This window comes from Cetorhinus maximus, chromosome 3, assembly GCF_964194155.1.
Source record: "Cetorhinus maximus chromosome 3, sCetMax3.hap1.1, whole genome shotgun sequence".
Lineage (NCBI taxonomy): Eukaryota > Metazoa > Chordata > Chondrichthyes > Lamniformes > Cetorhinidae > Cetorhinus > Cetorhinus maximus.
Window position 1 is genome coordinate 88,295,815 of NC_135881.1, and position 144,179 is coordinate 88,439,993.

At 43.4% G+C, this 144,179-nt stretch overlaps 1 protein-coding gene across 1 annotated transcript; it reads left to right on the forward strand.

Moving 5' to 3' along the window:
- Window positions 1-22,935: 22,935 nt before the first annotated feature.
- Window positions 22,936-92,479, forward strand: znf830 (zinc finger protein 830). The gene is made up of 10 exons (XM_078538641.1): window positions 22,936-23,078; window positions 29,775-29,874; window positions 32,187-32,310; window positions 39,992-40,025; window positions 43,391-43,623; window positions 62,975-63,062; window positions 63,481-63,544; window positions 63,765-63,845; window positions 78,002-78,078; window positions 92,102-92,479. Exons 1-10 carry the CDS (start codon window positions 22,960-22,962, stop codon window positions 92,274-92,276), a joined length of 1,095 nt encoding a protein of 364 aa, XP_078394767.1. The 5' UTR covers window positions 22,936-22,959; the 3' UTR covers window positions 92,277-92,479.
- Window positions 92,480-144,179: the final 51,700 nt, after the last annotated feature.

Genomic DNA, 144,179 nt, shown 5'->3' on the forward strand with positions numbered 1-144,179 from the left:
GAGCACATAGCGCTTCCTGGCAGATATCACGCTGGGTGGGCCTTAATTGGCCCGCCCACGTAAAATAGCAGTGCGCCCCCAAGTGGGGGTGCCGATCGGAGGCGCGCCTGCCCATGCCCACTCCTGCACACCCACTCCCTCCGATGGGGGGAAAATTCTTCCCCTTGGATATATGGGTATATTGGGTAACCTTGGGGGAGTGTGAGAGGAGGACCCTGGGACAGGCAGTCAGCAGCATCTAGAGGTGAGTGCGAGAGGGGGACCCTGGGACAGACAGTCAGCAGCACCTAGAAGATCTAGTCTATCTAGAGGATTTAGCATCTAGTCTATACTCAAGTAGGAGTAAGTGTAAAATAAAAGCAAGGGTCCTTATTCTATTTAGTTAAGATACATATGGGGAGCTCAGTTCCGTGATTTGCACATCCTGTGCTATGAGGGAAATCTTAGATGCTCCTGGTGGTCTGGATGACCATGTGCGTGAGAGGTGCCTCCAACTGGAGCAACTCAAGCTCCAGGTTTTGCAGCTGAAGTGGCAGCTGGGGGCACTACAGTGCATTCACGAGGCTGAGAGGTTCATGGATAGCACATGTCAGGACATGGTCATCCTGCAGCTTAGGGAAGTGCAAGTAGAGAGGGAATGGGTGACTGGTAGACAGGAGAAGGGGACCAGGCAGGTAGTGAGGGAATTCCCCAGGTGCATCTCACTCCCAAACCATTTTTCAGCCTTGGAAAACAGTAAGAGTGACGGTTCCTCTCTGGAGGCCAACCAGAGCCAAGGCCATGGCACTGTGGGTGGTCCAGCTGCTCAGGGGGGAGGAAGAAGCGTGGAAGGGCAATAGTGGTAGGGGATTTGTTAGTGAGGGGAGTAGGCAGGCACTTCCGTGGCCGTAGATGTGATTCCAGAATGGAATGTTGCCTCCTCGGTGCCAGGATCAAGGATGTCACGGAACGGTGCTGGGGATTCTGAAAGGGGAGGGTGAACAGCCAGAGGTCATGGTCCATGTTGAGACCAATGACATAGGAAGAAAGAGAAACGAGGTCCTGCAAGCAGACTTTAGGGAATTAGGTAGGGAATTGTAAAGCAGTCCGTCAAAGGTAGTAATCTCCGGATTACTCCCAGTGCCAGGCGTTAGTGAGTATAGGAACAGAAGGATAAAGCAGATGAATGCATGGCTGGAGAGATGACGTAGGAGGGAGGGCTTTAGATTCCTGGGGCATTGGGACTGTTTCTGGGGTAAGTGGGATCTGTACAAGTTGGACGGGTTACATCTAAACAGGAACGGGACCAACATCCTTGTGGGAAAGTTTGCTATTGCTGTTGGGGCGGATTTAAACTAAATTGGCAGGAGGAAGGTATCCTGAAAAGTAGTTCAGCGGGAGGGGAGAGAAGCTGAGATGGAATTAGAAGTTAAAATGCTAGTAATTAAGTCTGGAAGGCAGAGGAAACATAGGCTTGGTAAGAAAGAAGTGAATTTAGCAAGGTTAAATGGAATATATTTAATGCAAGGTGCCTGAGGAATAAGACAGTGAGCTGAGGGCACAGATAGGCATGTGGGAGTATGATATCATAGCTATGACTGAGACTTGGCTAAAAGAAGGGCAGGATTGGCAGCTCAACATTCCTGGCTATAGGGTATTCAGACGAGATACAGACGGAGATAGAAGAGGAGGGGGGGTTGCAATATTGATCAAAGAATCAATTATAGCACTGAGGAGGGATGATACCTTGGAAGGATCATCAAATGAGGCCAGATGGGTAGAAGTAAAAAACACAAAAGGAACAAGCACGCTGTTGGGTGTGTACTACGGGCCCCCAAACAATCAGGGAGAGATAGGGGATCAAATATGCGATCAAATTTCAGAGAAGTGTAAGAATAATAAGGCAGCAATAGTAGGGCATTTTAACTACCCAAATATTAATTGGGATAGTTTTAGTGTGCAAGGTAGGGAGGGAGCAAAATTCTTAAGTTGTATCCAGGCGAACTTTTTTATACAGTACGTAGAAAGCCCAACAAGGGAGGGGGCAGTTCTGGACCTAATATTCGGAAATGAGCCCGGGCAGGTGGAAGGTGTATCAGTCAGGGAGCATTGTGGAGATAGTGACCATAACTCAGTTAGATTTAGGATAGTTATGGAAAAGGATAAGGTTGGGCCAGGAATAAAATTTCTAAACTGGGGAAAGGCTAATTTTACTAAGATGAGATATGATTTGCCCCAAATGGACTGGGAGCAGCTACTTGCAGATAAAACTGTGTCAGAGCAGTGGGAGACATTCAAGGAGGAAATAGCGAGAGTACAGGGCAAATATGTTCCCGTAAAGACAAAGGGGGGGACCAAATCCAGAGAGCCCTGGATGTCAAGGGGCATAAAGGTTAGGATTAAGAAAAAAAAGAGAAGCTTATGGCGGATACCGGGGGCTCAATATGGTAGAGTCCCTCGAGGAGTATAAAAAGTGCAGGGGGGGCACTTTAAAAGGAAAATAGGAAAGCTAAGAGAGTGTATGAGAAAGCATTGGTGTGTAGAGTAAAGGAAAACCTAAAGGGATTTTTAAATATATAAAGAGAAAGAGAATAACTAGAGAAAGAGTAGGGCCGATTAGGGACCAGAGGTAATCTGTGTGTGGACCCAGAAGACGTGGGTGCAGTCCTCAATGAATACTTTGCAGCGGTCTTCACAATGGAAAAGGATGACACAGATATAGACATCAGGATGGAGGACTGTGAAATATTAGAGAAAATTAACATAGAGAGAGAGGAGGTTTAACAGCCTTAAAAATGGATAAATCCACAGGCCTGGATGAGAAGTATTCCAGGCTGTTGAGGGAAGCAAGGGAAGAGATATCAGGGGGCCTGGCAGTAATTTTCAAATCCTCTCTGGCCACAGGTGAGGTGCCAGAATACTGGTGGACTGCTAACGTTGTCCCATTATTAAAAAAGTGTGGAAGGGATAGACCAGGAAATTACAGGCCAGTCAGTCTAACCTCAGTGGTGGGGAAGTTACTAGAAATAATTCTGAGGGACAGAATATATCTGCACTTGGAGAGACACAGGTTAATCAGGGATAGCCAGCCTGGATTCATTAAGGGAAGGTCGTGTTTGACAAATTTGATTGAATTTTTTGAGGAGGTAGCCAGGAGTGTTGATGAGGGTAATGCATTTGATGTGGTCTATTTGGACTTTAGCAAGGCTTTTGATAAGGTCCCTCGTGGCAAACTGGTCAAGAAAGTAAGAGCTCATGGGATCCAAGGCAAAGTGGCACATTGGATCCAAAATTGGCTGAGAAGCAGAGGGTGATTGTAGAGGGATGTTTTTATGACTGGCAGTCTGTTTTCAGTGGAGTTCTGCAGGGCTCGGTGCTGGGGCCCTTGCTGCTTGTGGTGTACATAAATGGTTTGGACTTAAATGTAGATCCAGAAGTTCGTGGATGACACGGAAATTGGTAGGGTGGTAAATAGTGAGGAGAATAGCTGTAAACTGCAGGAGGATATCAATGGACTGGTCAGGTGGGCAAAGCAGTGGCAAATGGAATTCAACCCAGAAAATTGTGACGTAATACACTTGGGAAGGGCTAACAAGGCAACGGATTACACTATGAACGGTAGGACCCTAGAAAGCATTGCAGATCAGAGGGACCTTGGTGTGCATATCCTTACATATCCCTAAATGTAGCAGGGCAGGTAGATAAGGTGGTTAAGAAGGCATTTGGGAAACTTGCCTTTATTTGATGAGGCGCAGAGTACAAGAGCAGGGAGGTTATGCTGGAACTGTATAAAATGCTGGTTAGGCCACAACTGGAGTACTGTGTGCAGTTCTAGTCACCACATTATAGGAACGATGTGATTGTACTGGAGAGGATGCAGAGGAGATTTACCAGGATGCTGCCTGGGCTGGAGGGTCTGAGCTATGAGGAAAGATTGGATAGGCTGGGGCTGTTTTCCTTGCAGCAGCAAAGGTTGAGAGGGGGCCTGATAGAGGTCTATAAGGTTATGAGGGTCATGGATAGGGTAGATAAGAAAGCACTTTTTCCACGAGTAGAGGGGTCATTTACCAGAGGGCATAGATTTAAGGGAAGAGGTATAAGATAAGAGGGGAGTTGAGGAGAATTTTTTTCACCCAGAGGGTGGTGTGAGTCTGCAACTCACTGCCTGAAAGAGCAGCTGAGTCAGAAACTCTCGTAACATTTAAGAAGTATTTAGATATTCACTTGCGTTGCCATAGCCTCCAGGTCTATGGGCCAAGCGCTGGAAAATAGGATTAGTGTAGTGAGACCTCAGTTGACCGGAAGGGACACGGTAGGCCGAATGGCCTCCTTCTATGCTGAAAACGTCTATGAGTCTATTATCATGTTGATGCATGCATCTCATAATGTAATAGTATAATGTATAAAGATAAGTAGTAACTAATTGGAACGAGGTTAAGAAATTGAAATCGTCTTTTTGAATTATGACAGTTCATTTTCTAAAAAAAAGAGGGGACGTGTCAAGAAAACAAGAAATTGTGCTATTTCTCTTCTGGTGATAACCCTGGCATATTTTCTTTTGTACTGGAAGTCAGGCTGTAATTAGATTAAGGGCTAGAGTGAAGGCAAGGGTCTAAAGTCAACAGCAAGAAGTGATTTTTGATATGTTAATGAACCAAGAGGAACTTCAATCAGAGTTTACATAAAGCAATAACAGGAATAGTTTGAATTGAGTTGTTTTAGTTCAATATGCAGGGTGTAAAATGGTGTAAGGAAGTGATAGGTAAAGATAGGGTAAGTTTGTTTTTACAAGTCTAAAAGTTAAAGTAAAGAATGATTTAGTCAATTCTGGGAAGAAAGCATTTCTGAAGAGACTGGTTGAAACAATAGAGGGATCAAAGGGAAGGAACACATTTAAGGAAATACTGAAGTCTATGTGTAAGGGTAGCTGCTTAGATCTCCCAGAAGACAGCAGGGTAGCTGGTCAGAACTTTCAGGAGACAGTGTGAACAAGGCCAGGCTGAAAGAACCTGTTGCTGTCAGCCTCAGAGGCCACCCCAAGGAAAAAGCACAGTGTAGTAAAATTACTGGACTTCTATAGATTTTAAAATCTATAAGGATAGTTGCTGAACAGAAAGGAGATAGGTTAGCTCTGAGGATAGTTAAGTTAAGATTTGTGGGATTTTAAGATTTTGTTTTTTCCAATAATTTATATAGATTTTTCTTTTCCCACCTATTTCCATTATTTTTAAATCTATACCTTTAATGCCCTGTCAGTCTTTCCACCCCACCCCCACTAGAGCTGTACCTTGAGTGTCCTGCCATCCATTCTTAATTAACACATTCGCTTAGATAATATCACCACCTTCAACACCGCTTTGTTCCTTTGTCTGTGACATCTTTTGATTATCTGCTCCTATCACTGCTTGCTTGTCCCTACAACCACCCCCCACCCAACTTCTCCACCCCCCCACCCCCCCCACCTTAAACCAGCTTATATTTCAACCCTCTCCTAATATTACTCAGTTCTGTTGAAGGGTCATGAGGACTCGAAACGTCAACTCTTTTCTTCTCCGCCGATGCTGCCAGACCTGCTGAGTTTTTCCAGGTAATTCTGTTTTTGTTTAAGATTTGTGGATCTGTTTTAAAGTACTTTTTACTGTGTGTAGCCATTCTTGTGTTTAAATGTAATTGTGTTTTTTTTTCCTTCATTCTTTTAATAAATGTCTACTTTACTATAAAATAATCACAAGGAGTCAGGGAAATCATTTCCTGACTTCAGAACCACTCCTAATACTACACAAATTGCAAAAACCGTTTTGGCAGTTGTTTCAAGTTTCCCTCTGGGGTTTGAGTAACTTGGCATTTACCATCCATCTTGCCATAACAACTAGGATAAAAGCAAAATACTGCGGATGCTGGAAATCTGAAACAAAAACCGAAAATGCTGGAAAAACTCAGGAGGTCTAACAGCATCTGTGGAGAGAAAAAAAACAGAGAGATAACATTTCGAGTCCATATGACTCTTCTGAAGAGTATTTTCTGTTTCTGTGCCAAAACAACTGCCGCTTTCACAGCCGTGAAAGTGACCATGGCGCTCAATTTTTACGCCAGGGCTCCACAGGTGACCTCTGAGGGGAACACAAGCCGCCACACACAAGTGCATCCAGAAAGTGATGGACGCCATACTCATAAGGTACACCACTTGCGCATTTCAAATGGTATCAGGTAAGCCAAGAAGCAAGAGCACTGGAGTTTGTGCAGATCTCCAGTTTTCCACAGGTGCAGGGTGTCATCGACAATCCGTGGCAATAAGGAGCGCAGTATGTGAATCATAACAGCTTCCACTCGTTGAATGTTCAGCTGGTCTACGACCTTAGCAAACGCATCCTGCAGGTCTGTGCACGATTCCCAGGATTCCTTTTTAAAAAATTATTCATTGAATGTGGGCGTCGCTGGCTAGGCCAGCAATTATTTCCCATCCCTAATTGCCCTTGTTCAGAGGGTATTTAAGAGCCAACCACATTGCCGTGAATCTGGAGCCACATGTAGGCCAGACCAGGTAAGGATGGCAGATTTCCTTCCCCTAAAGGACATTAGTGAACCAGATGGGTTTTTTACAACAATTGACAATACTTTCATGGTCATCATTAGACTTTTAACTCCAGATTTTTTAAAAATTGAATTCAAATTCCACTATCTGATGTGGCAAGATTCAAACCCGGGTCCCCAGAGCATTACCCTGGGTATCTGGATTACTAATCCAGCTACAATACCACTACGCCATCGCCTCCCCTATTCTTACATTCTCAGCAGGCCTCAATCCCTGATGTCTTCCATGGTCCACAGAGGCTGCAGGGTTGGCTCCTCGGGGACAAGGGCTACCTGCAGAGGATATGGCTGATGATGCCCATGCGGCAGCCTCAGACTGCAGCAGAAATAAGGTACAATGAGGCTCATGCTGCAACTCACACTTTGATGGTGCAAACCATCGGGATGTTAAAAATCAGGTTCCGGTACTTGGACCTGTCTGGTGAAGCCCTGTAATACAGTTCACAGATGGTGTCATGCATTATCATCGCTTGTGCCCCCTACACCACCTGGCACTGCAGCAGGGGGAGGAGCTGACTGAGGAGGAGATGGAGGAGCTGCACGTTTCCTCTGATGAGGAGGATGTTGACAGGATGAGGTTGATGAGGTCCTTGAAGGCGAGGATGATGGTGATGAGGCCATCGAATTGTCCAGACGAGGCAGGAGCACTTGGGAGGCCCTCATAGCTGCTGGGTTTGTGGAGGATGATGACGATGTGCAGTGAGGAGACTCCATAGATCCTCACATTGCATCTGTGAACGTTTGACTCCTTTCTGGCTGATGGCAGTCCACATGCCCTCTGTGACAAGGCTTCTAGTCATGAAAATGCAGTAGAAACCCATAGTCCCTACTTTCCAGGAGGATGATAACAACATGCAGTGGGGACTCCACAGATCCTCACATAGCTTATGTGAATATCTGTTCCTGTCTGGCTGATGGCTCCTCACTTGCGTTCTGTGAACAGGGTCTTATCATGGAGATGCAGAGGGGAAACCTAAACCTCTCCTGATCCTATGTCATCCTTCATGAGCTGAACACTTCAGGACCACACTGTCACCAGACACAGATGCTGATGAGATAGGGCCAGCCGCACCTCAAAGGTGTTGAGAGCGCACAGAGAAAATGGCGGAACTCTGTGCCATCGGCCTAGGACATTCCAGCAGCAATGATAAGCCCCATCGAGGTGCAGGCATGACTGATGTGTCTAGTGTCTGTGAAGATACACTGTCAGTGTTCTGGGAAGGTTGCACAAAGCACAGGGAGGTGGCCCTGGACTGAGACATCTACCTTTATCTTGTGCAGGAACCAAGCTTTCACTTCAGACTGCCACAAACACTGCTCATCATAACAAGAAGCCATAGACTGGGTGACATTGTTGGGGTTTTTTTTACAATAGTCAACATTATGTACAAGTGATTAATGCCTGTGCCCGTGCAGTGAAACTGCATTTTCTTAGCCTTCCTAACCCTGCCGTTACATCTTGGTGCCCCCACCCCCCGACATCCACAGTGGGAGTGGAGCAGCCTGATGACTGCTATTCCCTACCTGTGATAACCTTGTTGGGCATCCTCTGGAAGGCCAAGATGTGAAGGCTCCCAGCCTGCTTTTGGTCTCCTGCTGTGGGCCAGGTGCACCCTCGGCTTGTGGAGCTGGAGCTGATGGGGCCGCAGGAAGAGGGGAGTTGGACTGGCTGGACATTCCCTGAGTCACCTGGATGGATAGCCCCAGGCTGTCAAGCTGCTGGTCCTCCTCCCTATGGGTCGCCGATGGCCAATGGCTGACTCCTTGAGAAGGGGAGGCTGGAGTGAGATCCAGCTGCCCCACACCCTTCTCGCGCTGATACTGTTGGAAGTCAGCGATGGAGTTTAGCCCGCGCAGCACTGCAGGACAGATGTTCTGGAACAAGGTGTCCATGGCGGCCGTCATCCTGCCAATGTTGACCCCGGTGCAGTGGCATGACGGCGTGATCACCTCGGACTGAAGGCAGATGGACTCCTCTGTCATGCCTTGTAATCTGAGGAGTGCAGTTGTCATCCCTTCCTGCTGTTCCTGTGATTGTTGCTGCAGCTCCAACAACTGATTGAGGACCAAGTCCAGAGGCTCATTATCCAACTCGCTCTCAGCAGATCCCTTATCTCCTGCAGCCCTTCGAGTGTCAGCAACCTTGGGCGTCCCTGCCTCTGCCTGCTGTCGAACAGATTGTCTGCTGTGCTCATCAGATCAACCCAGTCCTGCTGTACATGTAGGTCCCACTGAGGTGTGTGTCGCTGCGCTCGTGGAGGGTGTGGATGAGTGCTGTGATGAGTCTTCGAGGGTGCTGTCCTCGGGGTCCTCATCCAAGGTGCTGTTGGTGGTGGAGTCGGGGCCAAGGTTGCCTGAGGGCGACGTGGCAGATGTGGCTAGCAGAGAAAGTGGAGGTTATTAGTGCATGGCCGCCACAGTACATGGAACAGTGGACTCACAGTTGAGTTGCCAGAGGGATGATCTGGAGCATGATCCTCCTTTGGGTGCTTGGCACCGACTTCGCCATCACCACAGGAACGGACCACGCCCTCTCCGGCCAGCTCTAATGCGCAGTCTTCGAAGGGAGTGAGGACCTTGATATCTTCTGAGTGAAGACATTCCTCCTCATCTCAGTCTTAAATTGCCTACACCTTATCCTGAGATTATGTCCCCTGGTTTTAGACTCATCAGCCAGGGCAAATATCTTACCTACACTACCCTGACACAACCTGTAAGAATTTTGTAAACTTCAATGAGGTCACCCCTCATTCTTTGAAACCTAGGGAATACAGACCCAGTCTTCTCAATCTCTCTTCATAAAACAATCCCACCATCTGGTGAACCTCCATTGCACTCCTTCTATGGCAAGTATATCCTTCCTTGGATAAGGGAATGAAAACTGTGCACAATACTCCAGGTGAGGTCTCACCAAGGCTCTATATAACTGCAGCAAGTCATCCTTACTCCTGTACTCCTATATTCACTAGCACTTGGCACTGGGAGTAACCCTGAGATTACTGCTTTGAGGTCCTACTTTTTAATTTCCTTCCTAAATCCCTGAAATCTGCTTTCAGACCTCATCCTTCTTCCTACCTATATCATTGGTACCAATGCGGGCCATGACTTCTAGCTGATCCTCTTACTCCTCCTTCGAAAGAAGTAGCGACTTGGATTTCAGTAAGGAACACTAGCAATAGGGAAGAAAAGTTAAGTCAAGTCAAAGTGAAATAAAGTAATAAAAGTAAACCAAAGTAAGATAAAGTTAGTGTAACTGTAGTAAAGTTAAATTACTAATAAAAAATTAAATTACTAGTAACTTATTCTACTCATTCTACTTACTTTAAGTGTAATAAATAGTTTTTAGAGTTACAGGATGGCAGGTCAGTTCGGCCAAGTGGAGTGTACATCTTGTGGTTTGTGTGAAGTCGTGGACACACCATGTGTCCCTGAGAAACTCATCTGTAGGAAGTGTCAGCAACTGCACAAGTTTAAGTTCCAGGTTTCGGATCTTGAGTGGCTGCTCCATCACTTGCACATCCACGAAGCAGAGGACTACGTGGATAGCACGTTTAGGGAGGTGGTCACACCATAGGTCAGAAGGGTACAGCCAGACAGCGAATGGGTGACCGCCAGGCAGTCTCAGAGAACCAGGCAGGTAGTCCAGGAGTCCCAAGTCTATCCTGCTTGCTAATCGGTTTTCCATTTTGGATGTTGATGAGGGCGATGGTTCCCCAGGCGAGTGCAGCCAGAGCCAAGCTGGTGGCACCATGGCCAGCTTTGCTATACAAGGAGAGAGGAAGAAGAATGGAAGGGCAATAGTGTCAGGGGATCAGACAGGCGTTTCTGTGGCAGTAAACGTGACTCCAGGATGGTGTGTTGCTTCCCTGGTGCCAAGATTAAGGATATCATGCAGCAACATGGGTAGGAAGAGGGATGAGGTCCTGAAAGCAAATTTCAGGGAGTTAGGAGGGAAATTAAAAAGCAGGTCCTCAAGAGCAGTAATCTTAGGATTACTCCCAGTGCTAATGAGCATAGGAATAGGAGGATAGATTGATTAAATATGTGGCTGGGGAACAGGTGTAGGAGGGAGGGCATCAGATTTCCGAGGCATTGGCACCGGTTCTGGGGCAGGTGGGTCCCGTACAAGCTGGACGGGTTATATCTTGACAGGACTGGGACTGATATACTCGCAGGAAGATTTTCTAGTGCTGTTGGGGTGGATTTAAACTAGCTTGTCAGTGGAGTGGGAACCTGAGGGGTGACCCAAATTGGAAGAAAGTAAAGTTGGTAATGTGGAAAAATGTGAAGTTATCCACTTCGGTAGAAGGGACAGATGTGCAGAGTATATCCTAAATGGTAAGAGATTAGAAAGTGTAGATGTACAAAGGAACTTGGGTGTCCTTGTCCATAAGTCACTGGAAGCTAACATGCAGGTGCAGCAGGCAATAAGGAAGGCTAATGGAATGGTAGCCTTTATCGCAAGAGGAATTGAGTACAGGAGTAGTGAAGTTTTTCTTCAATTGTATAGAAGCTTGGTTAGACCACACCTGGAGTAGTATGTGCAGTTTTGGTCCCCTTACCTCAGGTAGGATATTATTCCTATAGAGGGAGTGCAACGAAGGTTCACCAGACTTGTTCTGGGGATGGCGGGACTGTCTTATGAAGAGAGATTGAGAAAACCGGGCCTGTATTCTCTAGAGTTTCAAAGAATGAGAGGTGATCTCATTGAAACCTACAAAATACTTAAAGGAATAGAAGGGTAAGTGCAGATAAGATGTTTCCCCTGGTTGGGGAGTCTGGAACAAGGGGACACAATTTCAAAATAAGGGTGAAGCCACTTAGCAGCGAGATCAGGAGAAATTTCTTTACTCAGAGGGTTGTGAATCTTTGGAATTCTCTACCCCAGAGGGCCGTGGAAGCTCAGTCATGCAGTATGTTTAAGGTAGAGATTGATAGATTTCTAATTAACAATAACATAAAGGATTATGGGGATTGTGTAGGCAAAAGGCATTGAAGTGTTTGATCAGCCATGATCGTATTGAATGGTGGAGCAGGCTCGATGGGCTGAATGGCCTTCTCCTGTTCCTATGTTCCTACTTAAATCCCCTTGTGATGAAGGCCGATGTGCCGTTTGCCTTCCTAATTGCTTGCTGCAATTGCATGCTAGGTTTTAGTGACTCATAAACAAGGGCACCCAGGTCCCTTCGGACACCCACACTTCCCAATCTATCACCATTTAAGAAATACTCTGCCTTCTTGTTTTTCTACCAGAGTGGATAACTTCACAGTTATTCATATTATGTTCCATCTGCATGTTCTCGCTCGTTCACTTAGCCTGGCCAAGACCTCTTGAAGCCTCCTTCCATCCTCCTCACAACTTACCTTCCCACCCAGTTTGGTGTCATTGGCAAATTTGGAAATATTACATTGGTCCCCACATCCAAATCATTTATATAGACTGTGAACAGCTGTGGATCTAGCACTGATCCTTGCGGTACCCCACTAGTGACAGCCTGCCATCCTGAGAATGGTCTGTTCATTCCTAATCTCTGCTTTTTGTCTGTTAATCAATTCCCAATACATACTAGTATGTTTACCTCAATCCCATGCGCTCTAGTTTTATTTACTAATCTCCTGTGCGGGACCTTATCAAAAGCCTTTTGAAAATCCAAATACACCACATCCACTGGTTCTCCTTTATTTATGCTATAAGTAACATCCTCAAAAAACTCCAACAAGCTTGTTAAACATGACTTCCTTTTCATAAATCCATGTTGACTCTGCCCAATTTCACCATTCATTTCTGAATGTCCAGTTATCACATCCTTAATAATAGATTCTAACATTTTCCCTGTCGTCAAACTAACAGTTCTCCATTCTCCCTCTTCCTTCCTTCTTAAATAGTGGGGTTACATTTGCTACTTTCCAGTCCGCAGGAACCTTTCCAGAATCTAAAGAATTTCAGAATCTAAAGAATTCATCCACTATCTCTCTAGCCACCTCCTTCACCAGTCTGGGATGAAGTTCATCTGATCCAAGGGATTTATCAACCTTCAATCCTGTTAACTTTTCAAGTACTATCTCTTTACTAATAATAATTTCTTGTAATTCCTCAGTTTCACAAGTCCCTTGGTTGCCTAGTATTTCTGGGAGATTTTCTGTATCTTCATCTATGAAGACAGAACGCAAAGTTACTTTAGTTTTTCTGACATTTCCATGTTCTCCACTATAAATTTTCCTGTCCCCATCTGTAATGGGCCCACATTTGTCCTTGCTCCTTTTCATGTACATAAAGAAGCTTTTACAGTCCACCTTTATGTTTCTTGCTAGTTTGCATTCATATTCTATTTTCCCTTTCTTAATCAGTTTCTTGGTCCTTTGCTGGGTTCTAAATTGCTCCCAATCCTCAGGCTTACCATTTTTTCTGGCATCCTTGCAAGCCATTTCCTTTAATGTAAGTTTAACTTCTTTCATTAACCACAGTTGATTTATCTTTCCCTTTTGGTTTTTGTGGCTTAGAGGAATGTGTATCTGTTGTAGACTGTGTAGTATTTCTTTAAATACTAGCTATTGCCTGTCTATCATCAAATCTTTTAGTGTATTTTCCCAATCCACCATAGCCAACTTGCCCCTTGTATCTTTATAGTTTCCTTTCTTCATATTTAAGACCCTAGTTTTAGAATGAACTATATAACATTCAAATTTAATGCAAAACTCCATCATATTATGGTCACAATTTCCCAAAGGCTCCTTCACAACAAGGTTATTGATTACCCCTTTCTCATTACACAACACTAAATCCAAAATAGCCTGATCCCTAGTTGGCTCCTCAACATACTGCTCCAGAAACCCATCTCATACACACTCCAGGGATTCTTCCTCCAGAGCATTAGTGCTGATTTGGTTAACCCAGTCTATGTGTAAATTGAAGGCACTACTATTATGTATTACCCACATTACATGCATCTCTAATTTCCTGACTTATACAGTACTCAACATTACCAATACAGTTTGGTGACCTATAAACAACTCCCACCAATGTTTGCTGCCCCTTGCTGTTTCCTAGCTCACCCAAACCGATTCTACATCTTGATTCTTCGATCTAAGATCCTCTCTTACCAATGTACTGATCTCATCCCTTATTAAGTGTGCTACCCCACCTCCTTTTCCTTTTTGCCTATCCCTCCTAAATGCCAAATATACTTGCATATTTAATACCCAATTCTGATCACCCTGTAGCCACGTCTCTGTAATGGCAATTAAATCATACCCATTTACCTAAATTTGTGCATTCAAATTATCAACTTTTTTGCGAATTCTACATGCATCCAGTTAGAGTACCTTTAATTCTGCTTTTTAAACTTTATTCTCTATTCTGATCCTATTTGATGCTCCCCTATGCTTCATCTGTCTTCTATTTTTGCTTCCTTCTTTTCTAATTTCTTTTACTAGTTTTGCTTCCCTCGAATCTGAGCTCCCTCTCAGGTGCCCAACCCCTGCCAATCTAGTTTAAATCCTCTGCAATAGCACTAGCAAAACTGCCTGTGAGGATGTTAGTCCCGGTCCTGATAGGGTGCAACCTGTCTGTCTTGTATAGGTCCCATCTGCTCCAGCAGTGGTCCGAAAGCCTCAGATATCTGATGCCCTCCCTCCTATACCAGTTCTCCAGCCACGTGTTCAATCACTCAATTATCCTATTTCGCTGCTCAATAACACATGGGACTGGAAGCAATCCTCAGATTACTGCTTTAGAGGTCCTGCTTTTCAATCTCCTTCCTAGCTCCCTGAAATCTGCTTTCAGGACCTCATCCCCCTTCCTAAGTCATTGGTACCGATGTGGACCACGACTTCTGGCTGTTCACCCTCCCCCAGAAGAATGTCTTGCAGCCGCTCCATGCATGACATCCTTGACCCTGGCACCATGGAGGCAACATACCATCCCTGGAGTCACATCTACGGCCACAGAAATGCCTTCTGTTCCTCTAATTAACGAATCCCCTGTCACTACTGCTTTCCCCCTCTTCTTCCTCCCCTCCTGTACAGCAGAGCTGCCTGTGCTGTTACAAACCTGGCTCTAGCTGCACTCCTCTGAGGAACCAATGGTCTCACCAGCATCCAAAACAGAAAACCGATTAGTCAGCAGGACCTCAGGGGCCTCCTGCACTATCTGCCCTGGTCCTCATGGACAGTCTGGCCGTCACCCATTCCTTCTCTGCCTCCATGTTCCTCGCTTGCTGTGTGACTACCTCTCTCGGCATGCTACCAAGGAGCTCTCAGCCTCGCAGATATGCTATAGTGACTCCAGCCACTGCTCCAAAATCCAGAGCTCAAGTTTCTGCAGCTGGTGACACTTCCTGCACATGTGGTTGTCTAGATCACCAGCAGCGTCCATCATGTTGATGTTAACCTCGTTGGAGAAATAAAGCACTTCCAAGCTTATACCAGGGAAACTTATTCAGATAAAGGAACTTTTTGCCACCAGGGCCTGTATCAAGTCATCAACCAAGATAAGATTCAGTTGGCTTTCCCTAATGTAGAAACAACATTGCAGTTTTTTTTGAGTCTAATGGTAACAAACTGCTCAGGAGAAAGGTCATTTTCGCAGTTGAAAAACATCAAGAATGAACTGCAGACAAAAATGCTGCAAGAAAAGCTGTCTGCACTAATCGTTATGTGCATAGAAAATGATAAACTTCGTAGCTTATTGTTTGAGGACATCTTCAGTGATTTTGCTGCCCAAAAATCACAAAAAATGTTTTAAGTTTTGTGCAGCTTGTATTGCTGCTTTCATGTAGTAAGTACTGATCTGTGTAATTGCTCTTGTGTTGCTGTAGATTAAAAGTTTTCATACATACTAATTAAGAAATCTATAAGTATTTCATAATGCATATAAGGTTATTGCAAGGTATATGTTTTAGTTAGATTATGAGTTTTTCATTTCACCTTGGCTATGTATAAATGTAAATATAAAGCTTTAATATTTCTATTTTTATTGTCCTTTCTATTAGAATAATACTCTTTTATGGTAATGCTATGGGGCCTCTTAAGCTTGAAATAGCTTAGCGCCTCAGTATTTCAAAATCCAGCCCTGCCTGGGAACGAGGGTTGCACAACGGGCAAAATACCTGGCCCATGCCCTAGCGGGGCCTAGTCTCAAGCAAATATTTTCCGCAGATACAATACCGACAAATCTTCTATACAAATAATAATGTAGCATTAAGCTGCTGTATACTAAACATTCCTTTGGGGCTATTTTGGGCAGTTGTATAAAGTCTTGCTGGCTCATACATTTAAGTTTTCTGAATTTGACATCTCCCTGCTTTTTACATTTACAAGTGAAATGAGGAAGTAGGTTTTTCACATAAAGGTTAGTTGAAATCTGAAACTTCATCTCCCTTAATGCACAGGATATTTATCTCATAGAACAGGCTAGTTTTGAAAGCAGAGTAGGTGTGCTGGTATTCTACTGTTTGGAACTTGGGAACGTATAGGCGGTGGAAACGCTTTGGGGAGTCAGGAGATGAGTTCAGTGTCGCAGAATTCCCAGCCTTTGACCTGCTTTTGTAACCACAGTATTTATATGGCTCGTCCAGTTCAGTTTCTGATCATATAATTGAATTGAAGCATTCAAAAGAGAATACACTTATGCTTAAAACTAACCTTCCATACAGAATATTCCTCCATTCCCCCATCCCCATAATTTCAACTGAGAATCATTTTTTACATTAGTTTCTTGAGGGTTTATTCAGTTCCCCAGGAAATAAACCGATGTTTGTCACAGGTCTCAGGAATTCAGTCTGATTCTCCTAAGTTCCCCAGTCTGGCACTTGGACTCCCAGAACACCCTCTACAAGGGTTGCACTGCCAATTTCTTCCACGAGCTTTACTAGGCAGATCTGGCAGTCTTTAGTTCTTAATGAATTTGGACTTTTCATTCCAAGCATGGGCCCCACTTACAATTCTTGCGCAGCATCCCACAGAAACACGGCTGTTTCCTGAGGGCTTCACTGCTCCTGTCCCCAGCTTCAGACAAACACCGACTGCCTTCTCACAGGCTGCCCCCTAGCCGACTGCATAAAAAGTACTGTGAAAACAACAGAGATGTATTAAAACAAAAGAAACTTTCCTTCTCATCCTGTCTCCCTGACAATGTGATAGAATCACAGAAATGTTACAGTGCACAACAAAGTCATTCAGCCTATCACGTATGCACCGGCCCTCCAAATGAGCAATTCACTTTGTGTAATTCCTGGCCTTCTCACCGTAGCCCTGCACATTCATCCTTTTTAGATAGCTGTCTAATTCCCTTTTGGATGCTTCAATTGAACCTGCCTCTACCACACTGTCAGGCAGTGCATTCCAGATCTCAATCAGCTGCTGCATGAAAAAGTTTTCCCTCACGTCATTTTTGCTTCTCTTATCAATTACTTTAAATGTGTGCCCTCTTGTTCTCAATCTTTTCATAAGTGGGAACAGTTTCTCCCTATGTACTCTGTCCAGACCCCTTCTAATTTTGAATACATCTATCAAATCTCCTCATGGCCTTCTTTCCCCGAAGGAAAATAGTCCTAACTTCTCCAATCTATCTTAATGGAAGTTCCTCATCCCTAGAACCATTCCTGTGAATCTTTTCTGCACTGTCTCCAATGCCTTCACATCATTCCTAAAGTGCGGCACCCAGAACTGGACACACTACCCCAACTGAGACTGAATTAGTGTCCTATACAAGTTCAACATAACCTCCTTGCCCTTGTACTGTATGCCCCCATTAATAAAGCCTAGGATGCTGTATGATTTGTTAACCGTTCTCTCAACCTGTCCTGCCACCTTCAATGACTTATGCACGTATACACCCAGGTCCCTCTGCTCCTGCAACCCCTTCAGAATTGTGCCCTTTACATGAATTATCTCCAGGTTTTTCCTGCCAAAATGAATCATTTCACATTTCTCGACATTGAACTTAATTTGCCACCTGTCCACCCATTCCACCAACTTGTTTATGTCCTTTCGAAGCTCTACACTATCAGTTCACAATGCTACAAAGTTTAGTATCATCCAAAAACTTTGAAATTGTGCCCTGTATACCAAGGTCTAGGTCATTAATATATATCAGGAAAAGCAAGGGTCCCAACACTGACCAATGGGGAACTCCACTACGATCCTTCCTCCAGCCCGAAAAACATCCATTATCTACTACTCTCTGTTTCCTGTGACTCAGTCAATTTTGTATCCATGTTGCTACTGACCCTTTATTCCATACACTATAACTTTGCTCACAAGTCTATTGTGCTGCACTGTATCAAATGCATTTTGGAAGTCCATGTACACCATCAACTATATTGCCCTCATTAACCCTCTCTGTTACCCATTCAAAAAAAACTCCAAGTTAGTTAAACACGATTTTCCCTTAAGCAATCCATGCGGACTTTCTTTAATTAACCAGCGTTTGTCCATGTGACAATCAATTTTGTCCCAAATTATTGCTTCGAGAAGTTTCCGCACCACTGAAGTTAAGCTGATTGGTCTATAGTTGCTGGACTTATTTTTACTCTTTTTTTGAACAAGGGTATAACGTTTTCAATTCCATAGTCCTCTGGGTTAACCTCCTGAGTCTAAAAAAGACTGAAAAATTATGGCCAACGCTTCTGCAATTTCCACTTTCACTTCCCCCATTCATCTCACCCGACCCTGGTGCCTTATCCACTTTAAGTAAATAATAGACAAATGAATAAAAGTAATAAAAAAATTAACCCATCACAGAGGTTGAACTTTAATTAAAATGTATTAAAGACTATATGAATGCATTTAAAGTAATCAGTCAGTGAGTCCCACCCTGAGTGCATATCTTCATCCATTCATCACCATTCATTAAGCTCCTGTTAAAGGCATACTAGAGAAGGCCACAAATGAGTTCAAGAACCAATCTGTCCTACATCGGAGGGATTGTAGCCTATTCCCTGAACGCATCGAACAGTAATGCTGAGACAAGGGATAATTCTCATTGTTCATGACACTTTCATCAAAATTCTTCGAGAGCAGATTTTGTGACACACATGGTCTGTTTTCAGATAAAACTGCAACCAACTTACCTTTACTTTAAACTTTTCCTTTGACCTGAAAAGTATATGGCTACTTCAAATCCTCCTGTTGTTTATCAGTTGCCTTCACTTTCTCTGATCTGGGAAATCTACATGAATAATTTACACTTTAACTTTAAACCCTTTCCTGAGATGCCTTCACAGACAGACTGTCTCCCCGAGACATAGTTAACAAGGCTCCCCCTGTTTAACTTTTAACACCTCACATCATGGCTTCACTAATATGTCATGGGCCTCCCTTTGATATAAAATTATGCCAGGCCTATCTGCCAGCCCCTCAGACCAGGCATTCATTCAATTATCCTACGTTTAAAAATTTCAATTTCTAAAAGAAAAATAATCATCTTATGTACGCATTTGTAAATTTTCAGGATTGGAATGTCAACACTGGGAGTGAAATACTTCCAGCTTTGACACCCAGTGTTAGCATCAAGTTCACTCAATATAAGTATACCCGGATACAAACAAAGCTCCCATTCCAATTTGGTGATTTTGGAACAAGTTCATATTTCTCTGTATGTAATCATTGTAGATACATGAATCCTTGTTGGCTGGCAACCATAGCCACAAACACTAGCACATGACTTCATGCACTCTTTTAATCACATGCATACTTTTCATTCATTTCATAATTATCATACAATTAGCACAATGACCTGCGATCATAATGATATTGTGTTTGCAAGTGCATTTTGTAACTAGCTTGGAAAAACAAACATTGAAGAAAAATGTTCCCATCCCTCTTAAGTTCAATTCAATTTCACTTTATAGCCCATACAGAAATTCACAGAATCACACAGCGCAGAAGAGGCCCTTCGGCACATCGAGTTTGCACCGACACGTGAGAAACGCCTGACCTACCTACCTAATCCCATTTACCAGCACTTGGCCCATAGCCTTGAGCTAAACCAACTGTAACTCTTTTGAGTCAACCAAGTAAACTAAATTAACAAAATTAGAGACAAAGGAGAAGGCAGCCCCTTAAAGGAAAACTGCAAAAACAAAGACAAAATTCAAAGGAAACGAAACCAACTGTAATCTGCCCTACCCAGCATTATAGCTAATTACTTCCACAATTACAGATCATCCTGATTAGCTAATGGAAACACCTGCAGGCTTAATTCTTTCGAATTATCAACAGTCACAGATTGCAACTCTTTCGAGTACAATCACAGTTCTTGGTTTCCGGGAGTGGGACATGAACCCACAACCCTCTGACTCAGAGGCGAGGGTGCTATGGACTGAGCCACAGCTGACACCTCCTGCAGGCTTAATAGTGTCCAAGGCATGTGGTAAAAAGCAGTATTTACTTTGGAATTTTATAAATCACTGGTTCAGGTTAAGCTGGAGTATTGTGAAACATTCTAGGTACCACACTTCAGGAAAAATATAGAGGCCTTAGAAAGGGTACAGAGGAGGTTTACTAGGATGTTACCAGGGATGAAGCACTTCAGATATGAAGAGTGGGTGGAAATGTTAGGAATGTTTTCCTCGGAACAGAGGAGGTTAAGAGGTAACCGAATAGAAGTCTCCAAGCTGATGAGAGATTTTGATACAGTAGATAGCGAAAACCCTCCAATGACTGTGTTAATGAAGTCATAGATTTAAAATCAGAGGCAAAAGATCCAGAAGGAAATGAGAAGAAATGTTTTCACTCACAGAGTTGTTGGGATCTGAAACACTCCACCTGAAAAGCCGACCACAAAAATATTTGAAAAGGGTATTGGACAGGTACTTAAAGATGAGGAAGTTATAGGGTTAAAGTCAAAAACTGGGGATGCAGGTCAAAGCACAACAGCTCTTTCAAAGAGTCAGTACAGGCACATTGAGATGAATGGCTCCTTTTGGACTGCAAGTGTTTATGATTCTCTGGCAAAATACAGGAGGAGGCCAATCAGCCCCTTGAACCTGTTTATCCATTCAAGCAGATCATGCTTAATCTGAACCCCCTACCCAGAAAATGTTGACATAATTTATGTTTAAATTTACCCAAAAATAATCACTAATCATTTGGAAAATTTGACACCAAAAGGTGTAATTTGGAAGTTTTTGATCAGTCCATCTTTTCTCATCAGTTATATCAGAAACACTCAAAAGACATCAAAAGTGTCAGGCATTATCAGGAATCAAAAGCAATCATTAGGCCTTCCCAGCCCCACGTACTCACTCATGCCCTCCTTGCCATCCCCATTTATTCATCCCTCATTCACTATCCCCTCCTCCTTCTCTCCCTCCCCCCCCCACCTGGATTTCACTATCTTGCCCGGATGTGAGAGGGCACTCACCCCTCCCCATCCCCCTCAGACTCAGGTCTACCGGCCGCTAGACCCAGGACCCTGGCTGGACTTCTCTGTCTGCTGCCAGAAACAGGTCCCTTCCTGGACCCTCTTCCCAAACACAGCCCATTCAGGCTTGCAGCATAGGCCATACCCCCACAACAACCCCACAACCCTACTCTAACCCAACACTCCTACCTGCTTTCTTATTCTGTCCTGGATTCTTCTCATGGTGGGACCCGTACCCCAGTGATTGTGAAACCCGATCCTTTTGAGAGTAAGTATCTCTGAAACCCATTCCCCATTGAAAGTCAGCGTGTGTGGGACCCGTACCACAGTGAGAGTCAGTGTCTGTGGAACCAGTACACCAGTGAAAGGCAATGTATGTGGAACTTGTACCCCCGTTAGAGTCAGTGGTTGTGGGAGCTGGATCCCAATAAGAGTCAGTGCATGTGGAACCCATACCCCAATGAGAATCAGTGTGTTTGGGAACCCATACCCTAATGATAGCCAGAGTATTTGGGAACCCGTACCCCGTGAAAATCAGTGTGTGTGTGGAACCCGTACCCCAATAAGAATCAGTGCCTGTGTATCCTGTATCCCAGAGAGCCAGTGTGTGCAAAACACACCCATTTATCTACTCGCCCCTATCTGGGTTTTGCCACCCAATTATCCGGATGCAAGTTTTTCTTTCTTGAACTAGTTTGACATTGGACAGCTTTTCACTGCCCTGATTAGTTCATCATTCAGTGCTCTGATTGGCCATTCGGTCAGAATGTTTCAAATGGATAAACAGGGATCCCAGGGATGTGCTCAGCCTGATGCACTTTTGTGTGCTTGGCAGATTGGAGTTAAGAAGAAATCAGTCTCTTTACCGAACCGCATCAACTCAGAAAAGCTTTGAAAGTCGGTGACCTTGAATGCAAAATAATCAGGTGTTGGAGATCGGCAACAAATGCGAGGCTCTCATCACACACTCACATACACAGCTTATCCCTGATATATGGGAGAGTGCCCCTCCCCCCTGCTTATTCCTGATATATGGGAGAGCGCCCCCCCCCCACCCCACCCCGCCCCCCCACCCCCCACCCCCCACCCCACCCCGCCCCCCCACCCCCCACCCCCCCCCCCCACCCCCCACCCCACCCCCACCCCACCCCCCCCCCACCCCCCCCCCCCCCACCCCCCACCCCCCCCCCACCCCACCCCGCCCCCCCACCCCCCACCCCCCCCCCCCCCCCCCCACCCACCCCACCCCCCCCCACCCCCCCCCCCCCCCCACCCCACCACCGCCGGATTCCTAGCCTCTGACCTGCTCTTGTAGCCACAGTATTTATATGGCTAGTCCAGTTTAGTTTCTGGTCAATGGTAACCCCCAGGATGTTGATAATGGGAATCAGTGATGGTAATGCCATTCAAAGTCAAGCGGCGATGGTTGGATTCTCTCTTGCTGGAGGTGGTCATTGCCTGGCACTTGTGTGGTGTGAATGTTACTTGCCACTTGTCAGCCCAAGCCTGGATATTATCCAAGTCTTGCTGCATTTGAATGGTCTGTAAGTGCTGGCCCAGCCAACATCGCCTGAATGAAATTTTAAAAAAAAATTAAAATCTGGAGACAGGAAGTTGAACACACTTTGTGGGAAGGGCACTTGCAAAATTAGGCAATGAGTTGGAAAGTACAGAAGTAATTGTGAAAGAGACCTATATATCTTCAGGAAATGAAGAATACAGCCCAGGACACTTAATTTCACTCTAGGAATTTAAGCACTGTTTTTAAAAGTTAAATTTTTCATATTTTCTTAGCTAAATTAACTTCTATTCCTTGACATAAACGTACAGAATTAGACAATACTGTTTTTGTAATAAACGTACAGAATTAGACAATACTGTTTTTGTAACGGATGGGGGGGGGTGGGGGGAGCAGTAACACCTTTACTAATGTTTACCTATTGATTTGTTCCTGAAAGGGGTGTCCTGAAACTTAGGGAAAGCACTTCCGCCTCCACACCGGAAGTGATTCTCGTTCTGTTAAGATGGCGGCTCCCACGAAGGAGAAGAAGAAAATTGTCAACCAGCAGGAGCTGCGGCGCTTAATGAAGGAGAAGCAGCGAGCGGCCGCAGGCAGCAAGAGAATCGAGTCCCCGCTTGCTAAATATCCTTTTGCAGAGTCCGGGGACAGAAGGGGTTTGGCTCCTGCTCCTTAACCTCCTGAGCAAAGGACGGAACCGCCGCTCCCGTTAAGGCGACAGGTCGGGAAACGGGTGACACTTTTACTCCCAGAATCAGCGACTCTTGTCAGATATGGGTTAGAGATCGGGCCTCGAGTCACATTTCATGACCTGGGACCTCATAGGACAGGGATTATTAATCAAACTGAGTGACACTGATAAGAATCCAATAAATAGCTTGCATTTATCTTATCGCACCCTCAAGACGCTTCAAAGTGCTTCGCATGTGAGGGATTGCCAGAATAAATTGAAGGGAGAGGCAAGTGGTCCCAGCATGAACTGGGATGATTAGGAGAGGCGGAGAGTGTGCCTTTGAAAAGATGGCAGGGAAAATAAAAGGATTTAAGTTTCGTTGGTCTCAAACATTCCCAAACATAAACAGTCACTTTTCTGTTCAAAAATAATTTGGATTATTTAATATCCAAATAAGGCTTGGATATTATTTGCTAATATCCAAGCCTTATTTGGGTGACAGTTTAGTGTCATGCTTTTTTAAATCCTTGTATGAGATTTTCCATCATAATCAAACATTCACAATTGGAAAGCCTTATCCAATCATCTAACAGTTTCATATGCACTATACAGTGTTAGTTTCTGAAATCTTTGCTCCAATCTGGTTTGCCATTTATTCTCTTTGTGGGTAAGGTTTTAACTTTTTATTTTATAAATTCAATCGTCAGTACATCAATACATTATCATTGAGGCTGTATTTTTTTTCCCTGGACTCTCCTCTTGCCTCCAAGCCTTGCAACTGATTCTGGGTCTAATGCCCTTATACTAGGCTGGCTTTTGTCAGTCCACAGAGACATAAGAGCTTCTAAACTTAACATGGCCTTACTGTCCAGTTGGGTTATTCCTTTTTCCCCTATCTGTATTTTTCTAGCTGCTGTATTCGCATCAACAAATGTTGAACTATTGCCTTTCCCCTAGCCTCCCGTCCTGTTATCACTGATATTTGAAAAATAAATTGCCATTTTGTCAGTGAAGACAGGCTGAAGTCAAATTAGGAATAGGGTAGACCAAAAGAGGGACTACAAATGGGCTGGCAAGAGAATACATGGCTAGGCTGAGTGAGAAGTTATTTTTTAACCATTCACGAGGATGGGGCACTACTGGCATCATCTGCATCTTTCCATCTATGTGAGATAATATCCATACAGATGATGGATTTAAAGGGAGAAGTGGTGGCGTAGTGGTATTGTCACTTTGTCACTGAACCAGTATTCCAGAGAAATGCTCTGGGGGCATAGGTTTGAATTCCACCACCATGTAGTAAAAATCTGGAATTAAAAGTCTGATGAAGACGATGAAACCATTGCCGTAAAATCCACCTGGTTCATTAATGTCCTTTAGGAAAGAAAGTCTGCTGTCTTACCTGGTTTGGCCTACATGTGACTCCAGACCCACAGCAAAGTGGTTGATTCTTAAATGTCCTCTAAACGAGGGCAATTAAGGATGGCCTGGCCTAGCCTAGTCAGCAACGCTCACATCCCATGATCGAATACTAAAACAAGTCAAAGCCATTGGGATGGCACACTTTTGCGGATCACTGAAGAGACCTATCAATGAGAAGCAGGTTGTGCCAAAAGTGTTGCATATGAAGTGGTTATCAAGTATTGTTGTGGTTTGTTTTCACTGTTGGCACTTGTTGCGACTAATCATCATGGTGGTGCACACCGGACTACAGGTACATTGCCATTTCCCTCTGTGATTGGTTAGTGTCTCCCAGATGTGAAAATCAATCTTTACAGCCTTCATGTCATGGTTGCAAGCATCCATGAAACACAGCTTTGGGCATCCTATTGATCTTTGCCATACAGAAAATCCTTGGATATATGCTTGTGCCCAAGCCTGTGAAGTCATTCTGCTTGATGAGTGCCAACACACTTGGAAGCTTTGTCTTTGAGAGAATTGCCGTATTTGTGACTTTCTCCTTTCGTGAGATGCCCAGAATGCACTGCAAACAGTGAAGATGGAAGTTGTTGAGTTTCTTTTCTTGATAGCTGTAAGTCATCCATGTTTCCCAGCCATACAGCAAGGTGCTGAGAACACAGGCCTCAAACCAACACCTTGGTCCTAAGAATCAGCTTGATTTTATCACATGCATGTTTCGTGAGTTGGCCAAAGGTGGTAGTTGCTTTCCTTGTGCATGTATTGAACTCTGCATCAAGGGACAGATTGTCTGTCACCATGGACCCAAGGGAGCAGAATTTGCTAACCACTTGCAGCAGGTTGTTATTTAGAGTGATCAAGGATAGAGATGTGACACCCTGCCCCATAACAAATGTTTCCTGACGCTTCTGGTTAGGCAGAACCAGTTACTGGCATGGGAGAGACAATCCATGAGTCTTTGTGGCTGAGCTTCCATGTGAGCAACTTCCTTGAGCATCAGCATAGAGGAGTACTCCAATCAAGACGTGCTGTATTTTTCTCTTAGCTTTCAGTCTGGACAGATTATAGAGCTTTTTGTCTGACCTAGTAAGCGGATCCCAAAAATCTGCAGGGAAGGCAAAGGTCATGAGCAAGGAGAAAAATTACCAAACAGACTGGGAGCTAGGGCACAGCCCTGTTTTATTCCATTATTCACCCTGAAACTGTCAGAAGTAGTGTCGCAAACTGTACAGTATAGTGCATGTAGTCTGATGGCGATGCGTTGCTGGTAAAACCAGTAGTTATTTCCCATCCCTAATTGCCTTTAAGCAGAGGGCAGTGAGTGCTTTCCTGAGCCACTGCAATATCTGTGGTGAAGTTACTCATGCAAGTAGGGAGCCCTAAGACGTTGACCCAGTGACGACGAAGGAATGGTGATAAATTTTCTAAGATTACTTAGTGGGGAACTTGGGAGGTGATAGTGTTCCCATACGCATGCTGCCCTTGTTCTTTTAGATGGCAGAGGTTGAGATTTGGGAAGTGCTATTTAAGATATCTTGTGTTGTTGCAGTGCATTTAGCAGATGGTATGCGCTCCAGACAGGGTGAGTAGGTGGTGGAAGGAGTGATGTTTGAAGTAGTGAATGGAGTGCCGATCAAGTGGGCTGCCTTGCCCTGGATGGTGTTGCGCTTCTTGAGTGTTGTTGAAGCTGCGCTCAACTAGGCAAACGAAGAGTATTCCATCCCACACCTGTCTTGTGCCTTATAGCTGATGCACAAGGCTTTGGGAAGTCAGCAGATGAGTTACTTGCTGTAGAATACCCAGCCTCTGACTTGCTTTCATAGCCACAGTATTTATGTGGCTGGTTCAGGTAAGTTTTGATCAATTGTGACATCCAGGATGTTAATTGTGGGAGGTTCAGCAATATTAATCTTGTTGAATGTCAAGGGGAGGTGCATAAATCTTCTTTTGTTGGAGGTGGTCATTGCCTGGCATTTGTGTGGCACAAATGTTACATGCCATTAATAGACCCAAACCTGAATGTTGTCCAGGTCTTGCCGCATGCAGGCATGGACGGCTTCATATCTGAGGAATGGCAAATAAAACTGAATACTGAAATTATCAGCAAACATCCCCACTTCTTTATGATGAAGGAACTGAAGCAACTGAAGATGGTTGGGCTCTGCACTGCCCTGTCCTGCATCAATGTCATAGAGCTGAGATCTCCAACAAACACCACCATCCTCTTTTGTGCTGGATATGACTCCAATGAGTGGAGAGTATTCATTTTGCACTGAACAGCTCATCGTTAGTGAGTTCAGTTCCATCTTGGATCTCATGCATCTACCTCCTCTGTTAACCTAATTCTCTTTGGAAGTTCTTCAAACAATATTCTGGGCCTTCCCATGATGTTCCCATCAAATATTGCCTCTCTACTTCCGTGATCTCAATCACAAACTGTGATATCTACCACCACTTGGTACTACCGACATCTTGTGTACCCACCTCCAATCCCACTTCTTTGTGTTTGCAGCCCAAGTTGCTTACAGTCATACCTTGGAACTCCCACTGGTTAGCCAATGATCTTCCTTCACCAGGATGCTTCTGCAGATACAGAACCACTCCCTGAACTTCACTTTTGCTGGTCTTGTCCTTCAAGGAAGGAAAATTTGCTTTGTTGTGGACATTAGTGAATCAGATGGGTTTTTACATCAATTGATAATAGTTTCATGGTCACCATTACTGAGACCAGCTTTATATCCCAGATTTATTAATTGAATTCAAATTCCACCAGCTGCTGTCAAGGGATTCAAACACGTGTCCCCAGGGCATTAGTCTGGGCCTCTGGATTACTAGCTCAGTGACATTACCACTGTGCCACCATCTCCCCCATCCTCTGGTTGTCATAGTTGCCTGCAAAACATGATATTTATAGAAGCCTATCTTTCAACAGCTTATTTTAGAGCATTGAGTTTGCATCAATAACAAGCGTAGAAATAACATTGAGAGAGAGAAAACAAAGGAAAAGTAAGAAAAAAAAAATGAAACTTCTACATTTTTTAAATACTGTATCCTAAAGTAATTCACAACCTGAAGCCATGAGATCTCGCACTTCTATAATTGTTAGGCCAGCAAGGTTTATTAGTGGTTATTAGCAATTATCATGTTGTTAAATGGAAGCTTACACTGTTTATTATTAAACTTAACTTTCTCTGCAATTTTAATGGACGGTTGCAGTTTGCTACATTTGCACATGAAAGTCAAGGGAAGCTGAAGGGCGAGGTGTAACTTTTGCGAAACTAACAGTGTAGCAGTGCAAATGATTCAGCAACTTATGGCGATTTGCTATTCAGGGGATATCTCTTCCTCACTACAAATTGCTCACCAATTTCTGCATTATTAATGGAAAACATCTTGCCCATTATCTTTTAGCAAAGTGAATTATCACCTAATCTCAAAACTAGCTACATGTCACATTTTTACTAGCTAAGATGCATTCTTACTTACACTTTTCAACTGTTAAGGGTTAATTGTGTAATTTTAAAATAAGATAAGTTTCTTTATGATACAAATAGGTTTGTACCTAGGGGAGATGGTAGCATGGTAATGTCACTGAACTAGTAATCCAGAGGTAAAAATGGAAAATGGTGGAAAAACTCGGCAGTGTTCCGGAGAAGAGTCATATTGGACTCAACTTTAACTCTGGTGTTCTCTCCACAGATGCTGCCAGACCTGCTGAGTTTTTCTAGCATTTTCTGATTTTATTTCAGATTTTCAGCATCTGTGGTGTTTTGCTTTTATTGTAGTAATAGTGGCCCAGGCTAATGCCCTGGGAACATGAGTTCAAATCCCACTATGGCAGCTGGTGGAATTTGAATTCAATTAATAAATCTGGAATATAAAACTAGTCTCAGTGATAGTAACTATGGGGAAAATTTTCTCCTTGTCAGGGGGGAGGTTGGGCAGGAGCGGGCGCGTAGCCGATCGCCGCCCGTGATCGGCTGCGCCCCGCCATTTTACGTGGTGGGCCTTAATTGGGCCTTAACTGAGCGCTCCCTGTGCGGGTGGGGGGGAGTAGGCTGAGTCAGGGCCTGCGCTCTTTCTCGCATGCACGCAAAAGAGTGCAGGGACCTCCCTGAGGCAAAGAGCTGCCTCAGGGAGATCAGTTTTATTTTAAAAAATTTTATTAAAGACAAAAAAAAATTTTAAGACATGTCCCCTCATGTGACAGTGTCACATGAACTGGGGCATGTCAATGAATTTTATTTAAAATTTTATTAAACTTTAAAAACCTTCATGAAACCTCATTCCTGCCCGTGGATGAGGTTTCATGATAAGTGCGAAGGCTGCCTGGGCTCTTTGCCTACCCGCCAACCTTGAAGCTAGACGGGCACCCCAGTTAAGTATTTTAACTGATATTTAAATGGCCTTAATAAGCCTTTGACAGTTTAGCAGGCGCGCAGCCGACTCCATTGCGCGCCCGCCAAACTGAATATCTGAATGACGCGCGGTGATGTCAGGACGCTTGCCCGACGTCACCAAGTGTCATTTTACACGTCGATGAGCGGGGCCCGACCCCGCTCGCCGACCCGAAGATCCTGCCCCATGACACAATTATCATTGATTGTTGTAAGAACCCATCTAGTCATTAATGTCCTTTAGGGAGGGAAATCTGCTATCCTTACCCAGTCTGCCCTACATGTGACACCAGACCCACAGCAATGTGGCACCAGACCCACAGCAATGTGGCTGACTCTTAACTGCCCTCTGAAATTGCCTAGCAAGCCACTCCGTTCAAGGGCAATTAGGGATGGGCAACAAATGTTGGCCTTGCCATCAACACACACATCCAGTGAAAGAATGAAAAAAAAAGGCCATTGAGTTTTATCTTGTGAATGTAACTCTGTTCAGGAAAATGAACAACTGGTTATAATTTTGAAAATTTTAATTTATTTAGAAAGTTACTAGACAGTAGAATTCTTTATATATTTGGAACTGAAAGGTCTTTAAGTTGTTATATGCCTCACCAGATATCATTCATTACTTGAACAAGGGCTGCATATCAAATTTTAATGTTTCTTTTCCATTATGTCTCTTAAACCTGTGGCATATTCTCACTCAACCTGTCAGTTTCATTGCATTTATAGTTTAAATGGCTTTATAATAAATTGTTCTCCATGTGAAATTCAGGTACCACCTATAAACATTTCTTTTGTTTTCTAACTTGTTTTACCTTAACCCGATTGAACATACAACAGCTTAGGTCACCTCAGCTGTGTGCTTTGCAGTACTCCAATTAAAAATGAACTACTATGGCAGACACACATATTAGGGAAACAACATAAAGAGGTAAGAATATAGTTACCTAGTCTCAAATGTAAAAAGCCTATTTTATAAACTTGGGATATTTTTAAATTGCCATTTTGTTTTTCTTTTGGTTTAATGACTAGTTTTCATAATGCAGCCTCTTACTTGTTTGAGATTTCTGGCAGTTATGATGTTAAGGCTTGGGTTGCGAGAAACTAGGTTAGGTTATGCCTGGTAGGGGGAAAAGGCAAGCATAAATGCACTTACAATTATCAGTCAGTTACAGCCACATTTTGCAGTTCTGAATGACTCTTGGTTGAAGGTGAAAGCTCTGGGCAGATTTGATATCTGTATACCATGACCAATTGGGCCATTCCCATGGCTGCCATAATCAACAGGTTGCAAAGCATGTGATGCTCATTGCGAATTTATAATATTTGCAGGACTATTCCCTTTAAATTGTATTTTAAAAATAATTTTTTAAGAGGATAAGTTCATATATACTCAATTCTGTCCATCCTTTCAAAGCCATTTCTCAACTTGGGGTAAAATGTTCAAATTTGTCACTAGTCGATATGCTGCAATGGAAACTAGACCTGGCTACAGAGGAACTCCAGCCTCCTTTTACTGTTATGATTCCAAGGTGATATTCTAGCAAATGAACAATGACATTTACTTGAAGGAAAAAGGTATGATAAAAAGTCTTAAATTTTGCTGTAAAGCAGTAATTCCACTAAGCTTTACAGTTTAATTTGTATTTTACTGGTTTTCTCCCAAGTGCAGTGACCGCTTTCCTTTTGTCAAATCAAGTTTTGATTTTCACCATGCTAAAAATTGCAAATTTGCTTCAGGTTATAATTGTTTTTAGTGAGGTAATAACATTTGTGTCTTTCTTTTAAGTTAAAATGCAGGGTAGCTATCTGCTGTAACTAAACTCTTATCAAGTTTGCACTGGAATAAAACATTGGTGGTCAACTGTAGTTTATTTTGCAGAGAAACGACTAGAAACATTCAAGTCTGCAGTGTAAACTCTGCTAGGAAAATTTAGGTTGAGATCAGCATTTAAAACTCTCAGAAGCTTGATCAGTTGTGGCGTCATATCACAAACATGGCATTAAAGAAGTGAAGATCCACTTTTCATGAAAAATCAGTGAATGTTTTTTGATTTAACAGTTCATTCACAATACGCCATCATGTCAATAAGAATTGCATGCATTATGAATCTATACAATGCCAGGAAGCAAAGCATTTGCGTTGCAAGGCTATGAACTTTCACCATACAGATTTGTGCTATAAACTATGAATTGCTTGTATTCATACCTAGATGGCATGGTTGTTTATCTAATATACTACCCAATGCTGCCATTACAAATGAGAAAGTTCGGATTCTTATTTCATTGGTACATGAAGAAACTTCCATCAGAGTTACTCTAGGAACCAATTGTAATGAAGCTAAAATGAATTGTTGCAGCTTTGTTACTAATAATACTCTTTTTATGTATTCATTTTTCGGAGGTGGATGTTGTTAGCAAGGCCAGCATTTATTGCCCATATCTAGTTATGTTTGAGAAGTTAATGGTGAGCTGCCTTATTGAAACAGTGTAGTTTGTGTGGTGAATTCTGCTAAGTAGAGTGTTCCAAGATTATGTGGTAATTGGACGGTTTGGATTTGTCATGCTTTTGGTGGGTAGGATATACCAGGACAATTTTCCATAATGAATGTGCCAGTGTTGTAGCTGTACTAGAGGAGCTTAGCTAAGGGCACACTAGTTCTTCAGGCCTTCAGCTAAAATAATGTTAGGGCTGTAGCCTTTTCTGTGTCTAGCACTTAGCTATTGCTTGATGTAACTTGAATTGACTGAAAACTGGTATCTGGGTTGATTGGGACCTGAGGAGAAGGCTGAAAACAATCATCCGCTTGCCTGAAGATAGTTGCAATAACTTCAACCTTGTCATTGTACTTGCCTGCTGGTCTCCGCCATTGTTGAGGATGATGATGCCAATGGACTTTCCTCTTCCCATTTAGTTGTTTTAATTGGCTGCCACCATTCATGACTGAATGTGGCAAGACTGCAAAGCCTTGACCTGAATAGTTACTTTGCGGGATTACTTAGTTCTGTCAGTAGCATGCTGGTTTTGCTGTTTAGCACGCATGTAAACTTGTCATGTATCTTCACAAGTTTGACACCTCATTTCCATTTACACGAGGCTCCTGGCACTTATCGGCAAATACCTGAATCTGGCAAAATTGCTGTATTCATTGGTCAATACTGCCGTGTTCCCTTCCATTAAGAGTACATTCTTAAAGGTAGCTCTATTTGGGTTAAGTGCATTAATTATTTGGTTCCTTGCAGAACCTTGAGAAACAAAAAGCTACAAAACAAACAACAGGGCCATCACTTGTTCACACATCAACAGCTCCTGTAGGGAAAAGAAAAGTTACAGATGCAGGATCACAAGCAACAAAGAAAGTCAAAGGTAATGACCAATTAAATATTGTAAGAATAAGAGAAGTAATGCCTGGGAGAGTATTTATAAAATGCTATCCACTTAACTTAGTAAAAGAAAACTTTTATATTGAGCTAATAGTAATTTTTTTTCTCTTTGTGGCTTTGGATTGAACCAGGCAGCCTATAGTGTATTTTTTCTAGGTCAAGCAGCTCCAGTTATCTCCTTCACTGTTACGTAATGCTGGTTCCCTTTGCAATTAGTGGAGCTACTGAGGAATAGAAATATCGGCAATAATTTATAAAATGTTAAACAGAGACTCTATCTTGTCTGTCTTCTCAGGTGAGTATAAACAATCTCATGGTGGTAATTGAAGAAGGCTTCTGGCTAATGTTTATCCCTCAACCAGCACTGCTAAATAAAACAGATTATCCGGTCACAATATTTGAGGAATGATACCAACCAGTTCTGCAAACATTTATAATGGAATTTCATGAATAAATATTTTCCCTTCATCATTTGTTGGCAAAGCAATAGAATCATCCAAAATATTTATTTTCAAAAATGTTAAAATGAAGTGCCATTTTTTTCTCTGAAATTTCAAATGTTCTATACTAGGCTTTTAAACAGGATTTAAAAGTACATATTTTATATGATGAAATATAACTCAATGGACAAATATAGTGATTTTTAATTTCCTCATTAAATTTCTTAATTAAAACTTCAGCCTCAGCTTGGATGTAATATTTTACTCTGAGCTATGACTGTAAGCTGAAGGCAGATTCTTCAGTCTGAACATGTGCACAGTTTCCTTGGATGTACTTAGTCTTGCTCAGCTGCTGTGTGGTTGGTATTCAAAATTGTTTGGAGAAAGATCTAATTACCAAAACTTTACAAAAAATTGATTTTTTTAAGAGTTTGTGTATGGTAAACTTGAGAAAGCATGTGAAGCTGAAATACAAGAATTAACTTAAGATGAGGAAAGACACACTTTAAGTTTTTTGAAAAATGCGAAGGAATACAAATAGAAGAGCTCTAATTATCGCACGTATTTTTTCTTGATAGCTATTAACTAACAACTTTGAAACTGAGAGAGAAATAAATGGATACAGATGAGACCAGGAACTAATCACAAACCACTACATTCAATCCTTCTGGAAATTTCATAGTAAGTTGCAAACTAATACTTCTGAACTCCAAAGCCTTCACCCTAGTTCTGCCAAAATTGAGGGCCTTCCACGAACACTATCAAAGCTTCAGCTACCCCTAGTGTTACTAGAGACCAGGACCAACCTCAAAGCTGAGGACTGCTCCCAGTGCAGCACCTAGTATTGCTAACTCCAAATACCTAACTCCAACTATTATATCATGTAAACCACCCTGCTGTTTATTGCAGCTTTGATAATGGTAAGGGATAAAAATGAGATACATGAGGAATATATATAAAATAAGGATCATTCAATCATGGTTTATATAGACCAATGTACAGTGCCACAGATATCGAGCCCAAAAGCACCAGTAGAAAATCTCAGAATATCATGCATAAAATTGAATCTTGACTTATTCAGTTCCTGTAAATCAGTGATGCTATACAGCAGTAACACCTCAACACCTGTAAACCATTGCTCATGTTAAGTTGGATAGTACAATGCCACAGGAGATCTGCAGATAGTATAATGAAACAAGTAATAGTATAATGAAACATAGCCTGCCGCACTTCACACACCATACTCAATGGAGAGAGAAACAGAGTTAACGTTTCAAGTTTGTATGACCCTTCTTCAGAGCTCTGAAGAAGGGTCATACAGACTCGAAACGTTAACTCTGTTTCTCTCTCCACAGATGCTGTCAGGCCTGAGTTTTTCTAGCATTTTCTGTTTTTAATTCAGATTTCCAGCATCCACAGTATTTTGCTTTTAACACACCATACTCAATGTCTCTTATTCAAAATTGAATAATCAAGAATGCAGATAATTTGGAAATAATGCAGCAATACTTTAAGTATAGAAAATAACTTAGTCTGCAGCTTCTTAACAACTTAATAAAAAGGTAACAAAGTTAAGCTTGTGTTCTGCACCATGGAAAGTAATGTAAATTCTGAATTAACTCTGCATAAGATGCTGTCTCCAGTTATGGTAATTCATTCCACTAGTTCTATCTACTCTGGTTCTCTTCCTCCTGTACTATAATATAAAGCAGAGTATAGAGCCAGCAAAAGAGCCATTCTTATTTCTAGAATCAAATGTAACGATGTTTTCAACAGAAATCAAAGGTGAAAATGCCTTCAGTGCTTCCTGGATCGGGTGAATATGGGTGTCTGTGTGCTTGAAAGTTTGGTTGCAATTTGAAGAGACTCCAAAAAAAAATGCAATAGCAGGAAACGTGCATTTGAAACTTTGGAGATGGGTTGTGGTATCGATAATGGCAGTGTGTTTGGGTAGAGAGATGAATAGATCTGGAACACTACTCCTCCCAAAAAGCTGTTCAGGCTAGATTAATTGAAAATTTCAAACCTAAGGTAAGGAACCAAGGCGGGTAACTGAAGCCGAGATGCAGGCCAGGCATGAATGGCGGAACAGACTTGGGGCTGAATGGCCTACTCCTGTAGACATAAAATATCAGAGTTTTGGGGTATTGTACACATGCACAATAACACGTACCCAAAATTCCATGTATTTCATTTATGCTACAGTTGTGCATGTCTCTGATCCTTACAAAGCAATGTATCTTCAGGTTTACCATGAACATCACCTTATAAAATGGTGTGCCGTCTAACTGAAAATGCATGGGAATTGCACTAAATACATTTTTAAAGAAACTTTACATCTACATTTACAAACATTACATTCCTGACTACTTATTTATTACAGATAGAAAACAGTCTTTAAAACTGTAGCTGAAATTGCTGAACAGATTCTGATTTGTGAATTTCTTGGACCACAGTTAACTGCAAATTAACTCGGAGACTCTATATTTAATAATTATTCTTTGTGACCATACAGGAATATAGATTCATCTTACTGACAGTGTAATGTGCATTTCATGTCATAACAGTCCTGTCCTTACAAAATAATCTTTTATTATGTGCAAAATGACAAAAGTTCTGCCAGTTTGTACATATAATTTTATTTAGAATCCATTAAAAATCTTGCTTATACTATTCTTTAAATGTCACAGTTGTTTTCTGTTGCACCTATTTCCATCACATCTATCTTCATGACTAGACTTAGCTATTCATTTTGCTTGGTTCTGATTGAGCTATCCAAACTGGACATCCGAAATGTATTGTGGTGATGACCTTCTGGAACTCACAGCTCTGTCTCCAATTTAAGCACTGCTTCTGTCTACCTGAGTTGGAGCTAATAAAACTGGACCTGTGACCTGATGCTGCCTGCTTCTGCACCCTGTTTCAGCATCCCTTCCCCTTCCCACTTTCACCTTAAAGGCCTTTGCCAACCACACTCCCCCCTAGATACGAACTTACAAATTAGGAGCAGGAGTAGGCCACTTGGCCCTTCGCATCTTCTCCGCCATTCAGTGAGATCATGAGACTTTACCTCCATATTCTTGCCTACCCCTGATAACCTTTCACCCCCTTGCTTATCAAGAATCTATCTACCTCTGTCTTAAAAGTATTCAAAGACTCTGCTGCCACTGCCTTCTAAGGAAAAGAGTTCCAAAGACACTCAACCCTCTGAGAGAAAAAAATTCTCCTCATCTCTGTCCTAAATGGGCGTCCCCTTATTTTTAAACTATGAACCCTAGTACTAGATTTTCCCACAAGAGGAGGCATCCTCTCCACCTCGACCCTGTCAAGACCCCTCAGGATCTTAGATGCTTCACACAAGTCGTCTCTTACTCTTCTAAATCCAGCAGATGCAAGCCTAGCCTGCCCAACCTTTTCTCATAACAGAACCTGCCATATCCAGGTATTAGCTTGGTAAACCTTCTCTGAGCTGCTTCCAACGCATTTGCATGCATCCTTAAATAAGGAGACCAATATTGTACACAGTACTTCAGATGTGCCAATGCCCTGTATAACTGAAGCATAGCCTCCCTACTTTTATATTCACTTCCCCTCGCAATAAATGATAACGTTCCATTAGCTTTCCTAATTGCTGTACTGGCATACTAGCCTTTTGCAATTCATGTACTAGGACCTCTAGATCCCTCTGCATTGCAATCTCTCACCATTTAGATGATATCCTTTTTTATTTTCCTGTCAAAATGGACAATTTCACATTTTTCCACAATATGCCAGGTCTTTGCTCACTCACTTAACCTATCTATATCTCTTTGTAGCCTCCTTGTGTCCCCTTCACATCTTACTATCCTACCTATCTTTGTGTCATGAGCAAATTTAGCAACCATACCTTCAGTCCCTTCATCCAAGTCACTTATAAAATTGTAAAAAATTGAGGTCCTAGCACTGATCCCTATGGCTCACCATTTGTTATATCTTACCAACCAAAAAAAGACCCATTTATGCCTATCCTCTGTTTCCTGTTAGCTAGCCAATGTTCTAGCCATGCCAATATTTTACCCCCTATACCATGAGCTTTTATTTTTTGCAATATCCCTTGATGTGGCGCCTTATCAAATGCCTTCTGGGAATCTAAATATAGTACATCTATCAGTTCCCCTTTATCTACAACATGTTACTTCGTCAAAGAACTCCAATAAATTGGTTAACACATGATTTCCCTTTCGCAAAACCATGTTGACCCTGCCTGACTACCCTGAATTTTTCCAAGTGCCCTGCTATATAACGTCTTTAATAATAGCTTTTACAGTTTTCCCTTTTCTAATGGCCAGTAAAGTTGCTAAAACAGTTAAAGAAGGCTGTGATTATGAGTCTGAGACTCAGAATAAGAAACAAAAAGAAAAATTATCGTGAAGTAACATAACAGGACAGGAAGACACTTGGGGTTTGTTTTTACCAAGGAAGAAGATGCTGCCCAAGACGTATTGAAAAAGGATGAAGAGACATACGGACTCGAAACATTAACTCTGTTTCCCTCTACTGATGCTGCCAGACCTACTGAGTTTTTCCAGCATTTTCTGTTTTTATTATAGTGGAAAAGGAGATAGTTGAGACATTGGATAGGCTAAAGATTGACAAAGAAGAGATATTAGATAGGCTGGCTGTACATAAAGTTGATAACCACCTTGACTGGATGACTAAGATAAAAGGAAGACTTGCATTTATACAGTTATCAAAACGCTTTACAGCCAATGCAGTACTTTTTTTGAAGTGCAGTCACTGACGTAATGTAAGAAATGTGGCAGTTAATTTGCACTCAGCAAACTCCCACAAACTACTAGTAATGTGATAATGAATGTATAATCTGTTTTTGTGATGTATATTGAGGGATGAATATTGGCCAGAACACTGGGAATAACTCCCCTACTCTTCATAATAGTGCCGTGGTATCTTTTACATCCACATGAGCAGGCAAAAGGAGCCTTGGTTTAGCATCTCATCTAAAAGACAGCACTTCTGACAGTGCAGTGCTCCTTGATTAATGCACTGATTTTTGTGCTCAAGCCCTGATGTGGGACTTGAAACCAGAACTTTGTGATTCAGAAGCAGGTTTGCTACCAGCTGAGGCAGAGCTGAAACTGAGGTGCATCTAAGGATGCTGATGGAAGTAAGGGTAGAAATTGTGAAGGCACTAGCCATAATCTTCTAACCCTCCTTAGAGGGTTGATGCCAAAGGACAGGAGAATTTCAGATGTTACACCCTTGTTCAGGGAAGGGTATAAGGATAAACCCAGTGATGACAGGCCATCCAGTTTAACCTTGGTGGCGGGAAAGCTTTTAGAAATGATAATTTATGACAAAATTAACAATCTCTTGGATAAAAGTGGATTAATTAAGAAAAGCCAAGCATGGATTTAAGGGCAAATTGCCAACTTGCATGAGTTTTAACTAGCTTGAGTTTTTTGATGAGGGAATAGTGTGTCGATGAGGGTAATGCCATTGATATGGTGTACATGGACTTCCAAAAGGCATGTGGTGTACATGGACTTTCAAAAGGCATTTGATGAAGTGCCACATAACAACAGGCTTGTTAGCAAAGTTAGAGCCTGTGGAATAAAAGAGACAGTAGCAACATGGATACGAAATTGACTAAGTGACAGGAAACAGAGAATTACGTAAAGGTGGTTTCTTGGACAAGAGGAAAGTACAAAGTGGGGTTCCCCACAGCTGGTGTTAGGACCCCTGCTTTTCCTGGCCTATATTAATGATCTAGACTTGGTGTACAGGGCACCATTTCAAAATTTGTGGATGACTCAAAATTTGGAAGTATTGTGAATTGAGGGGGATTGTAATAAACTTCTAGAAGACATATACAGGCTGGTCGAATGGGCATCAAGCGTCAGATGAAATTTAATGCAGAGAAGTGTGAAGTGATTCATTTTGTTAAGAAGAGCACAGAGACACCCTTTATTTTATATTGTATCATTTTAAAGGGGGTTCAGGAGCAGAGGACCTGGGATGTATGTGCATAAATCATTAAAGGTGGCAGGGCAGTCTCAGTAAGCGGTTAATAAAACATAAGGGATCTTGGGTTTTATCAAAAGGGGCAGAGAATACAAAAGCAAGGATATTATGATAAACCTGTGTAAAACACTAATTCGGCCTGAACTGGAGTAGTGTCCAGTTCTTGGTACCACACTTTAGGAAGGATGTGAAGGCATTAGAGAGGGTGCAGAAAAGATTCATGAGAATGGTTCCGGGAATGAGGTACTTCAGTTACATGGGTAGATTGGAGAGCCTGGGATTGTTCTCCTTGAAAAAGTTGAGATTTGATAGAAGTGCTCAAAATATTGAGGGGGCGGGGCACACTAGATTGGGGGATGCTATTCCTTTTGGCCGACGGATCAAGAACCAGAGGACACTGATTTAAGGTGATTGACAAAAGAAGCAATGGCAACATGAGGAAATACCTTTTTGCACAGCATGTGGTTGGCATCTGGAATTCACAGCCTGAGTGTTGTGGGGGCAGATTCAATCATGACATTTAAAAGGGATTTGAGCGAATATTCGAAGAGAGAAAAAATATTGCAGGCCACAGGGTAAAGGCAGGGAAGTGGGACTGGGTGAGTTACTTTTCAGAGAGCTTACATGTATCGAATGGCCTTCTTCCGTGCTGTGAACATACCATTCAGTAATTCTAACCCCATGACCATTGTGTGGGCCCTCCCTCTCCCTAGTGTTAGGAGATCAGATTTAATATGAAATAATAGGTAAATGTTTACTTATATTTAGGATTATTTTTGCCTGGTTGAACTTATATTGAGCATTTTATAGAATGCAGTTTAATATTTATTTTTATATACAAAATTCATTTTGTGTTCATATTTATTACTTTTTACTGCCAATTGGGAATTTCCCTAATGTCTTATCTATCTTCAGATTCTCCACAAGAAAGCTGCGAGAGATTGTTCCTTTTGCATGTACTGTCTTTTGCTATCTTTCTCTCTCCCTCCCCCCTCCCTTAGTCCATTCCTGTCTCACACATACATAGAAATAGGTAACATGATAGATTTCAAACGGAGATCCAGGGTGGGAAATTCAGTAGAAAAATACCCTACCAATACATTACATGCTGTTCAAGATATTGTGTAGCTAATTCTATGCTAAAACCTTGATCAATATTTCTTCCAACTGTGGCAAAGTAACTATTTGGTTTACCTTTTACAGCATTCTGTGAATCCAGAACACCCACAGCTTCTGGGTGAGTAATTTTGTCAGCAAAGATTACTTATTCATGTTTCAATGATCTTTAACATTGCATTTGGACAGAAGTTTAAAAAAAAACTTGTTCCTACTTGTTTCACAGGTTAATTTTTATTGCTTTCCTTTTTCTGTGCTTCTGGGCCAAATCTTCTGAGGAGTGGCAATTGCCCCTCCAATCTATTTACTTATCTTGCACCAGAGTTCCAAATTTCTCACCCAGACTTCTGAACCAGGCCCCCTCTGAAATATGGACTGTACCAGTCCCTGAATCCTCCTTTCGTAGTGCAGGAGTATCGGGGAAAGTCAACTCATGACCCCTTTTCACTCCACTAGCTGCCGCATTCTGGTAAGTTTAAATGTCCCAAAGCTACTTTGACAAGCTACAAAGAGAAGTTATGTGTGTAAGGTAAGTGGGTGAGGGAGTAGGATGGCATATAAGTAGGGTGAGAGGGTCAGGGAGGTTGTCAGGTCGTGGGGGAGAGTCAGGGGCTGTCAGGTCTGGGGCTCATAGTCGGGTCGGGGGTGTCATGGGTAGTTGGGGGTTTGGGGGGGGTTAGTCAGAGGGAGGTTGGGTTGGGGCTTTGTGGCGGGATTGTGTAGTCAGGTGGTTGGGGTTGGCGTCAGCACCTGCAGTCAGCAGCACCTAGAAGAGCTATCCAATCCAGTCTAGACTATGGCTCCAGAGTGGAGCAGCTGCGTTCTGAGAGAAACCAAAGTGTGGCAACACAGGAAAATGGGTAGGTGATTGGTTGGTGAATATTTTGCTCGTTATTTTCAAAACTCGTAATTTATTAGACACTGTATGGTTTTATTAGTTGTAGTAAGGTTTGCTAGCAGTAGGAAAGGTTATTGGGAGTAGCAGTATTTATTGATTATAAATTAATTAAGAAAAATAAATGAATTAACACACGACAACGATGGTAGAGTAGGTGGTGTGTCGTGACTACAGAATGTGGGAGCACCTGATTGCCAGTCTGATCCAGGGCAAACACATCTGCACTACATGTCTGGACTTGGGGAGCTTCGGCTCAGAGTCATTGAACGGGAGGCTACCTGCAGACACTGTGATGCATCAGGAAGAAGGAAAATTACCGATCTTCTAATTTGGTCAGCGATCAGGGACAGGAGGGTGTGATTGCGAGTGAGGCTGGTATGGAGACCCAGAAGATAGAAGTGGAGGAGCCTCTGCTTTTGCAGTTGTCCAACAGTTTCTACGTTCTTGCAACCTGTATGGATGAAAGCGGTGGCTGCAGGGTGGACGAGCAAAACTGACCATAGCACCAAGGTACAGGGAGCCATTCAAGCAGGGGGAATTAATAGGAATGTAGTGGTAATAAGGGACAGTGTGGTCAGGGGTTGGTGTGGGGGTGAGGGAGGGGGTGTACGTGGTGTGGTGTAGTGTGATCAGGGGTTAATCAGGTCTGGGAGGTAGTCAGGTGGTCAGGCATTCAGGTAGGTGGTTGAGTCAAGGGTTAGTCCAGAGGTGGGGAGGGGGGGTGATTTTGTAGGGGCTGTGGTGGTGGTTAGCCAGGGATCAATAGTATAGTTACCCAGGAATTAGAACTGATTTTGGTCCTTTTAACTTTTCTGGGTAACTATACTGGTAAGTGAGTCAGAACCATCCAATGCCTGTGACCTTAACTCAGCGTTTTGGAGGGTTCCGGATGCAGAGGAATTGTCCATTAGAAGTCGAAACTTCCTGAGCAATTCCCATGTAGTCAGTGCATTGGAACTTCCAAGGGGTACCCCAGTGCATCTTGGTTGGTATCTCCGGGATACGACTTTCTGGAGAACGGAAGTTCTGGGCCTCTGTCTCCTTTCTCTATATGCCTCTCGTATATTTCCTTTTATTGGCATCTTTGTGTTTTGTGTTGACTTGCACTCTTTGTGTAAGTCTCTCCTTCACCATATCCTCTTCTATATGTTATCTCCTCTGTGTACCTCATACCCTTTGCCTATCTAGCTAATTTTGTCACTCTGATGTCACTTCCCATATTGACTTTGGACCTTTCTTGGGGCTTTGATCTTCTCATTTTTTTTGTATGTTTGATTACAGCCTAAACCCAGTTCTCCATTTCATGGAAGGAATGAATAGAGAGACAGTAGCCAGTTTGGGATTAGGGGACAACTGGGAATAAGCAAATTAGCAACAATACACAGAAAAGTTGAAGTTGGGAATTATGATCAGGTTTATCAAGGTGAGTAAGAGAGAGTAGTGATCTCTGGGGCTGAGAAGAAATGAGTGGATGGACCGTTGGCTAGCAGTCAGGAGTATCAAAAATAAAAATAGCTGGAAAAACTCAGCAGGCCTAACAGCATCTGCGGAGAGGAATACAGTTAGCGTTTCGAGTCCGTATGACTCTTCATCAGAACTAAGGAAAAATAGAAAAAAAAAGAGTCAGGAGTATCAACCTGACCAGTTTGAAATCAACTAACTCAACATGGACCAAAGTCTGAACCTAAGACTTTCACGATCTATATGGCTCGGCTACTCACTGCCATAGGGAGCTATAAGCTATTTGTACACATAAGGGCTCTTGGGAGTGACTCTTTTCTCAAGTTTCTAACTCCTGAATTGTTGCTAAAACAGTAATATATTAGAATAAATCTCTGAGATCAGGAGTAGGAGCAGAATCAGAATTCTAAAAATTAAGATCAGTTTGTTTAGCTCTATGATAGCATTCGCTAAATTTTCAGCACTCTCGTTTTATTTTCTCTGTCCTATTTCTGTAAATTTTCCCTAATTGCTATATATCTAAACAATATTAGCAATATAACCACTAATAAGGCCATTCCCTGCTCCACTCCATTACTGACTTTAAAAAAATAATTGTTCTCAGTAGTTTAACAGCAGAATATTAATCTAAACTTGTATTTAATTCATATATTAAAATTACATTTTCAACCCAGCTTACTTTTAAGGAATATAAATAATTTATGCAATAAATAGTAGGGGAGGAAACAAGGGCCGAATTATTAACAAGATCAGATTGTTTGCAGGGGTCTTTTCACAATAAAGTACCTGTAATATTTTGAATATTACAATAAAAATATTCAATGAAAATGTTAGATGATTCAATGAATTTGTTCTATCTTTAAAGTGGCAAAAAAAAGGCAATATGAAGGGAAACTTTTTTACACAGTGTGTGGTTTCAGACACAAAGCTGCCTGAAAAAGTGGTGGAGGCAGATTCAGTCGTGGCATTTGAAAGGGAATTGGATAAGCAACTGGAGGGGAAAACTTGTAGGGCTACAGGGAAAGGGTCAGGGAGTGGAGCGAGTTGCAGAGAGCCAACATGGACTCAACAGTCTGAATGGCTTCCTTCTGTGTTGTAACCATTCTATGACTTTATATGTCTCACAGGTTGCTGGCTGATTGTATTGATCCAGGAAATAAAGTGCCTCAACAGCCAATATCTTCACAGCATTCTGGACTCAGCTTAGGAGTTGACGATTATGAAGAAGATGGTGATGACATGGAGGAAGAGGATAAGAAAGGTGCCTTGGCTGAAGCATCTGTGGTAGTAGCTCCTTTACAGAAAAATGCTGCTCTTCCAGCACCAGTACAGACAGAGGCTGGGCATGGTCTACCTGCTGGTAAGTATTTGACTGACAAGTATGCAACACTCCTTCTTTAAGCATTGATCATTGTTGACACAATTATTTTTGGAATAATCGCGTGACCAATTCAGAAAGTTGGAAGGCTATTGTTTGCTTAATTGGGAGTCTGTTTGCTTAAAAAGTAATGGTACCGCTTCTACATAAGAACATAAGTAATAGGAGCAGGACTAGGCCATTTGGCCCCTCAAGTCTGCCCCGCTATTCAATAAGATCATCGCTGATCTGCCCCAGGCCTCAACTCCTCTTGCATGCCAGCTCATCAAAGCCCTCAACTCACCGATATTTCAAAAATCTATCTATCTACCTCCTCTTTAAATACTTTCAGTGACTTAACCTCCACAGCTCTATGAGGCAGAGAATTCTAGACATTCACTATCCTCTGTGAGAAGAAATTCCATCACATCTCAGTTTTAAATGAGTGTCCCCTTATTCTGTAACGATGTCCTGTAGCTTGAGATTCCCCTGCTAGTGGAAACATCTTCTCAACATCTACCCTGTCAAGCCCCATCAGAGTCTTGTACGTTTCAATAAGACCACCCCTCATTCTTCTAAACTCTAATGAATAAAGGCCTAACCTGTTTAGCCATTCTTGGTAAGTCAACCCCTTCATCCCAGGAATCAGCTTAGTGAATCTCTTTTGAACTGCCTCCAATGCCACTATATCCTTTCTAAATACAGGGACCAAAACTGTACACAGTACTCCAGGTGCAGCCTCACCAACATGCTATACAGTTGTAAGAAGGCTTCCCCATTTTTAATCTCCAACCCTCTAGCAATACAGGACAAAATTCAATTTGCCTCCTTAATTACTTGCTGCACCTGCATGCTAACTTTTAGTGTTTCGTACACAAGAACACCCAGATCCCATTGTGCTGCACTTTTTTGGAGTCTCTCTCCATTTAAATAATAGTCTGCCTTTTGATTCTTCCTACCAAAGTGCATGACCTCACACTTTCCTACATTAAACTCCATCTGCCAAGTTTTTGCCCACTCACTCAACCTATCTATATTTGGGTGCAGATTCCTTATGTCCTCATTACAACATGCACTCCCACCTATTTTTGTACCGTCAGCAAATTTGAATACATTACACTCTGCCCCCTCCTCCAAGTTTTTTATTCATTCACGGGATGTGGACTTCGCTGGCTGGGCCAGCATGTATTGCCCATCCCTAGTTGCCCCTGAGAAGGTGTGGTGTGCTGCCTTCTTGAACCTCTGCATTCCATGTGGTGTAGGTACACCCACAGTGCGGTTAGGAAGGGAGTTTCAGGATTTTGACCCAGTGACAGTGAAGGAACAGCGATATATTTCCAAGTCAGGATGGTGAGTGACTTGGAGGAGAACTTTGAGATGGTGGTGTTCCCATCTATCTGCTGCCCTTGTCCTTCTAGATGGTAGTGGTCGTGGGTTTGGAAGGTGCTGTCTAAGGAGCATGGGTGAATTCCTGCAGTGCATCTTGTAGATGGTACACACCGTTCCTACTGTGCGTTGGTGGTGGAAGGAGTGAGTTTTTGTGGATGTGGTGCCAATCAAGTGGACTGCTTTGCCCTGGATGGTGTCCAACTTCTTGAGTGTTGTGGGAGCTGCGCTCATCCAGGCAAGTGGGGAGTATTCCATCACACTCCTGACTTGTGCCTTGTAGATGGTGGACAAGCTTTGGGGAGTCAGGAGGTGAGTTACTCGTTGCATGATTCCTAGCCTCTGACCTGCTCTTGTAGCCACAGTATTTATACGGCTAGTCTAGTTCAATTTCTGGTCAATGGTAATCCCCAGGATGTTGATAATGGGGAATTCAGTGATGGTAATGCCATTGAATATCATGGGGCGATGGTTGGATTTTCTCTCATTGGAGGTGGTCATTGCCTGACACTTGTGTGGCGCAAATGTTACTTGCCACTTGTCAGCCCAAGCCTGGATATTGTCCAGGCCTTGCTGCATTTGGACGTGAACTGCTTCGGTATCTGAGGAGTCGCAAATGGTGCTAAACATTGTGCAATCATCAGCAAACATCCCCACTTCTGACCTTATGATGGAAGGTCATTGATGAAGCAGCTGAAGATGGTTGGGCCTAGGACACTACCCTGAGGAACTCCTGCAGTGATGTCCTGGAGCTGAGATGACTGACCTCCAACAACCACAACCATCTTCCTTTGTGCTAGGTATGACTCCAACCAGCGGAGAGTTTTCCCCCTAATTCCCATTGACTCCAGCTTTGCTAGGGCTCCTTGATGCCACAGTCAGTCAAATGCAACCTTGATGTCAAGAGCAGTCACTCTCACTTCACTGCTAATATAGATAGTAAATAATTGAGGCCCTAGGACTGATCCTTGCGGCGCTCCACTAGTTACATCTTGCCGACCTGAAAAAGACCCATTAATCCCGGCTCTGTCTTCTGTGTGTTGACCACTGCTCATCAATGCTAATACATTACTCCACACTGTGAGCTCCTATCTTGTGCAATAATCTTTTATATGGCACCTTATCGAATGCCTTCTGGAAATCCAAATACACCAGATCTACCAGTTCTCCTTTATCAACTCCGTTTGTTATATGCTCAAAGCGCTCCAGCAAATTTGTCAGACATGATTTCCCTTCCACAAAACCACGTTGACTCTGTTTGATTGTGTCACGCTTTTCTAAATGCCCTGCTAGTTCTTCCTCAATCATGAACTATAGCATTTTCCCAACAGCAGATGTTAGGCTGTTTGACCTATAGTTTCCTGCTTTTTGCCTCCCTTCCTTCTTGGACAGAGGTGTCATATTAGCGGTTTCCCAATCTGCTGGGATCCTCCTGGAATCCAGTGAGTTCTGGAATATTTTGACCAATGCTCCACTATCTCTGCACACTTTCTTTAAAAACCTTGGATGCAGGCCATCAGGCCCTGGTGACTTGTCCGCCTTTATTCCCATTAGTTTGTCAAATACTTTATCCCTTGTGATAGAGACTGTTACAAGATCTCTCCTCCTGTTAGCTCCTTGCTTATCTAATATCTTTGAGATGTTTATAGTGTCCTCCACTATAAGACCGATGCAAAATATTGGTTTAAATTATCTGCCATTACCCTGTTCCCTGTTATCAATTCCCCACTCACATCCTCCAAGGGCCCCATGCTCACTTTAGCCACTCTCTTTTTATATATCCGTAGAAGTTCTTGCAGTTTGTTTTTATATTTCTTGCCAATTTACTTTCAAAATCAATTTTCTCTCTATTAGCTTTTTAGTCATCTTCTGCTGGTTCCTATAAAAAAAATCCCAATCCTCTGGCCTATCACCAGTTTTCACCGCTTTGTACGCCTTAGTTTTTGATTGTATACTCTCCTTTACCACCTTTTTAACCACGGGTGGTTCATCCTTCTCACCAAGTCCTTTTTGACCGGGGTAAATTTTTGCTGAGCGTTATGAAATATCTGCTTAAATGTCTGCCACTGCTCATCCACCGACCTTCCCTAAGTCTGTTTTCCCAGCCAGCTCAACTTCTCAACTGATTTTGTTCCAATCTGAAAATTAAAATCACCCAACCTCCAGTTCATGTAAGAATTTGTGCCTAAGCTGCCTTTAATTATAATAGGAAGGAACAACGATATAGTTCCAAGTCAATTATTGCCATCCATTGTAAATGGATTTGGTGCAATTAAAGAAATTTGACTATGTGCTGAGCACAAGAGCAGTTTCACATAAGTGTTCACTATAACTGCATTAGACTTCATGCAAGGAGATTTGGTTATGCACGGCTATATCTATTAAGCCTTTTGTTGTCATCCCATTAATTAACCAGCTCCAGCTTATCTATGAACCTGATATAGCTCAATAATACCAATCTTTTGACGTCATAGATTTGCAAAGTACAAAATTATCAAGTTTCTAGCCTGGTTAATCTCACAATTTATTGTGTGTGTAAATTAATATTAAGTAAACCCCAAGGTGGGTATCTTTGAATTGTTCAGCAGGCCTGACAGCACCTGTGGAGAGGAAGACAGAGTTAACGTTTCAAGCCCGTATGACTCTTCATCAGAACTAAAGAGAAATAGAAATGTGGCAAAATATAAGCTGTTTAAGGGGAGGTGGGACAGGTGGAGCTGGATAGAGGGCCAGTGATAGGTGGAGGCAAAGGAGAGATTGCCAAAGATGTCATAAACAAAAGGTCAAAGGGGTGTTGACGGTGGTGATATTAGCTAAAGGATGTGCCAATGGTGACATTAAGGGTAGAAAGCAGGATGAGCAAGGGACAGATGGTCCTAGTGGGGGTGGGGTGGGGGTAGGGGATCGAAATAAGCTAAAAGGTGGAGATAAAACAATGGATGGAAATAAATTTTAAAATAATAATAGAAATAGGTGGGAAAAGAAAAATATATATATAAAAATATATATAATGATTATTAGAAAAAAGGGGACCAAGAAGGGGGTGAGGATGGAGGAGAGAGTTCATGGTCTGAAGTTATTGAACTCAATGTTACATCCAGAAGACTGTAAAGTGCCTAATTGGATGATAAGGTGCTGTTCCTCCAGTTTGCGTTGACCTTCACTGGAACATTGCAGCAGGCCAAGGACGGACATGTGGTCATGAGAGCAGGATGGTGTGTTGAAATGGTAAGCGACAGAAAGATCTGGGTCATGCTTGCGGACAGACCAAAGGTGTTCTGCAAAGCGGTCAATTCCCTCAATTTAGTCTACTGCATTTGCTGCTCCCAATGCGGTCTTCTCTACATTGAAGAGACCAAATGCAGACTGGGTGACCACTTTGCGGAACACCTTCGGTCTGTTCGCAAGCATGACCCAGACCTTCCTGCCGCTTGCCATTTTCAACACACCACCCTGCTCTCATGCCCACATGTCTGTCCTTGGCCTGCTGCAATGTTCCAGTGAAGCTCAACGCAAACTGGAAGAACAGCACCTTATCTTCCGATTAGGCGCTTTACAGCCTTCCGGACGTAACATTGAGTTCAACAGCTTCAGATCATGAACTCTCTCCTTCATCCTCACCCCCTTCTTGATCCCCTTTTTTCTAATAATTATTATATATTTTTAATGTATACATATTTTTATTTTCCCACCTATTTCTATCATTATTTTAAAAATTTATTTTCATCCATTGTTTTATCTCCACCTTTTATCTTATTTCAATCCCCTCTTCCCACCCCACCCCCACGAGGGCCATCTGTCACTTGCTCATCCTGCTTTCTACCCTTAATGTCACCATTAGCACATCCTTTACCTAATATTACCACCGTCAACACCCCTTTGACCTTTTGTTTATGACATCTTTGGCAATCTCTCCTTTGCCTCCACCTATCACTGGCCCCCTATCCAGCTTCACCTGTCCAACCCCCCTTAAACAGCTTATATTTCACCACATTTCTATTTCTCTTTAGTTCTGATGAAGAGTCATACAGACTCGAAACGTTAACTCTGTCTTCTTCTCCACAGATGCTGTCAGACCTGCTGAGTTTTTCCAGCAATTTTTGTTTTTGTTTCAGATTTCCAGCATCTGCAGTATTTTGCTTTTATCTTTGAATTGTTGTTGCATTGTTCAATTTGAACAATTTTGAATTATTTGCTGACTCTTTTTCATGCTGCATTATGTGGATATTATAGAAGACAACCTCTGTGTGTCTTTATGATCTTGTCCTCTAAGTAGATGGCCCACGTCTTGTTTCTGGCTTGGAAGTGAGCAAAGTGCAAAGAAGATGTGTCTATGGGGCTATTCTAGTCTCTGTTTAGATGAAGAGTTGTTGTTTTGTGCTGGATATTCAGAAAGTATAATGAACCTGTGGAAAGGCTGCCAGACTATGAGGTTGTGAAATAATCCTTGTTCTGGAATGTGGAATTTGGCTGACTGAAAGCAGGTCATACCATTGAACTACAGGTCATTGTACAGGTCATACCATTGTAGTCCTGCTTGCCCATTACAATAATGTTCTTTTGATGCAAGTCCTAAAATTACTTCTATTGTGTTTCTGGGAGAGATCACTGAACCAGAGTGTACAGTGGGCTGACTTGTCATAGGCTGTCCTTGGTAAAGTGCAGCATTCCTCCAGATTGTTTGTAATTATACAAAATGCCCTTAAGCACACTGATCTTTTCTGGGGATCCATGAAAGTGAAGATGTCAGATAGAATTTCTTGCTATGATCTTGCTGGAGACCTTTTAAAAAGAAATTTGAATTATTAACTGAGAAGACCACGCAACAAGATTCTGCGTTTTAAATGAAAGCTCTTACTGTGACAAACATCAAAACAAAACAAGCACCACTAGCTTAACACTGTATCTTATAAACACTTTTTATTCATTTACAGGATGTGGGTGTTGCTGGCTAGGCCAGCATTTATTATCCCTGATTGCCCTTGAGAAGGTGGTGGTGAACTGCCTTCTTGAACCACTGCAGTCCATGTGGTGTAGGTACACTCACAGTGCTGTTAGGAAGGTAGTTCCAGGATTTTGACATAGTGACAGTAAAGGAATGGCGATATGGTTCCAAGTCAGGGTGCTGTGTGGCTTGGAGGGGAACTTGTAGATGGTGGTGTTCCCGTCTGCTGCCCTTGTCCTTCTAGGTGGTAGAGGTCACGGGTTTGATAAGTGTTGTCAAAGGACCCTTGGTGATTTGTCCCATCTTTTAGATGGTACACACTGCCACTGTGTGTCGGTGGTAAGGGAATGAATGTTTAAGGTGCTGGATAGGGTGACAACCAATTGGGCTGCTTTGCCCTGGAGGTGTCAACCCCCTTCAGTGTTGTTGGAGCTGCACTCATCCAGGCAAGTGGAGAGTATTTCATCACTGTCTTGACTTGTGCCTTATAGGCGGTGGAAAGGCTTTGGGGAGTCAGGAGATGAGTTCAGTGTCGCAGAATTCCCAGCCTTTGACCTGCTTTTGTAACCACAGTATTTATATGGCTCGACCAGTTCAGTTTCTGATCATATAATTGAATTGAAGCATTCAAAAGAGAATACACTTATGCTTAAAACTAACCTTCCAAACAGAATATTCCTCCATTCCCCCATCCCCATAATTTCAACTGAGAATCATTTTTTACATTAGTTTCTTGAGGGTTTATTCAGTTCTCCTGGAAATAAACCGATGTTTGTCACAGGTCTCAGGAATTCAGTCTGATTCTCCTAAGTTCCCCAGTCTGGCACTTGGACTCCCAGAACACCCTCTACAAGGGTTGCACTGCCAATTTCTTCCACGAGCTTTACTAGGCAGATCTGGCAGTCTTTAGTTCTTAATGAATTTGGACTTTTCATTCCAAGCATGGGCCCCACTTACAATTCTTGCGCAGCATCCCACAGAAACACAGCTGTTTCCTGAGGGCTTCACTGCTCCTGTCCCCAGCTTCAGACAAACACCGACTGCCTTCTCACAGGCTGCCCCCTAGCCGACTGCATAAAAAGTACTGTGAAAACAACAGAGATGTATTAAAACAAAAGAAACTTTCCTTCTCATCCTGTCTCCCTGACAATGTGATAGAATCACAGAAATGTTACAGTGCACAACAAAGTCATTCAGCCTATCACGTATGCACCGGCCCTCCAAATGAGTAATTCACTTTGTGTAATTCCTGGCCTTCTCACCGTAGCCCTGCACATTCATCCTTTTTAGATAGCTGTCTAATTCCCTTTTGGATGCTTCAATTGAACCTGCCTCTACCATACTGTCAGGCAGTGCATTCCAGATCTCAATCAGCTGCTGCATGAAAAAGTTTTCCCTCATGTCATTTTTGCTTCTCTTATCAATTACTTTAAATGTGTGCCCTCTTGTTCTCAATCTTTTCACAAGTGGGAACAGTTTCTCCCTATGTACTCTGTCCAGACCCCTTCTAATTTTGAATACATCTATCAAATCTCCACATGGCCTTCTTTCCCCTAAGGAAAATAGTCCTAACTTCTCCAATCTATCTTAATGGAAGTTCCTCATCCCTAGAACCATTCCTGTGAATCTTTTCTGCACTGTCTCCGATGCCTTCACATCATTCCTAAAGTGCGGCACCCAGAACTGGACACACTACCCCAGCTGAGACTGAACTAGTGTCCTATACAAGTTCAACATAACCTCCTTGTTCTTGTACTGTATGCCCCCATTAATAAAGCCTAGGATGCTGTATGATTTGTTAACCGTTCTCTCAACCTGTCCTGCCACCTTCAATGACTTATGCACGTATACACCCAGGTCCCTCTGCTCCTGCAACCCCTTCAGAATTGTGCCCTTTACATGAATTATCTCCAGGTTTTTCCTGCCAAAATGAATCATTTCACATTTCTCGACATTGAACTTAATTTGCCACCTGTCTGCCCATTCCACCAACTTGTTTATGTCCTTTCGAAGCTCTACACTATCAGTTCACAATGCTACAAAGTTTAGTATCATCCAAAAACTTTGAAATTGTGCCCTGTATACCAAGGTCTAGGTCATTAATATATATCAGGAAAAGCAAGGGTCCCAACACTGACCAATGGGGAACTCCACTACGATCCTTCCTCCAGCCCGAAAAACATCCATTAACTACTACTCTCTGTTTCCTGTGACTCAGTCAATTTTGTATCCATGTTGCTACTGACCCTTTATTCCATACACTATAACTTTGCTCACAAGTCTATTGTGTTGCACTGTATCAAATGCATTTTGGAAGTCCATGTACAACATCAACTATATTGCCCTCATTAACCCTCTCTGTTACCCATTCAAAAAAAACTCCAAGTTAGTTAAACACGATTTTCCCTTAAGCAATCCATGCGGGCTTTCTTTAATTAACCGGCATTTGTCCATGTGACAATCAATTTTGTCCCAAATTATTGCTTCTAGAAGTTTCCGCACCAATGAAGTTAAGCTGATTGGCCTATAGTTACTGGACTTATTTTTATTCTTTTTTTGAACAAGGGTATAACGTTTTCAATTCCATAGTCCTCTGGGTTAACCTCCTGAGTCTAAAGAAGACTGAAAAATTATGGCCAACGCTTCTGCAATTTCCACTTTCACTTCCCCCATTCATCTCACCCGACCCTGGTGCCTTATCCACTTTAAGTAAATAATAGATAAATGAATAATAGTAATAAAAAAATTAACCCATCACAGAGGTTGAACTTTAATTAAAATGTATTAAAGACTATATGAATGCATTTAAAATAATCAATCAGCGAGTCCCACCCTGAGTGCATATCTTCATCCATTCATCACCATTCATTAAGCTCCTGTTAAAGGCATACTAGAGAAGGCCACAAATGAGTTCAAGAACCAATCTGTCCTACATCGGAGGGATTGTAGCCTATTCCCTGAACGCATCGAACAGTAATGCTGAGACAAGGGATAATTCTCATTGTTCATGACACTTTCATCAAAATTCTTCGAGAGCAGATTTTGTGACACACATGGTCTGTTTTCAGATAAAACTGCAACCAACTTACCTTTACTTTAAACTTTTCCTTTGACCTGAAAAGTATATGGTTACTTCAAATCCTCCTGTTGTTTATCAGCTACCTTCACTTTCTCTGATCTGGGAAATCTACATGAATAATTTACACTTTAACTTTAAACCCTTTCCTGAGATGCCTTCACAGACAGACTGTCTCCCCGAGACATAGTTAACAAGGCTCCCCCTGTTTAACTTTTAACACCTCACATCATAGCTTCACTAATATGTCATGGACCTCCCTTTGATCTATAATTATGCCAGGCCTATCTGCCAGCCCCTCAGACCAGGCATTCATTCAATTATCCTACGTTTAAAAATTTCAATTTCTAAAAGAAAAATAATCATCTTATGTACGCATTTGTAAATTTTCAGGATTGGAATGTCAACACTGGGAGTGAAATACTTCCAGCTTTGACACCCAGTGTTAGCATCAAGTTCACTCAATATAAGTATACCCGGATACAAACAAAGCTCCCATTCCAATTTGGTGATTTTGGAACAAGTTCATATTTCTCTGTATGTAATCATTGTAGATACATGAATCCTTGTTGGTTGGCAACCATAGCCACAAACACTAGCACATGACTTCATGCACTCTTTTAATCACATGCATACTTTTCATTCATTTCATAATTATCATACAATTAGCTCAATGACCTGCGATCATAATGATATTGTGTTTGCAAGTGCATTTTGTAACTAGCTTGGAAAAACAAACATTGAAGAAAAATGTTCCCATCCCTCTTAAGCTCAATTCAATTTCACTTTATAGCCCATACAGACATTCACAGAATCACACAGTGCAGAAGAGGCCCATCGAGTCTGTACCGACACGTGAGAAACGCCTGACCTACCTACCTAATCCCATTTACCAGCACTTGGCCCATATCCTTGAATGTTATCACGTGCCAAGTGCTCATGCAGGTACTTTTTAAAGGATGTGAGGCAACCCGCCTCCACCACCCTCCCAGGTAGCGCATTCCAGACTGCCACCACCCTCTGGGTAAAAAGGTTTTTCCTCACATCCCCCCTGAACCTCCTGCCCCTCACCTTGAAATTATGTCCCCCCATGACTGACCCTTCAACTAAGCTGCTCCCTATCCAAAACAAAAACAAAAATACCTGGAAAAACTCTGCAGGTCTGACAGCATCTGTGGAGAGAAATGCAGTTAATGTTTCGAGTCCGTATGATTCTTCAACAGCTCCCTATCCAACCTGTCCATGCCTCTCATAATCTAGTACACCTCGATCACGCCGCCCCTCAGTCCTCTGTGCTCCAACAAAAACAACCCAAGTCTATCCAACCTCTCTTCATAACTTAAATGTTTCATCCCAGGCAACATCCTGGTGACTCTCCTCTGCACCCCCTCCAGTGCAATCACATTTTCCTATACAATCACATCCTTCCTATAATGTGGCGACCAGAACTGCATACAGTATTCCAGCTGTGGCCTCACCAAGGTTCTATACAACTCCAACATGACCTCCCTACTTTTGTAATCTATGCCTTGATTGATAAAGGCAAATGTCCCATATGCCTTTTTCACCACCCAACTAACATGCCCCTCTGCCTTCAGAGATCTATGGACACTTTGTTCCTCAGAACTTCCTAGTGTCATGCCGTTCATTGAATACTTCCTTGTCAAATTACTCCTTCCAAAGTGTATCACTTCACACTTTTCAGGGTTAAATTCCATCTGCCACTTATCTGCCCATTTGACCATCCCGTCTATATCTTCCTGTAGCCCAAGAAACTCAGCCTCACTGTTAACCACCCGGTCAATCTTTGTGTCATCCGCAAACCTACTAATCCTACCCCCACATAGTCACCTATGTTGTTTACATAAATGACAAATAATAGGGGACCCAGCACAGATCCCTGTGATACGCCACTGGACACTGGCTTCCAGTCACTAAAGCATCCTTCTGTCATCACCCTCTGCCTCCTACAACTAAGCCAATTTTGAATCCACCTTATCAAATTACCCTGTATCCCATGTGCATTTGCCTTCTTTATAAGTCTCCCATGTGGGACCTTGTCAAAGGCTTTGCTGAAATCCATATAAACTACATCAACTGCACTACCCTCATCTACATACCTGGTCACCTCCTCAAAAAATTCAATCAAATTTGTTAGGCATGACCTCCCTCTGACAAAGCCATGCTGACTATCCCTGATCAAACCTTGCCTCTCCAAGTGGAGATAGATTCTCTCCTTCAGAATTTTCTGCAATAGTTTCCCTACCACTGATGTGAGACTCACTGGCCTGTAGTTCCCTGGCTTATCTCTACAACCCTTCTTAAATAGCGGAACCACATTAGCTGTTCTCCAGTCCTCTGGCACCTCCCCCATGGCCAGTGAGGAATTAAAAATTTGGGTCAGAGCCCCTTGCCTCCTTCAGCAGTCTGGGACACAAATCATCCGGACCTGGAGATTTGTCCACTTTTAAGCCTGCCAACACCTCCAATACATTGTCACTCCCTATATCAATTTGCTTAAGAACCTCGCAGTCTCTCTCCCCGAGTTCGATACCTTCATCCTCATTCTCTTGGGTGAAGACGGACGTGAAGTATTTATTCAACACTCTAGCGATGTCCTCTGGCTCCACCCATAGATTGCCCCCTTGGTCCCTTATGGGCTCTATTCTTTCCCTGGTTATCGTCTTCCCATTGATAGACTTATAGAATATCTTGGGATTTTCCCTACTTTTACCAGCCAGAGCTTTCTCATATCCCCTCTTTGCTGTCCTAATTGCTTTCTTAAGCTCCACCCTGCACTTTCTGTACTCCACTAATGCCTCTTCTGATTTGCTTCCCTTGTACCTGCTAAAAGCCTCTCTTTTCCTTCCCATTGTAACCTGAATATCTCTGGTCATCTATGGTTTTCTGGGCTTGTTACTCCTTCCTATCACCCTAGAGGGAACATGTTGAGCCTGTACCCTCCCCATTTCCTTTTTGAACACCCCACCTCTGCTCCTCTGTAGATTTCCCCACAAGAAGCTGTTCCCAGTCTACCTTGGCCAGATCCTGCCTTATTTTACTAAAATCCACTCTCCCCCAATCCAAAACAATTTTTTGCAATTTATCTATTTCTTTGTCCATAACAAACTGTACCATGTTGTGGTCGCTATCACTAAAATGCATTCTGGTACATTGCATGTTCCTTTAAAAAAAAACCATATAAATGAATAATAGCACTGAAATGGAAAATTATACAATCGCAGAGGTTGAAGCTTAATTAAAATGTATTAAAGACTACTCCAATGCGTTTAAAATAATCAGTCAGTGAGTCCCATCATGGGTGCATATCCTCATCCATTCATCAAACTCCCGTTAAAATTCCTTCTGGAGAAGGGCACAAATGAGTTCAGGAACCAATTTGTCCTGCATCTGAGCGATTGTAGTCTTTTTCCTGAATGCATCCACAGGAATATTGAGAAGAGGTGATTCTCATTGCTCATAACGCTCTTTATTTTCATCAAAATTCTTCGAGAGCAGATTTTGTCAAGGATGATCTGCTCATCAAATACCCTTCCTGTCTGGTTCAGTAATCTCTGTGCCCTTAGAGAGTCTGTTTTCCTAAGACAACAGTACCAGGAGAGACATCAAAAACAATAGCACCCTCGATTGCATTCATATAGAAGAGTTTCATGATTGTCGGTTCGACTCAAAAGGATTTTAATTTTCTGAGGTAGAATAATCAAGTGTGTTCCTTGGGCTACCACATCTGTATACTGTTTCCTCCAATTCAACTTATCGTCTACTTTGATATCTAGATACCTTGTATCCTTGTGACTGTTTATGTCCACATCATGAATCTTCTCAGGAACAATATCATTAACTGGCTTTTTCCTAAAGGCTACAACTAGTTCTTATATCTTATTTTCATTCAGTTTAAGAGAATTATTATTCCAAAGTTTTACAAACTTCTCCACCAAGTTCCTATAGTTTTCTTTCTTATTCCTTATGAGACTCCAAGCACTGTATCATTGGCATACTTCAGGATCGTTATGCAATCGTGCTCTGATCGACAATCATTGATATAGAGGATGAAAAGTAAGGGGGAAAGTACACAGTCTCGAGGATATCCAGTATTGTTAACATGGGCTCCAAGTAAATCCTGGAGACAAGCGCCCATAGGGTCCTATTTTGAAGGAAATTATTGATACAAAGTAGGAGAGTAGAATTGACATCACGGGTTTACAATTTCTCAATAAGCTTGAATGGTTGTATGCTATTAAAAGCTGAGGAGAAATCAACCATTAAACCACTGAACTTCCCTTCCTGGTCCCAGGCAAGCTAGCAATGCAAATGGTTCCCTTGGCTTAGGCGTTGTCTCCTCACTTTCCAAACTTATATCACCACCCCTTCCTCAAAAAATCCAGCCTCAGGCCTACTTTATTTGCAAACTACTGCCCATCTCCAACCTGCCTTCCTTTTCTAGTACTTAGAACATGTCAGTACCTCTCAGATCTGTGCCTATCTCCAATGACTCCCTACTTGAATCTCTCCAATTGTGTTTCAGCCAAACCAACTGCACCGAAAATCCCCAAACCAAAATCCCAAACAACAATTACTTTGTGATCATGGGGCATTATCCCTCCTCAGTCTCTCTGTAACCTTTGATTCGGGTGACTGTACTATCCTAGAAGAAAACATTATTTGAAATTGAGTTTTAATTTTTTAATTTTAATTTGTAATCACTGAAGCTGTAATAACTTTCTTTAGTTACAGTTCACTTTTAGTTATGGAAGCAGATACTGTTGATTCATTAATACATTTACCTTATTAGTTTGACAGATTCTTTGATTCCTTGTCACCCCAGAGTTCTGCCAAAAGGCCAGGAGCAGGGAGTGATGATTCTTCTCAATAGAACTAGTCAAACTTTCAAAACTAGATAGCAATCTGTGTCCCATTGAGCATGTATACTTTAAGCTGTATATTAAATCTTCATTAAAATTATTGTGTGAGAAAAACACATCAGCAAATACAGGTAGTTCAAAGAATCCAATCCCACCCTACTGAGCCAGTTTCTCAACTTTCTCCTGACATTACAACCACCCATCTCCCTGCCCTCAGCAGTTCCACTTTCACACAGCTGACCCCACTTCCAATTTTTAGGCATGGATCCTTCCCAGCTACTAGATCCCCTGCACCTCCCCCTCCTCAATCTCTTCTGAAAGTTCCTTTTGGACCATGTTGCCTTTTGCCAAAGGTGCCCTTTGTCCACCTCATCCTCTTTGTCTTATTCCTTGCTTTCCTCTCCTCTCTCCCCACCCCCTCTAATTATCCCCTTTGAATCTGCTTGACCTAACAAATGACATTTAGCTTTGAATCTGTGTGTAACACTACAAGAGTTTAACTATTAAATTAAAATCCTGTGTATAATGGACACCCTTAAGTATCGCACTCCCTGTAAAACATTTACAATCACATTTTTCCCATTATGCTTTATCAACACATTCATTGTTATAACACATTGTATCCTACGTATTTATTTCTGTTTGTGCTCTCAGTCCATCCGCTTTGTTACAAATGTGTTCAGATACAGAGCCTTTAATTCTGACTTCTTAACGTTCTAGCAAACACTGGTCTTATCTGCTGATGCGCTCTTAAATTTATACACTCTGTCCCTTCCTGCCACACTCTGGTGATCATTACCTGCTCAATTTCCATGCCCTTTCTCTTAATCTCCCCTCGGGTAATCCCTCACTCCCACTACTTAGCTTAAAACCCACTCCACCGCCAGCACACTATGAGCAACCTAGCCAAAGGCCTGCTAGTAACATTTTTTTATTCTTTCATGGGAATTGGGCGTCGCTGGCTGGGCCAGCATTTATTGCCCATCCCTAATTGCCCTTGAGAAGGTAGAGGTGAGCTGCTGCCTTGAACCGCTGCAGTCCATCTGCTGAAACCACTGGACACTGCAAAGGCAATGGGCCCAGACAATATTCCGGCAATAGTACTGAAGACTTGTACTCCAGAGCTTGCCGTGTCCCTAGCCAGGCTGTTCCAGTACAGTTGCAACACTAGCATCTACCTGGCTATGTGGAAAATTGCCCAGATATGTCCTGTACACACAAAGCAGGACAAATCCAACCCAGGCATATACCGCCCCATCAATCCACTCTCGATCATCAGTAAAGTAATGGAAGGGGTCATCAACAGTGTTATCAAGGGGCACTTGCTTAGCAATAACCTGCTCACTGATGCCCAGTTTGGGTTCTGCCAGGGCCACGCAGCTCCTGACCTCATTACAGCCTTGGCTCAAACATGGACAAAAGAGCTGAACCCCCGAGGTGAGATGAGAGTGACTGCCCTTGACATCAAGGCTGCATTTGACAGTGTGGCATCAAGGAGCCCTAGCAAAACTGGAGTCAATGGGAATCAAGAGGAAAGCTGTCCGCTGGTTGGAGTCATACCTAGCACAAAGGAAGGTGACTGTGGTTGTTGGGGGTCAGTCATCTCAGCTCCAGGACCTCACTGCAGGAGTTCCTCAGGGTAGCGCCCTAGGCCCAACCATCTTCAGTTGCTTCATCAATAACCTTCCTTCCATCATAAAGGTCAGAAGTGGGAATGTTCGCTGATGATTGCACAATGTTCAGCACCATTCGCAATTCCTCAGATACTGAAGCAGTCCATGTCCGAATGCAGCAAGACCTGGACAATATCCAGGCTTGGGCTGACAAGTGGCAAGTAACATTTGCGCCATGCAAGTGTCAGGCAATGACCATCTCCAACAAGAGAGAATCCAACCATCACCCCTTGATTTTCAATGGCATTACCCCCACTATCAACATCCTGGGGGTTGCCATTGACTAAAAACTGAACTGGACTAGCCATATAAATACTGTGGCTACAAGAGCAGGTCGGAGGCTAGGAATCATGCAACGAGTAACTCACCACTTAGCCTCCCCAAAGCCTGTCCACCGTCTACAAGGCACAAGTCAGGAGTGTGATGGAATACTCCCCACTTGCCTGGATGAGTGCAGCTCCCACAACACTCGAAGCTTGACACCGTCCAGGACAAAGCAGCCCGCTTGATTGGCACCACATCCACAAACTCTCTCCACCACTGGCGCACAGTAGCAGCAGTATGTACCACCTACAATATGCACTGCAGGAATTCACCAAGGCTCCTTCAACAGCACCTTCCAAACCCACAGCCATTAACATCTAGAAGGACAAGGGCAGCAGATAGATGGGAACACCACCACCTAGAAGTTCCCCTCCAACTCGCTCAACATCCTGACTTGGAAATATACAGCTATCCCTTCACTGCCGCTGAGCCAAAATCCTGGAATTCCCTTCCTAACAGCACTGTGGATGTACCTACACTACATGGACTGCAGCGGCTCAAGAAGATAGCTCACTTCTCAAGGGCAACTAGGGATGGGCAATAAATACTGGCCTAGCCAACGAAGCCCATATCCCAGGAATGAATTTTTTTTAAAATCTGATGTAGGTACACCCACAGTGCTGTTAGGAAGGGAGTTCCATGAGTTTGACCCAGCGACAGTGAAGGAACGGTGATATAGTTTCTAGTCAGGATGGTGTGGCTTAGTGGGAAACTTGCAAGTTGTGGTCTTTCTGTGTATCTGCTGCCTTTGTCCTTCTAGGTGGTAGATGTTGCAGGTTTCGAAGGTGCTGTCAAAGGAGCCTTGGTGAGTGGCTGCAATACATCTTGGAGATGGTATACACTGCTGCCACTGTGCATCGATGGCAGAGGAAATGAATCTTTAAGGTGGTGGATGGGGTACCGATCACGCAAGCTGCTTTGTCCTGGAAGATGTCGAACTTCTCGAGTGTTGTGGAACCTGCTCTCATCCTGGCAAGTGGAAAATATTTCGTCACATTCCTGGCTTGTGCCCTGTAGATGGTGGATAGGCTTTGGGGAGTTCGGAGGTAAGTTACTCACTGCAGAATTCCCGACCTCTAACCTGCTGTTGTAGGTACAGTATTTGTATGGCTAGTCCAATAGAGTTTCTGGGCAAGTTTAGCCCCAGGATCTTGATAGTGGGGGATTCAATGATGGCAATGCCATTGTAATGGGGAGATGGTTAGATTCTGTCTTGTTGGAAATGGTCATTGTCTGGCACTTGTGTAGCACAAATATTGTTAGTGTTTTTAACAGTCTTGTGCATGGCGAACATTTCCTATAAATATTATCACCAGTTCACGTCATGATTTTTAAAATAGGGCTCAGAATGTCAATAATTTTAATAATATTCTCAATTTATAATGGGGAAAACCCAGTGACCACATTGTGCCATCACATTTAATTGGCTCAAAATTAAATCAGAATTGAAAAGTTGTTGAACGTATGAATCAAAGGAACAGTAAACAGAAAAGTTAGAAATTATGAATCACTTATCAATAGAACTAATCTGGAGTGACCAGTGAGGAGAACCTACCAATAAATAAATAAGTAAATCAACTAAATTGCTGAAGAAGCATTGAAAAATATTTCATCCAAGTTTTTTTCTTGGTTGTTTTCTTAAGTTCAAAATGAGTTTTAAGCAATATTAGGTCAGAAAGATTACATATTTCACGATAAAATGATTATATTTACAATTTTTTTAATACCTTAATTTTTTTTCAGCCTGTCACAAAGGCCTAGTTTCAATTAGGTATTTTTTTCCCTAGAGTTTCCCCGTACTGTCTAAGCATGTGCCATTCGCAGAATTTCACAACATACATCAGGCCAGAGTTCTGGCTCGAAGTAAAAAGTTTGACCCCTCATCCTATGAGGATTTTCGTTTTTCTTACAAGCCAGTCCCCAGAGAACCTCCTCAATGCTCCCTCTGCCTCCTCAATATTCCCTCTAGTGTTTCCTGGTTCCTCCCTTCCAAATCTCCTTCAAAGTCCTTCATTAAAGCACAGCCAGAACTTGACCCATCCCAATGCTGCCATTCCCTGAGCCTCTTACCAGTGCTGCCAGACCCCTAGTACCCCAAATGCTGATGAGTTGTTTCTTTGATAATGCTACATAGCATATCTCCCTATTTATAAATGTCCAACTTTTCTAATATAAATATTTTCATATATAAATTATTATAAATGTTTTGTGGCTAATAAGCTTTCATAGGAAAGTGCAGATCATGCTTCAAGATGTCATACATTTTCTGTTAAACTAGCTTGATCGTTTCTGCTGTCATTTTTGTTAGCAGATGACATAGACAACCCTTTGTCAGTTTATGAATGACTAAACCAATCCATTGAAGAATCCATGCAGGTGGAGTTTCTGTTTGCTCAATGGAATATAACTCTGTCCTTGCTAGAACCCCTCCAGGAAAGAAAACTGAAGGGTAGGTTGGCAGGATCAAACATTGAGACCCCCATGTGTGCTTAGCAGCATTGATAGAGTTTAACAGTTAAAACCAAGCAACCTGCCAGCACTAGTGAGCTTCTCATTGCTTGGACAACCAGGAAAACTCAAACCATCTGAAGCAGGGTGGGAAGAATTTGCTTCTTCTTTTCCTGGTTCAATCAATGAGTCAGGCTGGCTGACATTCTTCAGTAAAGCCCTGAAACACACTGGGCCTGTCTGGCTCAAGTATTGATTGAAATTTTCCATCTGCCATAATGGGTGGGCTTGATTCTAAGCTATCATTGCCAAACACATGTCTCTTGGAGCTGCAAGTACATCCAGAATTAAAGAAGATGGGAGGGCATTTGCAAAGTGAGTGGAACTCCTGCCCCACTGTAGGTGTCCCAATCAAAAAGCTCATATCTGAGGCATTTCCAATAAGCAAAAATAAATTTCCTATGTGATGCTGATGGAGGCTTAATCACCCTTTGGTGGTGGTGTGAGAACTGAGAGAAAGATAAAATACATGGAAGGTAAGAAAAATGTTGTGTTTCACAATTTTAAGTTCATTGGTTATGATTTTTGATGCATTTCTTTTTACTCTCTCCCTTTTCAGACTTCTTTGATAGCACTCTAGCACCTTCTGCTGTTCCTCATTCTGCATCCATCCAAAAACCAGAACAATCAGACAAGACAGTGGAAAGGTGAAAATTCTGATTGTGGTAATTATGATCTAATTACAGATCAAGTTTAGTAATTGCAGCACGTGTTAAAGATTACATCTTAAAATGCTACTCCACTTATGAGAAATTAGATATAATGCTGTTCAATTATTAATTTATTTTAATTCTCTATAATCAAATATTTTAAGCGCAGGAAATAGATATATTCTATAGCATTGTATTGCAACTTTCCCATCTATCCTAAAGAAGGAGCAAAAATGTGGGATGAAACTTTTTAAAGTGAGGGAAAACCAAATATTAATATCTGGAATACTAAGATACTTTTTCAAAATGAAAGTCTGTATTGTGGTTAGGTGACAGAAGAGTTGAGTCCACAGTTGAACTGTATGTTCTGGATTGGCAGCCTTTTGAGGTGATCAGATCTATTTTGTTGTTTCAGGAAAGAAAATACAGCAGAGGCCTTGCCAGAAGGTTTCTTTGACGATCCAGTAAAAGATGCAAAAGCAAGTACCACATAGCATTTACATTATCTTGTTCTCCGAAGCTAGTGTTGATATTTTAGTCAAACTTTCTTGTTCTGTATCTAGATTTTGTTTTTTAAGATTTCAGTCTAGTAAACTCTAGAGGGCAGTGAAGAGCTAGAATTTGTTGCATTTCTGTTCTCAGACCATACCAGTATGGTCTGCAAGTATTTATCATCTTTCTTATCACCTGATATTATAGGTGCGGAAAGTAGACCCACCAAAAGACCAAATGGACAAAGAATGGGAAGAGTTTCAGAAAGAAATCAGACAGGTTAATACGGTGAGTCATTTTAAAGAATAAGATGAAGAGTAAAGAATGATCAATCTATATTCGAAGCTTTGAAAACTAGAATAATTTATTATCCATTTATTAATATTGTACACATTGGTTACAAAAAAATTGAATTAGAAGCTCTCAATATAATAAGTAGCGGACTGGGCTCTTGATTAATACAATGTTGATTAAACTCTTACAAAAGGCTAATGAGTGTTTGTATACAAAAAGGATTGGAGGTTCTAGAGTTAAGATTGGCAACCAGAGAAGATTAAAGAAGATTGATGTCCTGGAGATTGATTATTTTGTGATAGTGAAATTTTGGACTTTTGTGTTCTTGAATATTTTTGGCTGTGGGTATTCAGTAATAAGTTGCACAAATTATATTTTCTTGGAAAGAACGGAATTGATACCATATGGCCATTTTAGTTCCATGCTTTCATCTTGTATTTTGTGTTCATTAATATCAAGTTGTATATTTCTAGTATTTTATATGTAAAGTATTTTATTGTTTTTAATTCTTTCAACTATGCAAGTAAATTGTGTATTAAAAGGAAATCCAACGTGCTACATTAAGTTAACCATGACAACAACAAGGTTCAAACTTATGATAGGAAAATTTAGGATTTTTGCCTGGAAGAATCTCTCTGCACAAAGACTGATTAATACTTGCAACAAGCTTTCAGCTAGGGTATAACAGGTAAGGGTGGAGAGAAAAAAAGGGGGCGCAGATTCCCTTCGCTGATGACTCTGAGGTCCCCTGCACTGACTGAGTTCTGCAGGACCCTCTATCAAAAGGTTGCCCATAAAAATCAAAGGAAGGTAAGTGGATATTTTTTGTCTGATAAGAGTTCCGATCCTGATCAGAAGATTTGGGCTAAGGAAACACAAGATGTGCCTGGAGCAGGTATGCTACTGACTGAAAGCAAAAATAAGAGAAAAACTGAAAGAAGCAAAGAGAAAAAAACACAATGGGGCAGAGATTACCACAGTGTTGAACCCAGAAGGCTGTAAAGTGCCTAATCGAAAGATGTGGTGCTGTTTCTTAAGCTTACGTTGAGCTTTACTGAAACAGTCCAGTAGGTCAAGAACAGAAATGTCAGCAAGTGAGCAAGGTGGAGAATTAAAATGACAGGCCACTGGAAGCTCGTGATCATGCTTGCGGACTGAACAGAGGTATTCTGCAAAGCAGTCACCCATTCTGCATTTGGTCTCCCCAATGTAGAGGTGACCACATTTTGAACTGCAGGTAATACATTAGGCTAGATTGAAAGAAATACACATACATCGTTGTTTTACCTGGAACGAGTGTTTGGGACCTTGAACAGAGAGGAGGGAAAAGGACATGTGTAACATTTTCTGTGTTTGAACGGAAAGGTGTCATGGGAAGGGGACAGGGTATTGGGGCTGATTAAGCAGTAGACTAGGGTACTATGGAGGGAACAGTCCCTTCAGAATGCTGGGAGGGGAGGGAAAGATGTGTTTGGTTGTGGCATCACGCTGGCGGTGGCAGGAAATGATCCGTTGAATAAGGAGGCTGGTGGACTGGAAGATGAGGATAAGGGGAATCCTGTCATGGTTCTGGGAGAGAGGGGAAGGGGTGAGAGTAGAAATGCAGGAAATGTGGAGAACACGGCCGACGGCCTTGTCAACCATGGGGTGGGGAGGGGGAGGTCCTTTATGGAAGCAAAGATAGCTCAGAAGTGCTGCTGTGGAAGGCTATATCATCAGAACAGATGTGTGGAGATAGAGGAACTGGGAGAATGGAATGGATTCCTTACAGGGTATGGGATAAGAGTGTGTGTATTTGAGGTAGCTGTGGGAGTTAGTGAGCTTATAATGCATATTAGTTGATAGTCTATCTCCAACAATGGAGACAGAGAAGTCAAGGAAGAGAAGGGAAGAGTCAGCGATGGGCCATGTGAAACTGAGAGAAGGATGGAAATTAAAAGCAAAGTCAAAGCTTTCCAATTTAGGCTGAGAGGTGACATGGCACCAATACAGTCATCAATGTACCAGAGAAAGAGCTGAGGGAGGGAGCCCAAGTAGAACTTGAATAAGAAATGTTCGACACATCCTACCAAAAGGGACCTTGTGGATTCTCATAACAATCCTTTTTATTTGAGGTAGTGAGATGAATGAAAGGAAAAAGTGTTCAACAAGAGAACAAGTTCAGCCAGGTGGTGGTCAATGGAAACTGAAGAGGAGAGCCCTCAGACTGTTCTAGTGGGGGATGGAGGTGTAGAAGGATTGGACATAGATGGTAAAGAGGAGACTTTTAAGGCCAGGAAATTGGAAACTTTTAAACTGACAGAGGGCATCAGACGAGTCATGGATGTAGGTAGGAAGAGACTAGATATGGGGAGAAAAAATAGGGCCAAGGTAGGAAGAATTTGGTTCAGTGAAGCAGGAACAGGCTGATACAATAGGCCTACTAGGGCAATTCTCTTTATGGATCTTGGGAAAGAGGTAGAAGTGAGCTGTACCGGGTTGGGGATCTATGAGGTGGGAAGCTGTGGAGAGAAAATTACCGGAAGAGATGAGGTCAATGACAGTTCTGCAAACGGTAGCTTGATGTTCACTAATGGGTTCATGGTCCAGGAGGAGCTAGGAGAAAGTGCCAGAGAGTTTGCATTCAAGACAGAGGTCAGTTTGCCAGACAACAACAACACCACCCTTGTCAGCAGATTTGATAGCAATGTCAGGGTTCGGCCTGAGAGAACGGGGTGCAGCAGGTTAAGTCACAAATTAAGTTGCTGCTTTTAACTGTTTGCGATTTGCATGCCAGGTGATACCTTGGTTATGGTTGACTGTGATTGAAAATCTCTCAAAAAATGTTTCTAATATTCTTGATTCAATTTAGTTGATTTTAGGGAGTGGATTGAAGATACTTTAAAAAAACTTTCTCTGTGGATGCCAAATAAGTGAGCATATAGGGAAGGAGAATTAAATTCCATGATCATAGGAGTATTACTGTACCGAAACAGGTAATTCAGCCCATTAAGTCTATAAACTATATTATTCTACGTGGGTCACCTATTCTAATCCCACTGCTCTCTGGCACAGTACATTGAGAAGGCTGTTCAAAAAATAAGGTGATCCTTGGCTTCATGAAGAGAAAACTGAAGTATAAAAGTAAGGAAGTTATCCTATACCCTTCTAAAACACTTTGTTACAATGACAGACCAGACCCCCAAATTTCGTTTCAGTCCCAGATGAGACTCCCAAGTTTGTTACAATCTGGATAGAGGCCAGTAACTTTTTTTTAGAAGTTGACGAAATTTGAAATCCCAGTTACTTCCTTAGAGAATCAAGCCACAAGATTCTGTGGTTTTAAACAAACAGAAGAAATTTTACGACATAAAAATCAACGAAGCAAACAGTTAATTCTCTATCTTATACTCTAACATGCAGAATTAACATGAGGTAAACCTGACTTAACAGGCAAGCTATGGTTGAACACACCACAAGCTGCACATTAAATGGCAGACAGCACCAAAACAGCTTCCCCAAATTTCTCAGCAACTCACCCAGAAGACAGTCATCACCTTGAGTCACAAAAATTCTTTAAAGCTCCGTCTTCCTCATGAGGAATTTTAGCTCTGCTCCTTCGAAGAGCTAGTCTGACCACCAGCCGACAGCAGTCCTGCTCTACCCGAACTCCACAGGGAAAGTCTTAACCCAAAAGGCACACTATTTCAGATTTCTCTCTAACCTGCTCCCAGGTCCAACCTTCTTGGTCGTCTTTTCTAGCTGAGCTGATCTCCGACCCAGACTGCGTCCCACCCCTGTGTGGTCAGGCTACACTCCATTGTCTAAACTCAGGCACGATACCAGCTTCTGAGCCATGTTGCTGCCAACAACTACTTCTGGGCTTCACTGAGCCCAAATCACTCCACCTGCACTGAGGCTTCCCTGAGCCCAAACCCTCAGCAGCACTAAGCTACCAATAGTTCCCTGGGCTTATCTGAGCTCCCTCAGCAGCATGGAGCTAACAGAAGCATTTCAGCTGCATGGAGTTGACTCTTCTTCATCTGCTCCTGACTAACTGTTCACTAACTGCTGTTCGCTGACCCTTCAACTGACCTGTGGTTTGTGATATCTTCCAAGAGAGTACATTCTGACCTTAAATGTTGCAGTCTCCAGTCAACCAAGGGTCACCTCCCCCAGATGCAAAATGACTATGGCTCCACCCCTAAAATGCACACAGACAAAAAAAATATAGATCTCATCACAATTGGCTGAGCTCAGCTGGAGTATTGTTGTCAATTCTAGAGAGCACACTTTTGCAAGAATGCTAAGGCCTTGGAGTGGTTGCAGGAATGATTTACTAAACTGGTACCAGAGATGAGGAAATTCAGTGATGTGGAGAGACCGGAGAATCTGGGGTTCTTCTCCTTGGAACAGAGAACGTTAAAAAAAGTTTTGACAGAAGTGTTCAAAATTGTTATGAGACAGCAGTTTGGTAAAGCTGAGTTATTTAAAAACCCCAGAGGGAAACTTTAAACAACTGTCATAACCTATATATTTAAGTGGTATGTTTGAGATGCAACTCTAAATTCAGGAATCAGACCACCAGCTCTTGAGAGGTTTTATATTAAACTAAATTAAACATTTTATTAATTTACACAAGTTAAATATATGGACATGGCTACAAATTACTACTATCATAACTTTTAACAAATTCCCAAACTAATCTCCATTAAGGCAACAGCAACCCGTAGACTTAACCAGATACCAGGCAAAGCATTTTCACCTTGTGAATTCAAAATGAAGTTCCTTTCACTTTGGTTCTTGTGGTGACAGTTGTAGGCTTACAGCTACTTTGATCTTACATTACCTCTGCCCGGCGCACACAAAACTGCTGAAGTTATACCTAGCAGAGCTCATTAAATGTAAATGCTCATTGTATCACCAGCCTCTTCTAACAATAAAACCCCTTTCATAGTACCAATTTTATTAGTAATATAAACATCTTGCTTGATCTCTGCTAGCTAGGTGCCAGATAATTTATAACTTTTTTACAAATATATTTTTCTTTTCCCAACTATTTTTAAATTTATTTCGATCTATTATTTTATCTCCACCTTTTAGCCCATTTCGATCCCTTCCCCCCACCCCACCCCCACTCGGGCCATCTGCCACTTGCTTGTCCTGCTTGCTACCCTTAATGTCCCCATTAGCACATTCCTTAGATAATATCACCACTGTCAACACCCTTTTGTCCTTTTGTCTATGACATCTTTGGTAATCTCTTCTTTGTCTTCACCTATCACTGGCCCCCTATCGAGCTCTACCTGTCCCGCCCCCCTCTACCAGCTTATATTTCACCTCATTTCTCTATTTCCTTAGTTCTGATAAAGGGTCATACCGACTCAAAACGTCAACTGTGTTCCTCTCCGCAGATGCTGTCAGACCTGCTGAGTTTTTCCAGGTATTTTTGTTTTTGTGCCAGATTTCACTCGCCTTCTTGAATGCTTTATTCAAAAAATGCAAATGTGCTCTACCTTTCTTACATCTCAAAACTAGTACCCATCAAAGCACCCAAACTAGCTGGCTTTAATTCAATTGCGACACACCCAAAGACTAAACCTCTATTTTAAAAGTAAAATATTTTCCAATAATATTATATACATTAATAGCTTCATGACAAAAATCACAAATAGTTTTGAAAGAGTAAATAAGAGAAGACTTGTTTTCAGTGATTGGTAACCAGAAGAGAAAAATTTAAGGTGGCTGGTTTAAAAAAAAAAACCAGAGGTGCCATGAGACTTTTTTTTTACAGTGTGTTGTGATCAAGAGATTTGGATAAGCACTTGAAGTTTACAGGGCTAATTGAAAAGAGTTGGGGTTTGGGATTAATTCGATAGCTTTCATAGCTTTGGGTATTTTAAGTTTGTGCTGAGTCATGGCATGCCTTGCCAAGCAATGGGAACAATCTATTATGACTTACATTTCCATAGCCACCCATAATCTTGGATATCTTAATTAGTTTATGCATTAAAGCTTTTGACATTAATGAGAAAAGCTCCAACTTCCCCAGGCTGATTATTTTTTAATTTATTCGTTTGCGGGAAGTAGGCATCACTGCATGGACGAGCCATCCTTAATTGACTTTGAGAAGGTGGTGGTGGTGGCTGTTATAACTTGTGGTGTAGGTACACCCACAGTGCTGCTAGGGAGGAAGTTCCAGGATTTTGACCCAGCAACAGTGAAGGAATGGCAATTTAGTTCCAAGTCAGGATGGTTTGTAGCTTGGAGAGGAACTTGTAGGCGGTGGTGCTCCCATGCATCTGCTGCCCTTGTCCTTCTAGCTGGTAGAGGGCGTGGGTTTGGTAAGTACTGTCAAAGAACCCTTGGCAAGTTGCTGCAGTGCATCTTGGTACATACTGCTGCCACTGTGTGCCAGTGGTGAAGGGAGTGAATGTTTAAGGTGCTGGTTATGGTGCCAATCTAGTGGGTTGCCTTGCCCTGGGTGGCCGAGCTTCTGAAGTGTTGTTGGAGCAGTATTCATCCAGGCAAGTGGAGAATATTCCATCACTCTCCTTACTAGTGTCATGTCGATGTTAGACAGGCTTTGGGGAGTCAGGAGGTGAGTTACTTGCCGCAGAAATTCCAACCTCTGCCCTGCTCTTGCAGCCATGTAGCTACAGTATTTATATGGCCAGCCCAGTTCAGTTTCTGGTCAATGGTAATTCCCCCCCAGGATGTTGATAGCGGGGGATTCAATAATGGTGACACCATTGAAAGTCATGGGGAGATGGTTGGATTCTCTCTTGTTCGAGATGGACATTGCCTGACACTTGTGTGGCTCAAATATTACTTGCCCTTATCAGACCAAGCCCATATATTGTCCAGATTTTGCTGTATATGGACACAGAGTGCTTCAGTACCTGAGGAGTCGAGGATGGTGCTAAACATTGTGCAATCATCAGCGACATTCTCCACTTCTGACCTTATGATGGAGGGAAGGTCATTTATGAAGCAGCTGAAGATGGCTGGGCCTCAGACACTAGCCTGAGGAACTCCACTGATATCGTGGGACTGAGATAATTGACCTCCAACAACCTCAACCATCTTCCTCTGTGCTAGGTATGACTTCAACCAGTGGGGAGTTTTCCTGCAGATTCCCATTGACTTCAGCTTTGCCTGGGCTCCTTGATGCCACACTCGGTCAAATGCTGCCTTGATATCAAGGACAGTCACTCTCACTTCACCTCTGGGGTTCAGCTCTTTCATTCATATTTGGACCAAGGCCGTAATGAGGCCAGAAGCAGAGTGACCCTGACAGAACCAAAACTGAGCATCAGTGAGCAGGTTATTGCTGAGTAAGTGTCATTTAATAGCATACAGAAACAAAAATTGCTGGAAAAACTCAGCAGGTCTGACAGCATCTGTGGAGAGAAAGATAGAGTTAATGCTTCGAGTCCATATGGCTCTTCTTCAGAACTAAAAAAAAATAAAAATGTGGTGAAATATATACTGTTTAAGGGGGGTGGGACAGTTGAAGCTGGATAGAAGGCCAGCGATAGGTGGAGGCAAAGGAGAGATTGCGGAAGATGTCATAAACAAAAGGTCGAAGGGGTGTTTTTGGTGGTGATACTGGCTAAAGGAGGTGCTAATGGTGACATTAAGAGTAGAAAGCAGGATGAGCAAGTGACAGATTGCCCTAGGCATGGGGTGGGGGTAGGGGACGGTGTGGGAGAAAAGATTGGGGGTGGGAGTGAGGGTAGGCTGCACCCATGAGATTATGGTTGAATACAATTGTGCGACTGAGGATGGCCCACAGCGCCTCATGGATGTCCAGTTTTGAGTTGCTAGATCTGTTCGAAATCTATCCCATTTAGCACGGTGGTAATGCAACACAACACGATGGAGGGTATCCTCATTGTGAAGTTGGTACTCTGTCTCCACAAGGACTGTGTAATGGTCACTCCTACCAACACTATCATGCACCTTGAACAGGTAGATTAGTGAGGACGAGGTCAAGTAGGTTTTTCCCTCTTGTTGGTTCCCTCAACACCTGCCACAAGCCCAGCCCAGTAGCTATGTTCTTTAGGACTTGGCCAGCTCGGTCAGGGTGATGCTACTGAGTTACTCTTGGTGATGGACATCAAAGTCCCCACCCGGTGTACATTCTGTGCCCTTGCCACCCTCGGTGCTTCCTCTAATTGATGTTCAAAATAGAGGATTCACCTGGGTGATGGCCCCAGAGTGTGCACCTGCTGAACCTCCTCCCTATGAATGCCTGAAAGCCCCTGGCTGACTCATTGAGGAGAAGGGGAAGCTGCAGTGAGATCGAGCTGCCCTGCACCTCTCTCGCATTGACACTGTTGGAGGGCAACTATGGCATCAACAATGAAGTTCAGCCCGCGCAGCAGTGCAGGACCGATGTTCTGGATCAAGGTCTTCACGGCATCTGCCATCCTACCAATGTTGACCTTGGTGTGTTGGCACTATCGCCTCAAGAGTGAAAGTGTACAGACTCTTCCATCGTGCCTTGCCATCTGGGGAACGGTGGGGACATCCCTCCCTGATGTTCCCAAGCTTGCCTTTGCAACTCCAGTGACCGAGGTATGACCGAGTCTAGAGGCTCCACATCTGACTTGGACTCAGCAGATTTCTGGCCTCCAGCAGCTCTCCAAGTGCTGGAAGCCTCGGAGGTCCCTGACACTGCCTGCTGTTGAACAGGCGATGCGATGCGCTCGTCAGCTTGTGACCCTGAGGCCGCTGTAGAACTAGGTCCCACCGAGGTGTGTGTCTCCGCATTGGTGCAGGGTGTGGGTGAGCGCTGTGACGGGTCTTCAATTAGGGTGCCATCGGATTCATCTTCAGAAGTTTCTTTGAGGCATGAGTCGAGAACCTGGCCCTGGCTCATGGACCTGCTCAGCTGCTTCCCAGATGTGCCTGCGAAAGCAAGGAAAGATAATTAGTCCATGACAGGGGGCTGCGAAACAGGGGAACTGACTCACAGCGTGGTTACCTGATGGATGTTGCACTGCTGCATCCTCACTTGGTTGAGCACCACCATCCTCAGTATCCACATAGGAATGGTCCAGATCGTTGCTGGCCAGCCTGATGACTCTATTTTCAAAGTGTGTGAGGACCTTGATGTCAGGCATTCCTCCACCAGTATGCAACCTGTTGTGTGCCAGCTTGTCCAGTTGTAGGGAGTGTAAGCAGGATGCATGCCAGGCCAGATAAGACGGATGCCTGGCATGTGTCTATTGCCATGAGTGGGATGAGGTCACGATCCGCAGGACAGATGAAAATGTGCGAAAGAGTGTGAATAGTGATGTCCCTTGAACTGGCAGTGAATTAGATCCCTGTGGATATGTGATGGGTTTGTGAGTGTGCGTGAGTTGAGAGTGACTTACCCTGGCGGAATGGAGGAGATCATTCATCCTCTTTCGGCACAGGGTGGCTGTCCTCTTTTGCAGGGCATTGGCGCTGACCACCAGTGCCACCACCTCCCATACTGGATTGTTGACCGTGCTTGCTGGTCTTGGCCCAGAACAGGGGTAGAGGACTTGATGGCGGGCCTCCACTGCATCCAGCAAGTGCTCAGAGGGAGCCGTCGCTAAATTTGGAGGCAGCATATTTCTTCCCTTTGGCAGCCATGACTTTGCAATAACTTCTGATCCCTTGTGCTAGCTCTGTGCAGGGGGTCCTTTAAGTATGGTGCTCGGGTTACTGAAGGCCTCGACAGTGGGGCGGGCGAATCAGAGGGTGCCCTGCCAGCGATCCAGCGTGTTTCTGGGAGTGCAGCATTAATGAGGCGGGACATGCTGGAATTGGGATGATACGGTGTGAAAACCCGCCATTGCAACCAGTGGGTAAAACATCCTTTTTCCTGCCCGCTACCACTCTTTGTGCAAATCTGGGACGATTCTGCCCTGTAAGTCAGCCAATCTCACTGAAACTCTTGATTCTCTCACAAGGAATTTATTCAGAAATAGAGACAGTTTAAGTAAGTTATTGGTATTTGTAGGTGTTGGAATGAGTTTTAGCTTTAAAGTTTAAGTTTGATTTTTACTTCTGTATGTGTGTGTTAAGAAAGGTCAAATTGAGACTTAGTTTCACTTTAAAAAGGCGTCTGCATTTGTAATGAATTTTACAATTCCTAAAGAGAAATTAAGCAAACACGAGCAGAAAAAAACAATGCCGTTGCCTAGCAACGAGTTCAGCGAGGCAGGTCCCTCCCACAGGCACACACACAAAAAAGCTAAAGACAGCAGTTTGTTTTGGAAGCTGTTGGAGTTCAGCTGGTTTTGAAGTTACTGCCAGGAGAGACTGGAGCAAAGGGGACAGTTAGCAAGTTGCAAACTAAAGAAAAAACCCAAAAAAAATCCAGGGGATTGGATCCAGGGGAACGTCCAAAGTAGACCTTCTAGTCAAAAGGAGGACAGGAATCTGGAAAAGATCCTGTTAAGTGAAGTTAAGAGTGAGGGGCAGAGAAAAAGGCTCCAAGCTTCAGATTTAAGAAGACAAAAGCTGCAGAAAGCAGATTTAAAGCGGGAACAGCTTGCAAGAAGCAACAAGGTCCAAAGCGACGGCTGAAGGTCTGTAACTCTTTGCCATAGGTATGTGACGCAGTAGTGTACTGTTGACGGCTGAGTCAGTGAGAGCGCGCACGTGAAAGACAGCTTGAATGCTTGTGGCGACCCAAGGAAGAGGAACATCGGAAGGAGAGTTCGAAACCCTGGAGGTGAACCCTTGTGGAAGGTGTCTGAGAAAAAGCATTTGTTTGGGAGAAGATTTCAAAGCGAGTTCTTGGAAAGTGGAGATTGGAAGCTCTCGTGTGAAAGACAGAGTTCAGTGAGATTGGTTAGCTCATGGTGTGACAAGCGCCTGGGGGTTGAGGGGAGATCCATAGCATTTGGTTGAGGTGGCATCTGTCACTTGGTTTCAGAGTGTTGGCGTCTGACCACAACGTGCCATAGGTTTACATGGACAGTGTATTTACTCTGAACATTAAAGTATAAGATAGCTTTTGTAACTTGTGTTATCTTTACAAATCTGTATATATCTGTATAGGTGTGGGTGAAGGAGTATTGTATTATTCTTTTGTTAGAAGTTCATCAGCTGACTCCTGTGACTCTGTTCAGTAGTACTCTCCACGTATCTAAACAAACAAATAAATAAAAGTTAGGATTTATCAAACTGGGTTCAATTCTGGGATCAGGCTTGTTCAGAGGTAACCTCAGCTGGGATCATAACAGATTCCAATCTTCACATTCGGAGATCTTGCCTTGGCAAAAGTTGCTCCAACTGGCCCACCTTACAGGGTTTCAATCTCGCCTTCTGAGATTCATTCCCTTGGGTTCCCAAGTTCACTTAAACACCAACTCATGCGCGCTACTTCAGATCTTTGGCCTCACCGAGCAGAACACCACTTCTCCTGAGGGGAACCTTTGCCCCAACGGCCCACTCAGAGTCATCAACCTTCAGCTGCCTTCTTGGATCTTCAGGGCTTCTAAGCCCTCTTCGATTATCAGGGTTTCTCGTGAGCCCATTTCACTTAAAGTTTGCTACCTGCAGTCCTTTCTCTAATTGCAGACTCTTGCCCTACTCCTCTTTTTTTCCTTAGCTGTGACCTGTTTCTGTCCCTTACCTTGGGCTTCCTTTGCAGCCAATCCCTGTCCCCTCTCCCCTTTTTGGGATCTCTCTCTGTCCCCACTCCCCTTTTTGGGACCTCTCCATGTCCCCTCTCCCTTGTCCCTTGCCTGGCACACTCCCTGATTATGGCGCTGCACACCAGGTCGCCTGACCTGGGTTTTCACACTATCTTCCTTTTTTGGAGGGAGACAAAAAACAGATAACTATAGGCTAGTTAGCTTAACATCTGTCATTGGGAAAATGTTAGAGTCTATTATAAAGGCTGCAATAGCAGAGCATTTAGAAATACATAATATAATCAAGCAGAGTCAGCATGGCTTCACGAAGGGGAAATCATGCCTGACAAATTTATTAAAATTTTTTGAGGAGGTAACATGCAGGATAGATAAAGGGGAACCAGTAGATGTAATATATTTGGATTTCCAAAAGGCGTTCGATAAGGTACCAGACATAAAGCTACTTTTGATAAAAGCCCATGGTGTTGGGGGTAGTATATTAGCATGGACAGAGGATTGGCTAACTAATAGAAGACCGAGTTGAAAATAAGGGGGGCATTTTCAGGATGGCAACCTGTAACTAGTGAAGTGCCACAGGGATCAGTGCTGGGGCTGCAATTATTTACAATATATATTGACTTGGTTGAGGTAAGTGAATGTACTATCGCCAAGTTCGCGGATGACACAAAAATAGGTGGGAAGGCAAGCGGTGAGGATGACATAGAGTCTGCAGAGGGATATAGACAGGTTAAGTGATTTCCATATCCGAAAGGTGGTAATCTGGTGCTTCCTCCTTAATGTTTGTGTCGTCTAATATTTAGTGCCTGCTCAAACATGAGATTGAATCAACATAATTTATAATAGATTAGATTCTAATCCTTTTGAATCAAGGTCGCTTTATTTAAATTGTTGGTTTATTTGAACTGAACAAAATGCTTCCATTGGTAATTTGATGTTTAATTTAAATGTTTTAACTTAAATCATTGTTTAATTATAATTAAATGGAAATGGCAGGGAATCCTACCAAGTACTTTAAAAACACAAGTTTTCATATTTCATATGTATTATTATATGAAACAGCTTGTCATGGTTTACATTTTACAGGAATGGGAAATTTCTGCCATTTGACACAGTTCTGACTTTTGGATAATGGAATTCCGCACTTTTAATTTTTTTTCCGATCTCCGCCTTCCCTCGGTAGCCGAGGCCTTCAACGCAACCAAAGGCCCTGAGCAAAGAATCTTAGCCTGAAATCTCCTCCAGTAACAAAGCTGGGAGCAGGACAAGGGCGAGTTGTCACTCAGCCTTGCCCCAGCCCAGACCTGGATGCTGTCACTTATCCCACAGGAGGGATGCGTTCTGTTGCTGACTGCTTGGTGGAGCCACAGTTTCGGCAGACCCCGTGTAGTGGTGGGGAGGAGATGTAGGCAGTGGAATTCCAGCCTCCACAGGTTTGGCAGGCAGGGGTTTGTAAATCGGATCGGCTGAGTGAATGGTTGGGGGAGAGGGGCTGCAGCCTGAATGACTTGGAGGAGGTGGAGAGCTTTTGGGGTGGGGCTGGAGTGTGTGAGTGAGTGGGGGGAAGGATTTGGGAATTGGAGTTGTTGAATAAGAGAGGGTGGAGGGGTTTGGGGAGAAGGGGCTGCTGCACGAGTGAGCGGGGGGTGTTGGGGAGATGGGCTGCTGAGTGAATGAGGGGGGAGCGGGGTTTGATAGAGGGGCTTCTGAGTGAGTTGGTGCAAGAGGGTTTGGGGTGAGAATTTGAGTGGGGGGGGAAGGGATTGGGAAGAGGGGCTGCTGAAGGAGTGGGTGAGGGGTTTGGGGAGAGGGAAAATATATGGCTGGGGGAGAAGGGCTGATTACAAAGTGTGTGGGGGGGCTGGGAGAAGAGGGGCTTAACTGAGTCTTCTGTCAGAATATGGAGAGCTTGGCTGAAACCTACATGAGTACATAAAATAATATTTTTACCAAGTACTTTAAAAACACAGGTTTTCATATTTTATATGTGGTATTATATGAAACAGCTTGTCATGGTTTATATTTCCTGGTCCATTTAGAATCCTAAAGACAGCAATCACATCACCTCACAACCACCTTTTCAGTGAGATGCCTAATGTGCGTAATCGTTGATCATAATCCAATCCCTCCATTCCCTCATTCATTCTAGTTGCTTTCTTCTGTATTCTTTCAATAATTGCAATATCCTTTTTGTACTGTGGCGACCAGAGCTGTACATAGTATTCTGAATGTGGTCGAACCAATGATATATAAAGGGCTAACTAGGCCCGATATTGACCTGTTAATAAACCCCAACATCTGATTTGCTTTGCTCACTACCATCAAGCATTATTATGATAGCTTCAATTTAGTGTCAGTTCTTTCTCCTTTCAATTCCTTAATGTTAGAATTAAAATGCTGCAGATTTACCTGAAGTACTTTTTCCTTGAAATTTAAATATTTTATATGTCAATTTAAAACTGTTGCTTTGATCAATAGTGGACACTTCTGCATCTTTATTAATTGGTGCTTTTTTTTTGTTGCCTAAAGGTTTCAGAAGCTATTGTAGCAGAAGATGATGAAGAAGTTCGTTTGGATAGACAGATAGAAGAAATAGATGAACAAATGTAAGTGAAATCCAATTAATTTTGCATTAGGATGTTTAAAATAATGTTATGACTGAATGTCTAATTTATGGGAAATCCAGGACACTACTTGCGTCCTAGACAACCAGAGGTGCAGGAAATGTCATCAGCTGAAGGAGCTCAAGCTCCAGGTTTTGCAGCTTGAAAAGCAGCTGGTGTCACTGCAAAGAACCTGCAAGACCGAGCGCGAGGGGAATAGCATGTTTCAGCAGGGGATCACTCCGTAGTTGAAGAGTGTTCCAGCAAATAGGAAATGGGTGACCCCTAGACAGATGAGGAGGATTAGGCAGGTAGTGCAAAAAACCCCTTAGTGCACTTTGCTCTCTAACCAGTATCTAGTGCTGATGAATACTGGTGAGGGTGATGGTTCCTCTGAGGAGTTTAGCACCAGCTATACAAAGGGAGAACAGGAAGATAAGATGGGCAATAGTGATAGGGGATTCTACAGTTGGGGAACAGACCAGCATTTCAGCAGCTGCAGATGATTCCACGATGGTATATTGCTTTTCTGATGCCAAGATCAAGAATCTCACTAAGTGGTTGCGGAATATTGTGAGGGGGGCAGGGTTAATAGCCGGAGGTTGTGGTTGATATTGCTACCAATAACATAGAAGAGGAGATGGTCCTGCAGAAGGATTTTAGGAAGCTAAGAAAGAAATTAATAATCAAGACCTCAAAGCTAGGAATCTCCAGATTACACCCAATATCACACGCTATTGGTGCAGAAATAGGATAGTGCAGATGAATGCACGTCTGGAGAGATGTTGCAGAAAGGAGGGCTTAAGATTCCTGAGGCATTGGGACCGGCCCTGGCAGAGTTGGGACCAGGACAAATGGGACAGATTTGCAAACAAAGCCAGGACCAATAATATCACAGGAAAGCTTGCTGTTGCTGCTGGGGATGGTTTAAACTATTAAACAGAGGCATGTGAACCTGAATACAGATTCAGAAGAGAGAGAGGCAAAGCCCGAAATAAAAGACAGAAAATTAGTAAGCGAGTATTAGAGGCAGAGGATACAAAGGCTAGAAAACAGACATCAGAGGAGTTTGGCAGTGGTTAGCGATGTACCATATATACACGAGTAATGATCGATCTCATGTAAAAGTTGACCCCCGAATTTTGGCCAAAAAATCGTTAGTTTTTCATATATCCTGTGTATAAGTCAACCTTAGTTTTTGAGGAACGGTAGGGGTAAATCATGTGCATAAATAGAAACTATTTGTGGTCACGGCGATAATCAAAATCATAAATTACAACTGGAAATGAGCTGGAATTGAAATTAATTATTACATAGCAATAATATGACCACTGGTTTGACAATTCGAATTGAAGAACATAAATGGAAATGGAATGTGCATCACATAACTGGCATAGTAAATAATACAAAAAGAAAGCTTTAGATGCAGAATGACGACAAGGAACTGGAACATGGAAAAAAAACTTCTATCAGTAATATGTTAATAGAAATCTGCAACACTCACTGTTGCCAATATTCTTCTCATGGGTTCCGCCCACTCTGCTGTCTGGCAAGATCCTCAGGAAGTAGTCCCCATTTTTACAGTAGTGTATCTTGGGATCCTTGAATGATCCTGGAGGGAAGGGGCTTCTGCTGCCACCAGGGAGAGTGGGTAGGGTGCTCACCTTTCCTGTCCCAGCTGCTGCCACCATGTCAGAGGCTACCTCGGACTCTAGTTGCCCTGTTCTCCACTCTGCCTCCCTTCCCTGCCTCTGAGCAGGCAGGCTTTCCGGCCCCCCCAACCCCAGCTCCCTCTATCCTTTTCTCAAAGGGTGACAGGCACCCATCCTTCCACTTAGTCTTTCATGTAAAGTATGAAGCAGTTGGCTAATTTTTTTTAAACCCCCTCTTTCTCTCATCCTAAAAAAGTGTTGTTTTCCCCCTTGTTCTCTCTCTGTTAAAAATATTCAGGCAACCCAAAGATTGACACCAACTTTATGATCAGGAATAACAGTTCATTCCATTCCCTTGAAAATATTACTCGTGTATAAGATGATTTCCGTTTTGCCTAAAAACGTTATCTTTATAATAAGAACAAAAATAACTGGATAAACATAGCAGATCAGGCAGCATCTGTGGCGAGAAACAGAGTTAATGTTTCAGGTTGATTACTTCTCAGAAGTAGTGTTTGTGCTTCTTAGAGTTGTATTCAACATGGAGAAGTACTGACTCATCAGCTGAAGGAGGGTGGTTGGTGGCAATCACATTTGGCCTGATGTCATGAGACTTCATAGGGTCTGGAATCAATGTTGAGGACTCCCAAGGCTTCACCCTTCTGACTCTATACCACTCTGCCACTACCTCTGGACACCTGTCCTGTCGGTGTGACAGGACATATCCAGGGATGGTGATTGAGGTTTTTGGGACTATGGCTGAAAGGTATGATTCTGAGAGTATGCCTTATCAGGCTGTTGCTTGACTAGTGTATGGGGGACAGCTTCAGACAAGTTTGCAGAGGGTTGAGAGGAGGACTTTGCATGGTTGACTGTGTCCAGTGTTTAGGTCAGTGCCAGGTGGTCCATCCAGTGAGATTATTGCTTCTTGTAACAGTTTAATGCATGGTTTGCTGGGCTATTTCAGAGGGCAGTTAAGAAGTAACCACATTGCTATGGGTTAGAGTCACACTTAGTCGGACCAGTTAATGTTGGCAGATTTCCTTCCCTAAAGGACGTTAGTGAACAGATGAATTTTTAATGACCATCCAGTTGCTTGATCACTATTACTGAATCTCGCTTTTTCATTTCAGATTTACTTAAATAACTGAATTTAAATTCACCAGCTGCCATAGTAGGATTTATACTTATGTCCCTGGATCATTATTCCAAGCTTCTGGCTTACTAGTTCAGCATCATAACCACTATGCTGCTGTACTTGTGTGGCTCTAAACCTACAACTTCATATATTTTTCGTAATCTGTATTTTTATGCAAACTGGCATAAAATTGGCAATGGTGATAATTATATTACTAATCACCGTATGCTTGCAATCAGCTTGCATAAAATGTTTTAAGTTATTTTCCTTCTTGTTTTGGTAAATTGCTGAGTTTCAAATAATAATTATCCTGGTCATAATGAGACATACGAATGATGCCCTGCAGTGCTTTGCTTAAATATCAATGTGGCAGTTTGTACATTAGTGTTTTGAGGTTAGTAAGAATTTTGTACAATTGTAAAAATTAAGACACACTTCGAGCTTCACACCATCATGGCCAAAGGTCTCTGCTACGTTAGTGTGTATGAGACCAGGCACTAGGTCTGTGTTACTATTTGCTTCAGCCCTTGTAAAGAAGAAATAAGCCCAGTTCCCCCTGCTAATTACTATCATATTATTTCTGCTGGAAAGTGTTTATGTGGAAATCAGTTGAGAGTAGGATCGAACTCTATCATGCCCTGTTGGCACTTGCTATCAGGGCTCCCATGAATTATTGATGGCTGTTGGTGCTGCGGAATTGAATTGGTGAAAAATGAAGGTCCATCAAAAGTTGCATTTGTGACGTTAGTCATTTAAAAGTCAGGTGTGCATTTCTCTTCAACTTGTCAATTTTATTATGTTAGTCACTTGTAAGCATCCAATTCAGTAATGTGCTTTAGGATTGCAAATAAATGTGTGTGCTGTTTTATTTTTAAATTCAATTATGCATAAGTGTCTTTCCTTGTCCTGGCATTGAATATTAAAATACTATAACATTATGCAGCTCTTGGGTTTCTGCAGCAAGGGGCTACAAGATAAGTTTCAAGGCTAAGGTTATCACTAATATCATCAGTGTTGGCAGTGGTGGAGAACTTCAATTAAATATAATGCTGGCAAATGTATTTTCATACAGGCATTGTGACATTATTGCTTTGTTAATTGATTACTATCTGTTATGGATAACCTTCATTAGTTCAGGAAACTGAAGCATTTTGTACAACTCCAAATTGATTGGACAACATTCTGGCTGTGGCTAATTTTAGTGGGTCTTATATGCAACTATTAGAGAAAAAAAAAGAGTAGATATTGTCGCATGGTGGTACATAGAAAATGGGAATACATTGTATTGAATACTTGAGATGAATCTTTTTAACTTTAATTTTTTTGTATCATTTACTTAAATTTCAGATAAAGCAAAATAACAGAATGCATACATTGGAGGGCAGATTTTGTACTTTTGATTTATTATTATCACTTCTTCTGATTTGGCTGTCATCTTGTCTTCATTAAATTCTGTTTCAGCAGGAATGCAGGACTCTACCTGTGTTACAAACTGGATCACAGTAACTTTTTGTATGTCCTACTGCAGGAAGCAGCATATATTGTTTGAAACTAATATCTGAAGATGTATTTCTGTAGCATATTGAGAAGAGTATAGAACAATGTGCATTGTAATTTTTAAACAAGTAATGGAGATTATACTCTTTGTATTCAGAAACGCTGCTTAGAAAGCTCAAGATTCAGTGAGTTTAAGCATATCAACTGAATGTACTGTTGATGGACTGCAGTATTTCTGCAGTGTCGACAGTCTTAATTTACTTAAGCCTGCAATTCAGCGTGCAATCAACTCACTCATTTATAATCATTGTTTATGTAAATTAATGTAGCATATAACAAATTAATGAGTGTGCTGTAAGGCTGTGACAAGAACTTAATTGATCCTGACTCTTAAACTTTCCTCTAGTTGACTAGGCCACAACTCAGTTGAATAAACAAGTAGGCTCTGACATGTGACTATCTTGTTGCAGATTTTCCTACTCCTATAACTCATGTACAACAGTGTCATATTTCCCCACACATACAGCAAGCAAGTCAATTCCAGAAATCAAAAATCAGAATTTGTATATGATGCAGAATTATGGCGGGAGGTAAATTAAACAGTAATCAGATGCATATGGTCGAGCACTTGGCCAGAATTTGAATTGATCACAATGTTTAGTTGTTTGAATTCCTGTGTCCCTGCTCTGATACTGATTTTAAATGGGGCAATACATGCAACCTTGGCACATTGCCACTAGGTGCTTTTCTTGGAATTATTTTCAAAACACACTAGATAGTTAAGGCGGAGCCCCATGCACCTTAGCAGTGACTAAACTTTATTCAGTCTTGCCTTTCTTTTTGCACTTCCACCCTTTCATCCTGTGATTCTCATATGTGCTTTATTGTTTAAAAAAAATACAGTTTTACATTCTGGATTTGTTAATATTAGTTACAAAATGGCAAGAGAGAATCCTCAGCCAAACTTAAATTCAGCATTTTCACTCTTGTAGGACATAGTAGAAGGCACATAAAAGATATGAAGGCAACTCGGTTTCTAAAATACAGAGTATTCTCCCCTTTAGATTTGCGAAATAAGCCTTTCAAATGAATATATCTTAAAGAAGAAATTGCTATCTAAGATGGCATATCTAAGACATCCAATGTTTCAGATGAGGCAGGCAGTAATATAGTACTCAACTGATATCAGTTAGTAAGTGACCCTCATTGATGTCATGAGGAATGGCATCCTTTTTATTCCTGGGTGTCAACCAGGAGCTGGCAATTGTGGTATAATGTGATATATTGTGGTAAGTACCAATTCTCTCTATTAAAGAAAACTATTGAACTCTCTTTAGGAAAAAAAGTGTAAAATTGTTCCAAGTTTGTGATCCAGTGGCTGCAGAAGCAGATTGAGGGAATTTAATCTTGAAGCAAAGAAGGTTAATGATGGAAGTCTGTTCAGAAGAAGTTTAAATGTCTGAAATATTAATAGCACTCCTTGATTTGCTTTCTGGGAAGAAGAAAACTTTGTATTAAAGTGGAGAATCAACAGGTGTTACAGCAGGGTTGCTGGTTGTGGAATATGGGATGGGCTTGAATGGCCAATTACCCTTTCTCTACTCCAAGCTTTGCATTCTTAAATGTTACAGTATTCAACATTTCTAAAAAGAATGATGGAGAATTTTTCATTCTGTGCCAGGTTTTGAAAAGGTCTTTCTATTAGTTGGCTGGGTGATGTTAGGGACAGGGTGGAAGAAGAAAATATTCCTTTATTGTGATTAATGGCACCTATGTAAATTCATTGAATGTGCCAAGCATTTTCTGCAGTTTAGGACATGTATCGTTTACATGATAGGTAAGGTAGCTTACAAAATGACCTTATGAATGGCATATTACATTGTTGTGTATGACGGTGGCAATGGCCTGAATAGTGGGGAAGGAAACTGGATAAACTCGGCAGTCTCTGTGTGACTGATAGAGTCACAGAGGTCGACAGCACAGAAAAAGGCCCTTTAGCCCATGGAGTCTGCGCCGGTCAAACAAGTACCTAACTAGTCTAAAACAAAAATAAAAATAGCTGGAAAAATTCAGCAGATTTGACAGTGTCTGTGGAGAGGAATACAGTTAATGCTTCGAGTCCATATGACTCTTCAACAGAACTGAAGGAATATAGAAATGAGGTGAAATATAAGCTGGTTGAGGGGTGTTGGTTCAGGTAGAGCTGGGTAGAGGGCCAGTGATAGATGGAGGCAAAGGAGAGATTGCCAAAGATGTCATAGACAAAAGGACAAAGGGGTGTTAAATGGTGGTGATATTAGCTAAGAAATGTGCTAATGGTGACATTAAGGGTAGAAAGCAGGACGCGCAAGTAACAGATAGCCCTAGTGGGGGTGAGGTGGGGTGGGGGGAAGGGATCAAAATAGGCTAAAAGGTGGAGATGAAACAATGGATGGAAATACATTTTAAAATAATGGAAGTAGGTGGGAAAAGAAAGATATATTTAAAAAATATAAATTATTGGAAAAAGTGGGTGGGGATGGAGGGGAGAGTTCATGATCTGAAATTGTTGAACTCAATGTTAAGTCTGGCAGGCTGTAAAGTGCCTAGTCGGAAGATGAGGTGCTGTTCCTCCAGTTTGCGTTGAGCTTCACTGGAACACTGCAGCAGGCTAAGGATGGACATGTGGGCATGAGACCAGGGTGGTGTGTTGAAATGGCAAGCGACAGGGAGGTCTGGGTCATGCTTGTGGACAGACCGAAGGTGTTCTGCAAAACGGTCACCCAGTCTGTGTTTGGTCTTTCCAATGTAGAGGAAACCGCATTGGGAGCAGCGAATGCAGTAGACTAAATTGAGGCAAGTGCAAGTGAAGTGCTGCTTCACTTGAAAGGAGTGTTTGGGTCCTTGGAGGGTGAGGAGGGGGGAAGTAAAGGGGCAGGTGTTGCACCTTCTGCAGTTGCATGGGAAGGAGCTGTGGGAGGGCGTTGAGGTGTAAGGGGTGATGGGCGAGTGGACCAGGGTGTCCCGGAGGGAACAACCCCTGCGGAATGCCGCCGGGGGGGGTGAAAGGAAGATGTGTTTGGTATTCTAATCCCATTTTCTATCACTAGGCCCATAGCCTTGTATGTCATGGCGTCGCAAGTGCACATCCGAATACTTCTTAAATGTTATGAGGGTTTCTGCCTCTACCACCTTTTCAGGCAGTAGGTTCCAGATTCCCACTACCCACTGGGTGAAAAAATACTTCCTCACATCCCATCTAAACCCCCTGCCCCTTACCTTAAGTCTATGCTCCCCTGGTTATTGATCCTTCCACCAAGGGGAAAAGTTCCTTCCTGTTTACCCTATTTATGCCCCTCATATTTTTATACAACTCAATCACGTCCCCCCTCAATCTTCTCTGCTCCAGGGAAAATAACCCCAGTCTATCCAATCTCTCCTCAAAACTAAAACTCTCCAGCCCAGGCAACATCCTGGTAAATCTCCTCTGCACTCTCTCTAGTGCAATCACATCCTTCCTATAATGCGGATGCCAGAACTGTACACAATACTCTAGCTGTGGCCTAACCGACGTTTTATACAGTTCCAGCATAACCTCCCTGCTCTTATATTCTATGCCTCGGCTAATAATGATGTCTTTAAATACTATTGCAATCAAATGTTCACCTATCTAGTGTCCTAGAAAGGTTGGAAGTTTTTTTTTAAAATCGGTCGTGGAATGTATTAATGGCCTAATTAATTAGTAAGACCAAGGATCACTCTTAATTTTGTAATGGTATATTAACCTCAGGAGCTCAGTCCCTCATATATTTGAAGATTCTCATCTCTTATCTAATTTTATTATATTAATATTGCCACATATTATTTTAATATATTACAATTATTTATACACTTATTATTTGTATTGATATTAATTAGAATATTAATTCACATTAAATTTCTAGGTAACTGTTAACTGTGGCTCAGTAGCACCACTCTTATCTCGTGAGTCAGAAGGTCATTGGTTCAAACCCCAGTGACTTGATCATCTAATCTCGGCTGGCAGCTCAGTGCAGTGCTGAGAGAGTACTGTGTTCTTGGAGGTGCTGTCTTTCAGATATCCAATTAAATTAAGATCTCTTCTGTTTTCTCAGATGGAAGTAAAAGATCCCATGGCATTATTCAAAGAAGAGCAGGGGAGTTGTCTCTGTGCCGTGACCAACATTTATTCCCTAACCAACATAACGAAAACAGTGTATTTGGTTATTTATCTCACTGCAGCTTGTGAGATCTTATGTGCAGATTGGCTGCTTTACAACAGCAACTGCACTTCAAAAGTATCTCTGGTTATAAAGCACTTTTGGATATCCTGTCTGAAAGGTGCTATATAATTGTAAAATTTTTCTCCTAATTGGAAATGACAACACTTATTTTGGGGTTGTCCACTTTTGCATCAGAACGTAGGAACAGAAATAGGCCATTCAGCCCCTTGAGCCTGTACTGCCATTCAAGTAGATCATAGCTGATCCATACCTTAACTCCATCTACTTGCCTTGTTCCCATATTGCTTAATGTCCTTGACTAACAAAAATCTATCAGTGTCAACTTTGAAATTTCAATGGACTTAGCCTGCTTGGATTTTTGGGGCAAAAAGTTCCAAATTTCCGCCATCCTTTGTGATTGTTTTGTGCATCTTTATATACACTTTTCCCTTCGGGGAATAGAGTGGAAGGCTGATTATCAACCTGTTTGAACCACGTCATGAACAGTCCTCCCATGACGATCAGGTCCTGGAGTGGGACTTGAACCCATAGCATCCTGACTCAGAGGTAAGGGTTCTGCCAACTGAGCCACAATTCATCCTACCCTCTGTGTGAAGAAATGCCTTCTAACATGATGCCTGAACAGCCTCGCTCTAATTTTAAGGTTATTGCCCCTTGTTTTGGACACATCCACCAGAAGAAATAGCTTCTCTCCATCTGCCCTTTCAAATCCTATAATCATAAACACTTCAATTAGGTCACCCCTTAATCTTTTATATTTAAGAGAATAAGCCTACTATATGCAATCTTCCCTCCTAATTTAGTCTTTTCAGTCCCAGTATTCATTCTGGCCATTCTGGCAAATCTGCACTGCAGATGGGGTCTAATGAGAACTCTATATAGCTGTAACATACCTTTTACTACAGCTCTTTGATTTAGCATCAGTTACTTTAATCTTTTTCCAAGGGGATATAGTAAGAGCACTTCTAATTGGAAATTCCTATTATAACTGTTGTGCATTGTACTGACCATATATGACATGCTGCACAGCAGACTTTGAACAGTGATTGAAATCTTAGAAGTTTCATAAGAGAAGGAGGTCATTCAGTCTATTGTACCTTTGCAAATGCTAGAACTACAGCAGACATATTGGGCCGGATTTTCATCCTCTAGGTGGGTAGCGGAAGTTGGGAAAGTTCTTGGCTCAGCCTGCCCACCTCGGTAGAACATGCCAGGAAAGACGGGATTTTCATTCCTTGGAGGCAGGAGTGGGCTTCAGATGGGCCAGCCGACCCTGGAGAAAGTTCAGAGGCAGCCACAAGCTGCATCATTCAGTAAGATCATGGCTGATCTAGTTGTGGTCTCAACTCCACTTTGCTGTCTGCCTCCTATAACCCTTGACTCTCTTGTCTATCAAAAACCTGTCTAATTCTGCCTTCAATAAATTAAATGACCCAGCCTCCACAGCTTTCTGAGAAAGACAATTCCATGCTAATGACCCTTTGGGAGAAAAACATTCTCCTCATCTCCACTTTGAACAGTAGACCCCATATTCTTAAACTATTTCCCTTGGTACTTTTCTCTCTCACAAGTGGAAACATCTTTCTGGTGTCTACTCTATCAAATCCCCTCAGGATCTTATATGTTTCAATAAGATCACCTCTCATTGTCCTAAATTCCAATGGGTATGGCCCCAACCTACTCAATTTTTCCTCAAAAGATAAGCCGCTCATCCCAGGAAAGAGCGAGTGAACCTTCCCTGAACTACTAATGTAATTATATATTTTTTCAAATAAGGAGACTAAAACTGTATCTATATTCCAGATACACTACCATCAAGGCCCTGTATAGCTGTAGTAAAACTTTGCTACTTTTATATTCCATTCCTCTTGCAAGGAACACCAACATTCCATTTGCCTCCCTAATCACTTGTACCTAATTTTTTGTGATTCATGCACTAGGACACCCAGATCCCTGTGTACCACAGAGCTCTACAATTTAAATAATATACAGCTTTTCTATTCTTCCTGCCAAAGTGGACAAGTTTACATTCTTCTAAATATAAAAATTAATTTTTTCACAAATTTAGTGTCAATATAAAAAGCTTCGGTTTATGAATATTTGAATCAGCAGAGGTCCTTGTATTGAATGAAACTGCTCAGATGCCGTATACAATTTATAGCACTAATGTCAGGTAACTGACCTGAAATAGAAATAAATGTTCTTTCCAGTATATTATTACAAACTGCCCTTAAATTTGTGTGACAGGGTGGGGTATAACTATGGTAAAAATTGTGGGTCTTTTTTTTTTAAAGTGAAACCCCAGCTGCTTGCCAGAGTAATGAAACCCAGATGAAGCACAGCAATGTCATGACAGCAGATCCCTCTATTTGTTGTATTTGTAAATTATAGTATGGGTTTATTAGTTCTCTCAGACCATCTCCCTTTCCTCCTGAACATAGAATCATGGAATGATTACAGCATAGAAAGAGGCCAGTCAGCCTGTCATGTCCATGCTGGCCCTCTACAGAAGCAGTTTACCTAGTGCTCTCCCCTGCCATTTCCCCATAGCCTTGCACATTTTTCCTTTTCAGGTAATGATCCAATTCCTTTTTGAATGCCTGATTGAACTTGTCTCCACCATGCTTTCAGGTAGTGCATTCTAGATCCAAAACATTAACTGCATAAAAAAAGCTTTCCCTCATTGTTACAACCGGTCCCTCGATGAGGTCCCCTGATTTCTTAACTTCCCGAATGGGACCCCAATTTTGATATGCCCCGGTGAGGAGGAATGAGCTGGCTCCCCTTCTTTATTCAACCCTCTCAGTTGGTCGCAACAAGGTTAATTTAAAAGGGATCCCTTTGCCCCATGGATACCTTTTTCCCAGTCCAAATGTATTTATTTTTTACAAGGAGCCAATTTAACCAGACTTTCTTGAGTCAAAGAAAGAGCAAGTTTATTAGTTACTAAAGCCTGAGAAAAATAATAAAAACGCAACACACACACAGCACACACACACCCACACCCCACACATACACACACACACAAACACACCCCACACACACACAAAATCCACACACCCCACACACCACACAGACACCACACACACACATCCCCCCACACACACACCACGCACACAAACACACCACACACGCGCACAAAATCCACACACCACACACACAGACACCACACACACACATCCCACACACACACACCACACCTCACACACACACACCCCACACATCCACACCACACCACACCCCACACACGCACACACACCCCACACACACACACCCCACACACACACACACACACGAGAAGTTGAGTCCAAATTTTTTTTAAAAATAATTTCTTGGATTGTCCATGAAGCATTGATGGCGGTACATGGCAGCCGTTAAGTAGGGTGATTCAGGTGGAGCTGACTTTGGTTCTGCAGGGTGGCTTAAAGGCTGACCAATTTCCTTCAGATTGTGGCTTCTGATGAGCTTTGCCTCCAGAAACAAAGAGAGCGAGAGATCCTTTTGTTTGCAAGCTTCAGGGGGTTGACTGTTATGACCCAGCAGTTGGTAAAGTTGAGTTATTTAAAAATCCCAGAGGGAAACTTTAAACAACCGTCATAACCTATATTATAAGTGGTATGTTTGAGGTGCAACTCTAAATTCAGGAATCAGACCATCAGTTCTCGAGAGGTTTTATATTAAACTAAATGAAACATTTTATTAAGTTACAACAAACATATTAAACACATATTCGTGGCTGCAAATTACTACTATCATTTTAAACAAATTCCCAAACTAATCTTCATTGAGGCAACAGCAACCCATAAGCTTAACAAGACACCAGGCAAAGCATTTTCACCTTACGAATTCAAAATGAGGTTCCTTTCACTTTGGTTCCTGTGGAGACAGTTGGAGGCTTACAGGCTTTGATCTTACATTGCCTCTGCCCTGCACACACAAAACTACTATTGATTATATCCAGCATGTCTCATTAAATTTAAATTCTCATTGTATCACTAGCCTCTTTGAACTCCGCCTCTTCTAGCAATAAAACCCCTTTCATAGTAATATAAACATATTGTTTGGTCTCTGCTAGCTAGGTGCCAGATTTCACCCCACTTCTTGAATGCTGTATTCAAAAAAATGCAAATGCACTCTACCTCTCTTTCGTCTCAAAACTAGTACACATCAAAGCAGCCAGACTAGCTGGCTTTAATCCAATTAAGACACACCCACAGGCTAAACTTCTACTTTAAAAGAAAAATATTTTCCAATAATATTACATACATTAATAGTTTCGTGACAGTGACTAACTTGTTATTCTGTTTGTTATCTCTCACAGACACACACCAACACCTCAGCTTTTTAACTGATTTTCCCTGTGTATTCTGGAAGGGAAAAACTACGGCTCGCACCCAGTGTCCATGTTCTTTCACCCCTGACCATTTACACATTCTGAGATATAAATCAACAGATGGATGGATTTCGGATGCATGCTAAGACATGCAATCAGTCTTTTGTCTCCGCAACCACAGGAAGTTAAAGTTCAGTTATTTGCATTTTTCCTATCTCCCTTTCAAATCTCAATTTGAAGAAGTCCCTGACACCTTTCAGTTGCAACATTCCATGTTCTCTAGGGACTACTCAGTCGACTATAATCTAAAATGGAATTTTCCACTGCTTTTATCAGCCATCAAGTATTTCTTTTTAAAAACAAAACACAGGTCTTCCTTTAAAAAGTCCAAATTGCCCGTAGGTCATTGGCACCATTAGTCCTCGGAACATCATGTCGCCATTGCTTTTGCCTTAACTCTGTGCTCTCTGCTTCTTGATCTTTCCACCAATTGGAACAATTTCTCCCTATCTACTCTGTCCAGAACCCTCATGAATACCTCTAGCCGATCTTGTCTCAACCTTCTCTTTTCCAAGGAAAACAGTCCCAGCTTCTCCAATCTATCCATGTGGCCAGAAATCAGCTGTTACAAAAAATTGGATTTTTTGAGATATCGAGGTTTTTTTTTAACGTAGTTTTTAAAAATTTCTATTTTTAAAAAGTAACGTGGTGACTGGGGTAAGGAGCGATATTAGCCTCAATAATGTGAGCCGAGATTGCCATTAACCCAAACAGCATTGGCAATCCAGGCAAATTAGCTGTGTATTTGGCTTCCTCAGAGTGGGGTTCAGTATTGTCTCCTAGATGGTTGCTACTTTATTGGACAATTGAAAGAAAAAGTTATGTTAAAGTGAATCGAATTTATTTTATTTGTTATTTTTCCTTTCTCTACCTATTACTTTCCCCTTTTTCCTCAAGGAATTGTTTTACTTTGGAATGTGGGCATATTATAGTGCATTTCCTGACAATCATTTCATTTTGGTAATATCGTAATAGTCAGTTTAATGTCGGCTCTATTTCTCTGTGCAGCATAAAAGCACTTTGTAAATAAGTAACTGAGCTTTCAGTGGTGGTCTTTTCCATATTAAATTTTTGTTCCTAATTATAATTTCCTTTTTTTCTGCAGCATGTGCTACCGACGTATAGAGCATTTGCGAGATCGACAAGAAACTGTAAAACAACTGCTGACAGCATTGAAAGGCAGACAATCCCAAGGCGATGATGACGTTGACACAGATGAAGAAGAAGAATTTCAGGAATTCCTTTCAGGTGATTGGCGTGCAAAGGGAGCCTTGCTTTAGTAACCAGTATTGTTCTAATTCTGACTCAAAGAAAACTTTCAGCAAAGCATATTGAATGCTCATCTAAAACTGGCTTCTAATATAACTATCACGTGAATGGAGAAATCTATGAGAAATTATTCCTTTTTTTAAACTGGTGAATAAAGCTTCTTCAGAAAGTCTGTACTGTGGTTATTGCATTAAAATTAACTCATTAAAATGAATCCGAGTATTTTTCAGATTATTTTAAATAAATGGATTTCTGGTCATTATGAAATTGTAGATTGTAGTTATACTTTATATCTGCTTATAACCACCCATTTCAGTGGAAACATTTTTCCAAAATTTTGGTGGCTCATGTAATGGTATAATTTAATTTTGGAACTTAGCACTTCAGTTTCAGAAGTAGCATTTTTCCTACAGTTTTATAAAGTTGAGCCAGGTTACATGCGTTAAATTTTCCTTTCAACCATCAATATGGAATATATTTTGATAGGAAGAGGTAAACAAAAGAATGAGATTATAGCAACCTGTTTTAGAGAGCAGTGAAATTTTGAAACATAGGTTCAGTTAATACCCAATGAAATTACTTTGTTTTCTGTCTCCAAGGCTCTTGCACTTCTTATCCTCTGACCAGAGGCTAGTCACTTTTGCTACTATTTTCAGCAGAATACATAACTCAGTAAGACACTGTGACCTCTTTCTGTCAGCTCCTCTGTGGCTTTGCTGCAATGCATCGTTCCACCCAGCTGCCAGCTTGAATAATAGCAAAAGTTTGCACAGCTGAAACTAAGCAACTCTGTTTCCAGGCAAGTCTGTTCTGATTAATGAGGAAAGAACATTTCGGTTATTGGTTTGACATGCACAACTTCATTTTCAATAAGACATTGAGCCTTCTATCACTGTCAATGGAATTTAAACAAAAATATACAAAATCCTAGAATTGCAGAGGTCAAAGACAGATCTCTTTTTCACTTTTGGGTGAAAAACCAAACACAATCTTTTGTCCCTTTTATCTTCATGCAAAAAGCAGGGAATTTATTTTCCACTCTACATGCTTTACTTGTGGGTAGAAGCACAAGAACGTTTAATTGTGGATTAAATGTTTTATTTCATACCTAGATTTGTTGAAGAAATCTGTGATGGCTTTCACTTCCAAGTATGTAGGAGGTGTGTCTTGGTAAAAGCATTCATTTCTACTCCTGTTAGCAAGTAGACTAAATGAACTGTTTATTATTGCAAATATCATTTAAAAATTGTAGTGCTAGCTGTTCATTAATCTACATTTGGCCCATATGAAAACTAAAGGAAACTTAGTGTCTTTAAACTACTTCATTTTTAGTACTGATATTCTGTCAAACACATAAGTAGAGTGCTCATTGTCAAGTGGAGAAGTGCCTTAAAGTATGACAGCACACACTTGAATTTGTTCCTTTATTGAACTTTTCAAGACCCCTTAAAAAGATTGAACTCCTTAACCATGTTTTTCCACACAGTTGGTTGAAGATGCTGTTTCTTTTTGCTATTAGTACAAATGTAGTTCACTCTGTGCAAGTGAACTTCAGAATTAAAATCTTAAGGGTTTGTAGAAGAATTTTTTAAAGCAGCACTGTGCTGCAGCATGTACACAAAGGTACAGGATGTCAGACATGCCTTCAAATATTTCTCACTGGAGTCTGACAGGGATGTATCATGCTACTTGTTGAGCTCAAAAATTATTAGTACAGGCTGTCCAGAAGCCTCATTAGACCATTAGTTTAGATAATTTGAAGCTTGTGAAATGGTTCTTGGGAACAAGTGGACTTTGGTGCGGTGAGTTGAATTTGTGGATCCTAGCTTCAAATTCAGTCTAGATTGAAAGTGCAATTTCACTTTTTTTCTGAAAGACTTCTAGGGTACAGGGACTGTAGTCTGTGTCAAGATTGGAGCCATATTAGCATGGCAAGATATGTGTCAAATCTTTTTGCTTTGTCTGCTGGTCAGGAGTCACCCAAGGATGAGATGGAGAGGAGGGGATTTGTGAACTGCATATGTTCCATGGGCTGCATGTTTAAAAACTGGTTTGTGGCTGTTAGTTGGAAAAAGGAAACTAAGAAAGGGAAGATGCTTGTGCAGCACAGTTATTAGCGCTTTAGAGAGCGTACAACACAGCTACACTAGGACACTGCCTAATAGGAGAAAGTACAAATTTGAAGAAAGATTTGGAATGTGTTTTTTTTTATAACAATGCAGATTATAGCACAATATGATAAAAGTGTTTGAAATTATTAAAAATGGGGCAAGGTAGATAGAAACAGGCTGCTTCAGTGTTTGGATCCGGAGCGAAGGGCTGTGGATACAGATTAAGTGTAAGATTTAGAACAGAGCAAGAGAAACTTCATCATACAGTTTGAGGAGATTTTTAAAGCAAAGGTTCAGAGACAGATCTAAGGAGGCAATTGCAAAGATCAGAACCAAGATGTCTGAAAATTCTGATGGGGATAATAGAGAAGATGGGTGCAAAGAAGGCCAGAATCAAAGGAAACTAGCATTTGGCAGAGGGTGTGGTAGCAGGAAATCGCAGAGACAGAGTAGAGCAAAACCATGGCGATATTTATAAATGAGGACAAGAATTTTGAATTTGTACTGGAAGACTAGAAACCAGTGTGGATGGATGAGGGCAGGAATGAAGTGTCAGTTTACATTGTGCACAACTCCTAAAGTGGAGCTTGAACCCACAATCTTCTGATTCGAGGCAACAGTGTTAAAAACAAAAAGTTCAACTGAAATCTGATTAAAGGCTACAGGTTTCTGCACATTGCCAAGCACAAGCATCATGCTATGAAATTCAAAGTTTCTATTTTGAATGGAAAAGTTGTGTTTCCTATTTCATCAATGCAGGTATTTGTTGGTACGGCAGGCATTTATTACCCTTCTGTAGCTGCTGTTGAGAAGGTGGTGGTGAGTTGCCGCCTTAAATCACTACATGTGAAGATCCTCTGACAATGAACATTATGGCAGAGTAAAGTTATGATTCACAGGTGAGCATAAATAAAGTCGAATTGAAAACGAAAAACCGCTTCAGTACAATAAATTGTTCCTTATTAGGAAGATAGTAGTAATAGAAAAAAAGTACATGTGGCTGGAAAATGGAGATGTACATAACCATGCCAGTTAAAATTCTTAAGGCACTTAATTGTGCTGTAACTATTTAGGTGATAGCTGTCATTCAGTGATGGCACTCTCATTTTTGAGTCCAAAGGTTGTAGGTTCAAGTCCAACTCCAGAAACTTGAGCACATAATTCAGGCTGACCCTTCAGTGCTGAAGGAATGCACAATCAGAGATGTTGGCTTTTGGATGAGACGTTAAACTAAGACCCGTCGGCTTTCGCAGGTGGAAGTAGAAGATTCCGTGCATTATTTTGAAGAGGAGTAGGAGGGCTATTCCCGGTGATCTCGTTAATATTCATCCCTCAATCAGTATGGCTAAATCAGATTATCTGGTTGTTATCACATTGCTGTTTGTGGGACCTTGCCAGGTGCAATCTGGTGCAATATTTTCTGCATTACAGCAGTGACTATACTGCAAACATTTTTAATTGACTGTGATGTGCTTTGGGATGTCCTGATGTTATGAAAGGTGATATATAAATGCAAGTCTTCCTTTAAAACCATTATTGATGCATTGTGGGACACAACTTTGCTCACTTTGCTAATTTTTCACTTTGCTAATTTTCTTAATAGGTACCCTGTAATATTGTGTAAGATTAGGTTACTATCAAGAATATTAATTGTTAAAATCTAACTTTATTATTAAGAACTCACATCTAACCTTGTAGTTTACTACAATGCTTTATTATATACTCTTTGTAGAATATTAAAATGGGAAAACATGTAAGTAGGGCATGATACAGAAAGGTAGAGGGATTATTGCAATTCATGTCTAGGTATAAAGAGTTTTCTTAAGTAAAATTACAAGAACTTGAAGGCTGCCTGTAAAAAAAACTGCAAGAATGGAATGTAGATGTCTCTCTACCAGATAAGGAACTACGGCATGTAAAAGCATTGAAATACAGTATTACATACAAAAAGCATTACGTAAATATGTAAGGTTAGCAATAGCAACATAAACTATTCCTGTTTGGTTAAGGAAATTGTCCTCACACACACACACATAGCTGAAAGATGATTGGGGTGAGGGAGGGGTTAATTGGATAACAGCCAGAAAAAAGAGAGCCTCACTCTCTTTCGCATGATGGAGAGAACGACCATCCACAGACAAGAACAAAATAAGACAAGAGTCGAGGGAGAGAGGCTGGAAGACCAAAGCTGTGAAAGAAACCATTTTGTACAATTTGCTCAAGTTTATCGACGTAAGTGAGAACTCAATGAACTTGGCCTGTCTTTGTCTCAATAAAGTTGATTCACAACAAAGCTTTGCTGCTAAGCCTGTTCTTGCCTTAAAGGGGTGCAAAGACCCCCCACCCCCACCCCAGAACCTTACAATTGTATAAAATCAAATAAACTCTAATTTGCTGCACTTGAAGGGACACGCTGACTCCTGTGTTCTTGCTGAGTGAAATAAGCTTCCATATGTATCCATCAAAACAAGTGGAGCATAAAGGTAAGTAGATCCTAAATAATGAAATTGCTAGTAGTGGGCAGTATTTGCCACTAGATGGTGGTAATTGTGCATATAGCTGGAGACAGTAATTAACTTCCACTATTACTTTAAAGCCGGTAAAATGGCTGCAAATGTTACTCTGAAATTTTGTCGAGATAGCCTTTATGATGCATTAAAGCTGTTTACAAAGGCCTGTTTTAGTCAACCACTTGGCATAAATGGGCCACTTAAATAAGTCTAGGGGTTTAGGGAGGGTATTCTAAAGAGCTGAACTTTACGCTGGGGCTGGGGGCCCTGCACCCACTCCCTGACATAAAAGTCAGGCGAGCCCGTCTATCAGTGGCTGGCTCAGATGACCCCGCAGCTATTTAAAGCATGTCAGGCCATTACTTGGCTTGAGGTGGGCCATCTGCCCCCATCATGAAGGAAGACCAACCACTGAGAGCTGCTGCCCAATCAAATGAGCAGCACCTTTCTTATCCCAGCAACACCACCTCAAGCGATGGTCATTGCTGAAAAGTCATGCAGCCACTGACAAAGAAGCATCAATGGAGCTTGGATTTCAAGGTAGGAAAACATTACTACAAAGATCCTAACTACAATTGGATTGGTAAGAATAGAACCAGCACACTCCCACCAAGCAGAATTACATAGGAGAGGCATTGGATGATGGTTAACTGTGTCACAGTCTGCAGAGAGGTCGTCGAAGGGTAATGTATTAGTCATAGAATGTAATTCATGACTTTGGTTTGGCTATTTTGATGTTGGGGAGGAACAGAAATCTGAAGAAATTCAAACAGGGCGCTGTTGGTGAAATAGGTATATGCCTGGGAATTGATCAAGGACGTTGGTTGGCAATGGACGTGTAATTAGCAGGGAACAGATGGGTTAAATAGATTATTTTTGCCCTCCAAGATGATCGACTACCAGAAGGTTTTTGTTAGAGCTAAGTATGACCCAGTAAAACTTTCTTTGATTGAGCCAGACCTGGCGATAGTTGGATATCTAAGGCAGTTGTGCAAGTGGAAAGCATAAGTCTGCACACTTTGGATTTTAGGGAGAATGAATAGAGCTATCTCAGGGGCATGACTAGGATGGGAGAGAGGGAAGATTTTTTTTCTAGAAGAGAAATTGAAGGTGGATAAAGCTGCAAAGAAATTAAGGCTGAGAAGTGATGCTGAGTTAGGATAGTGATTACCTGGAGACTAAGCTGTCAAAGTACTTTAAAGGGGAAAGAGGTAAGGTGACTTGTTCTAATGATAGAAAGGGGAGAAGACAAAGGCCTGAGGGGGTTTGAATTAATAAACTCAGGTACAGAGCATTAAAATGGGTTTAAAGATTGTATCCATAAATGTGCGTAGCATTAAATCTACTACGCGATGTGTTGCGACCTTGGACTACCTAGCCAAGGTCAAAGCTGACCTGTTGTTTCTGCAGGAGTGTGCGATACCGCACCTCAGCTCCTACAGGCAATGGTCACGATGGTGGTCCCACGGGCCATCGATCTGGTCGGGCGGAAACGACTCTCGTTCCTCCGGCCTGGGTATTCTGCTGCGGGGAGGCAACTTCACCGTCTCCGAGGTCAAGGAGGTGGTGGGCGGGCGACTCCTCGTAGCAGACGTAATGTACAAGAACGCTCCACTCCGGTTAATTAACGTGTATGGCCCGGCACAAGGGGCTGAGCGGCTGGAGGTTTTTCAGCAGCTCCCACTGCTGCTGGCGACCTCCAGGCCGGTCATTCTGGGCGGGGACTTCAACTGCATCATCGATGCGGCTGGACGATCCGGCAGGGCCGGAAGCAGATTGGACGCTACGTCCAGATCCCTGATGGAAACAGTTAAGGATGCCAAGCTGCACGACGTCTTCAGCAACCCTGCAGACGGAGCGCAGCGTAGATACACCTGGTCGCGGCCAGACGGGTCCATTCGTTCCAGGATAGACTTCCTGTTTGTGTCCCGTGCATTCACAGTCAGATCCACCGACGTCAAGCCGGTGTTCTTCTCTGACCACTGCCTCCTACTGGCGGACTGCCACTTGGAGGAAGACCTGAGGGTGGGCAGGGGGGCATGGAAGCTAAATGTGCAACTGCTGACCCCAGAGAACATTGAGGAGCTCAAGAGGGATTACAAAGGTTGGAGAACCGTGAAACCCCTCTTTGAGTCCCTGACACACTGGTGGGAAGTGATCAAGGGAAGCATCAAGAGGTTTTTCATCCGCAAAGGCACCCAGAAAGCTAGAAAGGAACAGAGGGAAATGTCCCGACTCCAGGAAAAGATGCAGAATCTGCTCCGGCTGCAGTCGATGGGGGTCGATGTCAAGGAGGAGCTCCAAGAGGTGAAGGGCCAGCAAGCCTCGCACTTTGCCTCGGAGGCCTCCAAGATCATCTTCCGTTCCAGAGTCCGCTCCGTGGAGCAGGATGAGACGTGCTCACGTTTCTTCTTCCAAAAGGTACACAGAGAGCGCTCTGTGATCAGCAGCCTGAAGGAAGAAGACGGCTCAGTAAAGTCATCACGGTCCGACATTCTGAGGATCAGCAAATCCTTTTATGCCGGACTGTATGACGTGAAGCCCACGGACAGCACGGCCTCCCAGTCCTTCCTGTCCTCTATCACGGAGGTCTTAGACCACAGTACGCGGGAGAGCCTAGACAAACCGCTAACTCCTGATGAACTGACTAAGGCCCTCGAGTCCTTCGAGAAGAGTAAAACCCCCGGAAGCGACGGCCTGCCGGCGGAGTTGTATTCGGCTCTGTGGGACTTGATCGGCCCAGACCTGCTAGAAGTGTACGAGAGTATGCTCCTGGCCGGCAGCATGTCAGAATCCATGAGGAAAGGCATCATCACCCTCATCTACAAGCACAAGGGGGAAAGGGAGGAAATTAGAAATTGGCGACCCATTTCACTGTTGAATGTGGACTATAAGATTCTGTCCAAGGTCATCGCCAACCGGGTCAAATCCGCTCTGGAATTGGTGATTCACCCTGACCAGACCTGCTCTGTGCCAGGCAGGAAGATCTCTGACAGCCTGGCGCTGCTCAGGGATACGATTGCCTATGTACAGGACAGGGGTGTGGATACCTGCCTCATCAGCTTGGATCAGGAGAAGGCCTTTGACAGAATATCGCACACCTACATGGGGGATGTGCTCTCCAAAATGGGCTTTGGGGAGGGAATTCGAAATTGGATCCAACTGCTCAACACTAACATCAGTAGCGCAGTCTCAATCAATGGGTGGGAAACAGATAGCTTTCCGATTAAATCTGGAGTCAGGCAGGGCTGTCCTCTCTCGCCTGTCCTTTTCGTGTGCTGCATAGAACCCTTTGCCGAGTCCATCAGGAAGGATCCGGGCATAAGAGGAGTGACGATCCCAGGCAGTGGAGGCACTCAGGTAAAAGCCTCCCTGTACATGGACGACGTCGCCGTTTTCTGCTCGGATCCGCTGTCGGTGCGCAGACTGATGCACGTCTGCGACCAGTTCGAACTGGCCTCGGGAGCCAAGGTAAATCGTGGGAAGAGCGAGGCCATGTTCTTTGGGAACTGGGCTGACCGATCCTTTGTCCCCTTCACTGTCAGGGCTGACGGCCTGAAGGTGCTGGGGATATGGTTCGGAGGGACCGGGGCATGCGTTAGAAACTGGAAGGAGCGAGTGGCTATGGTGAAAAGGAAACTGGGCATGTGGGAGCGACGCTCCCTCTCCATTGCGGGTAAGAACCTGGTCATCAGGTGTGAGGTACTCTCGCTGTTGCTGTACGTGGCGCAGGTCTGGCCCATTCCACACTCCTGCGCGATGGCGATCACTCGAGCCATCTTCCGCTTTATCTGGAGGTCGAAAATGGATCGTGTCCGCAGGGACGCGATGTACAAGCCTCTAGATAAAGGGGGAAAAAACGTGCCCAACATCGCCCTCATACTGATGGCCACCTTTGTGTGTGGCTGCATCAAGCGGTGCGTAGACCCTCAGTACGCAAACACCAAGTGTCACTACGTGCTGAGGTTCTACCTGTCCCCGGTGTTGCGAAGGATGGGTCTGGCCACGCTGCCGCGGAACGCTCCAAGTAGTTGGACCGTGCCGTACCACCTGTCCCTGGTGGAAAAATTTATGCAGAAAAACACCTTTGACCATAAGTCCATCAGGCAGTGGTCAGCACGTAACGTCCTAGAGGCCCTGAGGGAAAAGGAGAGGGTGGACCCTGTGGGATGGTTCCCCGAGCAGACTGTCAAAGTCATTTGGCAGAATGCCTCATCGCCAGAACTTTCCAACAAGCACCAAGACGTAGCTTGGCTGGTGGTGAGAAAGGCCCTCCCCGTCAGATCCTTCCTACACGCCAGGAGTCTCACCCCCTCTGCACGTTGCCCTCGAGGTGGCTGTGGTGGGGAAGAGACCGTTGTTCACCTCCTTGTGGATTGTGCCTTTGCAAAGAAAGTCTGGAGAGAGATGCAGTGGTTGCTGTCGAGGTTCATCCCGAGCAGTTCTGTGACACAGGACTCTGTGCTCTACGGGCTGTTCCCAGGGACACACACCGAGACAAACATCGACTGCAGCTGGAGGATCATCAACTCGGTGAAAGACGCGCTTTGGTCTGCCCGAAACTTGTTGGTCTTCCAGCACAAAGAGTTGTCCCCGACCGATTGTTGCGGACTGGCACAATCCAAAGTCCAGGACTACGTGCTGAGGGACGCACTAAAGCTTGGGGCAGCTGCCGCAAAGGCGCAATGGGGAAGGGTCGCTGTCTAAGACCTTTCTACCACAGCGCACCGAGAGACTGGGAACTGTTTAGAGCCCCTCGGGCTGTACAGATCAAAATGAAAGGCTGTAAATGATTGTAATATTGTTTGTACTGATGCACCTGGTGATACATTTTGTAAAAGTTTAACCTGGATTGTACCCTTGTAATGTTGATTTTGAAATGGTTTTGAATGTGATTGAAGATTTTTTATGAATAAAGTATATTTTTACAAAAAAAAAGTACAGAGCATCAATCATTCCTTACTACACCGATGTAAGATAATAAAACATTTTAACCTGAAACAAAAAAGGCACCAGGAGACAGAATGGTGATTAACAGCTCTTTTGTTTTCCATTTCTGTTCTGTTTATTTTTGTACTGATGAATTAGTGTTCTACAGGAAATTTGGTTGGTTCTGGTGCTTACGGAGATGCTTCATTAGCAATGAGGCTGTCATTAAACCAGGACTCTTCAGCAATTGTTACGTCTACTCTGCATGTTAATCAGCTCTCTCACACTCATCATTCTCTCCAAATCAGATTCCCAATGGTCTCATTAATGATGTTTTGTTTAAATCGCAGCAATTAATATAGACAAAGTAAATTTAAAGGAATGCTAAGATTCAGCAGTTTTTTAATGTTTAAGGAAGTTTAGCCAGTTGCAGTACCAGTTAAAAAGTTCACATTTTTAATGCAACTTGTTCAGGGGAATTAGACTAGGTAGAAAAGCTATGGCCATAGGTCTTTGTCTGAATGCACCAATCATTCGTAACACATTAGAGGAACTTGTGGCTCAAATAGAGCTAAATGGTTTCAATCCATTATGTGCTGAGTCCACCAGCTTCACCAAGGTGGCCTCCTGGCCACTTCCTGGGGGAGAGGGTGTTAGGGGGAATGTGGCCTTCCTTTCATGACCCACAGAGGGGCCCACTGTGGTGGAACCAACTAGGGATAAAGTGATCTTAGATCTAGTATTGTGAAATGAGGAAGGTTAATTAATCTCATAGTAATAGCTCCTCGGAGGGAAAAATTGAATTCCATATTAAGTTCGAAAGTGACATACTGCAGTCCCAAACACAAATCTTGAATGTAAACAAAGCCAATTACATCGGTATAAGATGTAAGCTGGCTATGGTTAACTGGATAAATAGACTAAAAGCTTTGGCAATAAATAAACAATGGAAAATATTTAAAGAAACAGTTCAAAATGTTGAACAAAAATATATTCCATTAAAAAATCAAAAGCTCAGCAAAACAGATAAATAATAATAAATAATAAACAAATAAAAACACATTGTAAAAGCTTCTACTAGTATATAAAAAGAAGAGTAGCTAAAGTAGATGTTGGCCCCTCAGAGGCAGGAGAAAGTATTGTGGGGAATGAGCAAATAGCAGGGAAATTGAACAAATATTTTGGATGGAATTTAATGCCCTCCTCTGGGGCGAGTTGGTGGTGGGTGGAACATTTAATTGGGCAGGAGAGTGGTTGGATGGGCACCCTGCCGCCTTCCTGCCTCTGGCCTGATTAAGTCCAGGACAGGAAGTCTTATGGATGGCCTTCCTGTCCCACCACCAATTCAGGCTCTAATTGCCCACTTAAAGGTTTCACCACTGATTTTCACCCAGTGGTACGTTTGTTTGTGGGCTTCTGGGAGGCAGGGGGTGGGGTGTCTCATTGCTAGGCATTCAGTACCTGATGAGGGTCCCAACATTTGGCAGAGAGGGCCAATGAAAGCGCACACACCCCCCCCCCCCCCACCCCCACCCCCCGCCCCGGCCCTTGCTGCTGAACCCCCTCAGATCAGACAACACCAATGTCATTTTACAAAAGTGAAATCATGTTTGACAATTTTTTTGAGGACATAGTTAATAGGGTAGACAAAGGGGAGTCAGTAGATGTGTATATGGATTTGATAAGGTGCCATGCAAGAGGTTACAAAATATGCAAGATAAGGACTGATGGAGTTGGGGCTAATATATTAGCATGGATAGAGTGTTGGTTAACAACAACTTATATTTACTTAGCACCGTTAATGTAATAGAATTTACCAAGATGTTTCACAGGAACATTATGTCATGACCACAGAGCCTATCCCTCAATTACTTATGAAGATATTGAACTTCTAAGTAAGATATATGTTTTTAAAAAAAAAGGATTTACAAGCAAAACCTGGCTGAGACTGTAAGGTGACCACTTGCTGGAAAATTCCTATGTGGATTACTTGACCAACTAGTTCAGAGAGAACAGAATGTCGTACCTAAAAGGTGTGACACAGCCTACTTCAGACAGAGGCATTTCAAAGGAAAAGGTACAATGTAAACTGAACTCTAACCTCCTGTGGTTGTGGGGATAATGGAAAATGATTGCCTTCTTAGCCGAAACCACCACCTGTTGAGTTATATCCCAGACTGTGAACATGAAAAGAAAACAGATTTCCCTTTTCCCCTTCCAGGAATACATAAGGAAAGGGGTTTTAAAAAAGCTAACTGCAATCCTAGTTCTGTGTGCTAATCTGGTGTTTTGTTCTGGTGTGTGTGTGAAGGTCACAGCTGAAGAACACCAACTGGGCATCCCTGCACTTGCAGATAAAAAAAACTCTCCTGATTGCGGGAAGCATGTCACAAGTCAGCAAAGCCACAGTTGAAAAGGAAACAGGGCAACTCCTTTCAGCTAACCTGCAGAACCGAGAATCTCCTAACCAACTGCTCAACTGCCAAAGTCAGCGCTACTGGAATCACCCCAACTTAATGGCCACAACATTTCACCATCTACTCCTCACAGACTGCCAAAGGACTGATTTGTATATCTTTATTAACTTATACTTTTGGATTCAATTTCCTATTTCTAATCTGTGTGTATGTGTGTTGCATTTTTATTATTTTTCCTCACGTTTAGTAACTAATAAAGTCACTCTTTCTTCGACAGAAGATAGCCTGGTTAAATTGGCTCCTTTTAAAACATAAATACATTTGGACTGGGAGAAGGTATCCATGACAGAAGGGATCCTTTTTAAATTAACCTTGATGGGACCAACTGACGGTGTTGAATAAAAAAAGGGAGGCAGTTCATCACTCCTCATCTGGGAGCATAACACTTTGGTATACCTCGTCCGGGAACATAACACATTGGGGGAACCTCGGCCGGGGACATGTCATAATAACTATAAAACAAAATAAGACACTGAGCCACATAGGAGACATCTTGTTAGATGACCAAAAGCTTGGTCAAACAGGCAGGTTTGAAAGAGTGTCTTAAAGAAAGACAGTGAGGTAGGGAAGCAAAGAGGACTAGGGAGGACATTTCCAGAGCTTGGGACGGAGGCAACTGAAGACGCGGACATCAATGATGGAACGACTAAAATCAGGGAAGTTCAAGAGGCCAGAATTAGAGGAGCACAGATATCTCAGATGGCTTTGGGGCTGGAGCCGATTACAAAGAACAAGGACATGGAGGGATTTGGAAACAAACGTGAAGACGTTACTTGACTGGGAGCCAATGTAGGTCAGCGAGCACAGGGCTGTTAGATGAACTTGGTGTGAGTTAAGACATGGGCAGCAGAGATCTGGATGACCTCAAATTTTAAGGAGGGTGCATTGGAGTAGTCAATTCTAGAAGTAGTAAAGACATGAATGAGGGTGTCAACAGTAGATAAGCTGAGACAGAGATAAATTTAGGTGATGTTACAGAGGTGCAAATAGGTGATCTTAGTAATGGCACAAATATGATGTTCAAAGCTCATCTAGGGGTTAAATTGACACCATGGTTGTGAACAGATTGATTTAATCTGATGCTGTTGCCAGGGAAAGAGATGGAGTCAGTAGCTAGGGAATGGAGTTTGGAGAAGGGACCAAAAGCATTGGTTTCAGTCTTCCCAATATTTAATTGTGAGGAAATTTCTGCTCATTCAGTACTGGACATCTGACAATTAAAAGATAGTGGAGTCATTGAGAAAGGTGGTGGTGAGGTAAAGCTGTGCATCATCAGTGTACATGTGGAAACTGACACTGTTTTTCAGGTAATGTTGCCGAGGGGCAGCATCCAGATGAGAAATTGGAGGAGGCCAAGGATCGATCCTTGTGCCACCAGAAGTAACTACACAATTGGGAAGAGAAGCCATTGCTGGTGATTTCCTTGCCACAATTACATACTTGAGAATGGAACCAGGTGAGTGCAGTCCCACCCAGGTGGACAACAGTGAAGAGCCGTTGGCAGATGATGGTATGGTCAACCATGTCAAAGGCTGAAGACAGGTCAAGGAGGATGAGGTAGGATCATTTATCTTTGTTACAATTACCTAGGATGTTATTTGTGACTTTGATAAGAGCTGATTCAGTATTGTGGCAGGGGTAAAACCTGATTGAAGGGAATCAAACATGGAGTTCTGGGAAAGTTGACCATGAGTTTGGGAAGCAACAACATGTTCCAGGACCTAGGACAGAAGAGGGAAGTTGGAGCTGGGCAGTAGTTGCAAGTTTGTTTGGGGTCAAGTGTTGCTTTTTTGAGAGGGGTGATGATAGCAGATTTGCAAAAGAGAGGGACAGACTTCAGCAGAGAGAACGTCAAAAATGCCAGCTATGGTGGGAGACTGGAAGGGAATTTAGGTGGTCAACAGTTTAATGGGAATAGAAACGAGAGAGCGAGAAGTGGGTCTAATGGGCAAAATGAGCTAGGAATGCGCATGAGAGGAGTTAGGAGAGAAACTAAAGATACGAGTTCAAGGCTGGATGGGGGAGGGGGGCACCTTAGAGGATGTTTGCCCAGTGGACTAGGAAAGGGATGGAATGCTCTCAATCTTGAGGCAAAGAAATCCATGAGCTCCTTGCATGTTGTTGGTGATGAGGGTGGAGGAGACAGGAAGAAAGGGTTTAAGAAGCTGGCTTGGATGGAAGAAGCTGGAGGACACCCCTGCAATCTGCATCCTGGAACAGAGAGCAGTTTTCACAGATGAGAGTAGTGCTTTATGTAATCTAGCTAGGTCTGGTGGTGAATATCTAACTAGTTGTTCACCATATCTGTGCATCCACAACCCTCTGGGGCAGAGAATTCCAAAGAGTCACAGCCTGTCAAATGAAAAAGAATTCTCCTCATCTCAGTCCTAAATGATCAGCCCCTTATCCTGAAACTGCACATCCTTGCTCTAGATTCTCCAGCCAGAGGAAACAATGTCTCAGAATCTATCCTGTTATATGACTTTATCATTTTGAACGTTTCAATAAGATCACCTTTCATTCTTCTAAACTTCAGAGAATATAGACCCAATTTACTCAGCATCACATCACCTTGTTTAGCTGTTACTATCTAGGAAACTAAAACCTTATCAAAGTTTCTTAAATATATGAGATACATTAGGTAATTGCTGATCATTATTTGAAATTGTGGCAAGGGCTTAGAATGGAGAGGACATTAATGGAAATTAGTAAAAGGGTAACTTTAGGACACATATATCAGGACAATATTTGCTGGAAGGGTGATAAATGTTTTAATAATTATCAAGAAAGGTAATGGAGAGAAAAAAATATTTGGGTTTTTATATTCTGAAGGTTAAGAATCTCTAAACAATAAGATTGTAAGGGTAAGTAGATTTGGCAAAGTTAATGCGACCTTGTACCATATTCATACAAATCCAAATGGCATATTTGTTTTAAGGGAACAATTAACAAGGTTCACCTACAACGATTGGCAGCACTTAGTCATTTAAACACTTTAATTTTATGAGGATAAATAGTCCCAGTGGAGTGATAACTCAAACAAGTGGAGGATAAATGCATGAATCCAGACTTATCCTTTGTCAGGCTTCCTTTAAACTCTGAAATTAATTTGAAGATTGCCTTCTGTCATTGAAGGAGCAAAATATCTTGGCAATAACAATGAGGCCTAAATACTTTCTTGCTCTAGGGAGAAAGTAATAAGTCAAATTGTGCCTTTAGTACCCATAAATTATATTCTTTACTCATTTGGTGAAAGGTTTCATATGATCCTGTAAGGGTGCAGGAAGCATAGGAATGCTTTCATACAGAATACTTGTACTAGGAAGAAATACTTTATTTAAATATAAATCACATCGAATTATTTGCTTTCCATTGCATATGGTATAGTTGAGGCACAGTAGAAAGTTTTGACTTTGGGCCTCATGAGCTATTAGGTCTTCATATTCTGTGAATTATAACTGTTCTTTATTGTGTACCTTATACAACACCGTTCGAAACTCAACTCAGACATCACTTTTTCTTAAAAAGTGCCAAGTTGAATATGTAACATGAGCTGGGAATTGAGATTAGACTGGAAAACTGTCTTGGGCAAGCACAGATACAGGGCCAAGTGGACTCCCCTAGCCATAAATTTTCTATGTTTCTATGTTTTCTAGCCCAAAGACACGGAGGACACTTGTGAAGTCCCATTGCTCCTGAGGCCGGGAATAAAACTGGGAATCAAAATTGGGACCTCCTTGGGGGGCTGGTTGGCTAAGTTGGCTGGGTAGATCAGATTGATGCCAACAGCTCTGAGCCTGATCACCATTCTGGCTGGGGTGAATTCGGGACCTGCTTCCTTGCCCTACCTATGGTGGACATCATGGCACTTGGGCCAGACCTGCCTTTGGATAGAGAACTCAAGAAGGAGAGTTCTTAAGTTTTATTCTTTTTATCATTCGAAGTTTCACTTATGGAAATCCCAGTGCCTATATTTAATCCATACCTCATGCTTCATCTTTTGAGAAACAATTATCATGTAGGTAACATGAGCAGGCACCAGCCTTTTATGTAATGGGAAGAGAAAGTACAAACAGCCTTTCCTTCCTTTGAGAACAAGACTTACCTGGGAATAAACGCAAAAATGTGCAGTTAATTGTACTTTGTGTATTACTCTTTAGAAAGGAAGGGTCCTCTAAGAAGGTTTTACTCATTTTATTCATTCCACTAGTACAGTTAGCACATACTTGATCAATAAACAGACAACTCACCTGAAAGGCAACAAACTGAAACAGTATGCGAGCTGTGCTTCATATTGACAGGTGAGAACAATAACGACTTTGACATTGCTGGGTACCAAAGTGGAAATGAAACATACCATTGCCAATTTTCCAACTGCTTCAATATACTGTTACTTGTAGATTGTGGTTCAACAAGTGGAGAAAAATGTTACATTCACAAAGGTGACAAACATAAATACAGATAAGAGAAGCTATTCAGCCCATCTAACTCAGCTTTCCATATAAACTTATAGTTTCACCATTAACAACATTTGACTCCTCAATGATCCCAGAGACTTTGCCTCCACTAAACTGTAAAGATGCTGCTGAGTACTGATCCCTTTTTGTGAAGAAGAACTGGTTCCTGGTATCATTTCTGTGCTTGCTTTTTGCCAGTTTGTACCTATGTCTCCTTGTCTTCAATCCTTTAACTTCAGCTCAGAGCTCATTATTGCCAAAGCACTCATTATCCTCACTTGAAAGGAAATAATTCTGCAGTTGTTATTTCATCCCAATGATATGCATGCAATTGCCACAAACTCTAGAATGAGGGGACGAAGAATTGAGCTTAAAAGCAGGAAGGAACATGTGAGATATGACTATTTTATGTACAGGTTGCTGAATATGTGGAATGAGTGCTCAGGGAGGCAGCAGAAGCAAATATGAAGTGTTTGCAAGTGGCTTCACCTGAAAATGCCAAGTGGATAATTCCAATCAGCCACCTCACAAGGTTCTCACTGTCATTGTCTGGCCAGTTTAGTTCACTATGTGCAACATTAAGAGGCATCTAAGTGCTATGGGCCTTGACAGTGTTCTGGCTGTAATTTGAATTATTCATGTGTTCAGACTGGCTCCCCCCTACTATGCCTCAAATAAGCTGTTCCAATGCATCTGTGACACACTGGCATCTATCCAACAATGTACACATCTGCACCCAACAGCTACATACCCAGGCTGCAGAATGTACTATCTTTTGCAGCAACTCACCAAACCTATGTATCTAACAGCAAGATCTAGGGAACAGCTTCATTTCCAAGTCATGCACGATCTTGATTTGGACGAATATCACTGCTCCTAAACAGGCATTGGGTCAAAACTTTGGAAATTCTTAACTAACAACATTATGAGAGCATCGTTGGCACAGAACTCCAGCTGCTTAGGACAATGAGAGATGCAGCTTTGACAGCATTACCATAACCATGGAATAGGGAGAATTGAATAGATATTTAAATGACTGAGTAATTGTTTTTTTGGGGGAGCAGCAAGATAGACCATATAATCTCTTCTGGTTCTGTACATTCTTATTTTGCTATGTCCAATCTCCACATGTAAAACTCCCTTCTAACCTCCCCTTGTTTGTCATTAAGAACCTTTCAGTTGCTTTTTATTTATTGTTTTGTTTCACTGTTATTGCCCATGACCTCACCCTGTCACCACAAGCAATTATTGAACCAGGAAGCAAAGCTCCCAAACAACTATAAATCTATCAACTGAAATGATTTAAACTCATGATCATAGAACTTCGACAATTCAACACGTCAGAGCAGGACAGAGTTTCAGAGGACTGCCCTTGACATCAAGGTTGCATTTGACTGAGTGTGGCAACAAGAAGCCTGAGCAAAACTGGGGCCAATAGGTATCAGGGGGAAAGCTCTCTGCTGGTTAGAGTCATACCAGCACAAAGGAAGATGGTTATGCCCTTGGCCCAACCACCTTCAGCTGCTTCATCAATGACCCTCCTTCCATCATAAAGTCCGAAGTGGGGATGTTCGCTGATGATTGCACAATGTTCAGCAATGTTCACAACTCCTCAGATACTGAAACAGTCCATGTCCAAATGCAGCAAGGCCTGGACAATATCCAGGCTTGGGCTGACAAGTGGCAAGTAACATTCGCACCACACAAGCGTCTAGCAATGACCATCTCCAACAAGACAGAATCTAACCATCAACCCTTGATGTTCAATGGCATTACCATCACTGAATCCCCCACTATCAACATCCTGAGGGTTACCATTGACCTGAATCTGAACTGGACTAGCCATAAAATACTGTGGCTACAAGAGCATGTCAGAGGCTAGGAACCATGAGATGTGTAACTCACTTCCTGATTCCCCAAAGCCTGTCCACCATCTACAAGGAACAAGTCAGGAGTATAATGGAATACTCCCCACTTGCCTGGATGAGTGCAGCTCCCACAACACTCAAGAAGCTTGACACTGTCCAGGACAAAGTAGCCCACTTGATTGGCACCACATCCGCAAACATTCACTCCCTCCACCACCGACACACAGTAGCAGCAGTGTGTACCATCTACAAGATGCACTGAAGGAATTCACCAAGGCTCCTTCAACAGAACCTTCCAAATCCACGACCACTACCCTTTAGAAGAACAAGGGCAGCAGACAGATGGGAACACCACCACCCAGAAGTTCCCCTCCAAGCCACCACCATCCTGACTTGGAAATATATTGCTGTTCCTTCACTGCCGCTGGATCAAAATCCTGGAACTCCCTTCCCAACAGTAACGTGGGTGTACCTACACTACATGGATGGCAACAGTTCAAGAAGGCAGCTCACAACTACCTGCTCAAGGGCAACTAGGGATGGGCAATAAACACTGGCCCAGTCAGTGAAGCCCACATCCCGTGAATGAATTAAAAAAAACTGGATAGGAACCTTGCTGAGAAATAGGAAGTTGGCAATCGTAAAGAAAGGATTATCCACATATCAGGAAAGCTAGGATGAATAGTAAATGGTAAGAATATCTAGAACAAATTACCCTTTCCAACAAGTTTGAATTACTGGCTTCCTGTGAGGATTCTGGAAAGTACCATCAAATGGATTAAAATGGTCCCACAGGGTATGTGGTTGATCAAGGAGGAGGAGATACAACACTTCAGTTAGAAATGCAGAAGTAATAGGAGACTCAATAATTAAAGGGGTGGACATTATATTTTGCAGTCCAGACTGAGATTCCCAGATACTTTGCTGCCTCCCAGGTGCAGGGTTCAGGGGCTTTTCAGAAAATTGGAAATAATGGTGGAAGAGGGACAGCAACCAGTCATATGCAGTCCAAAGGAGAGCCATTGGTCTATTAAATGCAAGCTTTTATGTCATTTTACTGGGGTTTCCCTGGCTTTTCTTTTGAAGTTGCTGTGAATGAATGGGAGAACCCCATGGAAATTCATCCTGATTATCTTTCAACACCACAGATGTCAGAAGAATGTTAGTCTTTCCAGTTAACAATTCTAATATACTTTGCAGATGTCAGAACAGACAGGCAAGAATTTATTGTTCACAGCTTATCTATTTGTATTGCAAAATTGATTAATAACATTATAAGGAAAAAGACCTCTTTTCATGCATTGTGTTAAAGCCTGTCTTTGGAATGTAATAAATATGCCTGTATTTTCAGTTACCTTTTTGTCTGCCTGTTACAATAGTAGAGAGGCTCGTGGAGTGGCTACCCACGTTACGGTTATGGAGCCTCAGTTAAAATACTCTGAAAGGGCTCTAAGAATCTAAACATTCTTGTTGTATTTTGTAGCAGCTTAAGTATTGCATAAGTCAAGTATGTGAACTGCTGATTACTTGCTATATTGTTTTGCTTCTGCATGATCGTAGTCTTTGTAAATAAAATCAGCAATCAGTTTTAGCATAGATGATATGATCTAACAGTATGGTGTTTCCTGCCTTTCAAGTGGACAGCAGCATGTAGCAGAAAATCCAGGGAGGTCTCTGTTACTTAAACTTTGATAAAAGGGTAACTGATTATACATTTCAGATTATAGTTGATGTTGGTCTGCTTATGGGATCTACCTTTTTGCTGTGCACATGAGAAGACAATTGGGACAAAGCCCAAGTTGTAGTTAAACATATATGTGGAAGTTAGTTTAATATTTTTAAGAGTTGCTTACAAGGATTTATAGGGAAACTATTCTAGAGTTGACAAATTTACCTAGACAAAGAACCAGTATGGATTAACTGTGCTGTTTAAAAAGAATAGATTTTAGAAATTGACCTTTTATGGTGTGCTAATAGAGGCACTGCATACCATAGTAATTCATCAGTGAGTTCCGCTCCGCACAGGCAGCTAGGGTTTGGGTTTATTTTTCCACATTTAAGGTATCAAATATAGTGCCTACAGTTATTCTGATAACAGGACAAGTAAATAGGTTTGCCCTGTCTGTACTTCATTCCTTCTGGCAAATTCTACACTTCAGCAATCTGCTCAATGGTCCCTTACAATAGGAATGCTCAAGTTCATATAAAAGTTGGGTCCTCTTCATGTTCTTATTCATTCTCAGGTGGCAAGGCCAGCAGCATCAATTTCCCATCCCTAGTAGACCTGAGACAGTAGTGGTAGGCTTCTTGAACCTTTGCAGCCTAAGTGAAGAAAATGCTCTTACAATGCCTGATAGAGTGGTGGATACAGATTCAACAGTGGTCTTCAAAAGTGAATTGGATAAATACTTGAAGGAGAAAAAATTTACTATGGAGAAAGAATGGGAGAGTGGGACTAACCAGGATGCACTTCAAAAGAGCTGGTGCAAACCCGATGGGCTGAAGAACCACCTTCTGTACTGTAGTATTCCATGATTCTATTTTATGAATGCTGTCAGGTAGGAATTTCCAAGAAAGAATGGCAATATTTCCCCAAATCAGATGGTGTGTGACTTGGATGGCAATTTGGAAGTTATGGTGATTCCATGCATCTGCTACACTTGTCCTTCTTTGTGGGGAAGTCACAGGTTTAAGTGGTGTTACCAAAGAAACTTTGATGAGTTGTTGCGGTGCATCCTGCAGATAATACACACTGCAGTTGATATTTAGGCTAGTGGATGAAGTGATGATGAAGTGGAGTGCTTTGACCTGGCTGATGTCAAGTGTTCTAGCTGTACCCATCCAGGAAAATGAGGAGTATTCCATCATATTCCTAACACGTGCCTTGTGGGTGGTAAAGAAGCTTTAGGGAGTTGGGGGGTGAGCCTCTAGTTACAGAATACTGAACTCTGACCTGAACTAATAGCCACAGCATTTATATGACTACTTTAGTAAGTTTCTCGTTAATGGAAACCCGTCCGTGTCTGAGGAATTGTGAGGCCATTAGGCAACAGCCCCACTTCACACTTTATGAAGAAGCAAAGGTCATTGGTGAAGCAGTTAAAAATAGTTAAGCCAAGGAAATTCCTCTGAGGAATCCTGCAGCAATGTCCTGAGGCTGATGTGATTGACTTTCACCAACTGCAATCATCACCCTTTGTGGCAGCTATGACTCCAACCACTGGACAGTTTTCCTGCTGATCCCACTAACTCTAATTGTACCAGGGCTCCTTGGTGCCGCACTCGGTTGAATGCTGCCTTGCTGTTAACTGAAATCATTTGCACCTGACTTCTGGAATTATGGTCTTATGTCCATGTTTTTGGCCTAGGATGTAATGACATTTGGAGTCTAGTAATTTGGTGGAAGCCCAACTGAGCATTTATTTATTGTGCCAGTTGACAAGATATATCTGGGTAATTTTTGCATGTTTGGGTAGATTCCAGTACTGCAGCTGTACTGGGGCAGCTTGGCTAGGGGTGTGGCTAGTTCTGGAGCACAGGTTTTCAGCATTACATCTGGGATGCTTTTGGGCCCCATAGCCTTTGTTGTAATCCAATACACTCAACCTTTTCTTAAATGATGTGCATGAATTAAATTGGCTGATAATTGACACTTCTGATAATGGGGACCGCAAGAGGAGACCAAGAAGGATGAAGATGTTCTGCCATGTCTTTTGCACTGAGTTCTGGCCTCCATCATCACTGAGCATGGAAATGTTCATGGAGCCTCCTCCTCCTGCAATATGCTTAATTGTCTGCCACAATTGATGGCTGGATGGTTGTAGAGACCTGATACTGCTTTCACATTAGCATGTATGCAGCCTTATGTTGTCATCTCATTTTCAGGTACGTTTAGATCTGCTCTAAGCATTTATGCTCCTCATTAAACCAGGGTTTAATCTTGCTTGATGGTGATGGAGAAATGAGGGATACGTTGGGCAATGAGATTACAGATTGTGGCACTATACAACTTTGATGTTACTGATAGCCCAGAGCAAGTCTTGAATGCTCAGTTTTGAGCTGCTGAATCTGTACTTAATCCACCCATCTTGCATGGCGATGGTGGTACATGACACAATGCAGGTTGGCCTAGCAGCTATAACCTTCAGAACCCAGTCAACTCTGTCAATGGTGGTACTGTCCAGCCACTATTGATGATGACCTTTGAAGCTGCTCACTCAAAGTACATTCTGTGCCCTTGCTATCCTCTGTGTTCCTTTCAGTGGTGTTCAAGGTAAAGAGTACTGACAAAGGGCAGTAGATGCTAATCGGCAGGAGATTTCATTGTCCACGTTTGACCTGAAGCCTCAAGACTTCATGAGGTCCAGAATCAATGTGGAGGAATCCCAAGGTCTCTCCCTTTGGACAGTAAACCACTGTGTTGCTGCTTCTGATGAGGCTGTCCTGCTGGTGCAACAGGACATAACTAGGATGATGATGGAGGAAGTCTAGGATATTAGCTGAAATGTATGGGCCTGAAACTTGCGTTCATCAGATGCACGTGATTGGCGGACCCAGAAGCAGAAGCAAAATGTGCTTCTGGCTGCAATCAGCTTCTGAACGCGATTTCATGCTGGCTGGCCAATTAATGGGCAGCCAGTGTGAAATGTGTATTGAGAAAGGCTCAGCGCTGCAGGGGTTGGGGGAGAGGGCGGGAAAAGGGCAGACACTGAGTGAAGTGAGGGTGTGGGAATCGCGCGAGAGACGTCAGGCATGCGTCCTGATATCATTGTGCACTCGCTATCTTTCGCTCGGCAGGTGCACATGGCAGTCAGAAGGGCGTCTGCTGAAAGTTATGTGGGCAATTAAGCCCTAAGGAGCCAATTGAAAGCAATTTTACATGGCCCATCCACTTTTACGTTTGATGGACAGGCCAATCAGCTTCTAATGAGCTCCTTGATGGCAGACAGTTGCTGTGGGGCTGCCTCAGGGAGCTGCAGACCTGTACAGATCAAAAGAGAAGGAAAAAAATGCAGCAAGCTGCGTCTCTGCAGCACATTCAAGCACCTGGCAGCAAAACTCAAAAAACATCAATCCCCAGATATCATTTTTTATTATTTCACCCCAGACATTTCATCCCACCCTGGATCGAGTTTGTAGCGAAAACATGAAGACCGCCTGGCTGATTGGCCTGTCCATCAAACGTAAAAGTGGATGGGCCATGTAAAATTGCTTTCAATTGACTCCTTAGGGCTTAATTGCCCACATAATTTTCAGCAGACGCCCTTCTGACTGCCATGTGCACCTGCCGAGCGAAAGATAGCGAGTGCACAATGATATCAGGACGCATGCCTGACGTCTCTCGCGCGATTCCCAAGCACTGTCGGGTCAGGCACACGCCCGCTCAAATGATTTAAAATGCTGGGCATGATTTTATCAGAATGACTATGTCAGGCTGATGCTTGACTAGTCTGTGGGGAGCTCTCCCAATTTTGCTATGAATCTCCAGGGAGGAGGATTTGACAGGGTTGACTGAGCTGGGAATGCATTTGTCATCTCTTAAACCAGTGTCCCACTATTTGGTGCATATGTTCAACCGCCTAGGTTCCACTCTCTGACATTCCATCCTAATCCCTTCTGTTGCCCCAACTCCTTTTCCTCTTTAAGAGCCTCCTTAAAAATTATTTATTTCACCATGTTTTTGGTCACCCTTCTTAATACCTTCTTAGTTGCCTTCATGCTGACTATCTTATGCCTCCGTGGATCACCTTGGGAACTTTTGTACATTAAAGGCACAGTATAAATGTAAGTTGTAGATATTGAATTTCCTCCATCTAAGCAAGATATGAAAATTATATCCTGTGTTTTGAATAAACTCTTTAATTTTTCTTTTATTATTGTCAAAATAATCTCTCTGATAGGAATTGAATCTGCTTTTTATGATTTAGGCTCCCAGTAGATATTAATGTATCCCAGAGCAAAGAATAATTTCCACAGGTCTCCCACATTTCCTATAAACTGAGCCTCAATCTTACTCATGAAGTAATTTGAGAGGCAGAATAAGCCAAGAGAATGGGATAAGTTTTCTATGCTGCTAATGACCACATTGAATATAGAATGAGGTGCATGACAAACACTGATTTCTCTGATGGACAGACAAATAACGCTTCCAACAGGCTGCAATGATCAATCAAAAATGAGCTTCAAAGGTATCAGAATAGCATCCTTGAGTCCCTCATTAATTTTCAGGACTAAGCCACAGTGTGGGCAGTGGGCGGGCACAGTTGGTGGGACCAGGAGCGCCCGGGAAATGGCCTGCTGCTCACGATCGGCCAGCGTATGCAATTTTACACTGGTGCGCCAGTTAAGACCCGCCCAGTGTGAAATGTGGCTCTTCACTGATCAAGAAGGGCTGAGCGGGAGTGGGGGGCGTGTCGGCCGCCGGTTTAAGAACAGTCCAGGCAGCCCCTGGAGGGCTGCCATGGAAGGACGTCAATTCTGCGATGTCTTTATGGAATCAAGTGCGGCTAGAGATGCCAGGTGGGAGGGCAGGTCGGGTGGGCACTTGGCCCCCCACAGCCAAGTACCAATAAGTCACCAGCAGCAAACTATGCACCAAACTCCCAACTACTGACACTGGCATTGCTGCTGATTCCTTTTATCCCGCCTGTGGATGAGGCTTTTGAAATTGTCGGCTGGTGCGACGAGCGTGAAATTGCACGGGCAATGAAAAATTGCCATCAATTGGCATAATGGCCTTAAGTGGCCCCTTAATTAATGACAGGCGTGGCTCCAGCACCCACCGACTGAAATATTGCGCGAGTGCACGATGACGTCGGGATGCTCACCTGACATCATCGCGTGCTATTTTACGCCTGATCAGTTCAGGCACACGCCCACCCACAGGACGTAAAATTGTGCCCTGTTTTTCTGATTAGCAGTGGCCCTGTTGAAAGAGACCATCATAGTTAGTGACATTTCCAAGCCTTGGGGGAATAGCACATGAAATAAATTGTTAATATGGAAAGATAAAGAGACTCAGTGATCCATATTAATTTCTTCAATCACCTAAAAATTATAGTGCGTGTTCAGGATGTCACAGAGCACTTTACAGCCAATTAGGTTCTTTTGGAATGTAGCCATTTTGTAATGAAGAAAATTGGACAGCAAATTTGGCATAAGTTCTCATAAACAACAATGTGATAATTACCAGATAAGCTGTTTTTTCGGTAATGTCAATTGAAAGCTAAATATTGGACAGGACATCAGGGGGAGATCCCTTCAAAATAATGTCAGGGGACCTTTTTACATCCAGCTGAGAGAACAGACAAGGCCTTGTGTCTCAACTAAAAGACCGTGTCTCTGACAGTGTAGCATTCCCTCAGTATTGCACTCAAGTGTAAGCCTATATTTTTACGTTCCAAGTCTCTGAAATGGGAATTGAAACCACAACCCCTTCAGACTCAGACAAGAGACTGCGATCAACTGAACTATGGCTGGCTTAACTTTGAATTTAGACCCACTTGCTAAACTTTGGATGATAACATTGCATTCTGCCTTCCCACACACACCCCCATCATCTCTTCCCTCCTCATGGACACTATGTTTATATGGCTATAAGCTATTGAAGTATATATCCCAACTGCTCTGTCTGTGCTCGGTCAGAGCAGTAATAAATTTTTATGTTTCTACATTGCTTGCCAGTTACACATTTTTGTAAAGAACCACTGAAAAAGAACCTTTTATAATTTGATAGCTGACAGATTTCTGATATCTCACAACCTCATGGACCACCAGCTCACAGGTTAATCCCCCTAACTCATTCATAATTGCTGTTGTTTAGATTCTTGTAAATTAATTAAAAATGACTTCTAATTTAGAAAAAAAAAATGCCCTTTAATAATCTTAAATAGAACAATGGTGTTTCATCTCAGAAATTGCACATTTATGTCAGACTCCATTCCCAGTTTTAAGTAATATGTACCAAAAATGTAATGATGTCTTCAGATTTATGTAAAGGTATCATGTATCCTTGGGTATAGGAGGCATAATTTCTAAGTTTGTGACTTGAAAATATAGGCCAGAATTTTTAGCTTGTTGGGTGGGCGTGCGCCTGAGCTGAACAAGTGTAAAATGATGCGCAATGACATCGGGCGAGCATCCCGACATCATCACGCACTTGTGGTGGCCTAGGCAACTGCAGGGAACCCATTTGGTGCTGGAAGGGTTAATGGAGAAGTTGAATTGTATGCCTAGGCCTAAGAAAAAAATACTACAGCCTTGAGAACAATACCATCTTGTCTGACCACAGTTGTAGGATGAGCCCTGAGACATTCCATTTTGTTCTTTCTCAGGCTGAATATAATCAGGGTTGTGATAAGCATTTGCGTAACCATAACATCTGTTGTGAGGGAAATGGAAATTTACTGGAACATGGATTGGTCAATTAACTTATGCAAATAAGCGGATAGAAATGTCGCTTAGCATATGTTTTAAGGATGATTGGGACCCAAAAGGTCCGCTACTGAATTTTCTGCAACTTAAAAAATAAATTAATCTAAGTTACAAGAGCTGTTTGTGCTGAAGAGAGAGGGAGAGAGAGAGAGAGAAAAGGGGGGTACCCCTAGGGGCGTTAATAAGCACTGACAGGCAGTAGCAGGGGAAATGTGAGCTTTTGTCAGTTTGATTGTCCCTATAGGCGGAGCCTTCAAGATCCCTTTATTCTCCCCACTGCTACTTAAAGCTTCGTTTAGAGTTAAGTTCAATATTATAGGAATATAAATACATACCTTTATATATGCATTTGTTTGTGTGCAAGGAAACATTTGTATGTGAGCTTTAATGTGTTTTCGTCCCTAAATTGTCTTTTGTGTGTGTGGTTGAGCACTTTAGAGTCGAAAGCCCCATATTAGATTAAAGGAAAAGTTTATTCAAACATTCCAAAGTTTTGAGTATAAGGTTTGAGTTGAGATTTCAGGCAAAATCGCAATTTGAAGGTAGTGTAAAGATAAAACAAGGCTTGCCTTTGTTTGAGATGAACCAACCCTTGTACCACCCCCTTGCAGACTAGTAAGGAATAACCTCATCATCAGCTTCCAAACTGATTGGGATTAATACATACGGGCTTGTATTCTAAAATTCTGAGGAAAAAAAAATTACTTGAAATTCAGAAAGATTCTAGGAAAACCAAAAGACATAAACACACAGTCTAGATGGTTCCAATGGATAAAAAGGGGTTTCTTTTGAAGAGATTAATTAAATATTAAAGGAAGTCTGCATCCCAACAGCCCTGTAATTTGAATTTGGGACAATCTTGAGATGTAAAGTGCAGTGTAATTTAACAGGTTACTTTGAATCACTAGGATGCTATCTAAGATAAAGAATGTGTCGATAAACATACGGAAATTATAACTTGGATACAAATCAACACACATAAGCAAGAGGTAGTTTTAATTTTGATAGTGTAAATTACAGTTCTTACAAAATTGAAAATTTGAGGTTTGGTTCCTGATAATTTCTCAAAATGGAATTTTCATTTTAAAAGGTTTGACAACAATTGGCACTAATTCAAATGCTGCAAGCTTTTGTATTTGTAAAGTTTGTTCCCAAAATATGAAGCTAAGCTCAAGCCTTTACAAAGTTTGGCAGAAATCCAGTTTTTGGCCCAGCTAATGAATCTGGGATTGGTCCTATGACCGCCTTTTGGGAGTACAAGGCCAATGAGACGGTATATCTTTCGCGACCCGCGATCTGAGGCTAATCTCACATACTTTAACATGAGTGGGTGTGATTGCCAATGATTGTACAATCTCACCTCAAATTATTCCACCTCCACTTGGACCTCTAATGGCTACTACACTGAAGAATCTGGGCCTTGCAATTACAAAAATCAGTCCGGTTGCCCCGACTTGTTGGCCCTGCGAGCGTTGCAACTCAGTCAGACCTGCCACGCCCACTGGTATGCCCAGATGAATTCTTCTTTCATTTGGAACTGGCTTAACTTTTGCCAAATTTTCACTTATTGGTACCCTACCCTTGTCTGTAATGGCTCATTTTGGCTTTGCGGAAACAGGGCATACAAAACCCTCCCTATCAATTGGGCGGGCACCTACACCATTGGCTATATTGTCCCTGAGGCCTTTGGGGTCGAGTGCCTTGCCATCCACTCTCTTCACAACCATCTAGGGCCTGTGAAGCATCATAAACGATCAACCTGGAACCCGCTTGTCACCGTAACACCGGATTCCACCAGTTTGTCCAGGCCCTCATCCCAGGTCTGGGGGTCTCAGAGTTGGAAAAGGCCTTTGTTAATAATCGAAGCTGCGTGTGCCCCCAGTTTCATTTTATTCTTCGTCTCATCCGACGCCTCAATGAGAAACTTTGTCTCTTTCTTTCAGGTGCAAAGGAACGCAAGCTCCAACAACTCATTGACACCAACACCCAACCAGGACCTCCACCCCTGCCTGTCCCTTTGTCCCCATCCTGTCTTCCAATCCCAGCCCCGGCCGTGTATTCACCATAGCCCCGGCCGTGTATTCACCATACTCCTTGACCTTCCCCTCTCCGACACTGAACGTTCAGTGCTCAGCAAAGGACTTAGTTTCAGACCCTTATGCCCTCATCTCAATGAATTTCGAGCTCAGCATGATGCTGAACTCTTCTTCCGTCGCCTTCGTCTCCGTGCTCACTTCTTTGGGCAGGAGTCCTCTCCCCGTTCAACGGATCCTTTTACCCACCTCTAATATTCTCCCTCCACCTGGACCCCTCCCTCTGGATTCTTAGCTTCTCTTGATCATTTCATTGAGAACTGTCGGCGTGACATTAGTCGTCTCAATTTCTCTGCTCCTCTCATCCATTCTAACCTGTCTCTCTCTGAACTTGCTGCACTCCATTCTCTCAGGTCCAACCCTGACATTGTCATCAAACCCGCTGACAAGGGTGGTGCTGTTGTTGTCCGGCGCACTGACCTCTACCTCGCAGAGGCTGAGCGTCAACTCGCAGACACTTCCTCCTACCTCCCCTTGGACCATGACCCCACCACTGAACATCAAGCCATTGATTCCAGGACTGTTACTGACCTCATCTCCTCTGGAGATCTTCCTTCCACAGCTTCCAACCTGATAGTCTCCCAACCTCGGACGGCCCGCTTCTACCTCTTACCCAAAATCCACAAACAGGACTGTCCCGGCAGACCGATCATGTCAGCCTGTTCCTGCCCCACGGAACTCATTTCTTGCTATCTTGACTCCGTTCTCTCTCCCCTTCTCCAGTCCCTTCCCACCTACATCCGTGATTCCTCTGACATCCTACATCATAGCAACAATTTCCAGTTCCCTGGCCCCAACCGCCTCCTCTTCACCATGGACGTCCAATCCCTCTACACCTCCATCCCCCACCGGGATGGTCTGAGGGCTCTCCGCTTCTTCCTTGAACAGAGGCCCGAACAATCACCATCCACCACTACTCTCCTCCGTCTGGCTGAAACTGTTCTCACACTGAACAATTTCTCCTTAAACTCCTCTCACTTACTCCAAATAAAAGGTGTGACTATGGGTACCTGCATGGGCCCCAGCTATGCCTGTCTCTTTATGGGGTATGTGGAACATTCCTTGTTCCAGTCCTACTCTGGCCCCCTCCCACAACTCTTTCTCCAGTACATCGATGATTACTTCGGTGCTGCATCAAGCTCTCGTCTGGACCTGGAAAAATTTATTAATTTTGCTTCCAATTTCCACCCCTCCATCATTTTCACACGGTCCATCTCTGACACTTCCCTTCCCTTCCTTGACCTCTCTGTCTCAATTTCTGGTGATAGACTATCCACCAATATCCATTACAAGCCTACCGACTCCCACAGCTACCTTGACTACAGCTCCTCAAACCCCGCTTCCTGTAAGGACTCCATCCCATTCTCTCAGTTCCTTCACCTCCATCGCATCTGTTCTGATGATGCCACTTTCAAAAACAGTTCCTCTGACATGTCTTCCTTCTTCCTTAACTGGGGTTTTCCACCCACGGTGGTTGACAGGGCCCTCAACCATGTCCGGCCCATCTCCCGCGCATCCGCCCTCACACCTTCCTCTCCCTCCCAGAAAAATGATAGGGTCCCCCTTGTCCTCACTTATCACCCCACCAGCCTCCGCATTCAAAGGATCATCCTCCGACATTTCCGTCAATTCCAGTATGATGCCACCACCAAACACATCTTCCCTTCACCCCCCTGGTGGCATTCCGCAGGGATCATTCCCTCCGGGACACCCTGGTCCACTCCTCCATCACCCCCTACACCTCAACCCTATCCCACGGCCCCTTCCCATGCAACCGCAGATGGTGCAACACCTGCCCCTTTACTTCCCCTCTCCTCACCGTCCAAGAGCCCAAACACTCCTTTCAAGTGAAGCAGCATTTCACTTGCACTTCCCTCAATTTAATCTACTGCATTCGTTGCTCCCAATGCGGTTTCCTCTACACTGGAGAGACCAAACGCAGACTGGGTGACCGCTTTGCAGAACACCTTTGGTCTGCCCGCAAGCATTACCCAGACCTCCCTGTTGCTTGCCATTTCAACATTCCACCCTGCTCGCATGCCCATATGTCTGTCCTTGGCCTGCTGCATTGTTCCAGTGAAGCCCAATGCAAACTGGAGGAACAGCACTTCATCTTCCGACTAGGCACTTTACAGCCTTCCGGTCTGAATATTGAGTTCAACAATTTTAGATCATGAACTCTCTCCTCCATCCCCACCCCCTTTCCAATCCCCCCCCTTTTTTTCCAATAATTTATATAGATTTTTCTTTTCCCACCTATTTTCATTATTTTTAAATGTATTTCCATCCATTGTTTTATCTCTATCTTTTCGCCTTTTTTTGATTCCTTCACCCCACCGCACCCCCACTAGAGCTATCTGTACCTTGCTTGTCCTGCTTTCTACCCTTAATTAACACATTCCTTAGATAATATCACCACCTTCAACACCTCTTTTTGTCCTTTTGTCTGTGACATCTTTTGGTTATCTCCACCTATCATTGGCCCTCTATCCAGCTCTACCTGTCCCATCCCCCCCCCCCTTAAACCAGCTTATATTTCACCTCTCTTCTATTTTTACTTAGTTCTGTTGAAGAGTCATTCGGACTCGAAACGTTAACTGTGTTCCTTTCCGCAGATGCTGCCAGACCTGCTGAGCTTTTCCAGGTATTTTTGTTTTTGTTTTGGATTTCCAGCATCCGCAGTTTTTTGCTTTTACCTTTGTTAATACCTCCACTACAATGGAATTTATTGAGAATAAGACTGTTGACGCCATTCAGGGTCTGTAGTTGGAAGCTATGTCCCTTTCCAAGGTTGTCCTCCAGAGCTGTATGGCCCTGGACTTCCTGCTGGCAGCGCAGGGGGGAGTCTGTGCGGCTATTAATGAAACATGTTGTTTCTACGGTCACAAGGACCAGAGGATTGAGACTGATGTACATTCCATTCAGGACCAGGTGCGCCTCCTCCACACAGTTGCCCAGGAAAAATCCTTTGACTGGTTGGGGTGGCTCCCTAATATCGGCAGGTGGTTTGGGGGCCTTTTTAAAACGCTCCTCAAATAACCTTGTCATAGGTCTTGCCTACTCATTGTTCTGTACGTTGTTATCCAGCTCGTCCTCTGTTGCATCCGCTCTGTCTGCCAACTACAGGACCTCCAGAGTCCAAGTGGGAAGCCAGCTATCCATTCCCTCCCTCTCCTCAGGAATCAGGACCCCACCGAGGCACAAAGGTCCACCAGCATGAAACCGCGCTCCGGCCATGATCGCAGGCGATGATCGGCTTCCTGACCGCTCCCGCCTGCCCCCGCCGAGCCTACCTGATGAGGGCAAAATCCTGGCCATAGTAAACAGTGAGAAGGATAATAACAGCCTTCAGGAGAATATTGATATACTAGTGAAATGAATACATGCATGGCAGATGAAATTTAATGCAGAGAGGTGTGAAATGATATATTTTGAAGAAAAAATGAGAAGAGGCATTTTAACCTAAATGTATAATTTTAAAGGGGGTGGAGGAACAGTGACACCTGCTTGTGTACATAAACAAATCTTTGAAGTTGGCAGGACAAGTTGAGAAGACTGCTAAAAATGAAAATGGGATCCTTGGCTTTATAAATAGAGTATAAAAGCTAAGGTAAACCTTAGAAAAAGTAGTGCTTGGGCTTCGATGAGAGGATTAGGTGAGTTTTTAATAGATTGAGAGGGCTGGATCGGTGTCAGTTGAGCCACCTGAAAGATCTGCCATCGATTCAACATTTATTAAAGCTCGTAAGCGATCTGTAATATCTGGCATAAAATGATGTAATTCGGAATGAGTATTGATCGCAGATCATTGAAGCACTTGTACCTTTGATCGCAGATTATCAAAGCACTTGTAGCTTGCTTGTGGAAGCAACCATTCATGTTCGGAAGAGATCATTAGGCATTTTAGGCATTAAGTGTGATCATTGGGAATCAAAGTGACCCTGGAGGATTTCAGTGCAGCTTCCTACATGTTATGATAGGAAAAGTAAACAAATATTACTGTTTGTTTTCAAAACTTCTTACCAAGGTGTTCCCTCACCTGTTCTACTTCAGCTGACAAGTCACCACTTCCTTCCGATCATTCTCCGGTGCTACAGCTGTGCTGACTCCACCAGGATCACCAACTCTGGGGAAAAACAAGGGGCACTTCGCCGGTGTTTGGGGAGATGGCAGGCTAAAGAAATAGTCAACAATCTAAGTAACAAAGTAAATGTGGCACCACTGAGAAGTAACACTGCAGTGCAATTAAATTTAAAAGCATATAATGAAAGAAGAAAGCTAGCAACTTACCAAGGCTTCTCCTTAGCACCTTTCAAACCCGCAACCTCTGCCATCTAGAAGGACAAAGGCAGCAGACGCAAGGGAACACCACCACCTGCAAGTTCCTCTCCAAGCCACACACAGTCCTGACTCGCTGTTCCTTCACTGTAAGCTGAGTCAAAAGCCTGGATCCGTCTTCCTAACTGCCATCGTCTACTTGGCTACTGTTATTGAGCACCTGATCACTGAGATCCAGGTGCTGAGGGGCAATGTGGCCCAGGACAACAAGAAGATCCACATCATCCTCCACCACCCGCAATTCACCATCAGCAATGACAAGGAGCTCAACAAGCTGTCGGGAGGAGTCACCACAGCCCAGGCCAAGGTCACCCCAACATCCAGGTGGTGCTACTGCCCAAGAAAACCAGACATCCCAGTGAGGTTTGCGCCTGAAGGGCAAAGATCAGAAAAAGGTAAAAAAAAATAATGAGAATAAATTTTTTTGAAAGAAAACAATATACTGCCGAATGCAAGGCTAAAAACCACAATCTTGCAGTACACCAACACAACCATGCCCATTTCAGTTCTTTCCTGAATTGACTTCTTCTACCATAAATCAGCAACACCTAGCACCCAGCACCCTGCTCCCAGCTCTGATGGCCCAGAGCCTTCCCATCGCCCTCAGGCCTGCCGGAAATGTATCTACATGGGACTGTGTGTCAACCCCCCACTCCAGTCTCAGGGCCAACTCCCAACACCCCCTCAAGCTTCGGGCCTACATGTCCCACCCTCAAGCCTTGGCCCTTTTCCCCCCCTCCTCAAGCCCCTTCCCCTACCAGCCTCTCACCACTCCCCTCCAGTCTTGCTCTCCCCCTCCCAACCCTCTCACTCCGCATTGTCCCTCAGCCCCCCTCTCTGTCCCCGTGTCTCCATCTTTCCCTGTGTCCCCGTTTCTCTCTCTCTCTCTCCCTGTGTCCCCGTGTGTGTGTCTCTCTCTCCCTGTGTCCCTGTGTGTGTCTCTCTCTGTCCCCCTCTCTCCCTCTGTATCCCTGTGTCCCTTTCTCTTCCTGTGTCCCTATCTCTGTGTCCCTTTGCCCCTCTCTCACCCTCTATCCATCTCTCTCCCCTCCTGTGTCCCTCTCTCCCCCTCTGTCCCCTTCTCTCCCTGTGTCCCTCTGTCCATCACCCTCCATGGAGGGAGGAAGGGGATGAGGCTGGGGGTAGGGGGTGGTAAGAGCTGGAGATGCAGTAGGAGTGAGGATTAGGGGGTGAGGTGTGGGCTGGGAGCTAGGTTGTTGGAGGGGTTAGAGGGAGTTGGCAGGTGGAGGCTGGGGGGGTTGGGGTTGGGGGAAGGGAATGAGGAGGTAGTGGATAGGGATGATGGGGGGTGTACGAGGTGGGTTAGAGGGTTTGGGTCTAGGATGGTGGGGTTGTTGGTAGGGGGTGGGGATGTGATATTGGGTGTAGAGGGTGGGGGTGTAAAGGGGTGGTGGGGCAGGGGTTGTAGGATGTGGGGGTAGAGGGATGGGGTTAGGGAAGAGGGGAGGGGATGTAGAGGCTGGGGGTCAGGGGGTGGGTAGAAGGTGGTAGGAGCTGGAGGTAGAGGTGGGGGTGAGGGTTAGGGGGTGAGGTATGGGCTGGGGGCTAGGATGTTGTATGAGTTAGAGGGGGTAGAGAGGTGGGGGCTAGAGGGGGTACGGGGTGGGGGTAGGTGGTGTTGGGATAGGGGGTGGCGTAGTTGGAGGGTGTAGAGGCTGAGGTAGATGGGTTGGGGCTAGGAGGGTGGGGTGGTTGGCAGTGGGTGGGGGTGTGGGGGTTGGGGTAGGGGGTTGGGGGGTAAATATGTGGTGGGGCAGGGATTGTAGGGTGTGGGGGAGTAGAGGGATGGGGGTTGGGGGGGTATGGGTTAGGAGGGGGATGGGAGTAGAGGGAGTGGGGGGCCCAGAAAGGGTGGTGGGATTGGGGGTAGGGATTGTGTTGGGTAGAGGGCTGGGGGTTTGGGGGTGGAGCTAGAATCAGGGGTGGTGGTTTGGGGGTGGAGGTAGGGGTAGTGGGTAGGGCATAGGAATGGGGGTAGAGGGGATGGGGTAGTAGAGCATAGAAGGGGTGGAGGAATTGGGGTGTGGTGTAGAGGGGTGGTAGGTAGGAAGTGGAGTGGTGGATAGGGGGTGGGGGTTGGGTAGGTGGGAGTTAGGGGTGGAAGCAAGTGGTGGTGGTGTAGTGGGTACGGGGATTGGGGGTAGAGGGGTTTGGGGGATAGAGGGTAGATGGGAATGGGGTAGGGGTTTGGGTGGATAGCGGGATTGGGGGTGGGGTAAAGGGGGTAGTGTATAAGGGCTTGGAGGAGGTAGGAGGGGTTAGGGGCTAGGGGTGTAGGGGGTAGGTGGACTAAAGGGAATGGAGGGTCGTGAGGTGGGTGTTACGAGGTGGGTAGGGGGGCTGGGGGGCTGGGTGTGTAGGGTGTTGAGGGCATTGGGCATAGGTGGGGACTGGGGTAGGTGGTGGGGAAGTTGGATATAGGTGGGGATTGCGTGCTGTGGGACGGGGGCCCAACTAGTTTTGAGACTAGTCCATATCTGACACCTGTGTCTGAGAAAGGCTTTTTAAAATTCAGGATTAATTCTAAACTCATTAAGTACTTAATCTGCTTTTAATTAAATTCAGAGCTGTCCCTGTGTATGCAAAATGGGTAATAAGTTTTTCACCTTATTCTGCCTGTTAAGAACTTGTAACCATTTGTTCAATTCTAAAGCATAGGGACCTAATTATATATGAATTCTACCTAATATCTATATTCCACCTAACTATATCTCTATATTCCATGATACCAGAAATTCGGATGCAGACGTGTTCACTACCAGGCTGACCAATACTAATTGCCGGTGTGTGCAGTTAACCGCACCACAGGGACAAATTTCCAAGTACGGGCTGCAGGGGTTTAGTTAATCTCCGACAACAATTTCTACCTGTGAGCATTTAAACAGGGCACTTGAATCTCGCTGATCGCTAGTTCGGCATCATTTCATGTCAGTTCAACACTAATGATGTCAGCTGTTCACAACGGATGTGGTTTCAATGCTTGCAGGCAAATAAATGTTTACAACTGATGTGGTTTCAGGTCAGTTCCTTCACTTGGTCGCTTTCAGATCATGGTTTAAAAATCACGAATGCAGACTATCACACCCGAGTGTAAGTTAACACTGCTGCATGCAGAATTCTGTCAAAGTTTTCAGGTAGGGCATGTCAGCATATCAGTTTCCATATGAAGAGCAGCACGCTCCAAGTTTAAAAGACTCCACCCAGAGCCAAAAGAGCCAACCCGTCTCACATCACTAATTGGGCTACTTAATAAATTTGATGTCAGGGCCAGTCTTGAATTTTTATTTAGAGGCACAGATTCCACGCAAGCTCTGAACCACAACAAAGAGCTGGAGGCACAAACAAAGCGGGAAGCCACTCCGGACAGCAGGACAACAGCAAAACGAAGATGGAAAGCTCAGAAAAGGCCCTGAATCACAGGAACCAGTCACACAGAGTCAGGAGAATTATCTGTCATATCTCCTCACTCTTGACAAGGGTATTTTGAGGGGGTGGCTGCTGTGATGGTGGGGAGGGCTTTGGAAAATATCCTCTGCCTAGGGGCCTCACAGGTTCATGATGTGGGGCGGGGGAGGGGGCACTCTTCCGCCTTTAACCCGCTGGCAGGGGAGCGTAAAATCCAGTCCATGCTTATGGATCACCCGGGTTGCTGTGCACACACATCTCAGGAGACCGCTACGCAGCATCAGGATGCCCTGTCTTTTGCATTCTGGTGACTGGACGAATGTCATCTGGGCCTATCTTTGGACTCACCTTTCCAGACCTGAGAAGGTCATTGAAGCATTCCCAGCACTGCACCCAGTTCCTCCTCATCACTCGTCTGCTGTTGATCTCACTTGTCAACTCCAGCCATGCCCTCTTGGTGAGCTTTGCAGGCTTTCTATTGCCACTGGCATGGAGCAGGATGTTTCTGTGCTCTGACACTGCCTTCAGCAGGACCTCTAGTGAGGCATCTGAAAAACAGTGGGGCTGGGGGGAGGGGGAGGGGGTGGAGGCGTCTGCCCTGGCATGAAGGGCCCTCCCTTCTCACTTCCCTCTGCTCTGCTTCTTTTTCCATCACTTCGGTGATTTTCAACCTCAGCAATAGCTGATGCCTGCCCTTTAAAAGTGGGGCGTGTCCTGCATCCACCACCATTAACTGGTCGGTGAATGCTACTCTAGGCCAATTAGCATTTTAACATTTTGAAATTGCAACATCCATGTTTGGGCTCCCCACCCTCCCAGAAGGAAAAAACAATTCGGACCAGTACTTATATTTCCCAGTTTTACTGGGGTTCCATTTTAAGGTATACAAGTCCAGTTCAGACCAGTATTCTTATTTCCCAGTTTTTACTGTTTTTACCTTCTGGATTGACATGGAAATCTCACTCGGTGTGTCCGACTTTGGATGCTATACTTCAGGAAGGATGTCAAGTGGGTGCAGAGCAAATTTACCAATATGGTTCCAAGGATGAGCGGGTGCAATTATGTGGAGAGACAAAATAAACGAGTTGTTTAAAATAATGAAAGGTTTTGTTAGAATAAGTAGGGAGAAATTGTTTCCGATGGCAGAAGGATTGATAACCAGAGGACATAGATTTAAGATTATTGGCAAAAAGAGCCAGTAGGAAGAACAATGTTTTTTACTCAATGAGATATTATGATCTGGAATGTATTGCCCTGAAAAGATGGTAGAAGCAGCTTCAAAAGTAACTTTCAAAACAGAAATGGATATGTACTTCAAAATGAAGCATTTGGGAAAGAGTAGGTGAGTGGGACAAATTTGTACATCTTTTAGAGAGCCAGCACAGGCATGATGGGCTGAAGGGCCTCCTTCTGTGCTCTGTGATTCTATGGTTCTATGAACCTGTGATATAATTTTCATTATATAGAGCACTATGTCTGATCCCACTGTATGATGCTGAATAGTTCAACTAACAGACCCTTGTGGTTTCTCAATCGTCTATATTCCTTTTAGATTTAACATTCTCATAGAATACAGTTTTACAGCTGAACAAAGAACTGCAACAAAGAAAGGGAAGTAGTTACAGACTCTGCAGTGGACTAAAGGCAGGAAGAAAGGAACCTGCTGAGGCAAAATACAGAAAATCCATTCTGATAGAAGTGTAGATGTTATGAATGCAGCTCGTTGCTCATATATTCTGGTATGACAGCATCATTTGCAATGACATTGTCCTTTTTCCTGTTCACACACAAATTATTATAATTAAATATTGTATTTCAGTCAAAAAAGAGATGTAAATAGCTGCAGTAGGGTCGGTTTAATTAAAACAATAATTGCAGAATGAAAAACAGTTTTGAGGGGCTCAGAATTTGAGGCCCATTTAGAACTCCAGTACTCAGGCAATACCTGCTCCAAGTTTCAGTTGAGACCCTTAGTTTAAAATTTAATTGAGATAGACTGACTGGAAGAGATTAGATTGCCTTTTTTCTTACTTAAAAATGTCAATGTAAAAAATATTCATAGGCAATCTAAACAGCCCCAAAGCTAGCCTCCCTTTGTAGACAGTTAAAAATAACACAGTAGCACAATGAACACCCCATTGAGTGAGAGAGAGAGAGAGAGAGAGGTTTTAGTCGGAAGTGCAAATGATTCAGAATTTCTTTAAGCACATAATCATGTAAAGCATATTTCTGCAGCTGCCCGGAGGCTCCAATGAACAATAAAGTCTCTTGGAAAGTGACGTGTGGTCTAAGGATTTAATCCCTAACTGTGACAAAATGGATATTCAAGCTCAGAAAACAAGTCAAATGTTAAAAATATATTTTAGCATTCACAACTTTGAAAAAGACCACAATAAATTTTTCTTACCAGAAGAAAAATATTAAACATTTTTTTACTGAGTTTAGAAGGAATGCATATTTCATTTTATACATGATGATGTGGATGTGAAATAATGAGGGATCCGACATAATTACAATGCAGTAACATAACTGGATGGTTCCATTTTAGGCATAAAAAGCCTACATTTACGTAGGGCACAATTTTGCCCTCGCTGGGCGGGCTCGGCTGGTGGGGCGAGCGGGAGCGGTCAGGAAGCTGACCGCTGCCCGCAATTGGGCCTCAACTGCGATTTTACGCTGGCGGGCCAATTAAGGTTCACCCAGCACGAAAAGCGTGCTGCAGCACCCAGCGCTGCCTGTGTTGTGGGGGGGAGGAGGGCGAGCACACATGTGCACGAATGCACACAGTAAAAGCTCCCTGAGGGACAGAGCTGCCTCAGGGAGCTGAAGATTTAAAAAATTAAAAATAAAGAATTTTGAAATGTTAAAAAACAAATCCCAGAGTCACATGAGCAGGGACATGTTATGAATGAAATTTAAACATTTTTATTTCATTTTTATTTGTTGTTGGAAACCTCATCACACCCGTGGATGAGGTTTCCTAAAAAATCCAAAGGCCGCTTGGCCTTTTCACCTGCCCACCAATCGTAAGGCTGGACGAGCAGCGAAAATTGAACTTAATTATTATTTTAATGGCCTTAATAGGCCGACTCCTGCACGCACCCGCCGAACAAAATATCGTGTGAGTGCGTGATGAAGTCGGGATGCTTGCCAGACGTCACCGCACGTCATTTTACGCTCATTCAGGTCGGGCGCACGCCCCCCGAATGAGCAAAAAATTCTGGCCGTCAATTACATTATGGTTCGCTGTTATGTGTTTTTTTTAATACAATATATGTGCAAATCTTGATGCCTCATTTGTGTAGTTAAGTATGTAATAACAAGTAACATATTGATTGATTATAGCCCTGCTACCATAGGATACATCTTTTCCTAGTAGATACGCTTTCTATCTAGCTGGTCACATTAGAACCATAGAAACGTACAGTACAGAATGAGGCCATTCAGCCGGCCATACCTGTACTGACTCTTTTAAAGATCCATTGTGCTTACTCCCCCACTGCTGCCTTTTGTCCATATCTCTGTAAGTTCCTCATCCTCAAGTGCCTGTCCAAGACTCTTTTCAAATTACTTACAGAGTGAGCTTTCATCATCTTTTAAGACAGAGCATTCCATATCCCGAAAACACTGAGTGAAAACAATTCTCCTCATGGCGCCTGTAGACATTTTGTCAATGATTTTAAATTAATGACCTCAGATATTGACCCACTCGACAGAGGGAATAGTCTTTCTGTATCTACTCTATTAACTTGAAAACCTCTGTCAGGCCACCTCTTGATTTTCTCTGCCCAAGGAGAACAGCCTAACTCTTCCAATCTCTCCCCAAAACTGAAGTCCCTTTAGTAGTAGTAATTATGAAGACAAGTTATATGAAATGCGACCTTCAGATCTCTTACTGCCAGTCCTGGATCCTGGATAGAGGTTCATCACTTGTCAAAAGAATACAGGAGAGGGGCCGAATTTTCCCATTGGACATGGGAAACGGGGTGAAGGCTTGATTCCAAGTGGCAAACCCGCCTCCAACATGAATTCAGTACCGGCAGCAATTTTCCCCAGGTCGAGGCCTTACTTAGGTAGGGGATGCATGGGTCTACCGGTTGATTAGGCTGCAAGTATGCGAGAAAGGAGGCGGACTGATTCCGGAGCGGGTAGGATAAAAGCCCTGCCACAGCCACCAGTGTTGTGCCTGAATCATCCTGCTCATCTTTAAGTTGTCAAGGGACCTTCAGGTAAGAGAAAAAAAACTGTGCTCTAGCCTCTCTCTGCTCTCCCCAGTCCCCCAGTCCCTCTGCAAACTGGCTCAAGCTAAAAGAGCATAAAATAAGTTAAAAACTTTTGATGGGTCTATTGTTTTGAGCCTTCACTTTGCTACCTCAGAACCCATTTACAAATATAGTCACAGATGGCCCTTAAGCTTCTCACTTCACTCCTGCCTGTGTGCGCAGACTGTAATGTGCAGCTACTGGAGCTGCCAGCAAAGTGGTGCAATTGAGCTGACCAGCCAATGTGAGGGGCCTCTCTCCACATATGACCCTGAATAAAAGAGCCTCCCCCAATAGCCCCATGTGATCACTCCAATGCCATGAGGCACTGAATAAACAATGCCTTGGGCACTCCTGACTTCACACCATCTCATGTGAGTGAGGATCTTAATAAGATCTACCACTTAATGATCTTGACATACAGCAGGAAGCCATTCTGTGGTAGCCTGCATGCAGTCACAGTGATGCTCCACTTGGCAGTGATGAAAGCCCTCCGGAGACACAGATTGGAGGTCGGTACCTGGTGAAGCAGGGAGCAGATGTGTTCCCATCTGCTGGAGTTCACTGAGGCTGTGTGGGCTCATGGACTGCGAATGAAAGAGTCCATGCAGCAGATGAGCTCAACCACGTCCCAGGGCTTGGAGCACACAAACTTCTCCCATGAGAGGGTGGTAAATTCATGGGGAGTCATATGCAGCAGTACCTGAAGGACATGCAGGAGCAGCGCACTGTCTACACAGAATTCATGGCACTTTCTGTAGCCTGGACCAGTCAGTTCAGCACCTGGGCACTGATGTCCATGGAATACATGAAACATTTTACAGCCTGGACAGGTCAGTTGCAAAGGTGGCAGCTGTGCCCCAGTGGCAGCCTCCTTCAAGGCATCAGGAACGGCAACCAAGGGCTGAGGATGTGCCTGAAGAGAATGAGGGTGTCACACCTCTCGCGGCACCCTCATCATCTTCAGCTTTCTCGGCCCCTCTGACAGAGGCTGCATCTGTGGAGCAGGGCCCAGTGATGGGGGCTGTTCCTGCAGAGGTGCTGGCAGAGCAGTCCCAGGAGAGGCCCCAACCAGTCCCTCCAAGATGATGATGACCAACATAGTCATCACAGCCATGGGGTAAGAGATGTAAGCTGTCTGCCTCTACCTCCTCGGAGGCAATAAGAGGAGAACAATGCAGGAGGGTCTGAGGAGGGCACTGCGTCTGTCCGAGCACCAAGTGGGTCACTGTGGTATTATGTAGATGTTGCACATTGTTAGTAAGTAAGGCTCACTCTGTAAATAAACTCAACTCTTTGTTACCATGGGTTATATGGTTTAATTAACTTCATACTGAACAGTAGTAAAAATGTGTGAACAAAATATTAGCTTCTCATTGGTGACAGTGGAGACTCCAGGCAGTAGTCCATCTCTCCGTGACAGTAAGATTGCATAAGCTGGATGTACAGTTGTCTTTCCTGTGCCAGCACAGGTTTACTGCATTCACAGCCGTGTGGTTAGTCCCACAGGCCTCAGAATTCATCAGCTGAGCCTTTGCTGGGTTAGATTGTGCCTTGTCATCATGGCTTCCTGGAAACACCTCGTTGTGACATCCCAGGCCAGGCCACCTCTACAGTCACTCGGCCCATCTCACACAGCAGAAGGTTCTCCTTCCATGTCCCCTGCCCCTCCTCTCCCATGCACTGTTCCCCCTCCTCTTCCAAAGACATCACACCTTCCTCTGTCTCCACCTCTTCAAGGGCCAGAACCATGCGAGATACCCTGGCAGTGTGTATTACACGGTGCCACCCATGTTGCCCGGGCAGTGAAAGTACATTTTTTGCAGGCCAACGGACTGTTCAGCAGGGGTTCCGGTGGACAGGTGGCTGTCACTGTAATGTCCTTGTGACTCTGCTCATGGCGCTCATAGAGGAATAATGAGCCATCTCCTCAGAGGACTAGTTCCCTAGCATCCATCCACGGGCCTGCGGGGAAGATGGGATGGAACAGCTGCAGAAGGGTTGACTGGCAAAGAATGAAAATGCCACGGCAGCTTCCATGAAAGCATGCACAGACATGCAGGAAATTCTTCCTGTAGTCCAGACCAGCTGCCCATTCAGGAAGTGGTAAGCCTTTTTGTTGATGAACCTCTCTAGTCTGTCAGCAGGTGTCCTGATGGCAACATGGGTGCAGTCAATAATAACCTAGATTACATAGCAATGTGGTTGACTCTTAAAAGAAAAAAAATGCCCTATGAATGAGGACAATTAGGGATGGGCAATAAATGCTGGCCTAGCCAGTGCCCACATCCCATGAACAAATGAAAAAAATTGGGGGGAAATCTGGCAATAGCAGCAAAACCCAATGCCCTCTGAGGATGGGAGGCCCCATCAGTGGGAAATGTGATGGAATCTTCAGCCTTGGTGAAGATGGCGTCTGTGACCGTCGTGATGCAGCCGACTGTGAGATACTGCAGAGATCTGCAGCTGAACCCTGAAATGATCCAGCAGCAAAGAAATTCAAGGTAAAAGCAAAAAACTGTGGATGCTGGAAATCCAAAACAAAAACAAAAATGCCTGGAAAAACTCTGCAGGTCCAGCAGCATCTGTGGAGAGGAACACAGTTAACGTTTCGAGTCCACATGACTCTTCAACAGAACTAAGTAAAAATAGAAGAGAGGTGAAATATAAACTGGTTTAAGGGGGGGTGGGACAAGTAGAGCTGGATAGAGGGCTAGTGATAGGTGGAGATAACCAAAAGATGTCACAAACAAAAGGACAAAGAGGTGTTGAAGGTGGTGATATTATCTAAGGAATGTGCTAATTAAGGGTAGAAAGCAGGACAGGCAAGGTACAGATAGCTCTAGTGGGGGTGGGGTGGGGTGAAGGAATCGAAATAGGCTAAAAGGCAGAGTTAAAACAATGGATGGAAATACATTTAAAAATAATGGAAATAGGTGGGAAAAGAAAAATCTATATAAATTATTGGAAAATAAAAGGAGGGGGGAATCAGAAAGGGGGTGGGGATGGAGGAGCGAGTTCATGATCTAAAATTGTTGAACTCAATATTCAGTCTGGAAGGCTGTAAAGTGCCTAGAGGGAAGATGAGGTGCTGTTCCTCCAGTTTGCGTTGAGCTTCACTGGAACAATGCAGCAGGCCAAGGACGGACATGTGGGCATGAGAGCAGGGTGGAGTGTTGAAATGGCAAGCGACAGGGAGGTCTGGGTCATGCCTGCGGACAGACCGAAGGTGTTCTGCAAAGCGGTCACCCAGTCTGCGTTTGGGCTCTCAAATTCAAGGCCACAGTGACTGATACTGGCAGATCCTGGCTGTGAGTGGAGCGAGATGTGAGCTCCTCAATGATGAGGACACAGATGCCTATGAACATCTTCCCGGCGAGCCGCAGTGTCCTTCAGCACTGGTTTACCGTCACGGCCAGTTAGCTTTGCTTGTACCGGTAGATTCTGTGCTCTGGGTAGTACCTCCAGTCGATTATCCTATTATGGATATAGTTCCAGAGGAACGTTATTTGTGACTTTGATTAGGGCTCAGTTCTAGGGCAGCTGGGAACCTGATGGAGTGATTCAAACAAAGAATTGAGGGAAGGGTGGGCATGGATTTGGGAGAAAACAACACATTCTCGGACTTGCCAGAGGGAAGGGAGGTTCAATGGTCATTCGCAACGACAGAGAGATTGAGGATGGGTTCATCAGCTTCACATTGATAAGGCAGTAATATCTTAATTTTACCTGTGCACAGTTATATTTCGGGTGAATACACATTCATATTCTGTCAATTATAATTTTAAAATAAACCTAAGTTATAAAAGAAAGTGTAAAACTTAATGATGCAAAGAAATTGACTCAACATATGAATTTATCATAGAATGATAGAATACAGAAGGAGGCCATTCAGCCATCATGTCTATGCCAACTCTTGGGTAGAGCTACCCCACTTCCCTGCTTTTTCTCAATTTGTCCCATTACCTTCCAAGATTTATGCACACACATTCCCAGGTCTCCCTGTTCTTGCAACCAAAGTTGGTCATGCTACGAGCAGAGAGTGATTTCAATCCATTAACCTCTGTGTTATGGGACCAGAACCCTTCAGCTGCACCGCTTAGCTCAGATTTGCAGAGAATCACACAATTGCCCTGAACTTGAAAAATCCTACTGCAATTTCTGAAAGCTTCAATTTTGACTGGCTGCACATAAAGGAAAGCCCAAATGTTGTGATGATCTGCAATTATATCAAGACCTAAAGTGGCCTTGAGAACACAATACTGACTAAACAGATGAATGTAATGCAAATTATCTTCTCTCTTTTCAAGTTACTCAAGCACTCAAAGCATCACCAGGAGCAGAAAATCATGCTTTATGTTTCAGCAAAAGATTCTGATCAAACAGATTTAGCACGAGAGAATTTGAATAAATGTGAATTTTGTTTAAGACGCATAGATCCCAATTCACCTTCAGAATCTGTTTTTGAATGGATTAACACATACCAGGCTAGTAGACAACACTAGTAAATGATGAAACTGATGTAAAACTAATCTTAAAAATTGGACTGACTTTCTCTTGGATGTTATTTCTCAAAGGTTTTATGAATATGCAAAACTATAAATTGAATTACAGCAGTAAGTAAAGTCTGTAGCTTAAAACCAGATAGATAAATACATTGATGCACATATCATTTCTGTTTTTCATAATCTTGGATGTGGTTCATAATAAACCTTCTTGGTTCTGATTTGAGGAAACTCTCAGGGCTAACTTGGATAGCCCTGGAAAACAAACATGGGGGTTGCAATGTGCAATTCACCCGCACCTGTTCAGTTTAATGGAAGTGGTAATTTACAGCACAGAAGGAGGCAATTCAGCCCACCATATCCACACTGGCTGACAAAGAGCCATTCAGCTGATCTCACTTTCCAGAATTTGCTGTCTGGTCTAGTAGGCCATGGCACTTCAAGTGCATATCCAAGTACTTTTTAAATCTTATGAGCATTTCTGCCTCGACCAGCCTTTCACGCAATGAGTTCCAGATGCCAGCCGCCCTCTAGATGCAGTTCCTGTGGTGTAGGTGCACACACAATGCTGTTAGAGAGGTAGTTCCAGGATTTTGACCCAGTGACAGTGAAGGAATGGTGAAATATTTCCAAGTCTGGATGGTGGGGAATTTCCAGGTGGTGGTGTTCACATGATTCTGCTGCCCCTGTCCCTCTAGTTGGTAACGGTCGTGGGTTTGGAAGGTGCTGCCTAAGGAACATTGCTGAGTTTCTGCAGTGCATCTTGTAGATGGTATACACTGCTGCCACTGTTCGTCAATGCCGGAGGGAGTGAATGTTTGTGGAAGGGGTGCCAATCAAGCGGGCTACTTTGTCCTGGATGGTGTCTTGAATGTTGTTGGATCTGTACTCATCCAAGCAAATGGGGAATATTGCATGACACTCCTGACGTGCCTTGAAGATAATTGGCAGGCTTTGGGGAGTCGTGAGGTGAGATACTCGCCACAGGATTCCTAGCCTCTGACATGGTCTCGTAGTCGCAGTATTTATATGGCTAGTCCAGTTCAGTTTCTGGTTAATGTTAACTCCCAGTTTGTTGAAAGTGGGGAATTCAGCCATATAATGCCATTAAATATCAAGGGGAAATGGTTATATTCTCTCTTGTTGGAGGTGGTCATTGCCTAGCAGATATTACTTGCCACTTGCAAGCCTAAGCCTGGATGTCATCCAGCTCTTGCTGCATTTGGACATGGACTGCTTCAGAATCTGAGGAGTTGCAAATGGTGCTGAACATTGTGCAATCATCAGCGAACATCCCCACTTCTGACCTTATGCTGGAAGGAAGGTCATTGATGAAGCAGCTGAAGATGGTTGGGCCGAGGACACTACACTGAGGAACTCCTGCAGTGATGTCCTGGAGCTGAGATGATTGACCTCCAACAACCACAACCATCTTCCCTTGTGCTAGTTATGACTCTAACCAGCAGAAAGTATTCCCTCTGATTCCCATTGACTCCAGTTTTGGTACGGCTCCTTGATGCCACACTCGGTCAAATGCTGCTTTGATGTCAAGGGCAGTCACTCTCACCTCACCTCGGGAGTTCAGCTTTTTTGTCCATATTTGAGCCAAGGCTGAAATTAGGTCAAAAGCTGAGTGGCCCTAGTGGAATCCAAACTGGGTGTCAGCGAGCAGGTTATTGCTAAGCAATAATGATAGCACTGTTGATGACCCCTTCCATTACTTTACTCATGATGGAGAGTAGACTGATAGGGCGGTAGTTGGCCAGGTTGGATTTGTCCTGCTTTTTGTGTACAGAACATACCTGCGCAATTCTCCACATTGCCGGGTAGATGCCAGTGTTGTAGCTGAACTGGCACAGCTTGGTTAGGGGCGCGGCAAGTTCTGGAGCACAAGGTAGTATTGCTGTACTTTTGTGAGGGCCCACAGCCTTCACAGTATCTGGTGCCTTCAGCCGTTTCTTGATATCACGTGGAGTGAATTGAATTGGCTGAAGGCTGGCATCTATGACGCTGGGGACTTCCGGAGTAGGCCGAGATGGATTGTTCATTTGGCATTTCTGGCTGAAAACTGTTGCGAATGCTTCAGCCTTATCATTTGCACGAATGTGCTGGGCTCCTCTATCATTGAGGATGGGGATATTTGTGGAGCATCCTCTTCCAGTGAGTTGTTTAATTGTCCACCACCATTCATGACTGGATGTGACAGGACTGCAGAGCTTAGATCTGATCCGTTGGTTGTGGAATTGCTTATCTCTGTCTATCACTTGCTGCTTATGCTGTTTGGCACACAAGTAGTCCTGTGTTATAGCTTCACCAGTTTGATACCTCATTTTTAGGTATGCCTGGTACTGCTCCTGGCATGCCCTCCTGCACTCTTCATTGAACCAGGGTCGATCCCCTGGCTTGGTTGTAATGGTAGAGTTGGGGATATGCCGGGCCATGTGGCTATAGTTTGTGGTTGAGTACAATTCTGTTGCTGCTATTGGCCCACAGTGCTTCATGGATGCCCAGTCTTGAGTTGCTAGATCTGTTCAAAATCTATCCCATTTAGCACTGTAATAGTGCCACACAACACGATGGAAGGTATCTTCCATGTGAAGACGGGACTTGGTCTCCACAAGGACTAAGCGATGGTCACTCCTACCAATAATGTCGTGGACAGACGCATCTGCGGCGGGCAGGTTGGTGAGGATGAGGTCAAGTATGCTTTTCCCTTTTGTTGGTTCCCTCACCACCTGCTGCAGACCCAGTCTAGCAGCTATGACATTTGGGACTTGGCCAGCTAGGTCAGTAGAGGTGCTACGGAGCCACTGTTGGTGATAGACATTGAAGTCCCCCACCCAGAGCACATTCTGCACCCTTGCCACCCTCAGTGCTTCCTCCAAGTGGTGTTCAACATGGAGGAGCACTGATTCATCAGCTGAGGGAGGGTGGCACATGGTAATTAGCAGGAGGTTTCCTTGCCCATGTTTGACCTGATGCCATGACACTTCATGGGGTTCAGCATCAAGGTTGAGGACTCCCAGGGCACCTCCCTCCCAACTCTACACCACTGTGCCGCCACTTCTGCTGGTGATGGTGTTGTCTGGCACGTTATCTGTAAGTTATGATTGCATGAGTATGACTATGTGAGGTTGTAGCTTGACTAGCCTGTGAAACAGCTCTCCCCATTTTGTCTCTAGCACCCAGATGTTATTGAGGAGGACTTTGCAGGATCGACAGGGCTCAGTTTGCCGTTGTCGTTTCCAGTGCCTATGTTAAGACCGGGTGCTCTGTTTGCTCTCGTTTAGATTGGCTTTTTAGCGGTTTGATGCAACTGAATGGCTTGCTAGGCCATTTACGAGTCAACCACATTGCTACAGATCTGGAATCCTATGTAGGCACTGAAGGAATTAGTGAACCAGGTGGGTTTTTAAGAACAATCGACAATGGTTTCATAGTCATCATTAGACTCTTAGGCTGGGGCTTTCTGTGCCCGCCAGCGTGGGGTGTGTTCGGTGGCGTGAGTGGACAATATGGTGCAACTGGTTTCATGATGGTGTGAAACCAGTTCACAATCATCCACTCAGCCCTTTGAGACGGTGGGCCGTGTTTCCCACCATCGGACATCGGGAATCTCATTGTAATACACCTGCATGTCATTATTAGGCCAGCCCACCGGAATCGTCTCCCACCCCGCGCTGGATCATCCATTCAAGCTGGCAGGAAAGCACGCTGACATTTTTCACAACATCACATAAAAGGCCTGCACTTGATGGGCTGCACTTTGAGGGGAACTCGGAGGTGAGTATACAGTTAAGCCATGCAGTATTCGCCAGGGTCGCCTGTTGGACTTCAAGCTTGAGGACCAATTGGGGTTTGGTGGGGGGTGGTCAAGGGCAGTCCCGCTTTTAAGGCGACTTGTGGGACGGGCTGGCAAGGGGTGCTTTGCGGTTGAGGTGACTCGTGTGTGGGTGGGTGGGGAGGAGGGGAGGGGAGGGCAACGGCAACCCTGCCATTGAATATAGCGCACAAGCATTCGGGGTGGGGGTAGGGTGGGCGAGGGAAGTGGCCATGCATTAGGGAAACGTGGTATAAAGTGACCATTCCTCTGCAACTCAGACAGTTTAGTTGCAGCCACATTGATATGATTGGAGTGGGGCTTCTAGCTTATCTTCTCACTCATGCAATGCCGAGGCATCAAAGTGCCACCAAGTGCTCCAGAGCTTTTCACCATGCTGGCACAGACTGCAAAGTCATGAACGTTTTAGTGGATGGTAGAACAGTTGGACGACTGCACACATTACACAATCTCCTTGCTAAAGCTGGCCGTGGAGCGCTCACTGCTGGAGGTGCTCACAGCCCCTCCCGGTTTGGACCAGACTCCCCAGTGGTTCAAGCTAACATTGCAGCCTTGCAGTGTGTATTAGGAGAATGCCTGCGCCTGAGCTGAGGGCACAGCATGTAGTCCAATGGGCAAAGCTGCAGCCAATCGGCCGGGTGGAGTGGGCAGATGTAGGTGGGATTTCAAGCAGCCATGCAGCGCACTAACCTCTGGCCATCCAAGTGGTGGCCAGCACTTTCCAGGAAGTGTTAAGCGGCCGTCACACTGAACCAGGGCAGGTTCTTAGTACACATATGCTGACCTACATGTCTCCCTCTTTCATCCTGCAAGAGGAGTACATCAGGATCATGGAGACTGGTGAACTAACTGTATGCCTGGTGGCTTACAGAGAGCGAAGATGATGAAGGAGAGAGCAGCTGAGGCTCCTGGCTGTGCAGAGGCAGAGCAGCAACCTCAGGAAGAAGGGGCAGCTGGGGCTCCTACACACGCTGCTAAAGAGCCACAGCGAGTCATCACTGGTCGGCCTAGTGACACCCAGGGTCTATAGACACCGCCTTTAATTCCTGCAGATGACTGAGGACCAGTGTTGCCAAAGACTGTGCACATCTAGGGAACTGGTCACTCACATTTTCCAGCTGCTGCAGGATTTGGCACCACAGGGTCATGGAGAGCATCCACTGCCAGTGGCTGTGAAAGTGACCGCAGTGCTCAATTTCTACACCAGTGGCTCCTTTCAGGTCTCCACAGGTGACCCCTGTGGGATATCACAAGCCTCCACCCACAAATGCATCCATGAGATCATGGATTCCATTTTCATGAGGGTACAAAACTTTGTGCATTTTGCCTGGGACCAGGACAGCCAGGATGCAAAAGCAATTGGATTCGTCCAGATCTCAGGTTTCCCACAGGTGCAGGGTGTGGTCGATTGCACTCATGTGGTGCTCAGATTTCCGTTGCAACACTTGCTGAACTACATCAACCGCAAGGGGTTCCACTTGCTGAATGTGCAGCTGGTGTGTGACCACCAGAAACTCATCCTGCAGGTGTGCGCACGGTTTCCAGGGAGTGTGCACAACCTCTACATCCTCAGTCGGTCACAGATGCCAGAAGTCTTCCTGGGCCCACAGAAGCTGCAGGGATGGCTCCTCAGGGACAAGGGCTACCCACAGAGGACATGGCTGATGACACCCGTGCGGCGGCCTCAGACTGCAGCAGAGCGACGCTATAATGAGGCTCATGCAGCAGCTCGCCACTTGGTGGAGCAGATCATCGGGATGCTGAAGATGCGGTTCCGGTGCCCGAACCGATCTGGTGGAGCCCTGCTATACAGTCCAGAGAGGGTATCACGCTTCAATAACGTCTGCTGTGCCCTTTACAGCCTGGTGCTGCAATGGGGAGACGAGCTAGCTGAAGAGGACATAGAGAAGCAGGAGGTCTCCTCTGATCAAGAGGAAGCTGACAGGGATGAGGGTGAGGAGGTCCTCGAAGGCAACAATGATGCGGATGAGACCCTCGCACTGACTAGATGAGGCAGGCATGTTCTGGAGGCCTTCATAGCTGCTATATTTGTGGAGGATGATGACGACATGCAGTGAGGTGACCCCATAGGTCCTCACATAGCATCTGTGAATGTTTGACTCTAGTCTGGCATATGGCAGCTCCAATACCCTCTTTGAGAATGCTCCTGTCATGGAGATGCAATGGAGGCCCTAATAGTCGCTTGAATGCAGGAGGATGTTGACGACATGCAGTGAGGACACTCCATAGATCTTCACATAGCCTCTGAGAATGTCTGACTCCTGTCTGGCCAAGGGCAGCTTTGTAATCAACATCATAGAGACGCAGCCATGAAACTTTAGAAGTACCTGATCCTTTTACTGCCTTCAGCACCTGAGCCCTTCAGGAGCACAGCGTCACTGGTTACAGATGCTGAAAAGATGGGGGCCAGCCCCACCCTAAAGGTGCTGAGAGTACACAGAGAGAATGACGGAACTCGGTGACACCTGCCCTCTATATTCTGGCAGCAATGACAAGCACCGTCCAGGTGGAGGCATCGATAATGTTTCCAGGGAGTGTGATGCTGGACCATCACTGTGGCCTGAAGGCTGCACAGAGCACAGGGAAGAGGCTCTGGGCTGAGACACCTGCCTTTATCTTGTGCAGAAAGGTTTCACATCTGAG

Excerpts from the sequence above, each read along its gene's own strand:
- znf830 (XM_078538641.1), top strand. The coding sequence starts at position 22,960 with ATGGCGGCTCCCACGAAGGAGAAGAAGAAAATTGTCAACCAGCAGGAG. Across the intron at positions 40,026-43,390 it reads AGAACACCCACAGCTTCTGG|GTTGCTGGCTGATTGTATTG; the intron begins GTGAGTAATTTT and ends TATGTCTCACAG. Across the intron at positions 78,079-92,101 it reads GAAGAAATAGATGAACAAAT|CATGTGCTACCGACGTATAG; the intron begins GTAAGTGAAATC and ends TTTTTTCTGCAG.